Genomic DNA, 133246 nt, shown 5'->3' on the forward strand with positions numbered 1-133246 from the left:
AGGTTCTCTTAGACGAACACCTGCTCTACCTTGACTTTTGCCTATTTCTTCTGTTCTATAATCCCCCTGAGATAATGTTCTGCTTTTTCTGCAAAGGAAATTTAGTGAACCAAAAATTTGCTAATGTACTCTACTATCTTCCCAGAATCCTTTTCCATATATTTTCTTTAAAATAAATTTTATTAATAGCTTTTGTTTTTAGGCCATCTACATCTTCCTAAAATATCTCTCTCTTATTCTCTTTCCAGAGACCAACTCTTTAAAAGAAATAGAGAATTAAAAAGAGGTAGAAAACAAGTCTGGCAAATTCACATGTTTTAACATTCTAAGCAGTGTTCCATAACTACAGTTCCATAAGTATAGTACTACTATACTTCTTCCTTAGACTACTGCAAAGAAGGAAGGAAAGAATCCTTTTTTCCTATCTCTTCTTTAGAGCCAAAGTTAGTCAGTTCTGATTGCTTTGTTCTTCTTTCCTTACATAGTGCTTGTTATTTGCCTTAATTCTTGAAAGAGGACCAAGACATCAAGAAAGTGATGCCATAACAGTCAAGTGAACTGTATTTAAGGGAAGGGGGATTATGCAAAGTCACTCACCTCACTCTCTCCTCCAGAACCATCTGAGTCCAGTGGTCAGATATAAATTAGAATAACAGAGATTGCCCTGGATGCAGTGGGAATCCTCAGCCTTTTTTGGTCTTTAATAGGTCTTAATTTAATTGTGGCCACACCCATGCAGTGATTAAGGTAGTGCTGAACATCGTATTCCTGATTCTGTTATTTCACTTTACAAGATTACTTCTATCTTTCTATATTTCTCTGAATTCTTAATATACATTGTTTCTTACAATAAAGTGATACTCCATTACATTTAAGTTCAATAACAGCCAAAGAGCAGCTGCTTTTTTTCTAGATTTTTTGCCACAACAACAACAACAACAACAAATGCTACAATAAATATTTAGATGCTTATGGATCTCTCCCTCTCCCTCTCTCTCTTTCTTTTGGGCACTGACTTCTTTGGAATAAATATTCAAGATTGGAATGTCTGGGTCAAAAGGTATATATAAACAGTTTAGTCTCTCTCCACATAATTCCAAACTGCTTTCCAAAATGTTTGGGCTAATTAACAGGCCATTATTAATAAGTGTGCCCATTTTCCCACAACCTCTCCAACATTGATTCTGATATCTTTTGTCTCCTCTCTGTCATTTTTTTGATTCTGTGGTGAAGCTTCAGAAAATATTTTGATTTGCGTTTCACTTATTATTTATGATTTAAAGAACTCTTTCACATGATTATAGTTTTGATTCCTCTCTATTAGGCATTGATTTTAGATCATATAGTTTATATAAGAGTATCTTAGAACATCAGACATTCTTGATACAAAGAGTTTTGTTTCTCAGCTGACCTTTTCCCTTCTTTTCCTATTGCAGCTATTGTTCAGTTATTTAGAGTTACATCTGGCTCTTCATGACCCCTTTTGGAGTTTTCTTGGTAAAGACACTGACTGGTTTGCTATTTACTTCTCCAGATCATTTTGCAGATGAGACAAATAAGGTTAAGTGACTTGCACTTAATCACACAGCTAGTATGTATCTGAGGTCTAAGTTGAACTCAGGAAGAAGAATATTCCTTATACCAGGCTCAGTACTCTATCCCCTCCACAACTAAGCTGCCTTCTTGTTTTCCTAGATATGTTCATTTTTAGGCAGATGTTAGTTTCAGCAGGAATCCATAAATTAATAAGTTCATTGGCACTTGAAATTCATACCTTACTACTTAAAAGATTCACAGCTTAAATGTTTTAACTGCATTTTGCTAAACATGCTAAAGGCTGAGGTCTAAGTAGAAGGCTAAACGGAGTTAACATGTACTTTAGCTATTAATTGGTACTATAGCATTTTAAAAGATGAGGGAAATTCATAGATCCACAACCAGGATGTTTCTCAACTGAGTGATTAGCTGAAAGAAGCAAAACCTTTATCTGTGGTCTTAGCTCAGAAGAAATCTTCTAGAAGCTCTAGTTCTATTGTGAGAGTTTAGAATGTATGGAACTAAGCTATACATGCCAAATAATTGAAATAGCTAGCAATGTGCCAATTACAAACTCACCTCAGAAAGTAGCCAGGAACCTAAAAATGATAAAGCATCATATCTATTGCTCTTTGGGAGTTTGTCCAACACCTGAGTGATGTGGATGAAAAAAAGCATGAAAATTCAGTCAGTCATCTGTGTACAAAAAAGAAGGATAAGTTGCAAATAAGCACTAAGAGTTGGTTGATAGCTCAGAATTGATACAGATGATAATGAAATAATGTGTTTGTACCCAACTGAGAGTCAGAAATATCAACTGAAAGGAAAAATATAGAGCAGGAGTTCTTAACCTAGGACCCATGAGGTTGTTTTAGAAGAATTTTATAACTATTTAAGTAAAATTGATTTCCTTGATAATCCTATATATTTTAATTTATTAATTTAAAAACATTATTCTAAGAAGGTGTCCATAAGCTTCATGTAACTGCCAAAGGAGTTCATAAGGAAAAAATAGTTAAGAAACCCTAGACCACAGAGGGTTATATTCTGGAAAAATCTAAACTGCTTGTTGAAATTTTTTAAAATGAGGTCATTGTTTAGGTCTCTGCAAAAGATATGCAAAAGACTATGACTATGTCTCCTAAATCAAAAGGAACATCTCCACAGAGTGACTATCTCACATGAGTTGATTAAGTAGTACAAAACCTTAGATGGGATCACTCACTGGCTATGGACAGTGATCTTTGAGATAGCTGATGATTGAGTATTCTGAGCCTGGTTATTGTTGATACCTTGCTAATTATTGATAACAACCATATCTTGTTGGTATAGGGAAGAGAGATTAAGTATCCATATTTGGGATGCTGAGTCGTGGAATAATATAATCTCTAAATAATTGAGATTGGAGATCATCCAAAAGGCAACAGAAAGACACGTGGTATAAGTGAGCCACTGTAACATCTTACAAAAAATGAATTATGAAGTGGTATAAAGTACATTATCAAAGAAATTCATGAATGAAAAAGAATATAGACTAGTCACCTCATCAGAACAAGGGAAAACTGAAGGATATATTTATTTGGCATCTTGGTAATATCAAGAAAAATTGAGAATTGCACTCAGAACTTTGGGTGACTTTGATCCAGCAGTGTTACTACTGGGATTATATCCCAAAGAGATTATAAAGAAGGGAAAGGGACCTGTATGTGCACGAATGTTTGTGGCAGCCCTTTTCGTAGTGGCTAAAAACTGGAAACTGAATGGATGTCCATCAGTTGGAGAATGGCTGAATAAATTGTGGTATATGAATATTATGGAATATTACTGTTCTGTAAGAAATGACCAACAGGATAATTTCAGAAAGGCCTGGAGAGACTTACACGAACTGATGCTGAGTGAAATGAGCAGGACCAGGAGATCATTATATACTTCAACAACAATACTATATGATGACCAGTTCTGATGGACCAGGCCATCCTCAGCAACGAGATCAACCAAATCATTTCCAATGGAGCAGTAATGAACTGAACCAGCTATGCCCAGAAAAAGAACTCTGGGAGATGACTAAAAACCATTACATTGAATTCCCAATCCCTATATTTATGCACACCTGCATTTTTGATTTCCTTCACAAGGCTAATTGTACAATATTTCAGAGTCTGATTCTTTTTGTACAGCAAAATAACGTTTTGGTCATGTATACTTATTGTGTATCTAATTTATATTTTAATATATTTAACATCTACTGGTCATCCTGCCATCTAGGGGAGGGGGTGGGGGGGTAAGAGGTGAAAAATTGGAACAAGAGGTTTGGCAATTGTTAATGCTGTAAAGTTACCCATGCATATATCCTGTAAATAAAAGGCTATTAAATAAAAAAAAAAATTTGTTAAATAGGGAGGTTATACATTTTTTAAAAAATCATTTATAATTATTTGGATATAGTAGGTATTTAATAAATATTTTTAAATTTAATCAAATTGAACTATATTGGGTTTAGGAATATAAACCAGAGACTTTTTTGTTATTGCTCTTGCCTCTTCAAATCATGTATAGAAGGAAAGGATCTTAGAAAAAATCTATTTCAATTTCATGAATGATAAGGTCTGAGCATAGAGCTTTCATTGTAAGTATGACTATTCAACTTACCTTTTTTTGTTTTTCCATTAAAGTTTTCTTTTAATTAAAAAAAAAAAAAGAACTTTGGGTGAAATCCAGTCTCACTCCCCCCCAAAAAAAATTGTGGAAAAAGATGGGTAGACACAGTTGTATTGCAACAGAGAATATTACTGGAGGCAAATCCAAATTAATGAGATCACAAAAACTATTTGAATATTAAATATTTGTATATTGGACATAATTTGGTTGGTAGATTCTAATGGCTTAGAGTATCTCTTTTCCCCTAAGCCCATAATATCTATAATAAAGAAAACCTACAGACTAGATAGAGAAGTTAGAGAAATCCACCAATAGTAAAGACAATTCAGAAACCCAATAGGGGACTTTAGCCCCTTGGGTTGGAACTTTAGCACATTCACTCTTCCTACCTGCTTGGCCTCTCATACAACCCCAGAAATGACAAGCTATAATGTTCATGTTTGGTTTTTCTGGAGGTCTCTGGAGCAGCCTTCATTTCAGTCAGAATAATCACCACAAGAATAGCCAGGTGTTAAAGTCCAAAGTCTCTATTTTCTCCTTCACAATCTAGTTTTCTTGCCTAGGGCCCGGGCTAGCTTTCTTACAGCCTTTCTGATCTGCCTTGGTCTCAGTGGGGGAAGGCCAGGCACCATGAGGCTGATGAAGATGGAATATGAATCTCTCTGAGTCCGAGGGCTTGAGCTCCCACCTCCAATCAGCTTGTCTTCCCTGGCTCTGAATCCCACCTGGCTTATATGCTCTATTATAAGGATAAACCAATCATTATATCACTAGGAAACATTTATTTGTTGTAAGAATAAATCAATCATACTGAATTTAGAGAACTATTAAGCACTAAACTAGATAATCATTATCTCATCAATTCCACTGAATTAGTACCTTGTTAGAATCCTTGTACAAGAGTTCTGGTCCATAACAACAAGTCTTGTATCTATAGAAACATTATTTTTCAACAGATACATTTCCTACATTAATATGGAAGACAATGTAACACAGTAGGCTTTTTTAGTAAAAACTTTGAGCTTAGCTGCATATTTATCTTTTCCTTATGACTGTTTACTTGCTACTTCCTTCCCCGGGTCCAAAAGCCCAACAATTAGTAAGATTACATGTGTGCCTTGGGTTCTACAATGATGTAACAAGTGGGCACAGATGTTTTTTCTTGCAACAGAAAGTTCAATGCCAATTATTTGCATATATGTCGTGAGGTAGAAAATAGGTCAGAAAATATTGGTGGCAAAGGTAGGCAGAAAAAATAATAGTCTTACTATGTCATAATTCTAGAGAATCTATGCCAACTTTCTAACCTTTACAACAACAACAAAAAAAAATAGGTTGATAATCATTCATTTATTCATTCAACAAATAAGTCTCCATGACTGCCAACTATATTGACACTATGTGGAATACAGAATTGCATAAGATCATTGCCTTATACCAGTAGAGATAACTTATCCAAATACCAAGCATTTTACCATTATTCTTAATCCTTTCGAAATGCAAAATTTCCAATAAGGAGCAATAGGACTGAAGGGACTCTCCAAGCTGACAATTGTCACTTTAATGGTACCTGGTACCAAAAACAAAAACAGTATTGTAATTTTTGTTCCTATTTTATGTCTGTCAGCATTGTTTTTGTTTGTCTGTTGATTAATTATTTGCCTGTTGATTGAATCACTAATTTTGAAAACATTTAATGTAAAAAACATAACTTTTTAGAAATAAAATTACTTTTTAGATATCAAGTATTATTGGGTGGCATTACTCTCTGGGAGGGGTAAGAAGAAGAAAGATGAATATAAATAAAAATGGAGGCAGTAAAAAACAACATATCAATAATATATATTTTTTTAAATTATTTATGTTATCTTTCAATACATTTTATAATGAACAAGTCAGAACAGGTTCAGTAGTACCTTATTTCTCTAATAATCTGATATCAGGGAATGAGAAGTTTGGTATTAGTGAATTTTCTGGAAAATTGTAGATTATACTTTTAATTAAAAAACTTTTCATTGTAGTCATGTAGGATACAACTTTTAATGTTCTTTAAAAATTTTTGAACTTAACAAATGAGCATTTTCATGTTCATGTTAGACAAAAAAGGGAAATATATGAAAAAGTGACTATTATATATACACATATATATTTTGTTGGGGAATTCAACAATCAAGCTGATCAGGCTCTCAAATAACTCCCTAGAGAATTGAAAAAATTTGGGTAGCTTGAAAGACCCTTGCCTTGTTTCATAGCCTTTATAAATTGCCCTAACTCTAGGGTAAATTGTAATGGAGGCTTGTTGGAATTAATTCTGATAATTAGACCTGATTGATCAATAGATCATGGTTGATCTCTTTGTAATAAGTTCACAAATGGTTATCTATTCAGACCCAGAGAGACAAGACAAAATAGAAGGTTTGCTATCCATAATCACAATCTCTTTTCAACTGGAACTGCCAACTTGTATATACTACTTTCCTATCATTATTTCTCCTCATCCTGCAAGCTACATTTTAGCAATAATAAATATACTTTTAATTCTCTGATATTATCATGAACTCTTCTAGATGCACAATTTAATTAACTAAAGGCATCTTCTTTCCATTCTCCATTACCCTATGCCTGACATAAATTCTCTCATCATACAGTGATAGGTGAAATTCTCTAAAACCCAGATCAAGTTCAAATTCCTTCATGAAACTTTTCCATATCTATACATTCACTTTTCCTCTTTACCTTTGAAAAAGAACATCATCTGTCTGTCAACTTTACTTTTATCACATACTAACTTCTATCCCATTTATGTACCCAAATAAACCTTTCCCTACTTTAATGGTAATTTCCTTGAGAATAGGGTGCTGTGTTGTCTAACATACAGTAAATGCTATAAAAGATCTTGGTTGACTTAAACTGGATCTGTAAAATGAAGATAATGATAGCTGTTCTACTGACCTCCCAAGATTTTACTGAGGACAAATCAGCTAATGTTGGTAAAGCACTTTACAAATGATAAAGCATGATTGTAAATATCACCTATAATCAATATTATTGTTACTCAAGCAAACCAAACTTTTTTTTTCCTCTTTTGATAGTTCTCTAGCATCTATAATCAGTTTCAACTGATTATTTTATAAACAGCTATGTAGTTCAGAGCAAAGGATATGAAGTTAACAAGACCCGAGTTTAAATTTGGCTTCATACACTTAATAACTACAACCCTAGACAAATCACTTACTATCTGTCTGCCTCAGTTTCATCATCTGTAAAATAGAAGTAATAATAGTACCTATCTTTCCAGGTGTTGTTAGGATCAGATGAGTAATATGAGTAAAGGATCTAATGCCTGTCATATAGTAGGGGCTTAATTAATACTTGTTCCTTTAGAAGAATCTAGGGAAATGGTAGAGTAAGTCAGAAAATTCTGAGAGCTCTCCAGATTTCCCTCATAAACAAAACAAAATTATCTCATAGCAAAAGTAAAATGGTTACAAACAAATCAGAGTTGGGGCAGAACAGTGGTGCTCCTGGGACAATCAGAGAAGATCCACAGAAAGGTATTAGGACAGATTTGGACAATGTGAAGTGTAAACACCTCCAAGTTTGTTTCACTCAAATAGCAAGCTGTAAGCCCTTAGGCAAGCTGATTTGGAAGGTAGACTCAGCTCAGACATGGAATTTTCACCTCTGGGACAGTAAGGGGAGTAAGGGGTCAGGGAAGATTGAGGTCTAGCTATGCTGCTGAGATGTGATCCTGGGAGAGAAAAAACCCAGCATAAGCTACAATGAAAAAAAGAATCAATACAATAACATAAGGAATCATTAAAGAAAATTAAAAACTTTTTTTGATAGTCTTTTGATAGTTCTCTAGCATCTATAATCAGTTTCAACTGATTATTTTATAAACAGCTATGTAGGTCTAGCTATGCTGCTGAGATGTGAATGTAGAAATAGTTGGGCAAAGATGTTCCTGGTTGCTGGCACTTAGTTTCAGAGTTCTTAATTTCAGCTTCCAGACTAGAGAAGGTAGTAAAGGAAACCTGAGACCAGCGGCACCATCCCCCCACCCCACTCCAGAACTAGAGATAGTTACACTAACAAACTCTTATTTTTTTTTTAAATGAACAGGCAAAAGAGAAAAACCCCAATTATAAAAAAATTACTATGAGAACAGGGAAGACTAAGGTTCATTTTCAAAAGAGAATACTGAAGTAAAAGTTAAAAAAAACTCTCCTTCCCCAAAGAATAGCATTAAAAGGTCAGTTGCTCAAAAATAATTCATTGAAGAACCTTAAAAAGACTTTCAAAATCAAATGAAAAAGTCTGAAGAAAAACTAAAAATAAGAACAATCCAAGAAAAAAAGAAAATTACAAAAAGAAAGCTAGACAATGGGAAAAGAAGATCCAAAGTCTTTAGAAAGACAATGACTCTTTGAGAACTGGAATTGGTAAAGGGGAAGTTAGCAAAGTTATAAAAAGCCAAGGGATGATACAACAGCAACAAAAAGAGTGGGAAATAAATAGCAGAGCGTGTAAGGTATCCCATAAGAAAAACAACAGATCAAGAAGAGAAAACATAAGAATAAAATTACTGCCTAAAAGCTACAATGAAAAAAAGAATCAATACAATAACATAAGGAATCATTAAAGAAAATTATTCTGAAGTGTTAGAGCAAGAGGGAAAAGTAGAAATAGAAAATATACACCAATCAATAACCGAAAAAGATTCTACAAGGAAAACCTACAAAAATAACTTAGCCAAATTTTGATAACCCCAGATCAAGGAGAAAATTTTATGAGCAAAAAGAAAAAAATCAATTTAAATATGGGTGACGTCACCATTAGAATCACAAATGACCTAGAAATATTACATTATTATGTATTATACAAGAGACTTCAGATCTTGGAACACAATATATTGAAAAGGAAAAACTGGGGTTGTGATTATATAAATATATATGCCCAGCAAAGTTAAAGCATAATTCTGAATGGAAAAAATGAATTTTCAATGAATTTCCAGACTTTCAAGTTTTTACTCTGGGGTAGGGGAGTGGGGAACCTTAATAGAAAACTTGACATAAGATCCAAGAGAAATATAATGAAATTATTGCAAGGGACTCAATAAGAACAAACTGTTTATGTGAAAATGTAAAATGTCTAAGATTGGCATTAGTAAATAGGTTGTTTGAAAGAAAGATTGGGGTAGAACTGAATTTGAGATCACTCTAAAAAGCAAAACCATGTGGGTAATTGAAATCTGAGATGTTACTCTAAAATGAAATGCAGTGTAAAGAGATTGATCTGTGATTTTGGGGTGGGGGAGGAAGTGGAGTAGGAAAGTGATCATGGTTATTTTCTGCATCTTTCCATCAGCCCAAACATTGAAATTCACATAAAAGGAAAGGCCATGGGAAAAAGGGAGGGAAAGGGAGAAAAGGTCATTTACTGGATACAATTTCATGCCATTCCTTTTCTATCTAGAAAAATGAGGCCCAGTGGATATTTGCCTAGTGAAGCAAGGTTTCCTTTCCATAAAGATGAGTAGTTTTAGAACTAAAATGAGTTTCTTTGGATATGTCAAATGAATGTTGACATGATTAAACTAGGAAACATAACAAAGGAGAAAGGAGTTCAAAGAGCAGATAAGATTTTAATCAATTCATCTTCAATCTCTATAAGTAGTGTGACTAAGGGGAAGAGTTTCTAAACCATTGAATGGAAGAGTATTAGCCCCCTTCTTCAGGGGGTGTTTATGTTTTAATATTTTATTTTTCCAAATACATGCAAAGATAGTTTTCAACATTTACTTGTGCAAAATTTTTCTTTCTCTCTCTCTCCCTTCCTCTTCCCTATGACAGAAAGCAATCCAATATAGGTTAAAAATATGCCCTTCTTCCAAAAATATTTCTATATTGTTCATGCTATGCATAAAAAAAATCATATCAAAAGGGAAAAAACATGAGAAAGAAAAAAAACATGCAAACAGCAATAACAATATAAAAAATTAAGTCTCCATAGTTCTCTCTCTAGATGCAGATGGCATTTTCCCATTCCTAATAGAATTGCCTTCAATCACCTCATTGTTGAAAAGAACCAAGTGGAGGAGTGGGGTGGTGTGGCCAAAATGGCATAGAGTAGACAGTATTTTGCCTGAGGTCTTCCTGGCTTCCCTCAAAATCAACAGCAGATCAAACTTCTGAACAGATTTTTGAGTCACAAAACCCACAAATACTTAGAGTATAACAAATTTCAAGCAGAAGATATCTTGGAAGGACTTCAGGAAAGGTCCATCTCAATTAGGCAGGGGGAGAAATAGCCCACCACAAGCACAGTGCAGAGAAGCCCAGGATGGAGAGGTCTGAGGATTCTAGTGGGAGGCACTTAGCCAAAACACAGTAGTATTGGCTACTCTATCTTAGTTCAGAAGCTAGTGGATCAGCAGATTAGCTGTGAGACTTCAAATGCAATTAGAGAAGACAAATAATGATAAGTATCCAGTTTAACAGATGGGACTTGCTTAGGCCCATCCAGATGGGAAGAAAGCCAGCAGCATTAGCTCTAGGGCAGTGTAAAACCCCTGTCATCCTGTAGAGGAAGGTCAGCTCAATCGCCCCTTGACTCTAGGATCAAATGTCAACCTTTAAAAGTAAGCAAACAAAGCAAAAAGAGCTTTGACCTTAGATAGCTATTATGAAGACAGAAGAACAGACTTCAAACCCTGAGGACCCTAAAGGCTTAACACTTCCAGGTGAAGCTTTAAAGGGTGATATGAGTTGGTCTCCAACTCAAAAGGCTCTCTTGGAAGAATTCAAAAGGCACTTAAAATAGAGATAGAAGAAAAACAGAGGAAGGAAATGAGAGCTTTGCAAGAGAGTTTGGAAAAGTTAACACAGACATTGTATAAAGGAAACAATTCCTTAAAAATAGATTTGGTGAAATGGAAAAAGAATACAACTCCTTAAAAAAAAAAAAAGAATTGGTAAAATAGGGGAAAATCCAATGAAGAAAACAACTCAATTAAAAGTTCAATTGGTCAAATATAAAAGGAGGTAAAAAAGCTAAATGAAGAAAATAATTAACTAAAAATTAGAACAGAACAAATGGAAATGACACAATAGAGAAACAGTCAAAACAAAAAAAAAAATGAAAAAGTAAAAGAAAATATAAAATACCTCTTTGCAAAAACAATTGACTTGGAAAATACATCTAGGAGAGACAATAAGAATTACTGCACTTGCTGAAAAGAGCCTGTCAAGAAGCCATCAAGGAAAACTGCCCTGATATTCTAGAATCAGAGATTAAAATAGCCATTAAAAGAATCTACCCATCACCTCCTGAAAGAAATCCCAAAATAAAAACTCCAAATATTATTATAGCTAAATTCCAGATTTGTCATTTCAAGGAGAAAATACTACAAACAGCCAGAAAGAAAAAATTCAAATATCAAGCAACCACAATCAGGATTACCCAAGAACTACCAGCTTCTACTTTAAAGTATCAAAGGATCCAGACAATGATATTCCTTGTGGGGAGGGGGAGCAAAGGAGCTTGGACTTTAGCCAAGAATCAATTACCCAGAAAAACTAAGCATTATCTTTTAGGGGAAAAGAGTTGTCCCTCAATGAAATAAGGGATTTTCAATTATTTTTGATGAAACCATGAGAGCTGAACAAAAGATTTGATTTTCAAATACAGAAATCAAGAGAAGCATAAGAAGGCAAAAAGGAGAACAAAACTATGTTATTTAAAAGTTAAAATGTTTATATCCCTACATAAGAAGATGATATCTATAGCTCTTGAGAACTGTATCTTTGTTAAAGATAAACTTAGAGGTTGTAGATATAGTTTGACTTTATTGTGATGATATAAAAAAAGAAACTTGGGATGAAAATGGATTGCACTGAAAAAAGAGTAAAGGGGAGGTAAAATGAGGTAAATTACATCACAAGGAGAAGCAAAAAAAAGACTTATTTCAGTAGAGGGAAAGAATGGAGGGGGATGAGCATCGTTTGAACCTTAATCACATCAGATTTGGCTCAAAGGAAATATCAGACATGTTTAGTTTGATATAGAAACTTGTCTCACCCTATATGGAAGGAGAGGAAAAGGGAAGTGAAAGGAAAGGAAAAAGGTATGGTAAAAGAAAAAAGAACTGAAGTAGAAGGGGAAAGGGATAAGAAAGGGAGAGGCACTGAAAAAGGAGAGGGCAGATTGAGGAAAGTGGTGGTCAAAAGCAAAATACAGAAGCAAAAAAGGATGGAAAGGGGGTAAGGAAAGAGAAAAGTATAACTTGGGGGAAATAGGATGGCAGGAAATGCAGAGTTAGGAATTTTAACTGTGAATGGGAATGGGATAAACTCTCCCATAAAACGGAAGTGGATGACACACTGGATTAAAACCAGAATCCTACAATATGTTGTTTACAAGAAACACATTTGAAACAAAGAAATACATATAGAGTAAAGACAAAAAGCTGCAACGGAATCTATTATGCTTCAACTTAAATTACAAAAAAAAAAAAAAAAAAAAAAAAAAAAAAAAAAAAAAAAAAAAAAAGCAAGGGTAGCGATCCTGATATCAGGATTCCTTTTTTTAAGTAAAAGCAAAAATATATCTAATTAAAAGAGATAAGGAAGGAAACTACATCTTCCTCAAGGGTACCATAGATAATGAAGTAAAATCAATGCTAAACATTGATATACCAAGTGGTATAGCATTCAGATTCACACAAGAGAAGTTAAGAGAGTTGCAAGAAGAAATAAACAGCAACATTATACTGGTTGGCAGTATCAAAAATGAAAAATGCCATAAATGAAGAAGATATTAAAGCAATAATTAGGATCTATTTTGCCCAATGGTATGCCAATAAATTTGATAATCTAAGTGAAATGGATGAATATTTACAAAAATATAGATAGCCTAGATTAACAGAGGAGAAAATAAATTAGTTAAATAGTCTCATTTTAGAAAAATAATTTGAAGAAACTATTAATCAGCTCCCTAAGAAAAAATCTGCTGGGCCACATAGATTTAAATGAGAATTCTAACACACATTTAAAAAAGCAATTAATTCCAATACTATACATCCTACTTGGAAAAATAGGAAAATAAGAAGTCCTATCAAATTCCTTTTAGGACACTGATACGGTGCTGATACCTAAATCAAGTAGATTAAAACCGAAAAAGAAAATAAGACCAATATCCCTTAAGAATATGGATGCAAAAATCTTAAATAATATTAGCAAATATTAGCAAAAAGATTATAGCAATTACCAGGAGATTACCTGGTAATGACTAAGTAGGATTTATACCAGGAATGCAGGGCTGGTTAAATATTAGGAAAATTATTAGCATAACTGATTTTATCAATACTCAAACTAACAAAAATCATATAATTATCTCAATAGATGAAGAAAAAGTATTAGACAAAATCCAACACCATTCCTATTAAAAACACTAGAGAACAGAGGAATAAATGGAGCTTTCCTTAAAATGATCAGTAGCATCTATCTAAAACCATCAGTAAACATCATATGTAATGGGGATAAACCAGAAGATTTCCCAGTAAAATCAGGGAAGAAACAAAGTTGCCCACTATCACCATTACTATTCAGCATTATATTAGACATGTTCTTTTTAGCAATAGCAAAAGAAAAAGAAATTAAAGAAATTAGAGTAGGTAACAAAGAAACAAAATTATCACTTTTTTACAGATAATATCACACTATACTTAGAGAATCCTAAAGAAACAACTGAAAAATGACCAGAAATAACTAACAACTTTAGCAAAGTTGCAGTATACAAAATAAATCCATATGAATCATATTTGTGACCAACAAAGTCCAGAAGCAAGAGATATGAAGATAAATCTCATTAAAATATCTGTTGATAATAGAAAATATTTGGGGGTCTACCTGCTAAGACAAAGCAAGGAACTATATAGGCACAATTATAAATGTTTTCCACACAATAAACTTAGATCTAAACAATTGGGAGAATAGCAAGTGCTCATGGGTAGGATGAACAATGAAAATGACAATTCTGCCTAAATTAACTATTTATTCAGTGCCATACCGATAACTGTCAAGAAATTACTTTACACAGCTAGAAAAGATAATAACAAAGTTCATCTGGAAGAATAAAAGTCAAGAATTTCAAGAGAATTAATGAAAAAAATGAAAATGAAGAAGGACCAGACCTAAAACTATATTATAAAATAGCAGTCATCAAAATCATTTGGTACTGGCTAAGAAATAGAATAGTTCATTAGTGGAATAAGGTGGATTCACAAGACACAATGATCAATGTTTATAGTAATCTAATGTTTGATAAACCCAAAGACTCCAACTTGTGGAATAAGAACTCATTATCTGACAAAAATTACTGGGAAAACTGGAAAATATTATGACAGAAAGTAGGTATTGACCCACACCTAACATCCTAAAAGATGGATTTGTGATTTAGACATAATAAAAGTGATACTATAAGCAAATTAGGATAATAAGTGATTGTGTATCTCTCAGATATGTGTTGAAAGAAGGAATGTATGGCCAAAGAAAAACTAAAGAACATTTTGAAATGTAAAATAAATAATTTTGGTTATATTAAATTAAAACCATTTTGTACAAATAAAATCAGTATACTCAAGATTAGAAGGGAAGCAGAAAAGTGGGGGAAATTTTTCATCCAACGATTTTGATAAAGACCTCATTTCTAATATATACAGAGAGAATTGACTCAAATTTATAAGAATACAAGCCATTCTCTAATTAATAAATGGTCAAAGGATGTGAACAAATAATTTTCAGGTAAAGAAAAATGCTCTAAATAACTATGGATTAGAGAAAAGCAAATTAAGACAACTCTGAGGTACCACTATATATCTCTGAGATTGACTAAGAAGACAGGAAAAGATAATGATAAATGTTGTAGGGGATATGTGAAAACTGGGACACTAATACATTGTTGGTGGAGTTGTGAACTGATCCAATCATTCTGGAGAGTAAATTAAAAGTCCAAAGGGCTATAAAACAGTGCATACCCTTTGATCTAGTAGTGTCTCTACTAGGCCTGTATCCCAAAGAGATCATAAAAAGGGGGAAAGCACACACATGTGCAAAAATGTTCATATCAGACCTTTTTGTAGTGGCAAGGAACTGAAAACTGAGTGGTTGCTCATCAGTTGGGGAATGGCTGAATAAGTTATGTTATATGAATGTAATAGAATATTATTGTTCTATAAGAAATAATCAGCAGGATGATTTCAGAGAGGCCTGGAGAGACTTACATGAACTGATGCTAAGTGAAGTGAGTAGAACCAAGAGCACATTGTACAAACCAAAAACAAGATTATGTGATGATTAATTGAGTAAAAATTATAAGAATATGAGTCGTTCCCCAATTGATAAACGGTCAAAGGACATGAACAGGCAGTTTTCAGAAATAGAAATCATTATCTATAATCATATGCCAAAAATATTCTAAATCACTTGTTGGAATACATGGGAGCTGTTGGAATACATGGGAGCCACCTGACAGTGGTTGCTGGAGATCCAACCCAGATCTGCAGAATGGATCTCCTCATGTGAGAGGATGATAAAAGGAGACTGAAAGGCAGTTGCTCTTCTCTGACCTTTCTGACTGAAAGGCCATTGTGTTGTCTTCCCTTTGCCTCCAATTTATCTCATTCCCAGTCTACAACACCTGTGTCAGCAAAGGCTGCCCAGCAACTCCTTCAGATATTATGATCCACAGTTGTGGAGGCTCCCAGAGAATTGACCTGTCCCTTAACAATCACTATTGATTAGAGAAATGCAAGTTAAAACAACTCTGAGGTATAACCTCACACCTATCAGAACAGTTAATATGACAGAAAAGAAAAGCAATAAATATTGGAGATATGGAAAAATAGGGAAAATAATAAACTGCTGGTGGAGCTATAAACTGATCCAACCATTCTGGAAAGCAATTTGGAAGCAGACGCATTGGGTTATAAAACTGTGCATACCCTTTAACCCAGCAATACCAGGTTTTAAAAGGATGTCTCCCAATAAATTCACAGCCATCTCCACTGATACTGATCTGTAACTGGTCTTTGGACTCAGCTGTCAGGTGATCTTGCATAGCCAATTCACTTGTATGATATGGCATCCCTCCTGTCATCATGGTCCTCTTCAAAAATGAAGGACAAACAACAAGAAAACGACCACCACTAAACCTATATCCCAAAGAGATTTTTTTAAAAAGGAAAAGGACCTATATGTACAAAAATATTTATAGCATCTGTATTTGTGGTGGGCCACAATTGAAAATTGAGGGGATGTCCATAAATTGAGGAAATGGCTGAATGAGTTGCAATATATGGTTTTGATGGAATACTATTGTGGTATATTAAATAACAAGCAGGATGTTTTCAAAAGGTTTAGGAAGACTTACAGGAATTGGTACAAAATGAAATGAGCAGAATAAGGAGGACATTACACACAGTAATAACAAAATTATATGATGATCAATTGTCAATGACTTGGCTATTCTCAATAATGCAATGATCTAAGACATTTCTGAAGAAGTCTGAATGTAGATTGAAGCATACTTTTTTATTTTTTTATTTTTCTTGGAGGATGGTCTTTTTGAGAGCAGCATTGCAAATATGGAAACATGTTTTGCTTGACTGCATATATATAATCTATGTAAATTTCTTGCCTTCTTAACAGGGGTGAAAAGGGAGAGAATTTGCAACCCAAAATTTTAAAAATTGGATTAAATATTTTGGCTTATATATAATTGAGAAAGAATAAAATTTAAATAAAGAGCAACTAATTAGAAATAAAACAATCAGAGTTCCACCTAAGTGCTCTGCATCATCTAACTGGAAGGCCATGGATAATTTACAGACAGTATAGGAAAATTGGAATTACAATACAAGGGTAACCAAATGGAGCAAAGCTGTATAGCAAAATAAATTCTATCAAACATCAAATACAAAAAAAAAAAAAAATGGACTACTTGAATCAGACGGTTTAAAAAATAATTCCATTTTCTTCAAGTTGGTCTAATTCAGAGAATATTACATTTTGGAGCCAGAAAGATTTGGTTTCTAATTCCAGCTCTAACACTTACTATTTATATATTGTGCTGCCTAAGTCACTTAATATGTGTGTACTTCAGTTCCCTGATCTATTACATGAAGGGCTGAACTAATTGATTTCTGAAACTCTGCAAAACTTTGAATCTATGATCCATGAATTCAAAGTTTACAGATATCTAAAGATTGCAGAATATCTAAACTAATTGTGGTCTGTGACTCTCTTGGAATATCACTGTGCTATGACAAATGATGACTATGAGGAAATCAGAGAAGCACGGGAAACCATACAAACTGACACAATGAAGTAATCGGCATTAAGAAAACAATATACCTAATGACTGAAACACAGGCATTTATTGAGTAAATACTATGTGTGATGGTGAAAATGAACCTAAAATTTGAGTTCCTAGGTTCAGTCATTTTTAATCATATCTAATTCTCTATGACCCCATTTGTGTTTTTTGTTTTGTTTGTTTGTTTCTTTGTTTTTAAGCAAAGATGCTAGAGTGGTTTGCCATTTCCTTATCCAGCTCATTTAACAGATAGGAATTTAGAAAACAGGGTTAAGTGACTTGCAAGCACTCCAAAGTATTACAAAATAAAATCCCTTACTCTTCCACAGATATCTTAGAACTTAAGATTTTAAATATTCAATATCAATACCTAAGTCTGGGAATTTAATACCAAAGCAATATTGGTACCTTTCTATCCAGGAAAACAGTATTCTCTACTCCACCCCATCTTTTCTTTCTGGGCAAGTAAAAAAAAAATTATATGTTCTCTATTCAGATGTTATGTGGATTAATGAGAAAACACTAGTTTATAAGTAAAAGAGATCTGATTTTCTAAATCCTATCCATGCCATGATGACCATGTATTTTAAAATCAGCCGGAGTCAGGAATTCAGGTTAGGGGAAAATTGTCAATCTTTATTCTTAGCAGAGATGAAGAAAGGTCGGAGGTAGAAGGGAATCGGCAGTAGTAATGTCAGCAGCTGAGTCAAGAAGCTAGCTAGAGCAGAAGCCATGAGACCAGCAGCTACCTGCATAGAACCCAGGCAGCAATCTCTCTCAGCCTGTCTTCCTGTCTCTCTGCCTCCACCCACCAAAATCGTCATTTCCTATACAACACATCAGGACTTGCACAGAGAGTGGGCGGGGCCATTCTTTCTCCAAGCATGTATATTAATATAGTCCAATTACTATTTAGCCTCACGTGCTTGGGACCTTAGTGCATCAACTCAAGCCTCAGCCCATTACAATGCCATTTATAAATTTGTTTTGTAACTTTAGACAAGACACTCCAATTTTTAGAACTATTTTCCTCATCTGTAAATCAGGGTGGATAGTACCTTCTTCCATAAACTTATTGGATCAAATGTGAACCTGAATGGAAAGATGTTTTTCTAAAGTAAGCAAATAAGAGGTGTTATTTCTAACAAGGTACAATTTTAAGGAAGGTGAAGAGGAAAAGATTTCTTAAGTGAGTTTTTTTTTTTTAAACTTGTAAACCACACTAACAATATGTTTTGGCAGTCTGATAAGTGAATTAAAATGACATTCATGTCTGCTTGCCAGGCAGAAATTAGTATTTGTCCTCATAGGTAAATAGTTGAATGGCTATTTCAAAAGCTACTTGGCTCTGAGCTCCTTAAGAACATGTTTTTTGTCTTTCTTTGTATCTCCAGTGCTTAGCACAGTGTTTGTTTAGATACTTAATAAATTCTAGTTCATTAATTGATCAGACTGTGACACACTTGCCTGAATGCTCAAATCCAAAATTCTCCAGATTTTTCTCAGTCTTCCCTTCTTTCTTTCCCCCAGTGGCCTTTCCTCTGATCTATCCATCTTCTCTCTATATATCTTATATCTATAGCTGTTTTCATGTTTTCTCCCTAATTAGAATGTGAACTCCTTGAGGATAGGAAATATCTTTGCTTTTGGATTTCCACCATCAGGCCCTAGCATAGTTCTTAGAATAAAATAATCATTTAATAAATATTTTTCATTCATTCAAGAATTTAGCATTCAGTCTCTCTTCCTTAAACATTTGCACAAGCTACCAATCATGCCTAGAATTAACTCCCTTTTCATTTCTGACGTCTTCCTTCAAGACTCTGTTCAGGCATTATTTCTTCTATACAGTTTTCCATGATCTCTCTTATCCCCCAACTGTTAATGTTTTCAATCTCAAATTGCCTTGTATTTATTTTTCTGTATATGTATTAATTACCACTCTCTTCTACTTAATTTGCCTTTGGTTATCTAGAACCCAAATAAGAACTTGCACATATTATTCTTAATAAATATTTACTGAATTGAATCATGGAACTGAAGGAAATAAAGGTGATATTAACTATTAAGCAGAGCAAGCTCAAGAGTAGGACCCACTGACAAACAGGATCATAGATATAGATTGTAAAGAGAGTTTAGATCCTCTCTAGTTCAATAACATCATTTTAAAAATGAAAAAACTCAAGACCAGAGTTTAAGTGATTTGTCTAACATCTTACAGGTAGGAGGTAACAGAAGCAGAATTCAACTTCTGTGTCCCAAATCTAATCTACTTCCTTCTTCCTGTGATTCGATATCAAAAGAATCAACTAGACTGAAGAAAAGTTATGGAGAAAAATATATTTGAGATGTATGATAGGAAAGCTTGTTGGAGAATGAGGGTGTAGCAGGAGCAGGAATGTCAGGGAAGAAAGTGCAATATTTTGTCTGTCAAGGCAATACTGAAAAGAGCCAAAAAAGCAGTGTGATGAGGCAGGAAGGATTTCAAGGTATTTCAAGAAAGTACAAAAACAGATAAAGGGAAAAAGGGAAATGACTCCAAATGACTCCAAGTTAATTGCACAACTTTCCTTCCAGCTGTTGGGAAAGACTGAGAAATCTGGACATTTTAAGTCCTGCACTCATTGATCTAATGAAGATAATCAAGTGGAAAAATAGCTAAGAGGACCAAGAGTACCTGGATACCAGTCCTGGTTCTGAGTGGTGTAAAGAAGACTATCAAAATAGCAAAAATTATAATATGGAGTCATTATGCTGCATATCAATTCTGGTGTGCCCAAGTAGGGGAGGAGGAATCAGGCTTCAATACAGGAAGAGAGTCTTGGAAGGCACAATCTTAAGAAGGTGCTAGGTAAATTTTGCACAACAACCAAAAGTCCATAGAGAAAGCCAGGGAGGTTCAGAAGTGATAAAATCTGGGTAAACCAGCCAGATTCCTTTTTTTCCACCTTTTCCTTTTTTAACTAGTTTCCAAAGTTCCCCTTTAACTGGTTTTGATCACCCTCAAACATTATAAAGCTCTGGGATCATCCTCATTCAACAGTGGCTAATATCCATTTTCCCCTACATAAACAGGTAGAGGAGATTGAAGTCTAATTGGAATTAGATCCATGAGTTTAGAGACTTGATCACCAGATTAAAAGGTTTCAGGATGACTAAATTTCAGAAGAGCTGTGGGCATTTGATGATGATTATAATATATTTGCTTTTCTTCCTTTTACTTCTAGATTATGAGTAAAGAATTTGTGCCATGATTGCATGGTTGCCTCTTTACTTAAGTCACGCTTGTGTGGATTTCATTGAATTCCACTGAAATGCAATATAAAATGTAGGTCCATGTATGTTGACGTGAATTACCTAAATATGGTTCTGTGGGAGTCATTAAGAGACGTTTCCTGAATCAACAAACAAGCCCTGGGGGCATCTGGGTGAGGAAGCAACCTCAACCTGAAGAACTTCCACCTCATGAACTTCCACCTAATGGATATAGGGATCCTATAGCTGAGTTGCAGAAGACTGAAGAAACTTCTGCTGTCTCAGGATGCCAAACTAGTGGGGTTGATCTTGGGCTGCGGCTGTGGGTGGGAAGGAATGAATACATGTTCCAGTAAGTACAATACCTCAGCTTGCAAGAACATTTTCGGTATAGTATGGTTAGGGGATCTTACTGTGGCTTAGGGGGAGAGAAGAGTGCCTGAGATTGGGCCCACAGTAATTCAGAAAAAATAGTAAGAAGGATCCAAGGCCTGGGGCACCATTATCTGCAGCTGAGGATTAAAACCTGTTTAGAATAATAAACTGCAAAAAATAAAATAAAGAAAAAGTAAGTAAAAGAGAAAAAAAATCTAGCCATAGATATATCTGGGTACATATTCAAAGGAGAATAGTGAGTTAAAAAAAAAAAAACACTTATATCCTAAAGAACAATATCAAATGATCACAAGTCCAAAAATAATTATTGGAAAAACTTTTTAAAAATCTCAAAAGTCAAATAAGAGAAATTTAGGAAAAATTAAGGAAAAAAATAAAAACAAAAGGAAATTAAGAAAGTTATGAAAAGAAAGTCAATTGGAAAAGGAGATCTAAAATCTTAAGGGAGAAAATATTTCCTTGAAAACTAGAATTGGGTAAGGGGAGACAAATGTCATCATAAGACACCAGAAAATAACAAAATCAAAAGAATGAAAAAATAGGAAAGAATTTAAACATTTCATTTGAAAAAACAACTGATTTGTAGAGCAGATCAAAAAGAAATAATATAAGAAATATTGGACTACCTGAAAGTTCTGAGAATCTTACAAGAAATTTTTAAAATTGCCCCAATATTGTAGAACAAAACATCCACATTTACCACCTGAAAGAGATACAGGAGGAAAACTTATGAAGAATCATAGCAAATTTCAAACGTGTCAGGTTAAGAAGAAAATATTATATCTGCACTAAAAGACCACAGGTCTTGGAACAGAATATTTTGAAGAGGAAAAGAGTTGGGGTTGCAACCAAAAATAATTTCCCCAGCAAAGTTTAATATAATCCTGATTTTTTTTAATGGAGATTTAATGACCTGAGGGACTTTCAGATATTTGCGACAAAAAGATCAGAACTCAATGCAAAATTCAAAATATAAGATCCAGAAGGAATATAAGGAAAACATTAAAGAACAATATTAAGGGACTTAATGGGATCAAACTGTTTATTTCTTATATGTGAAAATGTTATCAATATTCCTGGGACTGTCATGATTACATAGGTAGTTTGAAAGAAAGATTAGGATTGAGTTGAATATGATTGGGTGAGTCTAACGAAATTGGGTAGGAAAACATAATAGAGAACAATTATCTCATATAAATGAAGTATAAAAGGAAAAATAATACAGAGGAAACACATAGGTGTGGAGAGTTGATAATGCTGCAACCTTCCAACAAATCTGAGTTAAAGAGGGAATATCATATACATCTAAAAAGGTATAAGTCTTCTAAATTTATAAATAAGAGAAGAAGGGGAGAAAAGGGAAGGATTTTTAGTAGACTGTGTAGATTAAGATTTAAGAGAGTGAGAAGAGAGGATAAAAGGGATTATATTTTATATACAACATATATGTTATATATATAATATACTTATAGAGGTTAGAGGTTCAGTTATCAGAAATATTAGAGGTAGTTATCAGAAATAAACTAATCTTAAAAGAAGAGATAAGATAAAAAGAGTCAGAGAAGAACAATAGTGAAGGAAATTAGGATGGGGGGGAAATACACTGTCACCAATATTTTTCAATGTTGTATCAGAAATTTTAGCCAAAGCAATAAAAGGGGGAAAAGCAATAGAAGAAATCATAATGGGAAATGAGGTAATAAATCTCTATTTTTGCCGGCAATATGATGATACACTTGGAAAATATTGAAGAGTCAACTAAAAAGTTAGTTGAAACAAAAATTTTAGCAAAATAGCAGGACAGAAAGCAAATTCACATCCATCATCAGCATTCCTATAAATCATCATTAAAACCCTTCAAGAAGAGACAGTAAGAGATGCCACATTTAAAATAGCTATTAACACTATAAAATATCTGGGAACTATACTTGAAAAACAAGCCTAGGAACTTTTAAACAAAATTATTAAAAAAAAAAAAAAGCCTTATACAATAAAAACAGAGTTAAATAACTGAAGACATGTTAATTGTTCCTGGTTAGGCAGGACAAATATAATAAAAATGGCAGTTTTACCTAAACTATTTAATATATTCAATGCATCACAATTTAATTACTGAAAAATTACTTTATTGAATTAAAAAAACCAAAATTCATTTGGTCAAAAGATCAAGAATATCAAAGCATTTGATTTTTTAAAAATTTAAAGGAAGAAAATTTAGCACTACTAGGTCTTAAATTGTATTATAAAGTAATAATTATCAAAACTATTTGGTGATATGACTGATGTTGATACCAGGTAATAGTAGGTACCAAAAGTTGGGGTTCGGTCATGTGAAAAATTCACAATGGCCAGTATCTTTGACAAAAGATAGATTTATTTAGGGAAGAAGTTACAGACAAAATAATGGGATTCAATAGACATCAGGAATGGCTAATATGAAATAAAGTGGGAGAGCATGTGAAAGACAAGTTCCTCAATGGAAGTGATAATTACTCAGTAGAAAGGGAGCATCCCATGAGATTGCAGCATGTCCTTGGGTGGCAGGCTAAATTCTGAAAGGACCTTTTCACCCTCAAATAGTTAACTAAAAAGAGGAGGAGTTGAGAAGCATAATGGATTAAGGGAGATTCCACATGATATGGGGAAGGAGGAAGGGAAAAGGTATTGTCAGGCAGAGTGCTAGTGGCAGACTGACCCAAAGGAGGGCAGTAGCAGTAGTGAAACCATGGTCCATACCTATTTTATAGGTAAAATTTAGCCTTAAGGACTTGACACAACTTGGATTTCTAACTGGATTATCTTCAGAAGGTGGGATCTCAGAACTAAACTGATCTAGTTTATCAGAGCTTTCTTCCTGCCTACTTCAAGGATCAATTTTGATCAATTCTTCAACTTTTCTCTGCCTACCACACCCAACATTTAGGATCTCATCATTTGGTACTGGCTAATAAATAGAAAAGTAGGTCAGTGGAACAGAGTAGTCATATTACTTACAGCAGCAAATGTCTTATAGCAACCCTGTGTTTGACCAGTATAAAGACCAATTTGAAGGATAAGAATTCATTATTGGCAAAAATTGTCAGGAAAACTGGAAAGCAATCTAGGAAAAACTAATGTCTTCTCCTATTTCCTAAAATAAAGTCAAAATGGATATATGACCTATATATATAAAGAGAGAGATTGCAAGAAAATCTGAAGAACATGGAATATCTTACCTACCAGATTTATGGATAGGGAAACAATTTGTGAACAAACAAGAAATAGAGAGTGTTGTAAAATGTAAAATGGATAATTTTGTTATTCTAAAAATTATTTTGTACAAATAAACTATAGCCAAGATTAGAAGGAAGGCAGAAAAATGGGAGGTGGGATAGAGACAGGTTCTCAGATTAAGTTTACATTGCTCAAATATATAAAGAACTTTGTCAAATTTATAAGAATATGAGTCATTCTTCAATTGACAAATGGTCAAAGAATATGAACAAGTAGTTTTCTGATGAAGAAATCAAAAGAAGTTATAGCCAAATGAAAAATGCTATGAAATTATTGCAAAGGACCTATGAAGGAAAATACTATCTACAGTCAAAGAAAGAACTAATGAGTAGAAGTATGCATATTTGTGTCTAATAGTAGCCATCTCTAGGGAGTAGAATGGGGAGGAGGGGCAGGAAGAAAAAAATAATTACATGATAACTTTATTATATATATTTATGCTTGCAGTTTTGTATGCAATCATCTTTTTTCTATTCTATTATGTTGTGGAAATGCTTGCTTTCTCTCTTAAGTTCAGAATAAATATTTTTTTTCAAAAAATAGGAATTCTGAAATTCTGAATTCCTATATGAATCATGAAACCAACTTGTTTTCTCCCTTAGTCAGGAAATACTAAAACACTCATTCTGGAAATTTAGTTTTCCAGACTGTTTTATTACCATAATTAAGGTAGCCATACTGCACCCAAACTGCCTTGTTAGCATCTTTAAGATAAATATAATGGGAATCCAAGCTTACCCAGACCTTTATTTCTCCTCCTCCCCTGAGATGGGGTGAAACACCCAAAGTTATAGTTTCCCTATAAAAGATGTGCTTATGATGAAGATTGTTGCTGACTCATTTTCAGTACTAAGCCTGCTATTGTAATGCCAGAGAAACTGAGGCAAGATAGAGATTAGAGAGTTTTTAATATTTTATCTGAGAGGGAGAGATTGTGCCGGGGGCATGTTGCCCCCAAGGTTGATGTCTCAAAGCATCCAGAAGCGTATGTGAGTTTCCCATGACATATGTACATGTAGCTCCAAGCTCGAGTAGACAAAGGGGAGTGAAGTCCAAACTCTGGTGAGTGGGAATCTCCAAGAAGGGGACCATCAATCCAGTTCTGACAGGTTGGGGATAGGACCATAAATTCTTACAAATTGAGAGGACTTAGGAAGTGTCCAACTAGAGCCAGGAAGTCTGAAACTTAGATATGTAGACAATGCCAATTAGGTATCTGAGACAAGACATCTGGAGTCTTATTTTTTGGAATGTCATATCTCCACATCCCTAATTATCTCCGTTCTAATGAGCAGAAAAGGGGGATGGGGGTTGCAACTAGGGGAAATGATGCAGGACAATTCAGGGAAACTGAGTCAGAACAATTTAGGGAAACTGAGGCAAGGTTATTAGAGAAACTGAGGCAGAACTGTGATGACTGTGTTAGCACTCTGAATACCTTAGAATCAGCTGAAGTCAGGATAAGCAAAAGTCCTTAGTCTTTATTCTTGGTCTTTAGGGGTAGAAGTGAAGGGGATGGAAGCAGAATCTCTACAACCTCCTATTTCCTCGTCTACCGCCAAAGTGACTCTGGCTAGTCTTACTCTACCCCCTAGTCCCTCCTACAGTCCTCTGTATGCACCAATCATCAAGCCAGCACAGGATAATGGGACGGGCCATTTTCCAAGCATATGCCCATAGAGTATTGTCCAATCAGTAGTTAGCCTCAAGTGCTCAGCTGTCCTGACCTCAGAGCATCGACTCAAGAGTTTCAGCCCTCTACATAGAACAATAAAAGGGAACTATGGCACAACATTATGAGGTACTCTCCATTTCATAGTTCTTCCCTCTAATGGTTTCTTCCTCCTGGTAAATTGTAAGTTCCATTAGGGACCTTATTTTCCCCCTTATTATTTCACATAATAAATTGTATAACTTTATAATCTGTGATGGATTCTTGTTATGGTTGTTCCATGTCATAAACTTTTATATAAATTTTATATATGTTTATATAAGTTTTTTTTACAATTTTTTACTCTTTCCATTTACCACTCTTGTTGCCTATTTTACTTCATCAATTCTATCTTGAGGAAATTATGAAAAGGATCATGAGGCTGGAGCACTCCTAGTCTCTGAAAGTAGACTAGATTAAATATATTTGCTTTCCTAAATTTTGTTGGCCTAAGGGCAAATTTTTTAGGTTCAAAACAAAAAGCTGGTTTCCTAATGCTATCTCTTAAAGGGGAAGATTGGGTTACCCGAAGCTTATACACACCCACTTGAATTCTTTCTGCTAAATACAGGTTACACAAAAGACCATCACAAATGGCAAAAGTAAACTCATTTATCCATCCAAAACAGCAAACCAAAACTGGAGGTTATATACTTAGAATATACTGGAAAAAATACCAAAAAAAAAAAAAAAAAAAAAAAAAAAGGTGGGGGGTATGAGTTCTTTAAGTGGAAATTAAGAAGAGATCTCAGCTCAACCAAGAGAGGTCCTTTTCTCACGCCAGGGGAAATTTTCTGATTTATCTAAAGAGGCAATTTGGAAATCAGCATATATTGAAGAGTCAACTTCTCTCTATATATAGATTCCAAAGTCTATCTTTCCTCTCATAGTTAATCCTAAAGAAAGTCTTGAATTTTGTGGTACTCTTAAAGAAAAGAATCTTTCCTCTTCAAAGCTCTTCTCATCAACTCCTCTCTCATGAAGTCATTCTACTTTATGTCAGCATTCTCTCCACAAATCCAGTAATACCTAAATAGCATAGAAAATATCATAGGCTTAGTTGGCAATCTGAGTTCCAATAGCAAGAACTGGAAGAAGGCAGTTTGTGGGTGGATGGGTTAAGGAGCAGCTCACTAGTAAGAATAAATCTATAATCTAAATAAATCTAAAATCTAACTGAATAAATCTATACATGGCACTTCTGGATCTGAGTGATATATATATTTAATCTAGAAGAAGGCAAATACCCACAAAAAGAATAGAGCAAGATCCCTACGAACAATAGATAGCTTGACTTTTCCTGGAAGTATTTTTTCTTATTGAGTGAAGTATATAACTTCTGATTAAACATTGAAATACCAGCATCTAACCCTTATTAACAGGATTAATTTCTTATCAACAGTCGCTCCTGGGGCTTAAATTTAAAGGAAAAAAAACAATGTAATGAAATATTTGGATTATCTATTCTGTGTATTATCTTATGCCTAGATTTTTATTTTTTCCTCCAAGGAGTCTTTAAGGTAGACTAAGGGGGTCAACCTCTTTTCTACCTTCTCTGCTTTCTTTGCTTTTTCCTCCTTCTCTTTTTCCTTCCTTACTTTCCCTTGTTCTTCACCTTTTTCAGTTTTTTTCTTCTTCTGGTGCCCCTGGCCAGACCCCAGAGGCTTCCCTTCCACGTCAGAAGCTCTGGAGCTGTTGCTCCTGCTGGAGTCTGAGGACTTGACATGGTTATCCCTGATTTTCTCAGTAATTCTCTTTCCATGTTCCTGAGACTTGGCAAGTGGTATGTATAGAATTTGCAGACAGATCACCTTTCTCAGTCTTCTTGGAGTCAATACTTAGAGCTGCAGAATGATGCAGTTCCATGACCAACAGATGGAGGGTCTCTCTAAACAGGAAGGGAGGAACTCTGGGCTGTCAGATCCCATACAAAGGACCTAAGCAAGCGACAACTTCTCTGAACTTTAGTTCCTACATCTGTAAAAGGAAAAGGTTGCTTTTGCTAATCTCTAAAGCATCTTTCAGCTCTAAATCTGTAAGAAATATAAGGAATAGTATTTTAAATCTTAAATATTTTTAAATGACTTCAACAGCAAAGAAAGAGAATAGAAGTCATCTACTTCAAGAGCAGAGTTTCTTAAACCTTTTGGCAGATTAGTAAAGTCTACAGATCTCATTAGAATAATGTGTTTTTTTTTAATATATATAAAATAAAACACATAGGATTGTTATTTATTTAACATTCACTGTTTTAAATTTTGAGTTCTAAAATTTCTCATTTTACAGCTTTCTTCCCACCTATTGAGAAGGCTAGAAATATGATACCCATTATATATGTGAAGTAGTACAAAACACATTCCCATATGATCCATGCAGAGGGGCAGAGGGAAGTAAGAAAAATAAAGAAAGTGAAAAAGAACATGCTTTAGTATGCATTCAGACTCCATCAGTTTTTTCTCTGGATAGCATTTTTCATCATGAGTCCTTTGGAATTTTCTTGAAATGCACAAGATTTCAAAGGAAATTAATTATACCAAAATATAATTATCAAAATATTTTTTAAAAGAGTTCAACTGAGTGAATGCCCATCAGTTGGGAATGGATGATTAAGTTATAGTATATGAATGTTATGAATGTTTCAGAAAGGTCTGGAGAGACCTACATAAACTGATGATAAGTGATTACAACCAGAAGAACATTGTATACAGAAACAAGATTATGTGATGATCAACTCATGGGTGTGGCACTTTTCAACAATGAGGTAATTCAGGCCAAGGTGATGGAGAGAACCATCTTAGAGGAATATGGTAACTAATTATAGATCACAATATAGTATTTTCATCTTTCTTTGTTGTTGCTTACTTTTTTTCTTTTGTACATGTTTAACCTATATTGGATTACTTGCTATCTAAAGTGGGGTTGGAGGGAAGGGAAGAAGAAAAATTTGGAACACAAGATTTTGCAAGGTTGAATGTTGAAATGTTGAAAACTATCTTTGCATGTATTTTGAAAATAAAAAGCTATTATTAAAAAATTTTAAAGAAAAATACAAATTTGTCACAGGTTTGTGACAAATATACAAATGCCCCAACAGTCTTCATACAGCTTATTAAAGCCTAACCCCAAGCTAAGACTTTTGGGACATCTGTATCTACTTAAGCACAATAAATCTGGTTCCTCTTTTATTTCTTCCCAAAAAATGAGTTCAAGGATCCTATGTTAAGAATCCTTGCTTTAACTAGAAATAATGAGTTATATATAACTCATATATATATGTGTATATATATATATATATATATATATATATATATATAACAGTTAGAGAAAGATTATTTACGGTGGAAGGGACTATAAACTCTCTTTGACTCATGGTGATCATAGTATTATAAATTTAGAGGTAGAAGAGAACATAGAGATCATCTAACTCAACCACCTCGTTTTATAGATGAGGAAACTGAGGCAAAGAGTGGTGAGGTGATTTGCTCAAAGTCATTCAGGTAAATAAGCAAAATTTTAACACAAGAGGGAAGTTTCCTGTCAAATTCAGGGATTAATTTCCTCAATCTAGGCAGCAGCATGGGCACCAAGATTCTCACTTTTATCACTAAATCTCTTTAACTTCTTTGAATAAATTCTTTGAATTACCTTGAATAAGTGGTCCTTCACCTTTGCTTTCAAACTTCCTACCCCAGCTTTGTTTTCTTCTTCTCTTCACCAAAAACAATATACTTGATCTTGGGAGATTATTCATATGTCAGATATTCTAAATATCAGTGTGTCTATCCCACCAAGAAAGTAATTTCTTTTTCTTGGGGTGGCACTTGGGAGGAGGAAGAGGAATGGATGGAATAATGAGAGTATCAACATTGGTGCTGATACCAAAAAAACTCACTTTGGGGATGTGCATATGCCAATATTCTTTATTTAGAGACAAATCCTGTTAAATCCATATTGCAAAAGATGATTTAGAGCCTTCAATGTTCCCAATGAGAGGATACAGAAATGGATATGTATAAGCCAATGGTCCTATGGGATATTTATTGTATTGCAAATTGATTCATCACTCTCCAAGCTCTTTAACATCCTCATTTTCCTTATGACCTTCCTTCTCTCTTCTATTTGGGTTCATCTTGATTTAAACAAAAGACAAAATGACTTGGGAAAAATTGAAATTTTTGATTAAAGATAATATTCATAACTTTTAAAATGTTGTTATACTTGTGAAGGAGAGAGTGATCTACATCCAGAGAGAGGACTATGGAGACTGAAAGTGAATCACAGCATAATATTTTCACTTTTGTTGGTGGTGGTGATGTTTTCTTGCTTGTTTTTTCTCTCATTTTTTTTTCCTTTTTGATTTTCTTGTACAGCATGATAAATGTGGAAATACGTTTAGAAGAATTGCACATGTTTAACCTATATTGTATTACCTGCTGTCTAGGGGTGGAGGGAGGGAAAAAATTTTGGAACACAAGGTTTTGCAAGGGTGAATATTGAAAACTTTGTTTGCATGTATTTTGAAAAATAAAAAGCTACTTTAAACAGCTTTGTCAAGCAAATATGGATATATGTTCAAAATTATTATATGTATATAACATATATCAAATTTCTTGCTCTCTTGGGGAGGGGGGAGACTAAAGGAGAGAGGGAGAAAAAATTCAGAACTCAAAATCTTACAAAAATGAATGTTGAAATGAGATGGTTCAGGTGAATTCCAACAGATTTGTAATGGAGAGAGCCTTCTGCATCCAGAAAGAGGACTGTGAGGACTGAATGTGGATTACAACACAGTATTTTCACTTTTTTTTGTTGTTGACTTACCTTTCGTTTTCTTTCTCAATTTTTTCCTTTTTGTTCTGATTTTTCTTGTGCAAATGATAATTGTGGAAATATATATAAAAGAATTGCACATGTTTAACATATATTGGATTATTTGCTGTCTAGGGGAGGAAGAAAAAATTTGGAACATGAGGTTTTGCAAAGTGAATATTGAAAAGTATCTTTTTATATAATTTGAAAATAAACAGCTATTACTTAAAAAAAATTATATCTCTACAGCCTAACTGGAACTATATGATTCTACTGCTATCTGAACCATTCCTGATAGAAATTTATTTCCCTTGCCATTTGATAAATTGTGAATTATAAACTTTCTCAAGTACTCACATACAGAATGAATGCTAAAAACTATTTTTACATGTAACTGGAAAAAATAAAATACTTTTGAGAAAAAATCAACTTTGTTATGGTATAATCTTACCTATTTGTTGCCTCATAAAAACTCTATGGCAATAGTGGGATGAGGGTTTATTTTTCTTTTCCAGATGAGGAAACATACCAGGAAGAAGAAATAGAACACCAACTCCACACCCTTAGTTTGTTCCATAATTAGGCCTAGTAGTATACGGGGCTACCTACTTCTGAGTTTAGTGTTTTGTTTCTGTGATGATGGGACAGTGTGACCTTTTCTTCCCCACAGCTGTGAGTTACAGAATGCCATATTTCACAATCATTATTGGCTTATTGCACGAGATCAAAGAGAAGCCCTGACAAGAATTCTCTGAGTTACCATTTTATTCAAGATAAGCCTCAAATAAAACAAAATAATGACTATCTTTAGGCTGTTAAGCATTGCATGACTCTTTCAAAGACCTGCTTATCAATGTTTAAAAACCAATTTCCAAGGGAAAAAAATTATCCCAACATGAACATTTTTAATCTGCATAATTCACATGACTTTCTAAGGCAAGAAAATTAACAAAATAATAAATCCAGACCTAATTTGTAGCATTTGTGAATTTCCCACTTGGAAATACACATATTAAAATTTTTACATTCCAATCCTCAAAAACCAGTATATGCTATGTCCAATACACTTCTGCTAGGAAACAGAACTTTAAGAACTCAAAGAAAATGAGCCAAGTATTCAATAAGTCTTTTTTCAGAAAGAAAATCTCACTTATTTTTGCCCTCTTCCAAGCTCCTAAAAAGAACAAAAACCTTTTTGACTTCAGTAGTGGTAATAGTGCAAAGTAAATATCTATCTCTGATTAGAAAATAATAACAACTTACATTTGCATTGCATTTTAAGGTTTGCAGAAAGTTTTCCTCAAAACAATCCTATGAAGTAAGGAGTATAATTATTATTATTAACCACAGGCACATGCAATAGTGGTGTTTGTCTTTCATTTTCAAAGGGCCAGTGACATCATGGGGTCATATTTTTACTGCTTCATGAATTGGATTCAAGTGAGGCAGAATTGCACAAAATCATAAGCTTCATTTTCTCCTCCAAGGGCTCTGAAATCCAGGGACAGAATCAAAGTCAAGACAACTGGTAATTTGGGAATGCAGTGGATAACTTTGGTGTCTGCAATGCCTGACCAAGCTCTAAGCACTCCATAGCACTTGCTTCAGCTGCTTGCATTGTTCTGATCCACCCATTCTTCTGGAGAAATTTTTCATAAGCTTGGGGTAGACATCTTCCAACTCATTGATAGCCTACTGGCTTCCAAAACTTAGTTTAGTCCAGCTGCTGAAATGGTTTACTGGGGTATGGCTACTAGGCATGCTACAGCTTCTTGGAGCCACAAGTAAAAGTTGGGTGTCAAGAAGACCCCAAAGATAGATGAGCAGCCCTAAAAGTGATTCAACAAGCCCTCATACCAGAGGTGCTAGTCTTTCTTGAATATCCCATCTATATGGTGTACTGTCTACAATATTAGGTTCACTGTCATAAAGATTTGGGTTTGCTTTCCATTTCAGAAACTTATTAGATGTGTAACTATGAGCAATTCACTTAACCCCTCTCAGGTTCAACTTTCTTATTTGTAAAAGAAAGAGACTATATTTATTACTATCAAGGCTTAGTTAATGTGTAGTTAATTTTGGTAAATTATTTTTCCATTTCCTTTCTTATTCTTTGTTACAGGAAAAGACAGGAAAAGAGGAACACTGAGAAATGAAAGTTACATTAAAACAAAATTAAATAATTGTTTTAAATAAAATAATAGCCAAAATGGCCTTCTCTAACTGGGTTTGTACATGAATGGACTTCCAAAGATATGGGACAAGATGTTTTTTCTCTCTAAAGAATGAAACAAATACAAAAATGTTTCCAGTTCAATTCAAGAAAAACTCATTCTACTTTTCAGATAAGTCACTGTGCTAAACTGCCCCTTTGAAAAATACACAGACCTAGATAGATTCCCTAATCTAACAGTGATAATTTGACTTTTAAGCATTGTAATTTTTATAAACATAATATTTATTGCTAAGAATTCTCAATGGTGCACAGAGCTGAAGTTTTTCTTGGTTTCCTAGATAATACTCATATATTTAATCAGTAAATGCATGGAAGAATACATCATTCACCCAAAAGATATAAGCTCTATCATATTTCTTTCCCTGTACCAATAGGAATTAGCAACTTAAGGAAGACCTTTTGGCCATTTACAAATTAGCTGAAACTGCTGTGTTGAGAGTTCAATTTTACTGTTACAAGAATTATAATGGGTACAAGTTGTAAAGAATAAAGTTGATGCTTTATTTAAAAAAATTCCTCTGGTTTGGAATTATTTGAAAGTGAAATTGACTTTTGAGAGATGGTAAAATTCACTTTCACTTGAATGTTTTTGGGCAAAAATCTGGCTGACCAATCTTTGGGTGGGGAGGGCAGTGAGATATTGTCACAGGACAATCTTGTTTATGACTTGGACTAGAGATTCTCTGGGGTCTCTTCCCACTCTAAGATTTTGTAATTCTGCTCCATAGTTTTAAGTTTAAACTTATAAATTATATATTCTTTAAAATTAATGTCAAGTTCAGCTTTGGCACAATCAGAGTTATGACATCATGTGGGAAAGTAGCTATCAAGTCTGTTGCATTGCTTTCTTATGCTTAACCATGGTTTTTTGTTACAAGGAAGGGTTCTGTAAGGGTAGGAGATCACTGAGAAGTGATGTGAGAGAGTGCCCTGATGAGACTTAAGCAAAGATCTAGAAGACAAAAGTACAGAGACAATGAAACTGCAGAGACCCTAATCCTGGAGGTGACAAACAGAGCTGAGGTCCTGAGAGAGGCATAAGGAAGAAGTTCCTGTAAATCCTAAACTAAGTGCCCCAGGTCAAAGAATCCTCTAACATTCCAAATTAAGAAAGCACAATACCACCAAGAAGCTGAAGGTAGAAAAGGAGAAAGGAATAAGCATTTATACAGGGGCTATATGTGCCAGGAAATGAGTTAAGCACTTTACAAATATTATTTCATTTGATCCTCACAACCATCTTAGGAGGTAGATGCTATTGTTATCTTCAGTTTACCATTGAGGAAATTGAGGCAAAAAGAGGTTAAGTCATTTGCCTAGAGTTCTAGAGCTAGTATTTCAGATTGGATTTGAACTAGGTCTTACTTGACTTCAGGCTCCTCATTCTATCCACTGTACTATATACCTGTCCTTCAAGGCAAAGATGACAGTTGACCATCAAAGAGCAAGTGCAAGAAATATACAAGATTCACATATTGAACAGAGATGTCACAATTTGAGAAGTACCCAGTGGTCAAGCCATCCACTATCCAGTTGCAGATCAGACTGCTCAGCATTAGCCATCAGAAGAACAATCTGAGTAGCCCAGTCTAGCAGTCAGATTCAATTGTTTGCAGAGATTCTTTGAGAAAAGAAGGCAAAAAAGAGAAGAAAAGACACACAGAGACAGAAACAGAGTGAGTTGGGGAGAGAAAAAGAGAGAGAGAGACAGAGAAAGAGACAGAGACAGAGACACAGAGAGACAGAGTCAGAGAGATGATGGTAATGTGTGTGTACTTTTGAATGGGACTCTGGAACTCCAGAACTGCAGACATATAAGGGGAATTTGGACTTCTACATGATGAGATCTTTCTCCCTCACTTTTGGTTTAAGCTACTCTTTTACTCATTGTTTGCTCTATTTTATTCAGTATAACTTCTCAGCTTCTATTTACTATTTTGCTTGAATAAATGGGTTTCCTACTTATTTGCTATTGTGAGGGTCCTTTATGTAACAAGCTTTTAATGGAAAGTGATTAAGCTTGTGGGTATAAACTATGGACTATTCTTATCCTTTGACATTAGTAAAGAAGTCACTTTGTTCAGAATCTAGAGTCATATCCTTAGAGCAGGGATATTTTAGAGATAGCAAATAGATACAATTCTAGCCAGATAACTTTTTTGGAAACTAGAGGAGAAATCATCCAATTAGGGGTCTGGAAAGCTTCTTGCTCCTTCTCTTTCTCCCCTTAATTCTGCCTCCTAATTGACCCTAGTTAAGCTGCTGATCCACATCCTTTCAACTACTTGTCAACAATAGGAATGGGTCAGCAAGATCAGATCTCAGATCAAACTAATCCTTGGCACCTCTTTATCTATATATTTGGGTAGCATCACACATATGTAGATCTTAGACATTCCTTCATTTTCTTCCAGAGGTAATTCCTGCATAATCTTTTTGTATTCCCAGACAATTATTGAGTATATATGGGATGAAATGCACTATAGCTTTCTTCATGTGTCTATCCAAAGCTGCTTATTGAGTGCTAATCCTATTTTAAATCATGTGGAAGAGCAAAGAGGGGTGCTACATGGCTTCTTCCCCTAAAAACTTGTCATCCAGTTGGAGAGACAGGGATTATATGTGTAGCATATAATATAACAATATATATGTAAATAAAATAATATAATAATAAGTGTAGCAGGTATCCTTCCTCCACTGCCCTTCCCTAAACTCTAGAATCATGTGCTGCTGTGTCATGAATACCAGATAATTATTCAGAAATTTGATAAGGAGTGAGAGAAAGGTTCCCTTTTCACAGAGTGTTTGCATTATAGAGGATCGAGACTCCCTTAACTTGGGACTTCAGATCCAGAGAAGTTCATAAGGAAAAGGGTATCCCTTATCTTTTCCTCCAGTTGGTAATATTACAATTATCAGAAATGTTCTGCCCCACACTCCACCTCTCAGTGTGAGGTCATACTAGAATATTTTACAAATGAGAAAACTGAGAAGTATTTGGGGGGAAAGCCCTAGAAAGATCATAGATTGGCCAACTTGCATAAATAATGTTTTCAGATAGGTACAATTTAGGTTAGGTAACCTCTGATTGCCTAACTCTTGCAGGCTGTCCTTACCTACTTGGCTGATCAGCACTCTATGAACTCTGTCCTTGTTTCACTTCAACAACTCTATTGGATCTATATCTAAGCTGGAAGTTCCAACTTAGAACCAGAGACACAGCCATCTTAGCAACTCCCCATACTTTGTCATTGCCACAAATCAATCTGCTGAGTCATGGACATCCAGAAAATGAAAGTCTGTAAACCCAAGGTGAGTAAGAAGAAAGAAATAGGAGGATAAGGAAGGGGGGAATGAGAGAAAGGACTACAAATTAGTGGCATAGGAAAAGTTGGGTCATGTCATTACTAGGAGAAAAGCTTTCCAGGGTTCCTTTAAAGCAAGAGTTCTTAACCTAGATTTTGGTTTAATTTCATATTATTTTGATAGCTGAATTTAACATAATTGGTTTTTTCTAATTTCATGTATTTTATTTTGTGTATTTAAAATATTATTCTTGGAAGAGGTTTATGGGATTCACTTGACTGCTAAAAGGGACCATTACAAAAAAATTATTAAGAACCTTTCATTTAGAGCCATTTTTAAAGAAGAAACATTAGAAATTCTTCCTGAGTCAGAGAGAGGCAGAGTCCTGTCTCTACCTCTTTCATTCCTACATATGTTGTTACTTGGAAACTCACTTTTCACCCCTATAGCAGTAGAAATCCTATATTTAGATACCCTACTTCTAAATTAGCCAGGAAGTGAACAATAGAACCAATGGAATCTCTTGGCTGAATTCAATAACACTCTCTATAATTACATGTAACCAGGAGGCTATCTCTACAACCCCCTAATTCTGTAATATATTACTCTGCTGTAATTCATTAGATTGCTGTCTTTTTTTTCTGTTTCCCCATCATTTAGAACAGAGGTGATTGTTGTTGTTTATCCTTAGTTTTCAAAGAAGACCATGACAATGGGAAGTGATGCCAGGACATGCAAGTGAATCTAATTTAAGTGAAGGAGAGCTGTGCAAGGTCATTTGTCTCACTTTTCTTTTCATAACCATCTGGGTCCAGTGGCCAAATATAGATCAGGATGACTAGAAATACCCTTAGATACAATGAAAGATCTTGGTCTTCCTTCCATCCTTCCTTCCTTCCTTCTTTTCTTCCTTCCTTCCTTCCTTCCTTCCTTCCTTCCTTCCTTCCTTCCTTCCTTCTTTCCTTCCTTCCTTTCTTTCTTTCTTCCTTCCTTCCTTCCTTGTTTCTTTCCTTCCTTCCTTCCTTCTTTTCTTCCTTTGTTCTTCTTTGATTTCTTTTTTCCTTCCTTGCTTCCATTCTTTCCTCCTTCTCTCTTCCCCCTTCCCCCCTACCCCTCCCTGCCTTCTCTCCTTCCCTTTTCTCACTCTATCCATCATTTAGAACAATGCCTAGAACATAGTAGGCACTCAATACATGTTGACTGATTGATTATTAAATGGATTTATGATAACAACAACCACCAAAAAAAACCTGCTACAGTTAAGATACAATCTGTGGAAGCACCATGCCTCTTGGGGGGAAGTAATTGTATCTCAAAATTTCTCACATATAATATGTTTTCCTATCATATTACTTAGTAGCAGAACCTCACCAATCCCACCCCCATAGAGAAAAAGATCAATGGAACAAAATAAAATAGATGATATCCAATGAAATGCACTCAGCATTTTTTGCTTGATAAATTTGTATGATTATGACTGTACCTGTGAGTTAATTGGTATGTACAGGGAACTCCCAGATGAGGAAACCACTCTACAATAAATCAGTACTTTTTCCACAACTTAGAATCTTGAGAGTTGCGGGACACTAAGAGGTTAATATTATTTTAGCATTTATTATATTTAGTTGTTACATAATTATTATTTAGTTAATACAATAAAATAATATATAATTATATAATAAATAATATATAAATCTTATATTAATTATTATAGTTAGCATTTAGACAGTATTTTAAGGTTTTCAAAATGTTATACACATGTGGATAGTATGTGAGGATGTTCAGAGAAGACTAGTATTTCTGGTATGAGGGCTTGTCAAACTCTTTTCAGGGCTCATTCACCTTTGGGCTCTGCTTGGTAGTAAGCTCTCACCTGTGGTTCCAAGAAGCATTCACAGAGGTCACACTCCAATAAAACCTTCTCAGCAGATGAACTAAACTATGTTGAGGATGACAAACAAGGCTCAGACTCATCAGTGAATTATGAAGGTGTCTATCTTAAGCATGTAGACTTTCCCTGGCAGAATGGATAGATGAGAATAGTTTGTTGCAGTGCCCGTGAAGTTAGCTGAAGTAAGCACTGTGGAGCACTTAGAGGTTGGTCAGACATTGAAAATGCCAAAGTCATCCACTGCATCCTGGGTATCAATAGTGTTCTTGACATTTTTTCCTTCCATTTGACTTTAATGACTCTTGAAGAGTGAGATTGGTGACTGTGCAACCCAACCTCATTTAAATCCAGTTTGTCCACAAATCAAGATATCACCCAATGTTATCATTGGTTCTTTTTGAAAATGAAAGGTGAACAACAAATATTTGTGCAAAGACTTGTAAGAACTGATGCAGAGTTAGCAGAGTAAAGCAGAATTTACATGATGACTAAAATAATAATAAGAGGGGAAATGATTCTTAAAGATCTCAAAACTCTGACAAAAGCAATGACCAATGAAAACTTCAAAGACAAACTATGAAGCATGCCTCCCATCTCATGGCAGAGAGAATATGATAGACTAGAAGTACAGAATAACAGGTGCGTTCTCATACTTGGTTGGTGTGTAATTTCTTTTGCTTAATAATATGTATTTGTGACAAGAGAGGGACATAACAAGTTAGGAAAGGATATTTGGAGAGAAAGGGCATCAATAAAGTATTTTAAAATTTTATTCTAAAAATAGAATCAATAATTTGGGCTATATGCTTGTATACATCAAAATAAAATTTTCTGTAAAGTAAAAACAATATTATCAAAATTAAGACAAATATTTATGGTAAATAAGAATTGGACATCTGAAAAAGTTCCTAGTTCATAAAAGATAAATAAACAAGGCATGTGAACTTGATATTTAAAGAGGAAGCAAGTTAATAGTCACTTTTAAAATTCTTATCCTTTTAATTTTTAAAATTTAATTTAATTTAAATTAATTTATTTAATAATAATATTAATTTGTTTAATTTAATTTAATTTATTTAATAACAAATAATTTAATATAAAATTTAAATTAATAAAATAATTTAATTTAATTTAAAATTATCACCAATAATCAAAGAGATCTAAATCAAAACAATTCTATGATACCACATTATTTATGTCCACCAATCTGTTAAATTCATTCATTGTTAGGAGAATTGGAAATTAGCAGAATATTTTTGGAAAGCAATTCAGGAGTACACAGTAAGGTACAAAGACCACCACCAACAACTTATATCCCTATAATACAATTGCTAGAAATATAAAACTAGGGACAGATAGGTGGCACAGTGGATAGAGTGCACCATTCTCAGAGTTAGGAAGACAAATTCAAACCCAGCCTTAGATACTTATTAGTGGAATGACCTTGGACAAGTCACAGTTTCCTCAACTGTAAAGTGAGCTATAGAAGGAAAGAGCAAACCACTCCAATATCATTGCCAAAAAAAACACCAAAAGGGGTCCTGATAAATTGAATATGACTAAAATGACTACAATATACAAAAATATACAATTCAGAGGTAAGAAAAAATAGTATTTTCTTATCTAAGTGAATATGGGAAAAGGTATTTACTAAGTGCTTATTCTGTGCAAAACACCTTACTAAGCAAAGAGTATACAAACAGAGAAAGTAAGACAGTCAGTATCCCATTGTCATAGGTGACAAAAACATGAACCAGCACATGATTCTAGAGTTTAGGGCAGGGGAGTGGAGGAAGGATACCTGCTACACTTATTATTATATTATTTTATTTACATATATATTGTTATATTATATGCTACACATATAATCCCTGTCTCTCCAACTGGATGACAAGTTTTTAGGGGAAGAAGCCATGTAGCACCCCTCTTTGCTCTTCCACAAAACATATGATTTAAAATAGGATTAGCACTCAATAAGCAGCTTTGGATAGACACATGAAAGATCCCATGTTCTTTAGGGTGTGGTGACAAAGTAGATGTAATATCCCTCTTTAATGTTTTTACTGACAAAATCACATTAGTTTCAGGACCAAGGATTTTAGTGGTAACAATTTCTTTTCTGGGTCTTTTATAGCTATGGCCATAATATTTGTAAGAGCAGTTGCCAAGCTGCATCTCAACAAGGCTTACTTTTTAAGCTGATGGCTAAAATGTAAATTTTCCATTTTCTTCAATTCATGGCCCTGGGCTGTCTCCATCACCATCTGAGGGAAGATGGTGGTCAAGGTGGTAGTAGTGGTTTGACTTATCTTGTACTTCTACTTCATACCATCTCTCCCTAAGGGTATCTTACCACTTCAGCATGGTTAGTTTGCCTGCCTTGTGTGGGGCAATTGGTTGATAGCTGGTAGACATGGATGTCCCCTTCACAACATTTGCTTCCCTTTAATAAAATTTCCTATCAAGTTCATGTTCTTATATGGCATTGCTGCTGGACGAGTTCCTGTCTCACCCACCACTGGGCATGACCTGAATATCATTTCTTGCCTCAGTCTGGACTTACTGCCCATCATGGACTTTATTCTCATACCTGCTGGTGGATCACTCTTTTGACCTCTCCAATCATCTTCTTCTCCAATATCCTTTACCTAGATGAATGAAATTTCAAATTCATTCCTCAGAATTCAGATCACAGCCAGGTAGGAAGGAGACATATTAGATAAAGCACGGGTTCCAGCCAAATAGAGCTTTGCAATGCCCTCATCTCTAGTTCTGCAGATGACAAAAAGCCTCTTTTTAATTATATATCTAGCACACTAGAATCAGATAATGTACATTACTGGTGTAGAGAAGTCCTGTTATGGAAATTCCCTCCACCAATGCAGATTGGAGATTGTTCTATAATTTATAGTCTTTGAAATTTGCCTAGGATACTGAAAGCTTGAATGCTTTGACCTTGGTTATGTAACTAATATAGCTCAAGCTGCACAATCTATTGGCATTGGACTCTTTCCTCATTGGTGGAGAGCAATGCTCCATACCTGTCTGAGAGGCAGGAGAAAGAAAGATGCAATCTCTTCAGGCTGTTCTTCTTGCTTTCATGAGATAGAAAATAAATGATATCAACTCTACTCTGGACTGATGAAGAGAGAACACAAGGGAAAGAAGTTAACATGAGAAGAATTGACTGTCTCCATCATGTCCTTTTCCTTAGCTTGATGCACTATAGATTTGGGGAAGTTTTCCCTTTGGATGAGATCTGGGACTAGCTCTTCCCCTTAGGAATGACTTATTCAACTCAATCAAAAGAGAGTTCAAGGTTTCATCCAAGGCAAAAACTGATCATGTATTTTGTATTTGTTTTTTGGATTCTGGTCTCTTTTCTTGATATGACCATAAAAGTGATCCAGGTTTCCTGGAATTGTTAATACATTAGCGATAGTGTTAGAGCTGAAAAAAACCTCAGCATCCACATAGTTCAATGTCCTCATTTTATAGAAGGAACATATGTGACTAGGGTACATAAGTGGGCAAGTAAGTATGTAAAGAACAAATGTGGCCAAATGTGTATGGAAAAACAATTCATGCTTTCCATGCTTTTTTTTTTTTTTATTTGTTTCCCTTTTTCTTTATTTAATTTTAAACTTAAATAAAAAATAGGAAAAGAAAAAAAAAACATTGCCATATGCACAGCAAAACATGAGAGGATTCAAAATATGGCACAATAAATTTCCATTTCAAGAAATACCAAAACATTGTATTTAGGACGATCCATCTTTTCTTTACTTCTTTGTAGGTTTTCTTTTGTCCTTTGCTCCAAATTTTTTACTTTATTCTTCCCCTCACCTTTTTTCTTCCTATTTCAAGAAGGCTGTAATTAAACACAGATACATTCACAAACAAATATGTACATATATCTGTGTATATGTACATATATAAATTCATATGCATCTATATAAAAATAATTACTTTTTTATCTTTTCTTACATAGTTTTGCTTTACAGAATCACATCATAGCTCTATCCCAATCTTTCTTTTGAACTATCCATTTACTAGTAACAATCTTAGACATATGATTTAAATTTTCATGTATAAAATTTCTTTTGAACTATGCAATTACTAAAAATAATCTTAAATATATGGTTTAAATTTTCATGTATAAAACAATTTGTCCTTATTTAGTCCCTTATAATTAGTATTTGATGTTTACTTTATATTTCTTTTGGATATTGTATGTCAAATTTTCTATTGTTTAGATTTTTCGCAATACAATCCTAAAAGTCTGGCAATTCATTGACTATCCATTTCCTGTTGTTGTTGTTGAGGATTATGTTTAACTTTGCTGGGTATATTTTTAATCACAATGCGGTTCTTTTGCTTTTCAATATATAATGTTATAAGATTTGTGATCTTTTAATGTAATCATTGCTAGATCTTGTGTGATTCTAATTGTAGTTCTCCATTAAAATTGTTATTTTTTTCCTTGTTGCTCATAATTTTTCTCCTTGACCTGGGGATTTCAGAATTTTGGCTATGATATTATTGTAGATTTTCCTCATAGGATCTCTTTCAGGTGAAGATTAATTGATTTTTTTTCTATTTCTCTTTCCTCTCTTATTCTAACATAGGATAGTTTTCTTTATTTCTTATATTAGTATAACAAGATTTTTTTAAAAACAGATTTCAGGTAGTCAAATTATTCTTATGTTTTCTCTTCTTGATCTGTTCTCCAGATGATTTTTTTCTTATGAGATCTTTCCTATTTTTCTCTTCTATTTTTCATTCTTTACATTTTGTTTTATTATTTCTTGATCTCCTAACTTTGCCAACTTCCCCTGCTCAATTCTAGTTTTTTTTTTTCCTTTGTTTTGGTGAGGCAATTGGGATTAAGTAACTTGCCTAAGTTTACAGATCTAGGAAGTATTAAGTATCTGAGTTCAGATTTGAACTCAGATCCTTCTGACTTCAGGCCTGATGCTCTATCCACTGTGCCGCTTAGCTGTCCCTCAGTTCTAGTTTTCAAGGACTCATTTTCTTCCTTAAGATTCTGGATTTCTTTTTCTAATAGGTGGCTTTTTTCTTAATAATTTTCTTGTTTTTCTCAGATTTTTTTTTTTGTTTTCCTCAACCTTCCTCACTTTATTTTAAGTCTTTTTTTGAGTTCTTCTATGAATTCTTTTTGGTATATGACCATTTGATGTTATGCTTTAGAAGACATAAGGCTTTTTTGCTTCAGTATTCTTCTCTGAAGATGAACTACAGTCTTTTAACATCATTGTACTGTTCCCTGTGGGCTTTTTCTTCAGTGCTTTTATGTGGAACATGTAGCCAGTATGTAATTCTGCCAAGTGTGTCATATCTGCTAGTATTTTGGCAAGGCATGTAATCTCTTACAAGTGTTATTTCCTGAAAATACAAAAGTGAGTTTTGTTGGAAGGAGGAAAGGGACAGTTCTCTTGCCATATCAATTAACATCTTTACATGTCAGTTTTGTAAATGTAATATTAGCTCACATTTATATAATGCTTACCACGTGCTAAGAGTTTTACAAATATTTTATTTGTTCCTCACAACAACCCTTGGAGATAGGTGCCATTATTATCTCCATTTTACAGATGAGGAAACTGACAGAGATAACTGACTTTCCCAGGACCACACATCTAGTAAGTGTCTGAGGCTAGATCCGAATTTTAGTCTTTCTGATTCCAGTCTCAGAGTTCTATCAATTGTGTTACCTAGTTTCCTAGATGGAACAGATGTTTTATAATTTGTAATATCAGAGAGCTGGATATGATAACTTTTAAGATATTGTGCTGCTCTAAATATACTATCCTAACTGTATTCCTTGTTTGATAGGATTACAAACTTGACAGAGTAGGGATATATCAAGATTTGCAGTATGGAATTTGACAAATTCTAACATCCTTGTGGAAAAATGTGAGATAAGCAATAGTACTTAGGTGTATTTATAAGGTTGAATAATCTTATACCATGTTGATGAGTTTATCAGTATTAACCTAGAAGCAGATCTTTAATGGCATGGCCACAGGATTCTATATTTGACTTTATTCTATTCTATCAGCTACTTGGATGGTGACATAAGAGACATATATTTCAAATTTAAACACATCTGGGCCAAAGAACTAATAAAGTAAATGACAGAATCAAGTTGAAAATAAGATCTCTTCAGACAAAATTAGCCCATAGTAAAGAGATGAAATTTAAATAGATGATTGTATAATGTTCTTCCAATGACTCAGTCTTTGGAGCCTTCTTTAAAAAGAGAGAATGGAAGGAGGGATGTGAGAGGAAAGTTGTGAACCTCCTTGACCAATCTAGAATTCTTAATTATGTCTAGTAATTTTATCTGAGTAAAGTGAATGGCACACAGTGGACTTGAGTCATTTGTCAATTTCTGTCCCCAAGGAGATTATTTAGGTATGGAAGGGAGACTTTAAGAGAGTTGATATTATTACTATCTTAGAAGGGCCAGTAGCTCTTCCCAAAGATCACAATGGCTTCCTGTAATCTGTTTGAGATTCTGCACTAATAGGATTTCTGCTGTATCTCACTTCCTCAAAGCATTTGTATGGTCTGTCAGTACCTCCTCCAGAAGACTACTATTGGCACTGTTTAAGGGATCAAATGAAACATTACCAGGCCTTAGTTATTAATATTATTACAATGTTATCCAGAGACTTGCTCAAACTAGTTCCATAAACTTAAATAATAGATCCCCTCTTGGAAGCCACTTTTAATTTTGCTGCCAGAATAGTTTTCTCTCTATATAGAATTCTTCCACTGTTAAAAAAAAAATCTGCCATGATTTCCAAAACCTATTAGGTAAAGGTTAAATTACATTGTCTGGTACCACTCTTAACTTTTCAAGCTTATTATAAACTTATTTTCTAGTTATTCTTTGCTCCAGACAAACTGGACAACTCTCTTCCCCTCTGAATAGGAACTCCTGTTCATAACTCTTTGCCTTTGTTCTAGCTGCTTCTTAGACTTAAAATGTTCTCTCTTTTGTCACTTAATGAATTCTTCCCTATCCTTTCAAATCCAAATCAAGTGCTACTTCCTACAAGAATCCTTCTCTCATCACCATTATGGTGACAGGACCATAATGTGGGCAGGATGATCATAACTCTGATAATTATGAACATATTCTTTGATATTGTGATTATATTTTGATATTATATTTATAATGATAGGATTACAATATGAAGTTACTTAGGCTAACTGCTCCTAATACCCAAAGAAGCATAAAGGCAGAAAAGATATTTTATATATTTTCACTGTTAACTGTATCAGGAGAGTAATGTTTGCAACTTTTGATTGGATAAATCCTTGGTCTTTTTCAGCAGGCTTAAATCATTCTCTTGCAGTGTCTAAGACTATTAGCATTAAATCCTCTTACCAGTTTGTGTTCCCAATAAAAAATATCCCCCCTATCCAAATTTTACCCAAGCTTAGCATCAATAAGAGACTCCAAGAACTTCTCTACCACATCTGGATGTTATTAGTTATGTCCCTTCCTACATCTGGCATCAATTACTTGTTTCCAACTAAGCCCCATTTTTAACATAGAATCTTGCCTTTTGAACCTCAGCTTTCAGCATCTTCCCTCCCCCACACATCTCTCTCACTCTCAGGCTGAAGTTTATTTCTTGTGTGTAGGGGGGAACCTCTGTTTATATTGTTATGGTGTGTATATATGTTTTGTTTGCAGCACCACATAATAATAAAAGCTCATGACTATATCATTTTCTGAGTACTAATTCTAGAAATCTCAAATGCAGACATTTGTTTTAACCTGAGTAATGAAGCCAAATAAATCAATAAGTAACAACAGAAAGAAAATAGAGCTGTTCAAGTCTGATTTTACTTCTTTTATTTTATCATGCAAAATTACTTTTGAACTAAAGAAGAGAGAATACATATAGTAAACAGACTCAACCTATTTATCTTTATGTGTACATTTTGTATCTTCTTGAAGATGGCAGAGAGGACACACACGTCTGTCTAAGCTGTCCTTTACCCTCAGCCTTGGAATTAGTGCTTGACTGTCAAAACCCACAAATATTGGGAATACAACATATTACCAAGAGAAGATAATCTCAAAATTCACCAGAAAAGGTCTGGTTTTGCTCACAGACAGGGATGGTTAGGCTAGGTGCAGTGCCAGGCAAGTTGGCAGTGAGAGCAAGGAAGGCAGCTCAGGCTGAGCAGACCAGAGGGAGGAGGGGGGAGGTCTTCACAAGCTGAAAATTTGCGGGGAGAAACCTATCACAGTACTAACTACTCTGCTCTGGCAGATCAGCAAAGAAGCTATAAACACAGGGATAAAGACTCTAACCCCAAAACACTAGAGTCTCTCTGGACCTGTCCATACCCACCAAGCACCTGGAGAGACTCAGCACACAATGACTGATCACAGCACAGACACTGTGACAGCACAGATCCTGATCCTAGCACAGCCATTGCTATCCCACTGCTGCTTCGCTGCTACTTCCTGTTGTCTGTTGAGGAAACTTGGTAACCCCACATTGCCCCAAAAGCAGACTGCAGTAAAAAACTGGTTTTTGTTTGTGTGTTTGTTTTTTGTTTTTTTAAATGAGTAAAAAGAAAAAGCAGGCTCTAATTATAGATAGCTTCTATACTGAAAGAGAGCAGATTTCAAACCCTGAGGAGACTATAAGCAGATTGTCTCTAGATGAAGCCCCAAAAGGTTATATAATCTGGTCCCCATCACACAAGACTCTCACAAAAGAAATTTAAAAGGATCTTAAAAGAGAGCTAGAAGAAAAATGGAGAAAGGAAAGGGAAGCTTTGCAAGAGGGTCTGGATAAGTCAAGTTACTCATTAATAGAGTGGATAAAGAAATCAACTCCCTGAAAAACAGAATTAGTGAATTGGAAAAAGAAAATAGCTCCTTAAAAAGTAAAATTGAAGAAATGGGAAAAAATTCCATAGAACAAAACAACTTACCTAAAAACTCAATTGGAAAATTTAGAAAATGAAATAAAAAAGGTAAATGAAGAAAATCATTCATTAAAAATTAGAATTGAACAAATGGAAATGAATGACTTGAGGAGACACCAAGAATAAGTCAAGCAAAACCAAAAAAAAATTAAAAATAGAAAAAAATGTTAAATATCTACTTGGGAAAACAAGACCTAGAAATATATCTAGGAGAGATAATCTAAGAATTAATGGACTCCGTGAGAATCATGATGAAAAAAAGAACCTAGACACTATTTTTCAGGAAATCATCAATGAGAATTGCCCAGATGTTATAGAAACAGAAGGTAAAATAGATATTGAAAGAATTCATCAATCACCTACTGAAAGAGATCCCAAAATCAAAACTCCAAGAAATATTTTGGCTAAATTCCAGATCAGACCAAGGAAAAAATACTATAAGCAACCAGAAAAAAAACAATTCAAATACATAGGAGCCACAATAAAATTACGCAGGATCTGATATTCTGAAAGATTAAAGAATAACTTACCCAACCAAACTGAGCATTTTCTTTCAGGAAAGAAGATGGACATTCAATGAAATAGGCAAATTCTATTTATTTCTGATGAAAAAACCAGAGCTAAACAAAAAGTTTTACCTCCAAATATAGGACTCAAGAAAAGCATAAAAAAGTAAAAACAACTCTTGGGAACTATATTTTTCTTATGAGTATACATAAAGAGTACATGTAAAATTTGGTTTTACAGTTATAATATAAAAAGGAATCCAGAGGTGGAAAGGAAATTGTATCAGTAAAAGGGAAAAGTGGAGGCACTGCATCTCAAAGAGGCAAAGGAACCTATTATATCTGAGAGAAAGAAGGGAGGGGGATGAACATCGTGTGAATCTTACTCTCATCAGAACTGGCTCAAAGAAAAAATATTAGACAAATTCAGTTTACAATGAAAATTTTCCCACCTCATTGAAAAATGGGAAGGGAAAAGCAAAAAGGGAAGGAGTAGGCTAAAAAGAAAGGAATACAGAAATTGTAAGGGAAAGGTTTAAGAAAAGGGGAGGGACTCTAAGGTGGGAGGAGGGATCCTAAAAAGAGAGGGCTGTGTGAGGCAAGTGGTGCTCATAAGTTTAATACTGGGGAGAGGGATAAAGAGGAAAGGAAAGAGAAAAGCATAATCTGGGGTTAAGAAGATGTCAGGAAATACAGAATTAGTCATTTTAACCATAAATGTAAATGGGGTAAATTGCCCCATAAAGCAGAGGCGAATAACAGACTGGATGAAAAGCCAGAATCCTACAATATGGTGTTTACAAGAAACACATTTGAAGCAGAGAGATACATACAGAGTAAAGGTAAAAGGCTGGAGCAGAATCTACTATGCTTCAAATGAAGTCAAAAAAGCAGGGGTAGGCATCCTCATCTCAGATCAAGCAAAAGCAAAAATTGATCTAATTAAAAGAGATGAGGAAGGGCACTGTATCTTGCTAAAGGGTAGCATAGATAAAGAAGCAATATCAATATTAAACATATATGCACCAAATGGTGTAGCATCTAAATTCCTAAAGGAGAAGTTAAGAGATCTGCAAGAAGAAATAGATAGCAAGACTATAATAGTGGGAGATCTCAACCTTGCACTCTCAGAACTAGATAAATCAAATCACAAAATACATAAGAAAGAAGTTAAAAGAGGTAAATAGAACACTAGAAAAGTTAGGCATGATAGATCTTTGGAGAAAATTAAATGGAGACAGAAAGGGGTACATTTTGTTTCTTCCTTATTCCAAAAAGAACATAAGCTCCTTGAGGGCAGGGATTGTTCTTTTTTTGCCTTTGTTGCCATAGTGTGGAGCACCATGTCCAATACTTGCTGTAGATGTACAAGATGCATGCAAGGTAATTGGAAAGCTTTAACAACTGGGAGGCAAGAAAGGCCTTTTTGATAAGAAATCATCTAGTTGACCATGATAGATTCACATCACCTGGACCAGATGGATTTCACCTTCAGGTAATAAAAATATCTGGGTGGGGGGGAGGGGAAGAAGTATGATTTTTAAGCTATTGTCAGCATTCTTTGGAAGAGCCAAGATAACAGTATAGGAACCAAAGACAGGAAAAGGGAAAAAATTTTCCCAATTAAAAAACAAAAAGTAAAGAGTGATAGAATATGAGGGGAAAAGAGAAATAGAAAAAATCCACTGATAACCACCTCAAAGAAATATTTTGTGGAAAACACATAGGAATATTATTGTCACATTTTGAAACCCCTAGATTAAAGAGAAAAAATGTGCTAGAACTACAATTAGAATTGTACAAGGCTTATCAGCAATCACAATACAAGATAGCAAGTTCTGGAATCATATATACCAGCAATCAAAACAACTATGCCTCTGGCCAAAAATATCATATTCAGCAAAATTATCCATAATATTGAAAGGGAAAAAATGGATATTGAACCAATTTGCAGATTTTCAGGACTTTATCTCAATCAAACCTAAATTTAATAGAAAATTCAACATTTAAGAGCCAATATCAAAGATTAATTTCAAGGAACTTAACACAGACAAATTGTTTATGTTTTTTTACATGTAAATGTATACCATATGGTTAAGATTGATATCAGTAATTTGGGTAGCTCAAAAGAAAGATTGGGGCAGAACTGAATATGATCTGACCCTAAAAAATGAAACTGTCTAGGAAAAGATTAAAATAGTAATTACATTATACAAATGAGATACAGAAGAAAAATAGAGTCAAAGATATTAGAGGGGGGAAGAGGGCTCATAGTTTTGAAAACCCACTCACATAATACATCCAACAATTCTGGAGAGCAATTTGGAACTATGCTCAAAAAGTTATCAAACTGTGCATACCCTTTGATCCAGAAGTATTACTACTGGACTTATATCCCAAAGAGATTTTAAAGAAGGGAAAGGGACCTATATGTACAAGAATGTTTGTGGCAGCCCTCTTTGTAGTGGCCAGAAACTGGAAACTGAGTAGATGCCTATCAATTGGAGAATGGCTGAATAAATTGTGGTATATTATTGTTCTGTAAGAAATGACCAGCAGGATGATTTCAGAAAGGCCTGGGATGACTTACATGAACTGATGCTGAGTGAAATGAGCAGGACCAGGAGATCATTATATATTTCAATAACAATACTATATGATGATCAGTTCTGATGGACATGGCCCTCTTCAACAATGAGATGAACCAAATCAGTTCCAATAGAGCAGTAATGAATTGAACCAACTTCACCCAGAGAAAGAACTCTGGGAGATGACTATGAACCATTACATAGAATTCCCAATCCCTCTATTTTTGTCCACCTGCATTTTTTATTTCCTTCACAGGCTAATTGTACACTATTTCAAAGTCCAATTATTTTTGTACAGCAAAATAACTGTATGGACATGTATGCATATATTGTATTTGACTTATACTTTAACATATTTAACATGTATTGGTCAACCTGCCATCTGTGGGAGGGGATGGGGGGAAGGAGGGGAAAAGTTGAAACAAAAGGTTTTGCATCTGTCAATGCTGAAAAATTAGCCATGCATATATCTTGTAAATTAAAAGCTATACAATAAATAAAAATTAAAAATAAAAATAATAAAAAAGAAGAAAAAAAAAGAAAGAAAACCCATTCACATCAGAAATGGGTTAAATAGGCAAAGCCATAAATATATCATTTTCCAAAATCTATAAAAAAAAAATAAGGAGAGAGGAAATAACATAAGCATGAGGTATAGTAGTATGTATAGATTTATGGCAATGGGACAAAGTGTGTCAATTACTGGGCAAGGGATCATGGATAAGGTGGGGTACAAGAGGGCATATTGAATAATGGTTGTGGGACAAGATGTGTAGATTAATGGAAAAGGGATAAAGAGTAGGGGGGAAAGCAGCATAGGAAAAGATGGATTATAGAAGATTGTTTAGATAAATAGTGGGATAAGGTATATAGATTAATGGGAATGGGATAAAGAAGGAATGAAAGAGTTGAGGGAAAAAATAAGGAAGGATTTCATGGGTGGGGAAGGTTAAGTAATAGCCAGGCAAGTTAAGGATCAAAATTAAAGTAAAAGAGTAAGCAGAGATAGGAAATGAGAGTTATACAGAAACACTATAACAAAGATCAGGATTAGAATTTCTTAGGAAAAAAAAAAAGTAGGGTTAGTAATCATTGATCTTAGACAAAATCAAACTTAAAAGATTCACTCAAGAGAGAAATCTACATTATATGTCTGCCATACAATTGTTTTTGATGCATGTTTATATATGGATAAATGCATATTATACTTACTATGCTCACATACTGAGACAATATATATGTAATATATCGATATATAATGTGTGTGAGTATATGGATATGTATGCATGTAGGTCTAGGTATGTGGGTATATAGATACATGCATATATATATATATATATACATATGGGTCTGTGGGTAGATATGAACGTTTATGTGTGTGTGTGTGTGTGTGTGTGTGCTTAACAATAGCCTGTTTGGGGAAAGTAGGGAATGAAAGGAGGGGGGGGAAGAATTGAACTTAAAGTGCACAGAAAAGAACAGAAGAATAACCTACAAGGAAGCAAAGAAAAGATGGACAGTCATGAATATAATTTTTTCTATTAATGTATATACTTTTTTGAAATGGAATTTTATTGTTATATATTTTGAATCTCCCCTGGTGTTCTGCTGGACACATGATAATGTTTTGCTTTGTTTTGATTTTTTTATTTCCTTTTCTGTCTTTCTTTTTTCTATTCTCTTTTTTTATTTTGTATTTATTTAAATAAGTAATTTTTTTTTAAGTGAAGGACATCTGCATATCATGCTAGTGGTTCTGATTTCAATTCCTGATAAAACTCTGGGGTGTATTGTAAAAGACATTATTGATGAACAGTTAGTAAAAGAAAACAATAAAATAACTTATATGACTTCTAGAAGAGTAGGGCATGTCAAGTTAGCCTTATTTCCTTCTTTTGATAGGATTATTCAAAGTGGTAGATCAGGGGAATGCTATAAATAGTTTACCTAGATATTAGCCTATATTTGTTAAATATATATATATATGCATATATATATATATATATATATATATATCATGCTATTGACAGGGGAAAATTGGAGAGACGTGGACTAGATGATAGTTTAAATATAAGAATTCAAATGTGGTTGAATGTCTGAGAGTAGACATCAATTATTCAATGTCAATTTGAAAGGTGATCTCTGGTGGGGGTATCAAGAGATCTGCTAATGGCTAGATTCAGGTATCAAAGGAACTTGACTATAGCACCAAATCCCTATTGATATATTTTTCTATAAGAAACATATACAAACAGAATTCAGGAAAATCCTTGAATGCCTCCTAATCCCCCCTAGCAGATATGCCAACTGTTGGAGGCAGTTTAATGCTATCACTCTCTTTGTTCAGGTTTGATGCTGGAATAAAATGAAACATTCATAAGTCATTGAACACTTGAGAAAAAGAGGTTTATTTTGCCCTAATCCGAAAGATAATGTAATGAGGATATAATGGAATTTAATTTCTTTAAATGAAGTCCCTCCTTGCCTCCATATGGAAACTTGTCTAGTTACTTGACCGTGTTCATAAAATTGCCATATTGGAGGAGCAATGGCTGCAGCCTGGTTGGACTTTTGATACCGTAGGTAATCCGGAAGTTAAATGAAATAATTAATACTGTGAGCAAATACCATAGTTATGTACCATCCACAACTCCTATCCTATAGTAGGGACTTAATAAATGATTGGCTAATGAATGAAAGTATTTGTCAGCCAGTTCCTGTGTATTGCCATTCTCTGCAGAGCTTTAGGGAAATTCTTACAAAAGAAATTTTATTCTGAGTTCTAAAAACTGCAGCTTTCTAATGCTCTTAAGAACAAATCTGACAAGAGCATGATTTGCAGATGATTACTCATCTAGTCTATTTCATTCAGAGGCTCTTTTGAAAAGAGCTTTTGATTGAATGCATTAATTTGAATTTTGATGGGGAAGAATAATGACACATATAAGGTTTTAATGCTACAAATTAACTTGGTATGTTCTTATAGGACTCAAGTTAACTAGTGTGGAGAAGATGACCTTTGAAATAGCTCCTTTAATATTTCAGTGGATAAATCTCATTAATAAGGATACTCTTTCTAATGATACAGAACATAACTTGTCCATTCTTTCTTATTCTATATCTCTCTTGCCAATGTCCTATAATTTTTCCATAGTGTATAGACATAGGAAAATAGATAAATATGGATATATATATATATATATATATGTATGAATAGGCATACATATATGTGTAGATATATACATTGTTTGTTTGGTTGTTGGCCTTCATTCTCAAGAGGACCAAAATGACATCACTATGTTAGAGATGAGTTGCAGTGTGCAACTGCATGAGTGCAGATTGTGACTGATTACGTCAACATGAGCTCGGAATGCTCTGTCACAGTTAGACACAAATAGTCCCTAAGAACATGTTGGGGTACTTTCTCAAATTTTGTGCATCTCATGTTTTGGGCTAATTCAATTCTGTTTTGCTCATAGAGCACAGCACCTTCTCTGATAAAGGCCCACCGTGTTGGGTGGTCCTGTGCCAGTGTTTCCCATGTCATACAATTGATTCCAAAATTCTTAAGAGTAACCTTAAGAGTGTCCTTCTGTCTCTTTTTCTGACCACTCTGTGAGCACTCGCCATGTGTGAGTTCTACATATTTTATGGAGTACACACACACACACACACACACACACACACACACACACACATATATATATATATAAATTAGTGAATGCAAGTATAAAATTTTGCAGGTCTTAAATTATTATATAAATATTGTCTATTATTACCATTACTGAGGGACAGGATTTTCTCTGGATCTTTTTCAGCCTTGTGGTAGACAGTTTTGGAAGAAACTGGGAAGTTCTCTATAAAGTGATGCAAAACACAGTAAGCTGAGCCAGGAAAGTGATATATATACAATGGCAATATTATAAAGATAAACAACCTCAAAAAGACTTTAGAACATTGAATAATACAATGATAAATCATAAGTCCAAATGACTTCAGATAAATTATACCACCCACCTCCTGCCAGAGAAATAAGCTTAAAATATAGTGAGACACATGTGTGTGATCAGACATGCATAGATGAGCAAACCTGTATATGTACATATACACACGTGTATATAGGGTGTAGGTGCATGTATACACATACATTGAGATGACCAGCGCTGAGCTATGCATATTTATTATCATAGTTTTATTTTTCCTTGCTTTTTTCATTGTTCGATGAGGGAGAGACCGTGAAAGGGAGATATGATTCAATTTATCAGACCTCTTGGGTACTGGTATGTCATTTGAACTATCTGTTAATATTTTCATCTTGGCAACTTGCCCTGTCCACCTCCTTTTCCAATCTTTTATTTACCAGGAGAAATATTTTACAGTTTTAAGTTATATTCTAATGCTTCATCATGACATGGAAATTACCTTGGGTTCTTAACATCTGTATTTGCAGAATACAAATTCTGGTGATTTCTTTCTAGTTGATAATAATAATAATAATAGTAGTAGTTCACTTATAGCACTTACTATATGATCCCAAATACTATGTAAGTGTTTTTCATACATTATCTAATTGGATCCTCACAACAATTATGGGAGGTAGGGGATATTATCCTTCTTTTACTAATAAGAAAACTGAAATGTTAATTAACTTGTTCAAGGTGACACAGCTGGTATCTAAGGCTGGATGTGAACTTGTATATTTTTGACTCTAAACCATAAGTCCCAGCCACAAACAGTGGATGAGAGGAACTTCACTAATAAGTTAGAGATTGATTGGATGATAGATTCTTTTGGTCATAACAATCTATGAATTAAAGAAGAAATTTTAATACAACCTTTAATCCCATATGGGTCCTTTTCTTTGTCACAATGATGGTGACCAACTGGAAGAAAAGGGGCTCAGAGGGTGCTAAAAATCCATTTTTAGATCATCCAAACTGTCTAAATTTTGTAATTTAATTATCTCATAAATCCTCATGGGTTTAATTATCATCTCCATGCAGCTGACTTCTATATCTTTATATCCAGTCTCAATCTCTCTCCTGTGCTCCAGTCCTACATCAACACTGCCTCTTGGACATTTCAAATGAATGTCAGCCAATAAACATTTATGAAGTGCTTTCTGTGTGTCAGGCATTGTGCTAAGCAGTGAGGATACGATGAAAGCCAAAACATGTTATTTGCCCTCATGAAGCTCATTCTAATGGAGAAGATAACATACAAATAATTATGTAACACATACATAGATTTATAAAGAATAGTATCTATCTATGATAATATAGTAATTTTAGGAAAGTAATCTAAAAAGGAATTTCTCAAATTAATCTATTCAAAAAAGGACTCATAATCTTTAAATTCAAAACCAATCTTTTTCTAGACTTCCCTTTTCTGTCTTGAAAATACTAATAATTTTATAATCTCCCAGGTTTACAACTTCATTGTTGTCTGTGGCTTCTCACTCTCCCTCACCCTATATATTCAATCATCAAATCTTATCATTTCATAGTTGCACAGCCATCCCTTTCTTACATAGCCAGCATCTTAATTTAAGTTCTCATCCTGTTTTCCTCTGACTATTGCTAAAGCCTCCCGACTGACCTCCCTACCTCAAATCTCTTCTTTCCAACCCATTCTCCACCACTAGGTGAAAATAGTTGTCTTTATGCATACATCTGCCACTCACTCAATGAATTCAGGAGCTACTTATTTGCATTTAGGATAGAATATAAACTTCCCTGCTTGACTTCTAAACAGGAGCCTCCATGACCTGGCCCAACTTATCTTCCCAGCCTCACTTTATGTTAGTCTCCTTCCCTTTTTCTACTACTGAGCCAAACTGACATTCTTGGTTATTTCTCACATACAGTGCTCTATCCCTTATTACTGGAAGGCTATTTTTTTTTCTTATTTTTGCCTTGTAGAATCCCTTCCTCCCTTCAAAAGATAGCACATCATTTTCTACATGAAGCCTTCCCTAATCCTAACCAAAAACCTTGTGATTATTTTATATTGTATGTATTTATATGTGTACAAAGTAGCTCCCTTGAGAGTATCTAAATTCCTTGAGGAAAGAAGACTACTGTGTTTTTGCTTTCGATCCCTAGCATTCATCACTTGCTGATTTTTATCTATAAATATTAATTGAACACTTGGTACTCAAATGTAAGATCATTAACTAATTACTAACAAATTGATATATTCCTTGAGGAACCAAATCACATTAATAGTGACATTCTCAGTGTAAATTAAACCGGAAGATATAAATAAGTTGTAGCTCAAGACAAGGATGGTTTTACAGGTTTTATTTGTATTATTACTATTGATGATGATTAATAATAATCTAACTTTACTTAGTACTTTAATGCTTGCAAATTGTTTTATAAATGTCATTTCATTTATCTGCATTACACCCCTGGGAGAAAGGTTTTATTATTATCCCCATTTTCCAAATACAGAAACTAAAATTGAAAAAATATTAATTGAATTTACCCAGAACACACAAAGAAAGGAGTTTGTAGTTGGTTATCCTGCTTGAGGTTGTTGGGTAGTACAATGGACAGAATACATGTAGGGCCTAGAGTCAGGACCTGAGTTAAAATCCAGCCTTGTAGCTGTTGCTGTCAGTCCTTCATCCTTGATAAGAAACAATTACAACAAAAGGGTAATATTTTGATTTGCAAGTGACTTGAATTTAAGTGAGACTGAGATATATATAGCATTTGCCCTTCTAAATTCACTTCCAATTGGAGCAAGGTGAGTGGGTGGATGGTTCTGCTACTGCTTTCTCAGGAAGTTCTATTTCATTACTGCAAGTAAAAAGATCTAGAACTGAAGCATAATAAAATAAATTTTAAAATATAAAACAAAAATCTGAAGTGTGTAGAATTCATTTGTAATAATTATATAGCATTCTTATGTTCAATGGAAAGATGCCAATTTTCCAATTCAAACTGCTAGATTATGTTGTGTGGATTTTCTCAAGAAATACAAATAATGTAAGACAGGAAAGTCAATCTGAAAAGGCAACATGGTATTTCAAGTGTGACCACAATGCCTACTCATCCAAATCCTATCAATGAAACTAAGTTTAATGAACTTCTCAAATTATTAATAGTTTGATGTAAGTGGATGTAAAATATTTAATGTTTTCCCCATTCCTTACCATCCTGGCTTTACAAGGTATCTAAGAACCATACAAATATAAAAAAAAAAATCATCTGCTAAATTTGTGGTTTTACTATCCATGTTGAAGACTTGGAGGGTAGAATGTGGAAATCACAAAACAGATCAGAGAAGAAATTGGGAGTGTGTAGATTTACTTAACCCTAAAATGAACAAACTATATTCAAGTTTGAAATGTGAATTTAGAACGTGGGAAAAGTGATGTGTTGATTTATGTAAGAACATTTGAGACCACCAAAAATTAATATAGAGTCCAGACTTTCTTGGTTTCAGGCCCAGCATTCTATCCCTTGAGTCATCTAACTACCCTATAAATACCAGTACAGAATGTAAAGATCTGGCTAGGGTTCAATACCTAATTTAAGATTTCATCAGTGAGTATATACTCTGCTTACTATAGATTGTTTGTATCCCTTTTAAATGTTAATATATGGTTTCATAAGTTGCTGGAGCCAACCTTTTCAGGCAAGTGAGAAGCTCAATGTTTCTAATGTTGGAACTCAGAAAGACCTGAACTCAAATGTTTACCTCAGTCATCTCCTAGCTTTAAGACTTAGAAGCAAATCTCTTAAATTCTGCTTGCTTCAGTTTTCTCCTTTGTAAAATCAGCATAATAACCTTAACATCTATCTTCTAAGATTGCTATAAGAATAAAATAAGGCACTATTTGTAAAATGCTACATAATTGCTATCATTTTATATTATTTTGGTGATAAGCCTCTTAGCTGGTCTTTGCAAGACAGTCCCATGCTAGAATCACAAAAACTGCTCATTTTAGCAGTATGAGAATCTTAACTCAACAGAATGAAGACATCATACACAGTAGGGCTTTAAACCCAAATACATAGAGAAAAAAATAAGAGGATGCCAGATAGGAAAAAAAATCTTAAACGATTTGCTTGACTTAATCGCACTTTTTCAGTTATAAAACTCTTGAACAGTTATAAAAAACTTGAACTTAATAACATCTGGTAGCCTGCAACACCCATTCAAGTGTCATGTTTTCATAGATTTTGACTCCAAATTACACAAGGTATGTATTATTGCTCAATTGTCACCTGATTGACAAGCAAAGCTCACCTAAGGCTGACATTGCAACTCATGGAGGCTGTGTTTAACTATCCTGTATAGCATATTATGTGAACTTAAATAATAGAAGAAAAAAAATCTGTATACAGGTCGATATCAAATTGTTGCTTTAGTCATTATTCATCACTGACTGAAGTGTCAGTATAATTCATTGGGAAATTTATGGGGTTAGGTTAACCACAGTTTTAATTTATAAAACGTCTTCTTATAAAAATCTATGCAAAATATTCAATGATGACTAATCTGTTAAAAATTGGCTTTTAGGCAAAAACATGTGTTATTTCTAAGATCTAAAGCTGAGCTACATTTTTATAAATTAGAATTAAGGTCTTTTTCTGGTATCTACCAAGCTAAAATGCAAAATACTTTGAAAAGAATAAGTTATAAGCATAAACTGTAAAGCCATGACAAGGAAAACTAGAGAACTAAAGATCTATAATTTTATAAACATAGATACTTTTGAGATTACCCACACTTGCATTACAAATTGGAATAGTAAAATAATTTGAAAAACATTTCTTCTAAATCTAATGTGGCCTATTGGATTTGGAAGTCTTCATGGAAAACTCTTAAGAGTATTTTCTATTTTTCTGTCCTTTCCCTATTTGAAAGTCATGCATTTTGTATGGACTTTAGTGCATCTAAATTTATATGCTATTCAGAAAAATATATTGAAACTGAGAACTATTCACTGAATGTCAGCCATGATTTGATAACTAGTTCATTGACAAAGCCTGACTTTGAATCTAAGAGCTTGTTTTGAAAAATATTTGACTACTTGGTAGGGACAGCATGAATGCTGTTAAAAGTTTATTACCTTAACCTGATCAGTGGGTAGATTTCATTTAAAAAAAAAAAGCTGTAAAATTACAGGAGAGCTGATGATACTCATGTTTTTGTTTGCTTTTTACCGCCTAAGCATATTGTTGTAGCTTGGCAATTCTAGAGGTCTAGGTCAAGATTAAGGGGGATGGGAGAACCCAACAACACATAAAGTAGTTCAAGATAATCTTGTTTCTCTTGTTTCCTTACTTGAAGCAAAGAGGTAAACTTTTTTTGAATATAATGCAATTGCTAAAATTTCAGATGATGGCTTTATTTAGGAGTGGATTTTCCCCAGAATAAATTTCACTAGAATGACTTGCATGAAGAATCCATTTTAAGTATTTTAGTGTTGAATATATGTAAGTGCATGTGAAATGAAAAGCTTGCAACTACTGGAGCAAATTAGTATCATAAAATAATACCATAAGGTAACTTTTCAAAGACAACCCTTAAGTTTCAGCTGAACACTAATTCATAATTATAAATTAAAAAACAGTAATTATTTATTTTCCCACAGAAAAGCACTGAATCCTTTACATTATCTTACAGCAGTGGTACTCAAGATAATGTGACTTGAAGCAATAAAAGTAATGTGATTATTGTGTAATTCCAGAGTCTAGTATCATAATTTAAAAGAGAAATTAAAGATCTTGCAGTCACAGATTGTGGATGAAAAGAGCAATGAATGAATGCTTCCAGAGATACAGTTCATAATATTACTACCTCAGAGCAAATAAATTGGAACACCATTTGCAATTTATTCTTCCCTGAGTCATTTTTAACATAGGAGCCCTGAGTTGGAAAGGCCTTCAGAGATCTTCTCATTCAACCTATATATCTTTAACTTTTAAATAAACTCTGTTTTTATTTTACCTAAAAATATTAGAGGTTTTAAGCTATGATTTTTTTTCTCCCAAAACCAAAACTTTTCCAACTTGTTAGTATCAACTTTTATTATTCAGCAAAGAATTACTTTTGATTTTTAAGAAAAAAAAAATTTCACAAATTTGAAAACATTCTTTATATAGCAAAAACATATTTACATAGTTTTTCAAATGCTTTTGACATTAAGATTTTTGTATTTCCAACCAAGAACAATTCCAAGTGTGAAATGACAATAGAAGACAACTTAGGATTTACAAATAAGGACAAAAAAATTCTACAACATTATATACATATATACACACACACACACACACACACACACACACACACACACACGGTTGTTATTTTAACAAGTTTCTGTTCAGGATCCTCTACAGAATATTTTTGCTGACAATCACAATTCAATGTGTAGTATAATTTATCAGATTACAAGAAATATCAAGGGAACCAAGTAGGACATACAATATATATCTATAAAAAGTGACAGGTTATATACATATCAGAAGTCGCCTATCATTTCTTTTTCCATTTTTGGTCATATGATTTGGAAAATGAAGATGAATCATGACTTTCACCACTGCTGTACTGTTCATATAAAGTCTGAAAAAAAATACACATACAGAATTAAATAACTATCTTTACATGTCAAACATGGAAAAAAAATGCTTCTATGGAACATCACATTTCAACAAATTGTTCAGAAAGAACTCATTTTTCCCCTCAAGACCTCTCCTCTCCCAAACTTACAAGTTTCTATTGAGGCACTAGCATCTGTTCAGTCATTTAAGTTTACAATCTTGGCATTATCCTTGACTTTTAACTTATCCCCATGGCACATATCCAATCAGTTGCCAAATCTTTCTCTCCCTTTTTCATTCATATCCATTCCTTTCACACTACTCACAGCGCTACATTTCTCTGTGTAGAAATCCACAGCTAGGACTATGAGCACCAGTTGCAACACTGCAATTTATATAAAAAGAGGTCTCATAGGGCCTCACACCATTTCGTTAGTTTTTCATGTCTTGATAAACGTTATTATTTTTTTTAATATGAGTATTCTTTGCACCAATGCAGATCACAAATCCTCTTTAAAATTTAGTAAATAATCATTGAGAATTATTGCAGCTGCCTCATCACACTGAGGCCAACTTGATTAACTTGTATGAATTTGCTAGCGCTTGGACAAAATATATGAAGCCCATCAAAGTCTCTCTGTCTAAGTAAAGAATTCTTGCAATTATACTGTTGGCACAGGCTTGGAGAGTTCAGACTCAATAACCCATCAGGATAAAGCACCAGAAAAACCTTAGTGGACATTCTAGCATTTAAATATTTTAGGCATCAACACCTAGAAAGTAGTTTATGGATATATACTGCTTACTACTTAATTAAATTCCAGATAAGGAAAAGCAGGCCCAATAGGCCTGGTCAAAGAACAAATGAATCTGGGATTAGAATCTAGGAATCTGTGTCCTACCTCCTAGTCCCTTGTCCTTTTCTCTATACTGTGCCGTTTCCTTACTTCAATACAGAAACATATTAGATCACAGAGAGAGCTAAAAGGGACTTCAGAATCTGTCAGAAAACGTGCACACAATTTCTTTACATTGTCTAATCAAAAAACTAAAAATACAAACTATACTAAATAACTATAATGACAATTAATTTTAATCATACTTACTCTGGCAGCTTTCAAAATGGAGTTGGGAGAATTCAGGACAACAAGTTGGCCAAGAACATGTTTCATTTCTTCTGTGGTTCCTTTAGCCACTTGACTAGCTATAAAAGTTATTACATCATTTAAAATCAGTAACTTTCAGCACAAGAAAACCCCTAAGCACTAATAGGAACATATTTCATATTAACAGCTCAATAACTGAGGTTCTAATAGTCCAGCAGATTGATCAGGCAGTGAGAATAAAAGCTACCAATAAGAGTCCAAATGTCATACTGGTGCCTCTGGATTGTTAAAAGAAATAAAATGACTGGGTCCTTTATATGTGATTTATTGAAAAATAGAGAAAAGTTCAAATAGGAAAAGGCACAAAGGGATGATGATTTTCATTGGGAGAGTACCTAAAATGATAAATAGTAGACCTTAAGTGTCAAATTATGTGGAAGAAGGAAGGTTGGGGAAATGGCAAGTTATTTATTTTCTACATTTAGTCATAAGTATGTTTTCATTAACACATGATAGTAGCATAAATTTTATTACCTGGTTGTGACTGAGTTTGAATCTGAACATATGGATGTACCAAGAGTTCAGGAACAGATATTCTCTGCTTAGGGTCCCTTATTAAGCAGCACTATGAGGAGGAAGAAAAAGGTAATATTTTAAAAATAATTATTCCTATATATGGTAAAATCTATAAATTCACCATAGAAAAAAATTACAAATTGCTTCAATATTATAGAACTTGCTTACCTGAACATTATTTACCCTAACTTTCAGAGAAATCATTACAACATGACTACCTCCTCCAAATTAGACATGCAGATTTTCTTTAAACATTCAAAAAATTTAAAAACTTTTTAAAAGCAGAGTTCATATGTCATTAAATATACAGATTTAAGAGTTTTTCCAATTAAGATCATAGGTAAAGCAAGGATGTCCATTATCACTACTAATTAAAATGTTATAAATGTTAACTGTAGCAGTAAGACAAAAGAAAAATTGAGGGAATAAAATTATGACTTTTTGCAGATGAAATAATAATAGTTTACTTAGAGAAGGAAAGAAACATTTATTTAACATCTAATGTATAGCCCTGTGCCAAATGCTTTACTTATCTAATTTGACCCTACCAACAAATCTAGAAAGTAGATGCTACTTTCTTTTATCCTTTTTTATACATAAGGAGGCTAAAGCAGAGGTTAAGTGATTTGTCGAGGTTCACAAGGCTAGGAGTGTTTGAGACCAAATCTGAACTCTTTTCTTTCTGACTGTTCTCTCTCAAAAATTCTAGAGATTCAACTAAAATTAATTGAAACAATAACCAGCAAGTTTCAGGATATAAAATGAATACAAAATCATCAAAAATGTCAAGGGAAATAATGGAAAACAGGGAAGAAGGGGGACCAGCAGTACCTATGAAATAATTCTAAAAGCAATAATCCTCAAAATGATTTGATATTGGTCAAAAAATAGGTCAATAAAAAGAATTGACTGGATATACTATAAACAGAAACAAGTGGACACAGCTTAATAATTTGATAAATTCAATGACCTGGGCTAACAACTCATTATTTTACAAAAACTTCTGGAAAAACTGGAAAGCAGTCTAAAACGAGCTGTATAGATCAACATCTCATACTAGATATCATGATATGCTCCAAACAGATACTTGACTTAAGACATAAAGAATGACGCATATACAAATTAGAGGACCAAGATAGGAATCACTACTATTAAAATCTATGGATAGTGGAAGAGTTTATAACCAACCAAGAAAAAGAGAAGATAACAGAAAATAAAATGGACAATTACATGAGTACATTAACTTTAGAAAATATCTATGTAAAACCTATTTAGTTAAAATGAGGAGGGAAGCAGGTAACTAAGGAAGAAATCTTTTCATCAAGTTTGTTTGATAATGGATAGTGGTGACGAATACTGCTGATAGATTACGCTGATCTTAATTGGGAAAGCTCCAAATAGACAATAGTTTTAATGGCACACTAATGCTTTCAAGGTGCTTTAAAACTGTATAAATCTTTAATTTGTGCATATAATTTGAAGGAATTGATTCAAATTTATAAGAACAAGAGCCAATGCCCAACTTATCAAAGGATATAACAGGCAAACTTTTTTAGGAATAAATCTAAGCTATAGATAAGTATATGAAAAAAGGTTACAAAAACAGTAATTAGAGAAATGCATATTAAAACTGCTGAGGTTTAACCTCACATCTATTAGAACAACAAAACATTCTTTTGAAAAAAAAAAAAAAAAAAAAAAGGAAAAATGACAAATGTTAAAAGCTTTAAGCTATGAAAAAATAGGTATATTAATATATTGTAGACGAAGTGATGAATAGTTTCATCCATACTATAAAGCAATTTGGTATAAAATTTCCAAAATTATTAAATTATGTATATCTTTGGACCCAGAAATACTTTTCTGCAGTGGAGGTAGAGGTTGAGTAATATGGGGAGGAAGAAAAAAGGTATTTTTTCAGTGATTTTTTTTTTTTTTTACTCACCAACTCTTAACAGTTATGCTATTTCTAACAGCTCACATATATTTTTAAATTAGAAGACAACAGATCAAAACTCCTTAATCTTCACCAAGCATACATATATACAAAATTATACAAATAAAAATATTTTAAAAGTTACCCGTAGCACATCTTGTAGGTCTTTTTCTGCAATTTCAGGAAATTTTATTTCATGATTAGGATCAATGATAGCATGTAACTTAGTGATCTGATTTATTATATGCTGAAAAGGAGTCTTCCCATAAGTCATGCAGTATAAGATGCATCCTAAGGACCAGACATCACTTTTTGGGCTTATCTAAGAAAAAAACAACCCCACAATAAAATAAATAAAAAAACAATTTAAATGCATTTTCACAGAAGTAAGGAATCAAGCGTTTAATAAGAGTTTACTATGTGCCAGGCACAGTGCATTTTATAAATTCTCACAACAAGCTTGAGAGGAAGGTGCTATTTTGTGGTTGAGGAAACTGAGGAGAAATTAAATAGTTTGCTCAGTTCACAAAACTGGGAAAGGTCTGAGAGTGAACTTTGTCTAAGATCTTCTTAACTCCAAGCCCAAAATTATTTACCAGACCATTTGGTTGCCAGAATTATCAGGTGTCACAGAATTAAAAAATATTCACAATCTGGAATTGGAATCGGAAAAAAATTCCAATAAGTTCCAAGAAGACACATCATCAAGGTCATAAATTACTTTATTTCATGAACATTTTACAAAATAAAAAGATTCATTAGTAGCACTTGTCAAAATTCCTGAAAAGTTTTACCAAAACCTTTACTTGGCTATTGGATATTCCAATACATATAATGGAATAAACAAATCACAATTTTGTTATGATAAAAAAAAATAGAGAAATTATAGAATCACAATCTTAGAGCTCTAATTTTACAGGTAAAAAAAGCTAAAGTCTCAAGATATTTTGTGACTAACTTAATGTCACCAATGAAACTATTTAAAAACAATGACATACTGTACTTTACTATGTACATGATATGACCAGATTATTTAAACTATTCCTCTTAGGAGAAACTTTTTGTTTTAATTAGCCAGTCAGAATTTACTATTAGCACTACTACTTGAAAGTTCTTTTGAATTCTGTGGCTATTTTTTTGAATGTTGTTTATGCTGATTGTTCTATTCACAGTACTATAATTTCAAAAAGGAAACAAAATAGATTTCTATAATAGAAAAAGTAGCTTTAAAAATCACTAGATAACTTTGAATAATATCAGTTATTTAGAAAGTTCATTTGCTTAGCAGCTCAAGTTCTAGTGATACTGAATATATGCTAATAAAGTAAATAAATATGACAATACCTTTGATCTGGATTTCCCATTCTCTCTTGAAGACGACATGTCTTTGATGGCTTCTGGTGGCATATAATTAACTGTACCAACCTACTTGCCAAATAACAAAATTAGAAAATGAAACATCTTAATTTCATACTACTGAAAAATTTAGTTTTTATATGAAACAATAAAATAATTTCCTATTATAATTTGAAATGCTTTGTATAAATAAGCTCAAGCACTCAGGAATCATGAAGAGTTGAGAAACTACTAACCAAATATCTAAATTTAGATAAGTCGTAAATGAACTCATGTTACTAAATTTACTTAACTAATCCTATCCTATGAACTATGAACAATACTTTTTTTCTTACCTGAGAATCTTTAACAATGCTTGTCATATCTGGCTGTATTTGGTTTGCAATTCCAAAATCAATTAGCTTTAGCATTCCATCAACTATCAGAAAGTTAGCAGGTTTCAGATCACTGTGAACAATGCCTCCAAAATAAAAATCATAACACAATTAGACAATACAAATTATGCATACAGATATTAAATCTTTGTGCCACTTGCTAAAAAATGAATCATGTATTTTATTCTTCAATATCTACTATCTAGCCTCATCCTTATGCTAGACAATTCAGGGCACAAAGACTTAGTAAACAAAATCATGTTGTAATACGAGCATTATCCAACAAGTGACAATAGAAGAGTATATAATAACTATGTTGTTTAACTAAATGCAAAAATACTTGAAGGGAAATTATTACCTGTTCCTGAGAATGACACAATTTCTGATTTAGAAGACATTTTAACCCCTGATCATATAGAATATGAAACTGATACTAGTTAATAATGAAAATAATATATGACATTTAAGGCATTTTACATAAATGACTGCCAGTTTCACAGATAAGGACATAGTAACTCTAAGAAATTAAGTAACTTTCATCATGGTCACATTGCTAATTAGATGCCAAATTCAAACTCAGGTCTTTCTTACTCCAAATCAAACAGCAGTTTTTCCACTATACTAGACATTTTCCATTTTAATGGAAAAGGTTCTTCAGAAAAAAAGTTAGATGATTAACTTTAGCTCTATTTATTAGCTAAAATTTTTAATACATTTTTCATTTAGTGGAACATTACCCCCAACCAAGATTGACAATATCTTTACCTTGCCACAAAGAAAAATCAAATCAAAACATAATCCAAACCAAAATATTTTTTATAACAGCCCTTCCATTTGCTCCTAATAGAGATGACAGGAAGAGTTATAGAATGGTATACATCTATTAAGAATGCACTAACACTCTTCTCTGAATCATCTATCATCTCTTCTGTCTGCCTTTCTAGTCTCCTTCAAGGAAAAAAAAAAAAGGCTCTGGCTCAGTAATAAATTGGATGAACACAATAGACTCCGGTTAGCCATGGCTTCAATAATTTTACTTATCTTTCCAAATACCTTTCTTTCTATCACTAGTGAATTCTGGACCTTTTATCATATGAGAAGATAAGCAAAATAAACAAATAATAGTTGCTTGGGTTGACTGGTGAGATAATGGTGAAAAAGAGGTATATTTGAAGTCTTCACAAAATAAAGAAAATACACAGCCCTTTGGGGGACATTTTTCACTAAAAAACTAAAATTAAAAGAAATCACCTGACTTGAGTCTCAGGTTGTACTAAATAATTTCTAAAATTTCTTTTAAGTTTATGATTTTTTAGAAACTAAATACACACATTACAAACAATATTAAACCATTAGTTATTATAAAGTATCTCAGAAATTCCAATAAGAGATTATGGAATCTTGTTATTAAAAAGTTCAAAGTAGAATCCTGCTATAATGCTGGCTCAGGAAGGGGTACAAGAATTATATTTTGTTATACAAAGAGAGATGTGCTTTACAATATGATATGTGTGTGTGTATGAGAGAGAAAGCAAGAGACAGAGAAGAAAACTTAATCTGAAATATGTTCTACTCTTTCATTAAATGCATACATGTCCATTTTCTATTCAGCTGTCAGATTGATCTTCCTAAAATACATATCTAACCATGTCACTCCTCACCACCTTTTAATAAAAGAACTGAGTGGATGCCCATTAGCTGGGAAAAGGCTGAATAAGTTATGATATATGAATATGATGAAATATTATTGTTTTACAAGAAATGAGTAGCAGGCTGATTTCAAAAAAGCCTGGAGACACTTATATGCACCGATACTAAGTGAAGTGAACAGAATCAAGAGAACACTGTACACGACAAGATTATGTGATCATCAAGTGTGATGACTTGGATCTTTTTAACAATAAAGTGATTCAAGGCAGTTCCAACAGATTTGGGATGGAAAGAACCATCCACAACCAGAGAGAAAATTATGGAGACTAAATGTGGATTGAAGCATAGTATTATTTACTTTTTTATGTTATTTGTTTGCTTATTTTTCTTTTCTTCATGTTTTTTTTTTTCCCCTTTTGAACTGTACAGCATGACAACTATGGATATATGCTTAAAAGAATTGCACATATTTAACTTACATTGATTGCTCTGTTGGGGAGAAGGGAGGTAAGAGAGGGTGAAAAGTTTGAAACAAAAAGTTTTTAAAAAATGAATTTTGAAAACTATCTTTATATATATTTGGAAAAATAAACTATTAAATCAATAAACTCCAATGACTTATTACTTTCAGAATCAAACATAAAACTTTTTAGTACTGAAATCATTCATAACTTCACCCCTTCCTACAGGATTACTGATCTTCATACAGGACCCGACCCTTCTATTTCTTATTTATACATTTTTTTTTAACTGTCTCTTATGCCTACAATATTTTCCTTCTAAGTCTCTACCTTTAACCTTCCTTCAGGTCCCAGCTAAAATCTCATCTTCAACAAGAAGCTTTTCCTGATCCTGCTTGACATCAGTACCTTCCCTTTATTATTTCCAATTTATCCTGTATACCTTTTGTTTGTAGACAGTTGTCTGCATGTTTCCTTCCCCTGTACCTCATTCAATTCTAAGCTCCTTAAGAGCAGCTGTGGATTTTACCTTTCTCTGTATGCTTAAGATTGAAATATATTAAGAGTTGAATAAATTCTTGCTAACTCTTCTTTTTTGGGGGGGAAAGGGGGGAGGAGGGCTGAGGCAATTGGGGTTAAGTGACTTGTCCAGGGTCACACTGACAGGAAGTGTCAAGTGTCTGAGGCCAGATTTGAATTCAGGTTCTCCTGACTTCAGGACTGGTGCTCTATCCACTGTGCCACCTAACTTCCCCAACTCTTGCTAAATAATGTATATTGCAATTTCACCTTAGATGAACACACAGATATTTGAAGAATTAATATTCTGATAAAGAACTGTTTTATATAGATGAATATCTATTTAAAAATTACCATGTTGGTGGATTGTATGAACTGCTTCCAACATATTTTTCCAATAACTTTTCCGTTCCCATGGATTGATTGCTTTTTTCTTTTTAAGCCAACTGTTAAGATCAATATTCCCACATTCCATCACCATATAGATATGGTGGCCAGTGATTTCACTATAAAAAAAATCGTTACAATGTAATGTTACACTAAAATTAAATTAGGTTTCTTTCAAAGTCTTAATTTTTTTTTCTCTTACTAATCATAAAGTCGAATGATCTTATCACTGTGCTGTTGCAGTTTACTTAAAAAAGCAATTTCATTCCGATAGCTCTCAATAGTCTGCGGGTCTGCTTCTTCCAAATTCACATACTTTATAGCATATATCTGCTTCTTTTCACTCAATACTTGAAATACCTGTAAAAGATAATATATACATACATACAAATAGGTTCTTTTGACAAATCATCAAAATTCTACTCTCATCCCCAAAAAAAGTGAGGCAATTTTTTGATTAAAATAAATTCTTAATAGAATACTGAATGAAAATAAGTGTGTAGAATTTGTCAGCATGATTATTTTACCTAAAGAACTGAAAATTTATACTCAAGTATTATATGTGAGACACACATAGTTATAAAGATCATATAAAAGATGAGTGAGTTATTATGAAATCAAAGCCATAGAACTATAGGTTAGAATTAGAAGTTTAGAGCTGGAAAGGTATGCTGAAATAGATGATCTAACCTAGCTTTCCCATTTTACAGAAGAGGAAACTGAGGTCCACAGAGGTTAGAAAAATGATCAATATTACATATTAAGGAACAGGGTGAGGAATGTAAATATAGATCAGGTTCTAAATCCAAGACTGCTTCCAAGACACCACACCATCTGGCAAATAGCACCTCATTTCAGAGATGGGAGAATCAACCCCTATGCAATTTCAACCTTGTAAACAGGATTAACACAACATTTCAAATAAACAATTCAATTTCAGAACCTACATTTCATTTTGCCTTGCATTTGCTTTATATTTGAAGAGGTCATACCATTCCAAGAAGCACAAAACTTTTTAAAATCCACTAAGATTCAATCTCTTCTATGTGAAAAATACCAAAATCATCAGTTCAGTAAGGATTCTTAGCATTGATCAGAAATACGTTTTTGTCTTTTATTTGTTACCTACAAATATTCTCGACTAGAGTTTATTTAGATCAATTCCCTTCCTCCTCAGCAGATGCTTTTGACTAGTAAGGTAACCTCATCTGATACATGTTTCCTCAGTTCCTCCTCTTTAATTCAAATCTTCCATATATCTCCTAATTTCCTGATGAGAAGTAAAAATGGACCTCCTTTGTCAAAGGTAAGCTTTCCACCTGTCTTTTTAATCTCTCCCTGATCCTAACAGGCCTTTTCCTCTCTTCAATTATTTTTTTCTTTTTTTTCTCATATCTTCTACCTCTTTACCAACTTGCTTGGATGACCCCATCTTAAAAACAATATCAACAATAAAGTCCTGTTAGTTATACATTCTCATTTTCAGATCCTTATCAAACCAGATTAGTGAAACAAACTCCTAATTGCTCTGCCAAAATGTCACTGATAAAATGGTTCTGGGCCTAAAATCAAGAGATTCTGAATAAAAATCTTACCTCCAATGGTTACTACTTGTGTGACCTTATCAAATTATTTTACCTGTTTGTCTCAGTTTATTCAATTGCAAAATGGGGATAGCACCTACATTGAAGGGTTGTTATGAGGATTAAATGAAAAGTTAAAAAAAGAAAAAGAGTAATCAAAGTACAGTGCTTCACTCATAGTAGACTCTATATAAATGTGTATTTTCTCTCTCCTTTCCTCCCTTCTCAAGTACTTGAGAAGTACTCAAGTACTCAAGATCTTGCAAAACCTAGCAATACTTGGTAAACTCCAGGGGGCTCCCTACAATTTCTAGAATAAAGCATGAATAACCTTACTTGACTTTTAAAGACTTTCATAACTTAGCCCCAATATATCTTCCCAGCCTCTTTCTACATTTCATCCCTTCCTGAACTGTTCTAGCTAAATTAGCTTTCTACCTATTTATCATATATGCACACCATCTTCTACAAACATGCCTATGTATTGATCATCCATGCCAAGAATACTCTTTCCCCCACCTCACCTCTGCCTCAAAGATCCTTCACTTCCTTCAAGATGTAATCCTAGTATCACTTTATACACAAAGACTTTTCTGATCTTTTAATAAAAACATTTGCTAGAATTGATGTTGCTTCTTAAGGTATGCAAAAGCATTTACTTGTGTTATCTCATTTACTTCTCACAACTCTATGAGAAAGATATTATTATTTCCATTTTACAGACAGAAAACTGAGGTTGAGAGGTTAAGTGACTTGCCCAGAGACATGTACCTAAGGAAAGATTTGGACTTAATTCTTCCTGTTTCCAAATCCAACACTGTATCCACTATGCTAGCCAGTTATCTAACGTCCCTATATTTAACTATCTTAATTTATTATGTATTTATTCTACATGTAGTTTTATATATATACATGTTATTTCACTCAAATAGAATGTAAGTTCCCTGAGAGCAACCAGTCAGACAACAAACACTTATAAAGTACTTATATGCCAGACTCTGTGCTAAGTGCTAGAAATATAAAGGCATTAATATCCCCTTTTCCTTGTGGAATTCACATTTCAAAGGATGAGACAATATGCAAACAATGACATTAATGGGAAGAATATAGAGTAGATGGAAAGTAATTTCATGGCAAAGGCACCAGCAGAAAGAATTGAGAAAGGCCTTTGGTCTTTATATCTCCAGTAACAAACACAATCCTCTTGCACATAATAGGCATTAGTAAAAGCTTGTTGATTGTCACACTACTTGAAATACAATGAGCAAGAGATTCATTTGTTTTGTACTTCTTCCTTTTGTAAACAACTCTGCTTATTTTGGTCACTTATACTTGAATGTAAATTAATTGAATGGATTGCTTTTACCCTAATACCTAGTAATCATCAGCATTTAGGTGTGAAAATTTAATATGAGGTTAATAAACAAGCCCAAGTTAAAAAGGAGACAGGCAGATAAAAAAAATAAAACAAACAAACAAGAAAATGCAAGAGGATATCTGGACAAAGTTTTGAAAATTTGGCAATGTAACATTAGATGGGTTCCTTAAATATTTTACAAAAAGTAAATTCATATACACCTCTTATTATTTTTAAGTTCTAGGAGATTTTTTAAATACAAAACATTTTGTAATGCAAATAATAATACACTCCTAATCTAACCATTGTTTTGTAAAATGGAGCAAGAGAACTAGATGTTCTCTAAAATACTTTCCAAATCTATGATCCTAGTTAATTTTTTAATGTGATGTTGTATGCCTCAATCTATTATAAAGTGGCTTTTGAAAATTTTATAAGACATAAAATAACTCAATTTAATTGATAATTATGTCCAGATCTGGAACTATCTCTTTATATGTTGAGCTGTATTTAATCTTTAATTACTGTAAAAACTATCAGATACTTTTAATTCTGATATCCTACACAGGACAGCCTTTTCTTTTTTAAGAGAGCCTGTTGTATCTAAATCTAAATCAATCAAACAGATTGAATCCAATTCAACATACATTTATCACAAGTCTTCTAAATGTTAGGTATTGTTCTGAGTGCTCGCTTACACAAAAACTAAAAAGAAAATGTTCTATTCTCCAAGAACTTATAATATACAGTGATACATGTACACAAATGATGAGGTCTAGATTTGGGGTACCCAAATGAAATTAGGGTTTAATTGAAGTCGTGGTAGGTTCGGGGTACAGGGAGTCAAACAGAGCTCCCCTGCAACCCCTTTGGATGTGGTGCAAGGATATGGAGTTAAATGAGGTCTAGTAGCAGCATGAGAGTCCCCCGTAAAGGAATTTACAGACCCAAAAACCTAGATTGATATGGGCATTGGAAGTAAAGTTAAAGTCTAGTTAAGGAAACAGGTAAAGGTAGAGATAAGAGGGCACCAGAAACAGGATTCCAGTGGGCAAAGAGTCCTTGGTGCCAGCAATGGTACTGGCATGTTTAGACCCTCTACAAAGAGAGGACTCCAGCTTGGCTCTTTTATAATGAGAGATTTAGCTAAAGGGGCCTGTGGATGGAGTCCCAAGTTGGCTCCTACCTGGGTTTCAGGGAGGGCTAGAATTTGCTTGATGGGGGTTGGGAAACCTGAGCAGATCATTAGAATGGGGGCTGGGTCAGCCCAAGTTGGCTCAGATTAGATGGGGGCTGGGAGAGCCCAGATCTCCTATTGGAATTCAAAAGGGTGCTTTTGACCAGGATTTGTAAATCAAAGGTCCTGGCTTCCTGAATTGATAATGTATCAGCTAGGAGGGGCTGGGATCAGAAACTAATAAATCAATCTGAAAGGACTAGTTTCTTAAAGGAACCACAACCTGCATCATTAGCACAGCACAAGCAAAATCAAGAAGGAAATAGATAACTTTAATAATTATGAGGACCAAGAAAACTTCAGAGCTCTGAAAAAAAGGTTTGGAGGAAAGAGATAGGAAATAATGGGAGATGGGAGTAGGGGAGAAGGGAAATAAAATTGGGATCTACACCCTTGGATTCTAAACCCAGTACTCTTATTACATCACATGGCCTCCCAGACACATGCAGCACCATAAACTAAATTTGTAAACCAAAAACAAAACCCAACAAAAAAGAAACGGCAGCACCTTCTTTTGAACTTCATTCTTTGCTTTTTATCCTCCAGCAATTATTTACACATCATTTACCTGGCAACTAATCATAGTCAGAATTGATATACCCCATCTATTGTTATCAAATATATCTTGTGACTCCCCAATCAATTGTGTACCTTCTGGGAAGGGATCATATCTTACTGGAAGAGGTTTCAAGTAATAAGTACTAAGTAAGCACTTAGGAGATACTTACTAAATGTGATTTAAAATTTTGTTTCACATAAAACTTATTACTTACCTTACTTGAACCTCCACTTCCTATTTGCTTTAATATGGAATAAATTCTTCCCTTAACCGAAATGTATTCATTTGAAGAAAATGATCCTGAAATCTTAAGAAAAGAGAAACCGAAGGAGTAAAGATAGCTCTTATTAATCTATATTCACTCAAAAACAAACTGTCTGTTTTACTGCAGAATATTATATTTTACAAATACAGTGACGCTATTAAGTTAGTTAAGTTAAACTATTAGTTAAGACTTTTTAAAAACAACTCTATTTGCATCAGAGGCAAACAAAATAAGGAATCAAACCTAATTATTTCTAAAATCCTTTCCAGCTCTAAAATTTACATGACTCTAAATCATTAGATTAAAAAAAAAAATCTGAGCTATAGATTGATAGATTAACTGTAATTTTTTTTAAACCAGAGATGTGATCTCACACACACACACACACAAAATTACCAATTCAGATATCTGCTATAAAAAGTATAATTTTAATAAGTTGCTTGGGACACTGAGAGATTAAATGACTTGAAAAATCACATATACAGTATATGTCAGGATCTTCCTGAATCCAAATCCAGTTTTCTATTCACTAGATCTGACATGAAAAGATTTAACTAGTGTTTGAAAATAGATCAAAATAAAGAGTAAAAACTAGAGCCAATCAGATCAATTAGGTTTTTAAACTTTAGGCACATGGAGATTTTGAGTTGACATAATCCAAAACCAGAATACATAAAAACGACTGCTTCATTTCTAGAAGTATTCAAGTTATTATTATATAATTATCAAAGAGCTGCAGAAGTGATTTTTATAATGGGGAAAGTTAGTCTAGATGAGGTTTGTATTTCCCTCCTACTCTAAAATTCTATGAAAGCAAATACATGTAAAATACTAAATTATTATCATAGGTGGGAGAGGGAAGAAGAAAAGAGAATATGCATTTATTTATGTTAGGTATTATGTTAACTGCTTTGTAAATATTATCTCATTAAATTAAAATTAAATTCTACCTGTAAGCTTTGAAACGGAGTAACTGGTGTGTGTTGCTGCTGTAAGTAGGAAGGCTGGCTGTAAGGAGTAGAAAATTGATGCCCAGATGGAAAGTCATTCTTCACAACTGGAGTTCTAAAACTAGGACATAAATCATTGTATTGCTAAAAATATTAACGTTTTACATGAGGTTTTTAGTTTTATTATACTAGAAAAGTTAGTATAATTCCAAACCAAGTCAATTTATAATACCAATGTTATGCCACAGTTCTTTTTTATTATCCTCTTTCCCTAATTATCCTAATTCAGTTTCCTTAAATTGTCCTGTCTAGGTTTCCCTAATTTTTCTGCCTCAGTTTATAATTGTTCTGCTGAACCATCCCTTCCTCCCTCCTAATCATGATGATCCAGATAAGAAGAAAGACCTTCTACCTTAGGCATCACCAGAATGTTGGGTGCCTCTCCCCATTCTGTATTCCCAATCTCCCATGCCTGCCCTCACCCTGTCACAACCGGATTGTCAGAGTCCCTTTCCCGCTCTCAGCACCCTGACTCCACCCCTGCCTCAGTCTACCCCCCGAGTCTGAGCCACGTGTATCTATGTCATTGAGAACTCACATTGTTGGCTGGATTCTTGGAGATGTGAGTCTCATTCAGTCCTGGGACCAAACCATGGATCCATTTGGTCTCAGTAAATCTCTCCTTTTTAAATAAATTATTTAAAACAATAATAATAATACTCTCTAATCTCTATCTTGCCTCAGTTTCTCCGGCATTATATTTTGGAGGTCCCAGCAAGATATTAGAACATAAGGGCGGGATTAGAGAATAGACACATTCGGGTCTCTGTCTTGGGTCTCAGGGTGGCTGGATTCTTTGCTTGGAGAGGGTTTTTTTCCCAAAGCCTCCAGGAAAGAGAGCAGTTTCCAGCTACAACTGTGCCTGAAGCCCAACAGTAGACACTCTATTTCGGCCATGGGAGAGTAAGTCTGGATATCTTAAAACATCCTTGTTCTGCCCTGTCTGTACTAGCATCTGGATTTCCAGAATAATGAAATGCTAACAGGCATAAATTCTCAGAGTAGTGTCCATTGGACGCAGGAGGCACTACCTGGGTGTCTCCTAAGACACATCTGGTTCTGTATGCCAGTTGGCACAACTCTGGGCATTCTAGAATATAAATCTGGGTGTCTTTTTAAGACACCATCTGGCTCAGGTTTTGAAGGCAGAGAAATGCACCAAATGCTTGAAAGCCTAAAAAGGCTCCTTTTGGATTCTGAGGGAAGACTCTCGAGCTGTAACAACTTCCCTCAGTTAAATGTTTTGATTGCACAGTCTATGTCTGTGTGTTCTGTGTGATTTGTTTGTCTGTCCTGTTGGTTGGGAGTTCTGATAATAAGAAATTTGGGAATTGGTTATTTCAATGTTGCAACTGTATTTAGTATAAAATGTGCTTGTGATTTTAAACTAAAAGTTTAAAAAAAAAAAAAAAGTTAAAAAACTGGCACTCCGAATTTTCTTTGAAGCAGTTTAAATTTCAGGTGTGGCGTGGATTGAGCTAGCCTAGATAAGGTCTCTGGAGAACAAAAGCTAATTGCTTTGAACTCTGGCTGGAGAAAACAATTGATTAGGAATTTTAGGATGATTCTGAAATTGTGGGAAATAATTTTACTATTGCCTTTGCATGCCAGATTTGTTCCGAGTATTCTTTTGAGCAGTTTTAAAATTGTGGGAAATAATTTTACTGTTGCCTATGCAGGCTAGATTTAGTTATCTTTGAATATAAGATCTTAAGAACTTACTCAAGTTCTGTTAACTTGCCTGAAAGAGGTCATGTGCCTCTAATTAGGTAAAGAAAGGTCTGACTTTTCTAAAGGCTGCAACTCTGGCCAAAGTTGGAGCCTAGGAATACTCCATTGGGAATAATGGTGGCCACATAAGGCCAAGAAACTGTGCTGTTTAGTGAAATTCATTATTTGAAATGTGATAGGAAAAGCAATGTTATATTATTGGGAATTTAAAGCAGTATTTGATTGGGTTTTAAGTTAAAATATAGGTTATTAAAACAAAATGCCAGTAGCTTACCTTGGGAGGTCGTATTTGTATCTCCCTACTTAAATGGTATATTGTTTTCTAGAAGTTTTGGGTAATTTGTAAACTACTCTTTGTTGGGTATATGTATAAGTTTTATGAAATTTGGTTCAAAGTTATTTGCAAATCTTGAAGTTTAAAGTTTTTTAAAAAGTTAGTTAAAGACAAGGGACAAGAGAGACTGATTTGCAAAAGCAATTAATAGTTTAAATGGAGCCTTTAGTAAGAAGGATTATTGTTTTGGAAGTGTTTAAAGTATATCAGAGAAGGTTTGAGCAAATAGGCATTGGGGAGGAGAAACACAGAGATGGGACAGGAAGAGATGGTGTGAGAAAAGGAGGAAGAGAGAAGAAAATGGCTTTCTGGAGATAGGGAACAAAAAGGCACAAACCCCTAGTGAATTTGCCATTTCCCATGGGAAAAGAGATACCCATGAGGTTGAGGCATCTTTAGCTGGCAGAATGGATCCTGGGGGGATATGGTACCCTAAAAAAGTTAGCTGTGAGAAGTTGGGGTCGGGAAGCATGGTGGAATGGGGGCAGGGCGACCATGTGGAAAGGGACAATCTAACCCCCCTCCCCCATTAAGATTTTTTTTTTTTTTAAACCAAAAAGCTTTTTTTTTTTTTTTTTTGCAGCTCCTTGCTGGTTCAAATATTAATTGCTTCTTACTGTTTAAAGGATATTTAAGAATCTTTCAGATTCTTTTATGTAGAATTGGGTATTCTGTATAAGCTTAATTGACTATATCCTGAGGTTTTGCCCATCATTAAAAGGGCTTCTGAAAATAATAGTTTTTCCTCGTCCTTTTGAAAATGTTTTTGTTAAATATGAAAAATAATTTGTGAACTTACTGAAACAAATTTATTACTGTTATCGGTATGAGATTATGGTATTCTAAAAGTTTAATAGTTTTAAGAACCTCTTGGATTCTTTTATGTGGTATTAGGATATTCTGTATAGGATATTCTATCTAAGTTTTAATTGATTTAATGGGTCATCCTGAGGTCATTTAAAGAGCCTCTGAAAATATTTTTTTGTCCTTTTGAAAATGTTTGTTATGGACAATATGAAATTTGGAATATTTGTTTATGTACTGGATATTTTAAAAGCAAAATGATTTGTATGTATAACATTCACTTGTGAAACTGTCTACTTAGATATGAAAGAAGTGAACTTACTGAGACAAATTCTTACTGTTATAAAAAGGTTATGGTAAATATCTATTTAGGATTTAGCCGAGGTTTTAGTTAATGGGATTTGTTATTGAAAGTAAAATCCTTGGGCTTATAATTAATGCATTTTCGGAGTTTTAAAGCTCCACCCTCTGACAGTTAGTGGGACAATTAACTGGAGTAAAAAATGAATAAAAGCTATTTTATCCTGTTTTGCTGAAAGTTAAGCTGCTGGCCAATTCATACTGGCCTCTTCACATTTTGTATCAGTCTATTCTAACCTTTATTTGTTAAATTTGTGTTTTTTGTTCTAGATTTTGGTCAAATTACAGATATTGACTTACTTCTGAGACATGGATCAGCCCATGTGAAGCTTTGGTAGCAAGCACCATGGCCATACCCATCCCCTCCTTGGACTGACCATCTGGGACCATCCTCAGCATTAAGCAGTTTTTGAGAGACCACTGCTCCTGATGCAATTTGGACTAATATAGGGGAGTGGGAAAGTGATTGAATTACTGTTAAAATTTTGACTGTATTACTATGTTTAAGATTTGTTAAAACTGGGATTTGTTAAACTATGTAACTATTGCTGTATGTTGAGGGATTTTTAGGAAACTTACTGTACTAGTCTGTTATGTATAGGAATTCTGATTCACTCTTGGGATTTATATGTGGAATATATATATATTTATATGTGTTATTTGATGATTCCTTTCTATGAGAAAAAAAAGGGAGGAAGAAACTGGTTAGGAAATTGAAGAAACTGATATATTTTTCTTAAGGCACTTCTGCCCCACCCCCTGTCTCATTAGTTTAGATGGAGTTGGAAATTATTTAAACAGTCCTTTTCCTTTTTACTCCTTGCTTAAAATTTACTGAACTATGATTTGCTGGTTATGTTTTAACTTTCAAAGTTTCAAAGTGATTTCATAGTTAAAATCACTTATTCTTTTGGAATTGCCCTGGCAGACTCAATTTTGGAGATTATTTTTTATAAACAACGAAAAATCAGACACCTGTTTTGGGACTGGCAATCTCTCTGATTTGTTTTTTCACTCTTGTTACCCCAGTTCCTTAATTAGTATTTTGGCATTTTGGTATCAGGCCTCTAATAGTTGAGGGTTGCCTGCCTTGGTCTAACTGCATAATTTGCTCAGAAATCTATTTCCTAGTAGCAGCTCCTGTTCTATGGAGAGGGGACAGGTGGAGCTACTCCAGGCCCCACTCCCTCCCCACCTTTGGAGTTCCTGACAGACCTGGGATGCCCTCTTAGGATGGGCAGCAGGATGTCTTGAGCCCTGCTGCTCTATAAGCAGAGACTGATTTAAATGCACAAATGACCACAGATCTAACTCACAGTGAACTGTCCATCTCAAACTGGATTCTCTGGCTGAGATGCTCTCCAACTGCAGAGGACCTGCTATTTCTGCATTAGGGAAGCCTGTGTGCCTCCCTAAATGAGGAATGCTGTTTTTATGCTAATAACTCTGGGGTTATCAGGGAGAGACTTGTCATTGCCATAAGTCCTTGCATTTTTCTAGTTTTATTTTGGTTTATTTGCTTTACATAGGGTTGGTCAAAATTATGGTACTAAGACCTTCTAGAGAAAGGTAATTCAAAGATGTGAATATTCAGGAGAGAGAGAGTGTGGAATGTTATGCCACAGTTCTCTTTTATTGTCCTGACTCAGTTTCCCTAAATTGTCCTGCCTAGGTTTCCCTAATTGTTCTGCCTCAGTTTAAAATTGTTCTACTCAACCACCTCTCTCTCCTAATAATGATGATCCGATAAGGAAAAAGACCTTCTATTTTACATCAATAGCATCTGAGTCAAGTTTTATTATTTTGCTGATTATCTGAAGAAAGTATTTATCTGGTTAAATATGCTCTATAGTTTCTGGATTACTCATCCTTGAAGACAAAATAAATATCTTATCAAATTTGTGTAATACTGAACTACTGTCAAATAGGCAACGACAATGTCATGAGACTTATGTGAAAACCAAATTTCTTACAGGGCAAATGAACATGTATGTAGAATCCAAAGAATTTATACTCCTTACAGAAGTTAGCATATTAATTACAGTACAAAAGGAGAAAATAGGAAAAAATAAGAATGGGAGGGGAAAAGGCCAGTAAAGGTGGAAAAAGGACAAAACATCCCCTAAAGGGCAGGAAGAAGACAAGGCAAAAGCAGCATTCTTTGTCTTTGGGAACCACTAGACTGCTTACATAAAAGAGCCTGCTTATCTACAAGGGATTCTAGCTGCACAATTATTTTCAGTGTCAAAACAACTAGGATCTATCTTGCCTCCTAAGGACACCCAGGGAATTCTTGGAATTATTTGGGGCCCAAACAACAAATTATATCAGCTGTGGTTAGGGAGAGCTTCATCCTTGATATATTCAGGACCTCCTGCAAGTGCTGAGAACAGTGTTTTGAAAAAAAAAAAAAAAAAAAGGCAAGTCAAAGTTCAGGGGATCCCTTAATAGCCCTTAACACTACCAACTAAGATAAGTACCAATAGGAGTTCTTTTATAAAGACTTAGCTTTGGGAAAGAGCTAAAAAGTTTATTTACTATTTATCAATGTATTTTCTGTTTCAATATCCTACTGTTATTAGCACTTTAAGAAGTATTCCCAAGGTAGGTTATTTCATCACTTTGACTGGTCTTTATATCATTTAAGCTGTAAAATAACATCATATGCAGCATTACTGACTATTGGGCCAAGACAATGAGTGTGCTCAGAAGAGTTTATTTAACACAGCCAGCCATAGGAGCATATGGACATTAAATCCATGGAAGGGTAGACTGGATAATTTCTAAATTCAATTCCAATGCTGAGGTACTATGATTTTATATTTAAACAATTTCACCAGGATGATTGGTTACAGTGACATGCATTGGAAACCAAAGGGCACTGTGACACTCAAATCTATTTCCAAAGCAAGCTTTGTTAAAAACGTGACTAGATTTGCCAATTTTTGTGGAGTTAGAAGTTTTCTTGCCACACCCCGATAATTAACATATTATTTCTTTGATCATTTTCTTTGAAAAAAGTAGAAGACTTGCTTAAGCCCTGGAAATTATATATTCTTCAACTATATCACACGAGTCTGGCCAATGCTACACACTTTGTATTTAGTAGCCTTCTGTGGACCATGGACTCAAATCATGACTGTTCCCCATAACAACTAATTTTTATATGGCTCTTTTAAAATCTACAAAGAATTTTGTAAACACATTATCTTTTTTGAGTCTCATAATAACCTTATGAGAATTACCACAGTTATTATCACCTACATTTTAAAAACGAGAAATCTAAAGCTCAGAAATGTTACATTATTTATCCAGGGTAACAGAGTTAAATAAATGATAAAGTCAAAACCTGAACCTGAGTTTCTCTGACACCCTGTCTATATTTTTATTCCCACTATGCCACCCTTCTTATTCACTTATGTTCAGAGTTTATCTTTTCCAGTCTGAATTGTCACTATTATAATAGTCATTATAAAGAACCTCACTTTTTTTTGTCTTTATCAAAGAAGAAACGTCAGGTACTCTACTATTCTGAGTAGTTAGCACAGTGTTAACACTCAGAAAGTATTCAAATTGAACTTCCTCTGTAGTATTTCTTTTTCCCACTTCTCAATTGTCCTGTCCTTAAAAGCTAATTACTTTTTCTTTCTGATTTTGAGTTTTTGGTGTGGCTTGCTTTAGGAGGAATAAAAAACAATCTATGATTGTTTTGAAAAAATTTTTTAAAAGCTTAAAGAAAGCAAAGCTATTACAGATCAATCAGAAATTATATCAAATTCATTAGTCATTAACTAGTCCTATCATTGCTTCCATTAGTACCTTTTTTAAAAAGAGCACCTATCCCTATCTAATTATCATAAAGAAAAAGGTTTAACATCCGTATAGGTTTGGGATATATATATATTAAGAAAATAATACTAATAATAAACTGAGATGAGAACTCACTGAAAAAGATAAATATAAAAGGAAAAGGCATTACCAGGACATGTAGTCATTTAGTGTGCTTCTGCTGTTGCTGCTGGGTGTATTACACACAAATTTGTTATCAATTCTTTTAGGAACTGTTATTGGTGATGACTGTTTTGAAATAGTTAGGCCAGGTTGTTCAGAACTGGAACGTTTTTGCTAAACCAAAAACAAACATTTTGAAATTTAAAATGATTTTCACATTCAAGCCTGCTTATTAAGCTTTCTACATAATCAAAATAGAAAATAGAGAAAACATAAAAGAATGCTCACACATTAACAATGATAGTTTTCTGCACCTATTTTTATACCCCTTATTTTCTATTCTTTTTTTTTTTTTTTTTTTTTTTTTGCTGAGCAAGTGACTTGCCCAGGGTCACATAGCTAGGAAATATTAAGTGTCTGAGGTCAAATTTGAACTCTGGTCCTCCTGACTTCAGGGCTGGTGCTCTATCCACTGCGCCACCTAGGGGCCCCTTATTTTCTACTCTTAATTAATTTCTCTAAATTAATTAAAAATTTTAAAATTCATTTCCCAGTAATAAAGGACCATACAGATTTCAACAAAATACTGGCACTTTTTAGTCTTAATAATCTGTTCCTAAAAACTTCTGTATTCTATCCAAAATTATGTTTACTATCTTTTATAATTTAAAGATTTCCCAAAATACACAAGACCATTATATATGGAGCAAAAATTCTGACTACTGAATATACTTAAAACTCTTTCCTTTTTAATTCTCAATCCATTAAGTATGATACACCACTAAAGGAAATCTCAATTGAAATATTATGATTTTGAAATGGTATTCTAAATAAAGCCTATCAGAATTATACATTTGTGTTACACAACAGGAATAATTATGTTCAAAGATTACCTCTGGTATGGCATTTCGGTTTGCCTCTGGAATCTGCCAATGATTAGAAGTTGCAACGGGATTTTGGTTTAAAGATTCTGATTTTCTGTTACTACTACTACTGAAATTAGACAGTCGATGGATCTGATTATTTTCTGGTACTTTTGGTTCTTCATAATGCATTCTGTTTTCTGAAAATTGTATTAATATACAATGTTTAGATAAACAACTTCACAATAAAATCTCAACATTAACAGGATACTACCAAAATTATTTCTATTTTGTGCAAAGGTTTCTCTTTGCTCTAAAAGTCCATGATATATCTTTGGCATGTCCATCATGTAAAAGATCAAGTACTAGTGAAGAGAACTTAATTTATTATTATTTTTGATATGAGTGTCTCCAATTAGATATTTAAAAGTAAATATGCAATCACTTTACTAGTAAAGAAATACAAATTCTTCATTTTTTCATTGCCCTTTAGTTTAATTTTGACCTGCACACTACAGAATTCCTAAAGGCAAAGGATATATAATGTCACAAAGAAAACTCCTAATAACCAGAAGAACAATGGTTAATTGTTATCCAGTTATTTTTATCACCTTAAAATATTACTTAGTATTTCAGTCTTTAATCAACCAATAAACATCAAGCTATTAATGTACATATAGCACTATTTTGCCACCTGCATACAACAATGATCATTGATATTCAAAAGCATAACCCTGAGCTTCTGCCAGATCCTAAAAATTAAAATATATTAAGTATAGCTTTATTTTTATTGCATTTGTCTTTCAAATACTGATAGTCCACATAATGATACTATATGAACACTCTCAGTCCTTACCATGTCAGACAACAGGTTTTACTGTTATGGAAACCAATAAAAATATTAGTTTTCTCTGTTTCTCCACTAGATAGATCAAATCTATACTCAACCAGAACACTTAAGTACAGAATAGATAAAGCAATTGGATCCAAATATTTTATTCTTTGGTGTCAAATGTCCTGGACTATTTGGTGCCTTTTATTAGGAAAATATATAATTTCCAACTTGGGCTGAAAGAGTACTCCTAGAGCTAATTCTTTCATTTTGCAAACTATACACAGTATAGAAGAAATCACAAAGAAAAACAGAAATCAATCACATTATCAGATTTATTTCTTGGTGAAAAATAAATACTAGTCAAGTATTTTACAGACAGCTTCAATGTCTCTTGCAACTGGACAACTCATCAAACAAACTGCACTACAATCAAGAATCATTGCACTAACTTGTCCATCCTTCTTTTCTTTCATGTTAAATAATCTTTTATACAAAACCCTCAGTACTTCTCTCTCAGATTATTCCTCAAAGAGTAAATTTTTTTTTTGTACAAGTGTTATCTAGAGGATATCTATTTCAACCTGTACCTGAAACCTCCCCTTCTAAAATTCTCAAGTGGTTGTCATCCAGTGTCCCTTTGAAAACTAAATATAGAATCTGTTACTTCCATAGAAAGCCATTTTCCTTTTGAGTAGCTTGAATTATCAAGAAATTCTTACACAATACTTTTTTTTCCCTACTCTTCCACAATTCCCAACAAATGTCTGCTCATCAAGACACAAGAAAAAAACAGGGTAGTGAAGGATACAGATATCTACAGATACAGCTATCTATAGATAAAAATTATTCTCTCTGCTGGTTACTTCAGCTAATCCTCATTTAATGGAGGCAAGAAAAAATGTCTGGTATTTTTATTTTTTAAAAGATAAAGAACAATGAGTTGAAATATTTCATTCTCTTTTTTCTACTTTGGATCTCTTACCTTCTTTTTTGGTTGGAAGACAAGATTCTGTTTTATTCCTTAGTGTCACTGTTGAATCAGGAGTAAGCTCTGAATCCTTATCAGTGGATAACTGAAAATTCATAAAGTAGATATTTTCAAGTATCTACATGAAATGATTGAAAAGTTTCAAAATGCCAACTAAAGTAAAGTGATAAATTTTAGTAATACCTTTTATCATTTTTTTAGTTCAAAAATTCTTAATTCAACTTAGTATCAGTAGATCTCTACTGAGCACTTTCATGTGTACGTACACACACACACACAAACACACACATCTGTAAAGTGTCAGTTAAGACAAACCTGTGTAGAGTAATCGTACCTACAGAGAAGCTAATATTGGATGAATCAATTGAGGCTAAAATATATTAGATTTAGGAAAAGGTAGAAATTTTATGTATACATGGTGCCCCATCACCACAAGTTCTAAAGTTGTTTTGTTTTTTTTTTTTTTTTTTAGTATTAATGTAACTTTACTCACCCAAAATAATTACATTAACTTGCACATTTTTGTCAATATAACATTAAATCGTTATAATCCTAAATAGTATGCTTCTAAAACATCACTTATAATGTTCCAGGGTTAAAGAGATCTTTGGATAAGGTTAAAAATTATCATTAAACCAAAACTATAAAAAATATCAAATTATGAAGGACAAACTGTTTTCCTTGTCTTTAATTACTGCATACTATTTAAGAAGGGGTAAAATACCCTGCCCCACAATCTCTGTTCAAATAGACACTCCAGACCATTTTACTGTCCATTTGAGTAAGAGTTCCTCTGCTTGACAAAGCTGAATCTTCAAGAAAAGGACAAGTTCTGTTGCGGGAGACCACATAGGGTCGTATAAGAACATATGTTTTTGTAATAAATTTCAGGACACAAAAAGCAATTAACTTGCAATATTATGACCTGAAAGAATCTAATTAATTTTTAATAACTTAGGGTTTTATTTTTTTTTAAATATATAAAGACTAAAAATCTGAAATACCTTTATATTTTTTAATTCATAGGAATCACCTTCACTTGCTTCCAGTTTTGGCACATTGAGATCTTGATACTCTGATCCAGGGCTTTGTCTGTCATCCATGAAAGAAAACAACTTTAACATTCATCTTAGAAACTCATCTCTCATTTCTATTGAACAGAAAATGTGTTATATTTAGCATATCCATAACTATATAAAACAATAGATGCCCAATAAGAGGAGCATGGTATAGGTTATAGAGTGTGATGACCACGTATTTTAAAATCAGCCAGAGTCAGGAATTCAGGTTAAGGGAAAATCCTCGATCTTTATTCTTTGTGGAGGTAAAGGGGAATGGCAACAGGAAGTGAGAGCAGCCGCGCCACGATCCCGACAAGCAGTATCTCTACCTCTCTCTCTGCCTCTTTCTCTCTACCCCCCCAAGTTGTCTCTATGTCATTTCCTATACAACCCATCAAAACCTGCAGAGAGTGGGCGAGGTCATTCTTTCTCCAAGCATATATTAATAGAGTATAGTCCAATTACTATTTAGCCTCACGTGCTTGGGACCTCAGTGCATCAACTAGAGCTTCAGCCCATTACAATAGAGTAGTAATCCAGAGTCAGAAGAATCAGATTCAAATCTCAACTTTTGCATTGAGATATATCTTGGACAAATTACTTAATAACCTCTCTGAACCTCAGTTTCCTTGAGTGAAAAATGAGATGGCTGGATTATAGTCTCCAAAATTTCTTTCAGCTCTGGATATATGATTTTAAATAATTGTTTCTTATTATTTCATTTCTTTCTTTTGGGGGAGAGAGAAAGCATATATTTTGAGTTCCAAATTGTTTTCTTCCTTTCCTCTCAGTATCACATTAGAGAAAATTCAATATTATACACACACACACACACACACACAGAAAACCATACAATACACATTTCCATGTATCAGTTCTTTCTATGGAGAGAGCATTTTCCTTCAAAATTGATCTGAATGATCATGTTACTCAGAATACCTAAATCATTCCTACTCACACTTTGAACAAAATTGCTGTTATTGTATTCAGCATGCTCTTAGTCTTGCTCATTTCACTTTGCATTATTTCATGCAAATGTTTCCATATTTTTCTAAAACCAAACCACTCATCATTTCTATAGTACTGTAGTATTCTATTATAATCATATATGACAATTTATTCAGTCATTCCCCAATTGATATATCCCTTCAATTTCCAGTTATCTACTGCTACAAAGAAAACTGCTGCATATTTTAGAATATATAGATTATTTCCCCTTTTCCCTGATCACTCTAGGCAAGAGACAAATCAAAAATGCAGGCAGACAAAAATAAAGGGATTGGGAATTCTATGTAGTGGCTCATAGTCATCTCCCAGAGTTTTTTCGCTGGGTGCTATATTAAGTTTTAATTGAAAAAAAAAAACAAAAACAAAAATAAAAAACAAAAAAAACCTTTGTAATGTAATCAAAATTTACAACCCAGTGTTTTTTATCTTTCATTCATAAAATCTTCACACCTACAAATATAATAAGTAATATGTTCTAAGTTTTTCTAATTTACTTATATTTCCCTTTAGATGTCTATCATGAATCTATTTTGATCTTACCTTGGGTAAAGGGTGTAAGATACTGATCTATCCTGAGTTTCTGCCAGACTGCTTTCCAGTTTTCCCAACATTTTTACCAACTCTATTGCACTGATGAGTCCTTCTATTTATTTCTTAGCCAGTACCAGATAGTTTTGATAAGTATTGCCTGTATTATAATACAGGTTAAGATTTAGAACAACTAGATTCTTTTTCCCTTTTAATTCCTTTGATATTCTTGATCTTTTGTTATTGCAAATCAATTTTCTTATTTTTCTTCTGGCCTAATAATTTTTGCTAGTATAACTGGAATGGCACTGAATGAGCAGATTAGTTTATGTAAAATTGTTGTTTTCATTATATTGGCTCGGTCCACTGATAGATAATTAGTATTTCTCCAATTATTTAAATGATTTTATTAACTTTTTTCTTATTTTTTATTAATAAAATTATTTTTAAATTTAATTAATTAGTTTAATAATGATTATTGATTTTATATATAATAATTAAAATTAGTTTATTAAAAAATAAAATATTAATGAATTTTTTAAAAAATTAATTTTATTAATATAAAAAGTGTTTTAAGTTCTGTTCAGATAGTTCTTGGGTTTCTCTTAGAGGTACATTCCTAAGTACTATATATTGTCTTAAATAACTGGTAAGTAAACATGAACTAATAGCCTATTTCTGTTACCCCTCCAATCTGAGGATTTGATTACAATAGCCAGGCAAGATGTAATAGCTATTTTCTTAGGAAAGGTTCTTCTAGACTAATTTTCAAACTAAAACTTTTATTTCAACTTGCCATCCCCTCTTGCTAATAAAGCATACAATAAAAACTAGCACATACAATTTAACCAATTGGAACCAAAATGGTATGCTTCCTTGACCCCAAAATCATAGGGTCTAGAAGGGAATCACCTCCCATTTTGCCACTCCAATACTGAAAAAGAACTTCTTTCTTTTAAGACAGTTACAGAATAAAAATTAAGTATCTACTAGATGCAAAGCTTTGTGCAAGCACAAAAGATAAAAAGTCTATTTAATAATATCACTCTCTTCCTACACATCATTTTAGCAAGATAATAAATTACCAAAGAAATCCATAACATATTCAATGTAACAAAATATACAACTGCTAACATAGACTTAAGATATAATTCACATTAGTTATATGAGTTCTAACAAAAACAGGTGGTGGTGACAAGATTGATATTATAACTGCTACTTATGTATCAGTAATAATTGAAAGGTGGATGTATCCTGGGGACTGCCGGTATATAGAATCATTCAGTTATTTAAGCTTTAAAAGCTTAAAAATGAACTTTTGGGAGCCTTGTATTTATGTGAACTCCTAAATTGCACATGAACAAAAATACAATCTGTTCCAGATTTCCAACAATGAATCGGGATATGACCTAAGTTCAAAGATCTTTACAACTGGAAGGCACATTAGTGGTTAACAGAGGAGAAAACTGAGGTCTAGGGACATTAAATGAATTGTCCATTCATACAGTTAATAAATGACTTAGGGAGAATTTAACCCAGATTTTCTTGACTGCCCATCCACATGGATTTTAAAAAAAAGAAGTAGCTATTAGTCTACAAGACAAGACCATTGTAACATCTTTCCTTAACATATTAAAAGTAAAAATATATATACATGTACATATGCATATGAGGACACACACACACACACACCCCTTACCTTTTTGTAGAACTCTGTCCAGCTGGACCATCTTTCTCCACAGGTCCACCGGGGCTATTTATAAGGTTAACTGGAACCCTTCCAAATGGGCATGACTGGAGATTTTGGGAAAGAATGAAAAATAACTAGGTGTGAAATTAAATAAAATCTAAAGCTCAAACCCTCACAATCATCTTTACCATGCCACACAAAACATTTTAAAACTCTTACCGGTTTAGATTTATTTAACTGCTTCAAGGGATTTCTACTACTTATTTCTGTATCCTGAGGAGGTATGTTCTCCCTAAAGAAGAAAATACACCAAATTTTTAAAGTATGATATCTATGCAGTATCATAATGGACAGACATCTTCAATAACTTAATTTTCTTACCCATATAAAAATCTGGACACATTAGATAGCCTTCTGGAATCAGAATTAATATTTCTATTCTGTAAATTTCCAAGTGGGTTTTGGAATGATTCCTGGGTATTTAAAATGGGAATTGCTGTAAATAATATAAAGAAAAACTTAATTTATATATGCACATGATTGGCTATATGTCACTTTTGAATATCATTTATGGTTTTGTCTTCAATTCCAAATTGCCCTTCTACATATCAAAAATTTAACAAGAAAACTGCCCTGTATATTAAAGTTGCTCCCATTGGTCTCAATAGTGTTGCTGTTCAGTTGTGTCCAATCTTCATGATTCCATTTTTTTGGCAAAAATACTGAAGTGATTTGTCATTTCCTCCTTCAGCTCATTTTGAATGAAAGTGAGGTAAATAGAATTAAGTGACTTGCCCAGGGCACAGAACTAATGTCTGAACTCAGAGATGACTCTACCTGGTTTTATAATGACATATGATTCCATTCTCAATCCCTTCAGAATCATTCTGATTCATTGTCCTTTCTATATTGAAGTTTGAAAGTCACTTTTTAAAGGCAGTTTCTAACACACACACACACACACACACACACACACACACACACATCATACTTTAAAAAAATCCCAAATCCCTTATTTACAAGTGCCAATCATAGATCAAAAAGGAAAATATGTACTGAGATTTACCTAAATAGTTGTTTTTTTCCTCCTCTGAAAGCAACTGTTTTTTCTGCAGATTCAAATTCCGCATGGCATTTTCTAACATTTCTTGTGGGACTGCACCACATTCTAGAGCTTTCTGGAGAAGCTGCTTACTTTTTTTAAAGTTGCCTAATAAGCAATGAAAAACAAGAATGAGACCATAACCATGTCCTTTGTTATACTTTTTCCCCCCTGACAACTACAGTTCTGTCAGTCAGTTTTGGCTTATAACCAGAAAACAGGAAAATGAACAGTTGGAGTGAAGTCTCTCTCTGATTTCAGAGTGAAAGTAGAGAATAGAAGCAACCGTAAGAGCCAGAAAAATTAATTAGAGTAAGTTTTTATACATTTTTAATATACATTTTTAAGACTTCTATAAAAAGGTTACAATTTATGAAATACAATACGTAAACAACATATTCCAGAAACATTTAAATTATAGATTATAGTTTGATCACTTATTTCATACAACATAAATTTTTAATTTTAACTCATCTTTTAAAAAACTGATATGGCTATAAAGTCCTTAAGGACAGAAATCACCTGAATCATCATTCTCCCTACACCACACATACCCCCCACACACTCTCAATAAATATGCATCACTGTACTATTAGCCACAATCATGCTATTAGATGATTTTACTTAACTATTTTCAAGCAATCTACCTTGTAATTGGAATTTTTTTGAAAGTATTATTAAATCAAAACCAAAATGTATCCACAAATGTTGCTAGACATGCAAAACACTTTTTGTAATATGATTCTGTAACACATTTTTTAAAAAGATAATTTTTAGAAAATCACATGTCAATATTGCTCTTTCATATGCTTCAACAACTACTTCACAAATAGTGACACAGACCTAACAATTATAAATATTTTGCCTTTTTTTTCCTTAGTGTAGCATAGAAGAACTATTCTTTTCCTCTTTTAATTTCAGGGGTGCTAGATCTGGGCTTATTGATGTTGTAGGATAGGCCCAATTAAGGAACTCTTCTGTAAGTGATCAACAAGACCTCAGAAAGTGGTTTCCATCTTTGGATATGGCTTAATCCCAAATTGCATTAGAATAGCAATAAAGATATAGCTAATAGTTCTGTAGATAACAGGGAAAAGAAGCAAAAAATCCAAATAATCCCCTGAACAATCATGTATAAAAAGCATTTGCAACCATCTATGCTATTGTTGCCCACCACTCATTTGATAACTAGACTTATTTCTGTAGATAATTCAAATTTCAAAAAACGTATATGTCCTCAGATCATTACCACTACCACTCATCACAATGCCTGGCATAAAAGAGTCACTTAATAAATGATGTTGATTAACACTAAATATTAAGTACAGTTTCATAAAGTATTACAAATAACAGTGTAGTTCCTTTAAATTAATTTAGTATACATTATCAACAATAAACTAAAAGTATCAAAAAATTAATTTTAAGCAATAATAAAGATGTGGAAGATATAAAGAGAAAAGTAGTGTCAGACTCAAACAGAAACTAACACCTATGAGCCATATGCTAAGAAAACCATAAATTATAAAAATTATAAACTCAAAAGTTCATATGGAAAATGCAAAATCATTAAAAGAAATGCAATTTAAGTTTTTTTTTTTAAACTTTTGAACTTCAAAACTAAGTGAGTATTTCCATATACAAAGAAAGGACAGAAGACTGTATGCAAAATTGCAAAACTATCACCTTCAGCTTGCTTTCTTTTAAAGTATCTAACTTTCAAAATTATCTGGTTTAATCTATATTTACTTATTTAATTTAAAATTGCTTTATGATACTTTTGGTTTTGGTCATTCTATTGTTATTTTCTATGATTAAAAGGTTTTTTATATCTTTTATTCTGACTTTACCAAAGTTAAATTAAACGCTTCCACATGTTATACACTAGAAAAAGTACACTGTATACAAAACTGCGTCTAATATGTACAGCTTCCTTTTAAAATATATCTAATAAATTCAACTTGTAACTTTTAAAGCTGTCCTGCTTATCTACTTTCTTTCTTCTTGTATGTTAAAAGCTTTAATGACAGTTTCTTTTATTCACTTGTCTTTATAATTCTATTCTTATCTTCCTTCCCAATTCTACCCCCACCCACAAATTTTTAAAAATAGTAAAAATAAACCTTCACAATACATGCACCAACTCAAACAAATCAAATCCCCAATTTAGTCCTTTCCCAAACTGTCTTATTTTATAACTGAAGCTATCAATTATCAGGAAGGGAACAGCAAGCTTTATCATCAATTCTCCTATATAATATTTGGGCATTGCATTGATCAATCTTTCAAAGTTATTTTTCTTTACAAAGCTGTTTCTGTACAATTACCTGCCTGGTTTTACTTATTTCACTTTTCAAAATTACTTTTAAAAATTAAATTTTATTTAATTAACAAGTGTTTGCTCTTCTCTCCCATGCCACACTGTACAAAAATAAACAAAAACGAAATAAAAAACCTTATAACAAAACAAAAACAAACAAACATAGTCAAGTAAAATAATTCCCACATTAACCAAAAATGTACATCTTATCCTATACCATGAATTTATCACCTGCCTTTCAGGAGGAAGATAAAATTCTTCAATAGTACTCTGACTGCAATCATGATAGGTCACTGCATTAACTGGAGATCTTAAGTATTTCAAAACTTTTTGTATTTAAAATGTCATTACTGCATATTAATTGTTCTTTTCGTACTACTTGCTTCTTTATCAATTCATACAAGTCTAACCCATGTTTCTCTAAAAGTTTTATCATTTCTCATGGCATATTCCTGTACTATCATTTGCTCAAGCATTCTCAAATGATGTATAATCTGTTTCCAGGTTTTCCAAGAAAGTTTTATTTTTTAATACACATTTCTTTCTTTGACCTCTTTAGGGTAATGGTATAATTGGTCATTTCAAATTACTTTTCAGAATAGCTAAACCAATTCAAATACCTAAACCAGTCCATTCATAGGTCCATTCCCCCAGCATCTCCCAAATACTTATCATTTTCCATTCTTGTCAGTTTTGCTAATCTGACCAGTGTGAGGTAGAATTTCAGAGTTGACTTAATCTGCATTTCTCTATTAGTAATTTGTATCTTTTTTAAAAAAATATGATTACTGAATTGGTCAACCTGCCATCTAGGGGAGAGAATGGGGGGAAGGAGGTGAAAAATGGGAACAAAAGGTGTGGCAATTGTCAATGTCATAAAATTACCCATGCATATAACTTGTAAATAAAAAGCTATAATAAAAAAAAATATATATATATATATATATATATATATATATGAATACTGAAAGTTTGGATTTCAAGTGCCTGTTTACATCCTTTGACCATTTATTGGGTGCTTATTTCATTCTTCAACAGTACACACTAATCCTGAAATTCTCTGAAACTATCATTTCTAACATATATTAGTTTGTCTCGCTTTCCCCAAATAATGCACACCTCCTCATTTTCCAATTCTTTGTTACAATAAAGAAATACCATGGGATTTTTTAAAAATCTTTTTTGGACTATTAGCCTAGCAGTGTTATTATCGAGCCAAAGAAGCATAATTCCTAACTGCTTTCCAAAATAGCCGGATCAATTGATAACTACAAACAAGATACCTGTTTTCCCACAATCCCCTGCAAAATCAACATTTTTGCCAATTTGATGTCTAATCTTGACATTCTCCTTATCCTTTGTTCATGAATTCTTCACTTTATACATATATATGAAAAGTAACTTATTAGTAGCTCTATTTGTTTAGGTTGTGACCTTTTTTGTTAAATCATGTATCCATTTGAAACTTATTGTTGGATACTGTGTGAGATTCTGGTCCACACCAAATCTGTGACAGAAAAATGTGAATTAAAACTATTCTAGAATTTCACTTCCTATTCATCAAATTACCAAAATTTTTAAAAATGTAAATAGCATTGGAGGGGCTATGGGAAGACACAGTGATATAAAACTGGTAGAATTTTGAATTGGTTCAGTTCTCCAAGAAAACTATTTGGAATCATATGAGTAAAATTACTGAACTGTTCATACCCTTTAATCTAATGAAAAATAACCTGAAGAAGTCAAAGACAGAAAAATACCATATATACCAAAATATTCATAATGCTACTTCCTGGCATAACAAAACAAAAAATTAGAAAGAATGTAGCTACCTAGCAATTTAGTGAATGACTGAATAAATTATGATAAATTAATATAATAGAATATTTCTGCATTTTAAAAATGATGAAAGGCATAATTTCAGAGAAAACTTAGGTCTGTATGAATTGATAAAAGAGTGAAGTAAGTAGATCCAAGAAAAATATTTATACCTTATAAAGGAAAATTTTGAAAGGCTTAAGGTATAAATGCAAAATATTCCAATTCTCCACGTTATCCATTGTTCTTTCTAGCATTACTCCCGTTTGTCTCTGTGCTTTGAGTTGTTTATCAACCATGACCCAGAGTACTGTATGTCATTAGCTTCAGTCTTGCTGCTATCCCATAAAAGATATTAGAGGAGTAGGAAGCCTAATTAGAGGAATTAGGAGCCCTTGGTCAACAAAATATGGAACCAGAAAGTCATCAGTCAGAGACTACAGAATAAAGCTTAAGTCAAGAGTGGGGCACTAACATTCAAATTAATAGATAAATACCAAGTCTTGTGTTAAGTTCAATACCAGAAAACTTTTAACTGTATATATAGAATCTGAATAGCTCAAAGAACCAAATTGGTAGGATCAGCTCCTACTTGGAGTCAAAGCTATTTTTTTTTTTTTTTAAGAGAACTGATTAATCACACTTTAAAACAGAAAAGGATAGTATATGTATAGGTAATATTACATTTCTAAATTGAGAGACATGGTTTTTCTATCAGTTATTTTAATTCCCTGAAGCTTTCTTTAATGAAAAGGATTAATACTTTTTCTGGCTTGGGTAAGAAAGAACATCCTCACAGTTCCAATCTTCATTTTTGTTCCTGAAAGTTGAAGGACTCTTGGCCATATGACATATATCTCTGATGTTTGCTTTTAAAAAAGTATTTTAAATTCAAGGATTTATTATTGTGCTTTTATACCTGCTGTCTCAAAAATTCACTTCATATTATATTGATTTGATACAAAGCACCGAACTATAAGCAGATAAATAAAACAATCCTTTAAAGATCTAAGACATATTTGTAACATAGATAACCAGTTTTAGTTTACCTTGAGATAGTTCAAACTGTGCAAAAGATATATGCACAAAAGCAAATCTCTTGCAATTAGCCTTGGCCATTTGAAAACAGTCACGTGCATCATCTGGTTCTTGAATACTGTAAGATGTCATAATGAAGACTCAGATTAGATGAGAATAAAAAGTGCTACAGAAAGTTAACTTTATAAAATCAGTAATTCTTCAAAATATGAGCATCTCAAGGGTTTGTTCTCTCAGACTGTCATATAACACTAGTATTACTAAGAATACCAATTTTCAGCATAATATATTTTTCTGTGCAATAGAATAAAGGTAGAATACAACCCATTATGTATATACCTATGAAGTTTAACTGCACATCGAGTATTTTTAGATCTTGGGCAAATCTAAATGATCCTGGACAAATAGCCATTAGTAGGCATAAGATTTTGTTACCATTTGTGTAAAAGTTTTAAGAAAAGACAAATAATTTCTATGGTCACATTTTTTCAAGTGGTTTCTATAAATAGTCTATATAAATACATCAAAAAATTTAAGTAGGAAATGATTGTATATAAAACTGCATTGTTAACTATACCTTTCTTTCTAAATAATTATACCTAGTGTATAAAGAATCATTTACTTAAGTTTAAAATAGTTTACAATTTTTCTGTTTAGCAGCAACATACTAAAAATAGAAGGTAAGACAGAATTTTAGAAAAATATATTTTGAACTTATAAAAATATTAACATTTGTAAATAGTAATTTTATACTTATTTTGATATCCTGAAATATTTATAATATTTACAAATAAAACTATCTAAATATATCTGGATAACATAGAACTGAATAAATTCATAAGCAATTATTGCTTCTTGCATGGGAAGAATTTTATGTCAGTTGTGACATAAAGTCAGAAATGAACTCCCTATCCTTACCTGTAAATACTACAGTTAATACTTACGCTTTCAGTTCAGCAAATCTCACTTGAATTCGAGCAAAACTTTCATTTTGACCATATTTGTCTGGAGGAAGCGCTTCAATTGCTTGACTATAACGGCCAATCAATTTATTTAGAAATCCATCATCTTGAGGAACACTTTTTTTTTCTATTTTGAGCAAAAAGCTTAACCAATTCTCTGGAGTGTTCGCTGTCATCATAATTCGGTTAACAGTTCCTGAATTGTCTGAACAAAATGATTAAAATGAACTATTATGACTGAGAAATAAAGCTATATAAAATACATAAATTCTAAAAAACAATACTACATTCAATTATTCCAGAAACATATAACTCCTGAAAAACTACACAACTAAATAATAACCTAACATAATGCTTTAAGTTTGCAAAGTGTTTTTATGTATATTAGCTCATTTAACTAAAAATGCATACAACCACAAGGCACACTATTAGCATATATAGTACTCAAAAAATTACATTACACATCATCAATTCTTTGGTCAAAATTCTATATCAACCACATGTGATAAGTATCAGCCTTCTTTCAGTGGCATTTAACACCATCATGTTAAGCTAAAAAGCTACCCTATCTATATAAGCAGCTGGTAGTACAGTGAATAAAACACTGGACTTGAAATCATAAAGATTGATTTGAGACCCTACCTCAGACACATTAGTTGAGACTTTATAAAAGTAATTTAATCTCTCTCATTCTGTTTTCTCATCAGCACAATGAGGATAATAACTAAGCTTACCAAGATAAAAATATGCAAAATATATTGTAAACCTTAGATGCCATATAAATATTGTTATTCTGAATTGTGTGCCTTTTAAACAGGCTACTTCTATCACTCAAAATATGGATCATCAGTTTTTAAAATATATTAAAATACTTGTAAGCAATAGTTGTTTCCTTGTTGAATCTCATCCAATATTTTATTATTTATGATTTCTTTTATCTAGATCTTCTTAGTATATGTATATGCCATTTGTCCCACCCTATTGGCATTGCTTTTAGATAAAGGTATGAATTTCTTTAAACAGTACATTCTGGAAAAGTGTTAAGTAAAATTACTTTAAAAACACTTATTAAGCAGGCAGATTTAAAAATATCTATAGACTCTCACAATTCTACATTCTAATTCAAATTCTAATGAAACGCACTATTTATAAAGAAGCCTATAATAAATTTTTAGTAAATCATAATTTTCATATATCAAATTTATCAAGCATCAGGGATTGGATTTCTCCTGTGAATTTTCTAAAAAACTTGTTTTATATTCTTTTTAATCCTGGCCATGAATCTGTTTAGTTTTCTTGTCATGGTCACTAAAATAGTTGCTATTTCCTTCACCAGGTCATTTTACAGAAAAGGAAACTGAGGCAAAGTTAAATGACTTGCCTAGGATCACACAGCTAGTGTCTGAGGTCAGATTTGAATTCAGGAAGATGAATCTTGACTTCAAATCTGGCACTTTATGTATTGTATCACAAAGCTGCCCCAAAGATAATTTACATAGAATTAAAAAAAATTTTTTTTAAATTGTATTTTAATCCCAGAATTTTTAAAATGACTTTTATCAGCTCACATTTTATGGTACTTAAAGGTATGAAAAAGGCAGCAAAAGATCATTTGTCTCACAGTTCAAGAGCTTAAGGGTCTGAGAGTTTGAGACATGTTCACATGTTGACTCAAACCCAATTCTACTGGTTATTAAGAGTGCTCAATTTACTACATTTTGCTGGCTTTTTAAATAGACTTGCTGACCTTTTTCTTTATGACTTGGTATAATTATGAATATATAGCATTATGCTTTTTAAAACAGTGATATCCTCAGAAGCAACTTGGATATACAGGGCTGCTTTCTCCTATAAATAACTTTAAAAAGCTATTTCAATGTAGAATTTTTAGAGAATTGTGGAATTTATGTTTTTCACTATTATCTTGGAAAAAGGGAATGATATTAAATTGTTGACCTCTTTTACATAATAGTACCATTTGTAGCAGTATAGTTCATTCAAAATCTTTGTGACCCTGAGGACATAAGAAGCAGAAGTGGACAAAATCTTATAAAGTTGGTCCAAGTTCATTACTTCCATGACATACTCATATCATCGTCTGACATCTCCTTCCCCTTTTGCCTTCAATCTTTCCCAACATCAAGATCTTTTCTAATGAGTCCCAGGTTCTCTTTATGTGGCCAAAGTATTTGAGCTTCAACTTCATTATTTGTCCTTCCAAAGATAGGCTGAATTAATTTCTTTTAAGTATTGAACTGATTTGATCTTTTTGCTGTCCAAGGGACACGCAAAAGGCTTATTCAGCACAATTTTAAAATATCAATTCCACAGTTCAGATTCTCCTTAAAATCCAACTTTCACAGTCAAATATTGCTATTTGAAAAAAAGCATAGCTCTAACTATGTAAATCTTTGTCAACAAGGTGATATCTCTGCTTTTTAGTATGCTGTGAAAATCTGCCAAAGATTTTCTTCCAAGAAGCAAGCATCTTTTAATTTCATGGCTATACTTATCTTTGAGCCCAAGAATATAAAATCTGACACTGCTTCTATTTCTTCTCCCTCTATGTTCTAGGAAGTGATGGGACCAGTGGCCATAATCTTATTATTTTTTTTTAAATTAAGTTTCAAGTCAGTCAACTTTTACACTCTCCTCTTTTACCCTCACCAAGAGAGTTCTTCATTCTTCACTTTCTACCAAGTGATATCCTCCACATATCTGAGATTATTTCTATTTTTCCCAGCCATCCTGGCTTTTGATTCATCCAGCCTGGTATTTCAAATGATGTACTGTAGATATAAATTAAATAAATATGGTGACAATATACAACCTTGTCATACCCTCTTCCAATCTTAAACTATTAAATTGTTCTATGTTCAATTCAAACTGCCATTTCTTGACCAGCATACATACAGGTTCCTTGGGGAACAAGTTAAATCATCTTAAACTCCCATCTCTGAAAATTTGGCACATTTTGTTGCAGTCCATATAATCAAAAGCTTTAGTATAGTCAGTGAAGCAGAAATAGATGTTTTTCTGGAACTCACTTGCTTTCTCTATAATCTAGGAAAATGTTGGCATTTTGGGCTCTAGTTCCTCTGCCTCTTAGAAAACCAGCCTGTACTTTTGGTAATTCTTGTTCACTTGTTGCTGAAGTCTAGCTTGTAGGATTCTTAAGCATAATCTTACTGGTATATGAAATGAACACAATTGTCTGGTTAATTTGAACATTCTTTGGCATTGTCCTTTAAGATTGGGATGTAAACTAATCTTTTCCAGTCACTATTGAGCTTTCCCCCCCCTCCCAAAAAAAATTGGGGGCTGGCATATTGAGCGTAGTATAGCACTTTAACAGCATCATCTTTTAGGATTTTAAATAGCTCAGCTGGAATTCCATCACTTCCACTAGCTTTATTATTAGCATTTCTTTTTTTTTCTTATTATTATTAGTTTTTTATTTACAAAACATATGCATGGGTAATTTTTCAACATTGACCCTTACAAAACCTTCTGTTCCAACTTTTCCCCTCCTTCCCCCCCACCTCCTCTCCTAGATGGCAGATAGTCCAATACATGTTAAATATATTAAAATATATGTTAAATCCAATATGTGTATACATATTTATACAGTTATCTTGTTATATAAGAAAAAATGGATCTAGAAAGAAAGAAAAAAATCTGAGAAGGAAAACAAGAGTGTAAGTAAACAATAACAGAAAGAGTGAAAATACTATGTTGTGGTTCACACTCATTTCCCATAGTTCTCTCTCTGGGTGTACTGATTCTCCTCATTACTGAACAAATGGAACTGGTTTGAATCATCTCATTAGTGAAGAGAGCCAGATCCACCAGAGTTTATCATCATATAATCTTCTTGTTGCTGTGTATAATGATCTCCTGGTTCTGTTCATTTCACTTAGCATCAATTCATGTAAGTCTCTCCAGGCCTCTCTGAAATCCTCTTGTTGGTCATTTCTTACAGAACAATGATATTCCATACATTCATATACCACAATTTATTTAGCCATTCTCCAATTGATGGACATCCATTCAATTTCCAGTTTCTAGTCACCACAAAAAGGGCTGCCACAAACTTTTTTTTTTTTTTTTTTTTGCATATGTGGGTCCCTTTTCCTTCTTTAAGATCTCTTTGGGATATAAGCCCAGTAGTAACACTGCTGAGTCAAAGGGTTTAGCATTTCTTCTTAAGATTGTGTCTGATTTTATATTTTCTTTTACTCTCCTTTTTACCTATTACTTTTTAATGCTGTCAGGTATGCATTCAACCTTAACTTACCCTTTTTTATATCCACATATTAAACCAGTCACCAAAATCTTTCAATTCTTTCTTTTATCATCGTCTCTTATACCTGATATGTCTTTAGTTGTACTACTTTTACTATGTTGTGACAGGCCCTTAATTTTAACTCATGATTGCTCAATAGCTTCCCTACTGAGTTACCTGCCTCCAGTTTCTCTACTTCCCATGTATACAGATATTAATCAGATCTTCTTGGGGAAAAAAAAATCACCTATCCGGGAATTAATAAAATTTGCTAATTTTGAGGCTGGATTAATTGAATTCTAAAATCTCTTTTAGCTCTAAATCTATGACCTTAAAATTCCTTTAATTCAGAGATTCTATGAAAGTTAGTTCATATAACTTTAGAGAAAACCTGAGAGGTAAAGTTCAGACCTTACTAGTCTTTCTTTACATAACATTCCATTAAAACTGGTCATTCAATTTCTTGAACTATAAAGATAGCAAAGCAGTAGTTTAAAATAAGGTAGTAGGAGTGTACAAGGGAGAAACAAATGCTAGCACTATCCAAACTTTCAAGGCAATAATATCACCTTGGAAAGATGAAATTAAGTTTAACACTCATTGCTTAAGAATAAATTGTGTATTCACCACAGAAATATTTTCTGGCATCCAGAAAGGAATATAAAATTCCAGATATTTTCTGCCCAAGGTAAAGATCAGCAGAACTATTATTACTCCCCTTGTTCTAGACTTTATATCTTATGATTCTTTCCCTATTCATTTGGAAAGCTAAATCAAAAATCCATCATGAGACCCTGCAGAAAAAGTTCTCATTTTGCCACAAAAGACATTAAATAACATGCTTATTAATGAAATTTTAAAGTGCTTACCAGAAGTATCTGCAGAGACTTTATTAAAATTCAATTCATCAGTAAGATCTTCATTCTTCATTTTATTTTTGATATCTCTAACTTTGTTCATAATGGAAGTGATCGTTGACAATTCTTTACCACTTAGATCATCATCTTCCATTTCTAAACATAAAAGGAAAAACAGCTTAATTTAGTCCAATTATACTGCTTCTAGGATCAAAGTAGGAAGATTATCTTTTCCATGTACAATACTGGCCTTTTATTTCTTTCCAGCAACTTCAGTTTATACCTAAACACTTAAAATGAGAATAAAGCCACTAAAATATCATTTCACTTTTGTAAATCTTCCCTTTCCCCTACACACATACACTGTAGAACTGTCTGAGTCATGGAATTAAATATGGAGACGCAATGAACTAGATCCATATTCCAAACTAAAGAGCTCAACAACTAGGTCTTCCTTAGTATTGATGAGTTTCTTTCTTTCTAATTGGGTTTAATTGGACATTACTGCAATAGTCAAGTTATACAATCATAATTGTTCTTAAGTTCTTCTACTTCTCCCTGATTCTTGTCCTCCATTCTTTTTGTCTCTTAAATTCTCTCCTGATTTTATTCCTGTCCTTTCTTCTTGTCTTCTTTTCAAATGCAACAAAATACAAAATTACCAAATGCTCAGAATCTAAAGCTACTTAAAGCATTAACTGCATTAAGTTAGATTTAAAGAAACCTTGCTTCTATAAATAGTCATATTGGTAATGATATGAATTTTCATACAGGGTTTTCTCAAAAAAGGACATCTCATAGAACTCTTGTTATTCTAGCATCAAAAGAATATTCATACAGATAAATTGCAAGTTTTGACTAGATAACTTCAGTAATATTAATTGACCCATAGTATTTTCTCAGTACTGATAATCACAAAGTTCTAATATGCCTTGAAATATAATTCATTAATATGCATAATTTTCCCATCTATGTACATCACACTTCTCCATGACTGTTGTATTTAATCTTCTATTAATAAACTTCTCTGAACTTAATTAGGCTGACATTCTGACAACCAACACAAATCATATGCCAGCTCTTCTAACTTAGTAACTCTTCTAGCTACATTCTCTTGTATTCAAGCATTTCAATCATGTCTTATTCTTTATAGTCCTATTTAGGGTTTTCTTTGCAAAGATTTTGGTTTGCCATTTCCTTCACCAGCTCTTTTTACAGATGAGAAAACTGAGACAAACAGGGATAATTGATTTATCCAGGGTCACAAAGTTGTGCCTATGCCTGATTTTAACTCAATCTTCCCGACTTCAGGCCAATATTCTTCTATCCACTATTCCACCTCACTGGTCATTTATATGTCTTTATATTTTTTCTAGGTCTAGATTCAAAGAAAACAGGATCACTTCCTCATCCAAAGAAGGTATCCAAGTGGGGATTTCATGAAGGATCTCTCTTTACAGTTTATATTTAATGGTACACAGCATCTGGTCAGTCATCTGCTCCTAGACTCTCCAATAGTGGTCATGTCTGATTCTTTAACCATCTGTATCTCAATTCCTTTATCTGTAAAACAAGATGGGGAGAGGTAGATTGGATAGCCTTTAAGGACCCTTCTAGGACTAAATCTATGATTTGCCTACCACCTGTCACCTAAATTCTGCCCTTGTGGTACCCCATCCAACGCTCCAAGAGCTATAGGGTCAACAGTAATTTGCCTCATTTAACTACTAATTTGGCTAATATTTGTAGCCAATATTTGTAATATTTGGAGAGGATATAGGGACTTATTTCCTGTAAAAACTGTAAATTAGAGGGAGTGGACTATTGTACTACTATATATCTCTTGCGTCTTCTGAGGCTTATCAAGATCAGGACTTCTTAACCTAGAGACCAGGAAGCTGCTTTTAATATTTTCATAGTTATTTTAGTTTGTAATTGTATGAATTTTAGGAGTTTAAGGTTTTACTAGACTGCCAAAAGGGTCCATGAAATACAAAATGGGTTAAACAGGCTAAGAACTCATGACCTAGTGCTCATACTTTCAAATGAAATCTCGCCATCAATTACAAGAGGGAGCATCACGGCTTATGTAACCTCCAACAGCAAACATCATGCCTCAGAGAGTACTGACGTTCTACATGCTTAGCTTGCCAGGGCAAGACAAAGCCAGGTGCGGAAAAGGCGCTGAATCCACTCGTGAAACTTTAACACTGGAAAAGACACCTAGGCCACTTCACAAATGAGGAAAGGGTCTGGAACGGAGGGAGGGGGCAGATAAGGCCACACAGCTCTTAAGTGACTGAGGACTAGACCTCTTAGTGCTCTCATCCCTCGGCCGACGGCGGCAGCAGGACAGTCTGCCACAATAGAAAGCCCTTCTTGTCTTCCCAGGAGGGTCCCTGCCTGACCCACCTTCGGGTCCTTTCCAAAACAGCTTGGCTCTTCGCCCCCCTGCGCCCTGGCCCGAAATCAGGCCCGCTCCACTGAGAAAGTTGCTGAGATGCGGTTGGCGGGGCCGGAGGAGGCCGCGCTGTTGTCCCGTCATCCCAGCGCTGAGGCCTACGACCCTTCCGCGGCCTCGCCAAGCAGGTCTGGACTGGTCTAACGGGCAACAAGGCCGCGGCAGCCGCCGCCTCCGCCTCTCGTGCCCACTTTCCCCCACCCCCTTCACCCCATCTCACCGTCCGTGATAGCGCCCGCGAACGGCCCCCACGAGCCGGATGACGCCGAGGGGCCCCCATGTGTCCACGAAGTAGAGTTCATGGTCCGGGGAATTACAATAAGGGAGGAAAGGAGAGAAGGCCAGACACAGAGTGTCGGCCGCGGCGTTTGAATTTCCCCGCAATGGAAATCGCGGCTTCCTATTGGTAGTTTTTAGTAAACGGAAACGCACTAGTCGGGATTGAAGCAGACGCAAGCGTAGACGCCGGATCGGCCTCCTGACCGAGTACGCGCGCGCGCACGTACGCACGCACGCACACGCACGCACGTAGGTCTTTAAACTGCTCTAGTTTTGTCCCGGATATCATTTAGACTTAACTGGGCCTTTGTCTCGTTGCTACAACCGTGGCTGGCAGTACTTTACCTCGTTAAAGGACCCGAAGGCCATCCACCTACCTGCAAGGAAGCTACGATCTGCCTTTTGGTGACGTCATCTTTTTTTTTTTTTAATCATCTCCCGATTGCCCCCCCCACACACACGGAGTTTCTTCCTCCCCCCTCTCCTCCTTCTTATTCCCGCCCCCTGGCTCCCTCTCCAGTGCGGGTACCCGTTCTTAGGAAGATGTAGCGAAATGGGAGCAGATCCTGCTTTACAGATGAGAAAACTGAGACAAACAGGGATCGTTGATTTATCCAGGCTCACATGCCTGGATTTTAACTCAATCTTCCTGACTTCAGACCAATATTCTTCTATCCACTATTCCACCTCACTGGCCATTTATATTATATCTTTATATTTTTTTCTAGACTTGCCTCTTCCCCAATATACCTTTAACATCTTTTCTCTTGTCATTCTCCCAAGAGAACCGACACACACTGACCACGTTATTCCACAATAATGGCAATATCTGTATAATGCTTTCTCAGCAGACTAGTGCCACAAATGATGTCATTATCGCTATTTTATACTACAGAAAACAGGTTGAGGTTGGGTCAGGTGACTTGTTTAGGGTCGCAGCTTGTACATGGGCTGGATTCAAAATCAGATCTTGCTTCCTCCAAGTACAATGAACTGCAAGCTCAAATTAGTAGCTTTCAAATGCCTTTGTCGGTCCTTGGCATACTACCTGGCACATAATAAATTCCTTTTGTTGATTCTAGTCCTCTTTATTATTAGTTTTGTTGCTGAGCTAATCTGCTAATGCACATAAATTCTTTTGTTATATATATAATATATATAATATAATATTATATTATATATATTATATATAATAATATTATATATAATATATAATACATATATTATATATAATATTGTTATATATAATACATATAATATATGTTATATATAATATATGTATTATATATATTATTATTTATATATTTTATATATTATATAATATATATTATATATTATATATTTTTTTGTTGTTTTGTCATAGCAATTTCCAAAGAGTAGCAGACTCTTTGAGTCCCAATTTGGGGTTTTCCTGGCAAAGATATTGAAGGGATTTGTCATTTCCTTCTCCAGAAACGAAGATAAAATGGTTAAGTGACTTGCTCAAGCTCCCAAAGCTAATATCGAGGCCAGATTTTTGAACTCTAGAATATATCTTATTGGCTCTGGGTCAAGCATCCTATCCGCTGTACCTGCTATATGATATGATTAGATAAATTTTCATGTGCTCGGCTGCTACTCTTGTTTATCTGAAACTTATTTCTCACTTCACCTCGATTCATTTTAATTTAATTTATCCTTACCAAGTTTCAGGAATTCCAGATGATCAGAGAGTAAATGAAGACAAGGTAACCCAAAAGTTTTGGTAAAGTTTTAAGCTTTAATAGTGATTTTGAAGCTTAAAACTGCATTAAGACTTCAAATATCTGTGATGCTGTAAGGAGTTTTGCTAACTTAAAAGTATTAGGTAAATTCTAGATATTATAATTTCTTTCCTTCATTTTTCCAATTCTGGGTTTTTTGTCAATACAATTCTGTATATGACATTTTGTTTGTAATATTAAAATATAAAAAAGTATTTTTGTTTGTTCTTTTCCCTTCCTCTATTAATTTCTCTGTCTTTTTCTACAACACTCTCACCCCAATCCCCAGGGTTTGAAGAAAAGGCTCCGGACTATTTACATTTAGTATCAGAATTACAATTAAAGGATTTGAACTATCAAGATTTCAGGATTTAGAATTGGAAAATAATTCTGAGATCATTTAGTTAAGCTTTCATTTTACAGATGAGGACACTGAAGTCAGATTAATCCCCAAAAGCTTAAGAAACTCTATACTTATTCTATACATTGTTGTTTAGGTGCTGAATACTTTGTTAATGTCACTTTGTCTTTTGTCTGCTTAGGAATCTCAGTTACTGATGCTGAGTGAAATGAGCAGGACCAGGAGATCATTATATACTTCAACAACAATACTATATGATGACCAGTTCTGATGGACCTGACCGTCCTCAGCAACGAGATCAACCAAATCATTTCCAGTGGAGCAGTAATGAACTGAACCAGCTACACCCAGAGAAAGAACTCTGGGTGATGACTAAAAACCATTACATTGAATTCCCAATCCCTATATTTTTGCCCACCTGCATTTTTTATTTCCTTCACAATCTAATTGTACAATATTTCAGAGTCTGATTCTTTTTGTACAGCAAAATAACGTTTTGGTCATGTATACTTATTGTGTATCTAATTTATATTTTAATGTATTTAACATCTACTGGTCATCCTGCCAGCTAGGGGAGGGGCTGGGGGGGGTAAGAGGTGAAAAATTGGAACAAGAGGTTTGGCAATTATTAATGCTGTAAAGTTACCCATGCATATAAACCTGTAAATAAAAGGCTATTAAATAAAAAAAAAAAAGGAATCTCAGTTACACACTCGTGCTCCAGGATAAAATGCAGCTTGAATCCTTTATAATTTGTAATTTATAATTACAAATAATATAATTTATAATCCTTTATTATTTTATTTTCTTTTTTTATTATTAAAACTTATTTTCAAAACATATGCATAGATTATTTTCAACATTCATCCTTGCAAAACTTTGTGTTCCAAATTTTTTTTCCTTCCCTTTCTCCCATCCCCTCTCCTAGATAGCAAGTAATCTAACATATGATAACGTGTGCAAATCGTCTATATTTCCACAGCTATCATGCTGCGCAAGTAAAATCAGATCAAGGAAAAAATGAGAGAAAACAAAATGCAAGCAAACAACAACAAAAAGTGAAAATACTGTGTTATGATCCACACTGTCTTCACAGTCCTCTCTCTGGGTGCAAATGGCTCTCTCTATCACAAGACCATTGGAACTGGCCTGAATCAAAAGAGCCATGTCCATCAGTGTTGATCATCACATAATTGTTGTTCTATACAATGATCTCCTGGTTCTAGTCACTTCACTTAGCATCAGTTCATGTAAGTCTCTCCAGGCCTTTCTGAAATTGTCCTATTGATTGTTTCTTATAGAACAGTAATATTCCATAACATTCATATACCAGAACTTATTCAGCCATTCTGCAACTGATGAGCAGCCATTCAGTTTCCAGTTCCTTGCCACTACATAAAGTCTGCTACAAACATTTTTGCACATGTGGGTCATTTCCCCTTTTCTATGATATTTTTGGGATACAAACCCAGTAAAGACACTGCTGGATCAGCAGTTTGGGTATGCACAATTTGATAGCACAATTTGGATATAGTGCCAAATTGCTTTCTAGAATGGCTGGATCAACAATATAGCATTTTCACTCTTTTTGTTATTGTTTGCTTGAATTTTGTTTTCTTTCTCAGTTTTTTTTCATTTTGATCTGATTATTCTTGTTCAGCAAGATTATTGTATAAATACATACATATATATTGGATTTAACACATATTTTAACATGTTTAACATATATTGGATTACTTGCAAACTAGGAGAGGGGATGGGGGAAAGGAAAATTTGGAACACAAGGTTTTGTAAGAGTCAATGTTGAAAAATTATCCATGGATATGTTTTGAAAACAAAAAATTTAAAAAAAATTTTAAATGATTGGCTCAGTTCACAACTTCACTAATAATGTATCAATATCCAGTTTTCCCATATCTCCTCCAATATTTGCCATTATCTTTTCCTGTTATATTAGCCAATCTGAGAGAGGTGTAGTGGTACCTTAGAATTGAATTAATTTGCATTTTTCTAGTCAATAGTGATTTAGAGCATTTTTTCATATAACTAAAAATGGTTTTAATTTTTTCATCCAAAAATTGACTGTTCATATTCTTTGTAAGTCATAAATTTTCAGACTCTCCAAATTTTCCCCACAAACAACAAATTTTCACCTTAAGGTGAACCTAGACCACTAAAAAAATAGAGAAGACTTGTGGCAGAAGAGGAGTCTTCCTGGGATAACTCAAGAAAATTTAAAGACCCCAGGATGGAGATTAGCCAGTGTGAAGTGAAAACACCTCAAGGCTAGCTAAGAAACAGCAAGTAAGAAGCCCTGGAGCTAACTGGTTTGGCTGCAGCCTAAACCTGAACCACAAGAACTTTTATCTCCAAGTCAGTGTGAGGAGTCCAAGACTGAATCCAGGAAATCTGAGGGAACCTCTGCTGATTAGGATCAGCAGGACCATGCTGCAAATACACAGCCCTGGACCAAAAGGAACGAGTACAGCTTGTAAGTGCAGAAACAATCTAGGGACACTTCTGGTTGCAGACACTTACAGAGGGAGAACCACTTTTGGTTTAGGGTTTCAGTTCAGAGAGAACTGAAATGAAACTAGAGGCACCATCCCCTCAAACTTAGAATTAGAGGTGCTTACACTAATAATTCTCATTTAAAAAAAAAAAATGAACTCGCAAGAAAACCATAGAAACTGGAAATAGGTAAGACCCAGGGTTCACTTTCAGAAGAGGACAGTGAAGTTTAAAAAAAAAAAAAAAAAAAAAAAAAGCCTTTTCTACCCCAAAGAGTAATGTTAAATGGCTACATGCCTGGAAAGAATTTATAGAACTTAAAAAAAGGTTAAAAATTAAATTAGAGAGATGGAGGAAAAAATTAAAATAAAATTATCCAAGAAAAAGAAAATTATAGGGGGAGAGAGAAGTTAATCAACTAAAAAAAGAATCTAAAAGAAGAAAATAATTCTTTGAAAATCATAATTGGAAAAGGAGAAGCCAGTGAAGTTATGAGACAAAGAAAACACAAAACAAAATATAAAGGATGAAAAAAATAGAATGTGAAACATAAGAAAAATAATAGATCTGAAGAACAGATCAAGAAGAGAAAATATAAGAATAATTGAACTACCTGAAAGCTATGACCAAAAAAAGAACCTTGACACAATAATGCAAGAAATAATTAAAGAAAAGTATACTGGAGTGATAGAACATGAGGGAAAAATAGAAAGAGAAAAAAATCCACTATCACCTTTTTAAAGATATCCTTTATGGAAAACACATATGCCAAATTTTGAAACCCCCAGATTAAAGAAAATTTTGCAAGAAACAAAAATTCAATATACTGTAACTACAATTAGAATTATATAAGATTTATCACCAGCCACAATAAAAGACCGTAGATACTGGAGTTATATATACTAGTAATCAAAAGAACTAGGCTTACAGCCAAAAATATCATAACCAGCAAAATTATCCATAAGATTGAACAAAAAAAATGGACATTCAATGAACTTGCAGGTTTTCAGGATTTTCACTCAAACCTGAATTTCATAGAAAATTTAACATATAAAGGATGAAAAAGTAGAACAGAATGTGAAACTAAGAAAAATGATAGATCTGAAGAACAGATCAAGAAGAGAAAGTGTCAAAGATTAATTTCAAGAAACTCAACATGGACAAATTTTTTTAAATAGGGAAATATATACCATATGTTTAAGATTGACATTAGTAATTGCTCAAAAGAAAGACTGGGGCAGAATTGAATATGACTTGATTTAAAAAGCAAAATTGTCTAGGAAAAGGTAAAAATAATTATATTATACAAACAAGGTGCAGAGGAAGAATCAACACAGAAACATTCAAGTGGGAAGAAGGCTGGTAGTTCTGAAAACTTACTCATATGAGAAATGGGTTAAACTGGCAACACTATATAAATATATATATATATATATATATATATATATATATATATATATATATATTTATACACACACACCACGAAGGGTACAGCACCCTCCAAAAATCTATAAAGAAAGAGAGGAGGGAATAGAATAAGATAAGTTTAAGAAGGATATGTAGATTTATGGCAGTGGGACAACATGTGTAGATCAATGGGAAAGGGAGAAAGGGGAGAAAGAGTGGCAGGATAAGATGGGGTATAGAAGAGTGTTTAGATTAGGAGTGAGATAAGATGTATAGATTAATGGGAATGGGATAAAGAGAGAAGGAAAGGGAAGGGCGAGAAGATAAGAGGAATCCATGGGGGGAACAAGGTTAAGTAATAGTAAGGCAAGTTAAGGAGTAGAAATAAAATAGAATTAGCAGGGATAAGAAATAAGATTTATACATAAACACTACAACAACATCAGGAATAGAATTTATTAGAAAAAAGTATGGCTAGTAATCATTGATATTAGACAAAATAAAACTTAAAGATTCAATTAATGTCAGCCATATTAATGTTTTGGATGCATATTTGCAAATGGGTATAGGCATTACATATATGTGTGTGTGCGTGTGTGTAGGTAGGTGTCTCAGTTTATGTGAATATGTTTGCATGTAAGTAGAGATATGTATATGTTTGGATATATGTGTATGTATATATATATGTATATATATATATAAAATGTCTATACTTAACTGTAGCCTGCTTGGAGGAGATGGGAATGAAAAAGGGGAAAAAGAATAAAATGAAAAATGCACAGCAGAGAAGAAAAGAATAATCTACAAGGAAGCAAAAAAAAGATGGAAAGTCATAAATATAATCTCTTCTATTATATATTATATTTCTTTCTTAAAATAGAAATTTATATATCTTGAATCCTCCCTGATGTTCTGCTATGTTAAGGGACAGGTCAATTCTCTGAGAGCCTCCACAGCTGTGGATCATAATATCCGAAGGAGGTGCAAGGCAGCCTTTGCTGACACAGGTGTTACTACTGGGAATGAAATAAATTGGAGGCAGAGGGAAGAGGAAAGAGGTCAGACAACACAATGGCCTCTGAGTCAGGTCAGAGAACAGCAACTGCTTCTCAGTCTTCTTATATCATCTTCTCACAAAAGGAGATCCATTATGGGTTGGATCTCCAGCAGCCACCATCAGGTGGCTCTTGTGTATTCCAACGGCTCTCCTATGTATTCCAACACTGCTGCACACATGACAAAATTATTTTTTTTAAATTTTCCTCAAGAAAAATAGATTCTTGAACAAAAAGAAAATCTTTTTCACTTTGCAAGCACAATTCAATCAGTTCTTCTAATTTATTTACTTCTTCATGAATAACCTTTGAATTAATCAGTTTTGCTTCTGACTTCCTTTTGTTTCCTGGTTTTATTTTCACAGAGATTGTTCATATCAGTACATTTTAATTGTTTCTATTTCTAGCCATATGAAAAGATGCTCCAAGTCATTATTAATCAGAGAAATGCAAATTAAGACAACTCTGAAATACCAGTACACACCTGTCAGACTGGCTAGAATGACAGGGAAAGATAATGTGGAATGTTGGAGGGGATGTACAAAAACAGGGACACTAATCCATTGTTGGTGGAATTGTGAACACATCCAACCATTCTGGAGAGCAATTTGGAACTATGCTCAAAAAGTTATCAAATTGTACCCTTTGATCCAGCAGTGTTATTGCTGGGCTTATATCCCAAAGAGATCTTAAAGAAGGGAAAGGGACCTGTATGTGCACGAATGTTTGTGACAGGTCTCTTTGTAGTGACCTGAAACTGGAAACTGAGTGGATGCCCATCAATTGGAGAATGGCTGAATAAATTGTGGTATATGAATATTATGGAATATTATTGTTCGGTAAGAAATGACCAACAGGATGATTTCAGAAAGGCCTGGAGAGACTTACACGAACTGATGCTGAGTGAAATGAGCAGGACCAGGAGATCATTATATACTTCAACAACAATACTATATGATGACTAATTCTGATGGACCTGGCCATCCTCAGCAATGAGATGAACCAAGACAGTTCCAATGGAGCAGTAATGAACTGAACCAGCTACTCCTAGTGAAAGAATTCTGGGAGATGACTAAGAACCATTGCATTGAATTCCCAATCCCTATATTTTTGCCGACCTGCATTTTTGATTTCCTTCACAAGCTAATTGTACAATATTTCAGAGTCCAGTTCTTTTTGTACAGCAAAATAATGGTTTTGTCATGTATACTTATTGTGTATCTAATTTATATTTTAATATATTTAACATCTACTGGTCACCCAGCCATCTGGGGGAGGGAGTGGAGGGAAGGAGGGGAAAAATTGGAACAAGAGGTTTGGCAATTGTCAATGTTGTAAAGATACCCATACATATAACCTGTAAATAAAAGGCTATTAAAATTAAAAAAAACATTTTAGTTGCTCCAATAATATGTCAGTTTATTGGTAATTGGATAAATTTGAGTTTCTTTTCTAAAAACAATAGTTGTATTATCCTCCTGCCCCCTAGTTCTACTACTTGGCCTCTGTTATTGCAGAATTGAGAAAAGACTGCACAGAATTGAGAGCCATTCTATATCTTCATTCTGTGACTTACTGTGGTCAAAGAATTCTTCACTTAATGGTCCACTAGTCACTAGTCTTAATTGCCTTTTTACTTGTCAGGTTCTAGACAGTTCTCACCAGGATTACACATGAAATTTTCTGAGCTTTGGTAAAACCTGGAAGAATTAGTGTTCCATTCACAAAGCCACTGAGAAGTCAGGGTCATTGCCACAACATGATGAGGTATAAGGGGTTTAGGGAAGTTTATATATTCATGTAAAATATGATAAATTATTGTCTGATGTCAAACTTTGTGTGAGAAACAACTAAATTACCCATACAAAAAGCCTGTCAACTGAACAGATCCTCTTGGCCTACAGAGGCCAGAACTGAATAGACAGAGCAGTCAAAAACTATGCAGAGACTAAGACAGAAGTTTATTTTCTTTACTGTAGGAAATAATTGCAACTAAGGAAGGAAACTAGAGACATGTTCAGGTCCTTCTCTACTAGGGGAATCTCCTTTAGTGTGAGCAAATCTCAGTACTTATACTAATAGCTACACAGTGAGCTGTATTCCTAACAAATGAGGGATAACAGCAACAGTGAGATGTTTGATTTATAGCAAGCCTTCATGTCCTGAACATGAATGCAGCAGGAGCTCACAGAACACCTAGATGGTCAAAGCAATATGCTAATTATGTGAAACAATTCTGGGATTTTACTCATCAAGAGGGTGAGCACAAAGAATTCCAGAACTGTTGGACCTTCATTCTAGAAAATGGTGTCTCTCCAAGCCAAAACAACTATATAGTGTGGCATCAGGAAAAGTTATAACTAGAGATTTAAAGTATTTGTATACTTTTTTGTCAGGCATAGTAGTGTCACATCAAAGATTTATAGATGAAAGGACCCTACAATCTAATTCCATCTTTCTGAAGAAATAGTCCTAGAGAGGATAAGGGCCTTCCTTGCCCAAGATCACATAAGAAAGTGACAGGTTCTATTGAAATCTATTTCCTATGACTCATAGGGGATATTTTTTCTGCCATAATGTGCCGGTCTCAATAATTCACTTTACACAATGTAGTTTGTCAATTTCATTCTCTAATTGTGTCTTGTATATCATTTACTAGGCAGGATGTTAAAGGCAAACAGAGAAGACATTGTTGATTAGTATTCTTTCAGTCTGGCATGTCAGAATCAGTTTTGTAAGGTGTGCAACCCATTTAGTAGCATTGATTATTGCTATAAAACTGGGAATCTGGGAATTTCCTTTAAAACTCTGTCATCCAAAGATGGATCTTTGGATGTAAAGATCCACTTTCTTTCTACCTATTTCTATATTTCTCTGGTTCCTGTGTCATTTAGGTTAGTCACGGGATAAATTGTCTAAAAAATGTGCTAACTCAAGTAAAAATTCTTCTGATAATGGCATGATCAGTCCTTGTTCATACTTGGAGAAAATGGTGGATTCTAGCTTCTAGCTGGAATGGAGTTAATTAAAGTGGGAACCCTTTGCACACAAACCTGAGAGAGAGACACCTACTACAGCGGCAAAAGTAAGGGAAGGGGGGAGGGAAGAGGGAAGAAGAGAAGAAGTTCATGATTCCACCAAAAAACTGCCTTCCGGGATGGTTCTTGTTCCCTCTCCCTCTTGCCCCCTAATTCCTCACCCCCTCATCCTCACATTGTTGCCTACCTCAGGCGACCCCTCTCTCTCTCTAGGGCTCAAAATGTGCTTTCTTATTGCTCGCTCTGAGAAGGACCACAAACTGTTATGATCAGATTTTTTAATATTTGAGTTAAAATGTGACAAAGCATGAATAAGGAATCAACTTGGCCACAATAAATGTCTGATAATGGATATTGTGGGAAGATAACTCAGTTCTAGGAAGCAATGGATTCCAGATCCACTCTTGAATACTCCACTGAGGTTGGGATTGTACCATTCTACTCGGTCATTGAATGAATTCACTCTAGATAGTCCCACCCAAACCATAAATCCACAGAAAAAGTATTCTAGAGATTTGTTAAAATCTCTGGATTGATAAATTTCCAGGTCAGTTTGAGAGTCAAGCATAGAATGGCTATTTCTGGAGACCTCAAAGGCAGTCCCAGGATAGTTTGCTTGAGCTCCTCCAAGTAAGAACCTCCTTATAGGTCTTTGGCTGCAAGAAGAAGAGTTGGGGCCATTCTGGGAACATGTAGCACTATACTTCCTGGCCAAACCCATCAGTGTCCTTAGCCTTTCCCAAGCCTGGAATGCTTAAACCTGGCTCAGAAAAGGAACAATCAAGGGGCATTCCAGCTGTATCCATCTCAGCTCCTCAGAAACAAAGCTTGAGGTCTGCCAAATCTTAACCAGGCCCCAAACTAACTTGACATTAATGAAGGTATAAGAACAAAGCCATAGATAAAATTCAGCCAGAGCAGTTTCAGAAAACTGTGGTGGAAGATTAATATGTTAGTAGTCCCTGGTAAGGGGAGAGAAGGAATAGGAAGAAATCCAGACAGAGGTCCTGGAGATCTGTTATAAGAAGAATCCTTTAGTCAAAGCCCACCTTTAGAGAAGCTTACTCTAGTCCACTGTTATCAGGACTATTTGAGCTCTGCCCCATAGCATATAGTTTTTCAGCTGCCCAGTCTGCCATATTTTTTCTACAGGACCATTATTAGTTTTAAAATTACTCTTCATTTACATAATTAATTCTTGTATCTACATTTTGTCCTTTTAGTTTTGTTTATCCTATTCATAACTAGGAATATAGGTCTTTGGAAAGGATTTAGTGCTGGGCACTGTTTTGGAATCCAAAGATAAAGGTTTCTTCATTCAGACTGGACAAAGACTCCAAACTAAAGTACTGTCTTAATATTATTTTGTAATATGTGGCCTAAAGAGGCAGCAGGGTAGGGGTGAAGCTGTGTAGTATATTTCCACAAATAAATTAGATGTGGGACAAGTTACTTATTATTACACATAAAAGGAATGGTAAGCACAGGACATTCAGAATGCATTTTTACAAAAAACAAATTTAAAATAGTATTCAAAAACTCTATTTTGAACTATTGCAATGTTTTGAGAGGATGATACTTGCACTTTAGGCATTTAACCTTTCATTTAGCTCTCAGCAATCTCTTTCTCCCTCAACTACTTCCTTAATCAATTACTTCTTTAACTGCCACAACAGACCGTTTCTAACATTGTATTTAAGACCTCCAGACACCATTTTAACTCATAAACTTGAACAGATCCAGTTGAGAATCCTGTGCAATCACCTCTTTGGGAAATGAAACAGAAAGCACAAAAGGTGGTCAGGAGAGCAGTACAAAATTCATTTGAGTCTATGCTGCATGTTGCAGGGGAGAGAAAGGGAACAAACTTTATTTATCCATTTATGTGATGCTCTTTGCAAGTCTAGAAATCAAGGATAGTCTATTTGTGAAATCAGGAAATTGTGAAATGATCTCCAAGGTCTCACTTAAATGTTGTGGTCCTTTGACATAATCCCACTCTCATGAAGATTAGATTGCAGTAGAGGATCATAATACAGACAAAAATAATTATTAAGCAAAATAATATATGATGAGTACATTAGAGAGATATAAAACAAAATGCTATTAAAGGGAAAAGAGGATATTGCTATCTACATAAATATCTCCATATTCCTCAGCTAATTACCTGTGGATAATAACAGATATGTTTACTCCAAGTGGCACCTTATTCTACTGAACATTGGAAATTGTCTATCAGAATGTGGAAATCTACCTTGTATGAGAAAAATTCCAAATCCATCTACACAGACATCTTTTTTCCATTTTTCTTGCCATATTCCTCTTCCCTCTAAATTAATATTTAATAACTGCATAAATTTCTATAGACTCTTTTTTCATATATTCTGGAAAATTTAAGGTTTTGCAAGTGAGTTCATAATTATAAATTGGTGTTGTTGATTGTCATTCTTTCTCCAATCAATCAAACATTTATTATGGGCTAACTATGTATCATATACTATGTTATGGACTGGGATGTAAAGACAAAAACGAAATAATTTTTGTCCTAAAAGAACTCACTTTATCATTTGACAAGAGGTCAGATTTTTGCTGAATAAGATGGTTGCTAAAAACTTTTGGTTCTTATAGTGGATACTTTATATTATATTGTTGTTATTGTTGATCATTCATTTTTTGAAGAGTATCAATGGCATTACATGTTGTCTTGATTTGCACTGAAATGGCATTTAAGAAAAGCAGAGTTGGGCAAAGTTGTCAGCCTCATTAGCTCTTCCAAAGTTATTGAAGTCCAGTGGTGGGACAAAAGTCAAGACAATTGGCAGTGGTTCAGGATACAATGAATGACCTGAGCATCTTTAGTGTCTGAACAAGCTCTAAGTGCTCTACAATGCCTACTTCCACTGCCTTAATGGCTGTTTGTTTCTTGTTGGCCCATTCTTCATTTAAGGTAGACACCTCACTAACTCATCAATGGCTTTGAGGCATGTTGGTTACCCTCAACCTGGTTTATCCTGTCTGCCAGGATAATTTTACCAGGGTGTGGCCAGTGCATGGTACAGCTTTCTGGAGTCACAAATAAGATCTGGGTGAGAGGTGGACACCAAAGCTATCCTGAAGAAGAATAAGCAAAGCCTCACACCTCAGGTGCTAGTCTTCCCATACACTCCAATATGTTAGTTCCACAGGAAATGATGACCCATCCATGTCCGCAATTATTCTTTTATCTAATTTTATTTTGGAGCAACAATAATTTGTTTATATATGTCAGGATAAAGCTCTTTTATTTGGATACTATATGTTCTTAGCATTATCCTTTCTTCTAATTTAATCTTTTTTTATCTTAATAGCACACATCTGTACTGATTCAGAAATGACTCCCACTTTGGTAACCCGTTATTTCCTGTCTTTGAAAAATATAGTGTTTTTGGTGGGTAGTGTTAATTTAAATCTATATTCAATTAATTGTAAATTCCTTGAATTCAGGTAATGTTGCAATTTGTCCTTAATATTTCCATTGTCTAGACTCTAAAAATGTTCCTTGAATTTAATGCTTATCCTGAACATTGAAATGAGAGATGATGAATTGTCTCATGAAACGATGTTTCTCATTGTCCTTGACTATACAATAAAACCAACCTCACCAAGTCTTTTATTTGGGCTTCCAAGAATAACCTTTGAGTTGCTGTAATGGTAGTGGTGGTGGTAGACGTGATTAAAGTCTGTACCCTTTTAATTTGGATATTAGAATGAAACAAGATACTAATAGATCATTCAACTGTTAATAAAGATTTATTTAAACATAGGATAGAAATCATGTTACCCATGTAGAATATGTATGTCCACATGAGTGGTCTAGATATGATTCAGGGACAATATTGATATTTCTGGAATTTTGCCTTTGAGATTTTAATCTCACCCAAAGGCAAATACCCTGAATTCCCTAGGGAAATTTTCAGGAGCTGTCTTCTCCAACATGTCCCAAATATGAGATATTAATCTGTCTGTATACTTATCTGTCTCTTTCCATGTTTCTAAAGTCATTCCTTAGGAGAGTCTGATATTATGCATACCCTCTCAATAATTGCATGAAAAATATCTTTCCAAAGATTCTACAGTTCTTCCACACATACAATCTAAAGATATGTTGTGGTAGAAGTAACATCTCAACCTTTCCCCTGGTGCAAATTAGGCTAATTTTTCTGTAAAAAGTGTCAAGACCATCTTAAGTATTGCTTGGTTCAGGGGATTAAAGGTTCAAATTGTAGACATTAGTTTCTAATTGCATGAGTTTAAAGCAATTAAAATGATCTTCAGGACCTCTTTTCTATTTAGTTGTTGAATCATGATGAGCAACTCAGAAATGGTAGCTCTAGTTAGATGAATCAACTTGAGGTGTCTTCAGTGATTATCCTTGTTGAATATCCTCCTGCTATGGTTAAGTAACCCCTTTTTGTTCATTGTTAGATCATTATCTAGTGTCTAATTCTTTTCTAATATGTAACCTAAACTGTCAGAGAACTGACCTGAACTAGGCCCATCCCAGAACACCTGAGTAACATCAATAAAGATATTGTACTATTTAGCTTGTGTAAACTGATCCACATAGATGGATAAGCATGATGGGAGGTAGTAAGTCCAATGACCTCAGGACATCAACCAACTCTAAAGTATTCCAATTCCTCATGGGAGTTTTAATACTCTTAGATGATCAAGGAGCTATATCAATATGGCAAAAGGCTACTAGGAAACTGTATCAAGGAACTAGCCTAACTTACATGGGGAAAAAGAAGAGAAATCTATTTATATGGGATAGGAGGATCTTATCATAAACATCTTTTTATTTAGCTGAAGCTTCCTTGTATCTTCTGATTTAATTTACTTTAACAATGTCAGTAATGATGTGATTAAGTTCTTTTAGTAGTATGTTGGTTCACTAGTTATTGAACAAGCATATCATTTAGAATAATTATACATAAATGAATTTTTATAGATATTCTAAAACCCTATAATCCTTAATAATATCTATTCCCTTTTCAAACACTTTGTAGAATCACTACAGGAATAGATTACATTTTTCTATTTTTCTTTTCATGTTTCATGTGTTTCTTTTCTGTTTCATAGATTATAAAATTTAAATAATTAGAATGGTTCTATTTATTATTTATAATCAGTTTATATTTTCCAAGTTTTTTAAACTAAATGATCACCAAGCATTGAGAGAGGCACACATCTATGCAATCTCTGTCAATTACTATTACTTTCCAATTTTGTTGATCTAAGGTAATAGTAGAAAAAGGAAAAAAGTAGAATCAGTTACTAAATGGGAAAGAAAAGGCATGAGAAGATGAGAAGAACTGAAAGTTGGTATAGTAAAAGAAAATGGGATAGATTAACAAATCACTATATAAATACTCAGAAGAAGAAAGATAAAATTAAAACTTCTAAGAAAATAATTAGAATCCAGTTACTCAGTTAACCTGAATAAATCATCCATGTCTGTGTCTCTTTTCCTACCCACCTCCATATAAGGATTTCATAATATCCCCGTTAGGTCTGATTTAAGATTGCCATTTGTCAAGGAAGAATTAAGCTGAAAACTAGCTAAGAGATTTTCTCAAGGCTATATAGTAAATTAGTAGCATCAATAAAGTTAGAATTTAATATTTTTAATTCTCATTTTGAAGCTCAGTATGTATGTTGGTTATGTTACTTCATAACATATACTATTTAAAACAATGCTATTTGAAAAGGAAGACTATATAGAATAAGTAAAGCAAAATGACATTTCCAACTAGAGCAATTCAACCAACCATCTGTCTAACCCATGAATTAGCATTTTTGGTTGTGTCTAGAACAGTTGGTAAATAGATAGGATAAATCTTGTTTCATCAAAACATTTACATAACACACTGAAGGGTTATTATGATATATTCCTAAAGAAGTTTTCTTCTGGTTAAAGAAAAAAAGTGTAAATTATGCCCAGAATATGTAGATAGTATCATAACAAATTACTACCTGATTTGGGCATGTTACTCAAACTCCCTGGGTGCACTTCAATTTTTTGATGTATAAAATGAGGGGATTGAGTTAAATGGAGTATAAGGTCCCATTTGGTCCTACATCCATGATCCTCCTAGTCTAAGAAGATTTCTGTAATTTACTGAGGCAAAAAAAATGATTAGAAATGAATAATATAGCATAAGAAATAACTATTATTTGCTTTTTAGAAGGGACTTCATTTCATTCTTGATATGATGTGATTTGTTATTAAGCCTTGGTGTGTTCAAGGACTCAATGTGATGAAAAAATAAAATTGGTAATGTCTCATAATCATACTTTTATTCAGTAGGAAGTTTCTTGGGAATGTAATCATATTTGCATCATATAACAATAACACCATAGTCACATTTTACCACTAACCTTATTCAAAGGCTTACTAAATATTTCATTAACTGTATATAGATAGATATTGAAAGACATCTTGGAGTGGAGAACAGAAGCTAACCCTTATATATAAGCCCTTGCATAAGCATGAAGGGAATAACAGGTCTGATCAGTGTTCTTTCTTACACCATATAAACCCAAAATGACTAAGGGACAAATCACAAGGTCACTCCCTGTTTTATCTGATAAATACAAAGTTGCAAGGTATACCTGAGCAAACTAGTCCAGTGAGATCTGTCAGAAGCACCAGAGAAAGCAAGAAAGCTATAAGTATCTTTTCTCACTATAAACAGTTAAACTAAAAATATAGGAATTCTTTTAGTCTCAGTATAGATGGGGGCAAGAGAAAGAAGTTTGAATATTAAGAAAAGGGAAAGACCCAAGAGAAGCAGGCTATTTATGAGCAAAACAGAAATATTACCATTATTTACAATCAGTTTATACTTTCCACGCATATACAATGAAGAGATTATAAGAAAAATAATAAGAAAAAGATGAACGAGAAATATGGAAGAACAGAAACAAAAGTAAAAGTATAGAATACTAAATGGAAACCATTGTTGGGGGGGGGGAGAATCACTGTGGAATAGTTCTTTTTCAAATTTTCCTCTAAATGATGTTTTGGGCTATAGTGATTTTGAATTGTATATGTGGGGCAGGTGTATATAATATATATAATGTATGTATATTATATCTTGTGTGTATTTGCTCTATATGGTATATATCATGTTTATGTACACACACACACACAGAGAATGTACATATATACACAAACACAGAAAGATAAAGATATAATCAGTTCTAAAATAAAATATTTAAACTAAACCTAGAAGCTGACATCATGAGACTAAATAATGATAATGATGACTCTTTGGGTTTAATGTCCTTCACTGTTTACAAAGGGACTTCATGTATACTATCTCATGATATCCTTACAATGTTGCAGTATGATAAGCAGTATTAGTAATACCCCCATTTTATAGATAAGGAAAATTATTTCAGAGACATTAAGCAACTTGCTTATGGTCACTTAGATCATTAGTAGAAGGACTAGAACCAAAATATACTTGTTCTGATTTTCAGGCCAGTGCACTTTTCCTTGTACCACTAATTGTGAACAGGTACATATAATGACATTTCTGTATTTTCTCATTGGTGCAGTTTATGGTCACCCATCATCATTTAAGAATAAAAAATATATTAAATCATTGAAGTTAAATTAATCTGCTAATTTGCTTGTTAGCAGCAAATTCACCATTAAGAACGTAATGAATGTTAGATATCAGCATGACATCTAAATAGCCTATTTCTACCCACTCCACCCTTTGACCCAGTTTCCACAAAAAAGACTTCCACAATTACGTGAATGGTATAGAAGTTCTATGCTAAATATGTCCCAACTTTATAGATTAACTTAAATGCCCAACAGCCTTGCCTGCCCTACCCATTTCAATGACTAGATCATTTCTATTTTATCTAGACCTATGTATATGTATCCAAACTAGGTTAGACTGTGAGTTTCCTCTTCACATAATGACCTTGGAAGATCCATTCAGCATCCTATTCCTCATTTCTGTCTGTTGAAATCTACCCAAGATCCAGGTCAAATGGCGCTTCTTCAATGAATTTTTTCCTAATTATCCCAAAAAAAGGAGTAATATATTTCCATCTTAGAACTTAAATTATACCTTGTCCATACCTCTATTATTAACTTAATTTTATTTCACATTATACTTATTGGTACACAGTATCTTCTCAATATATCTAAAAGAGAGAAAGACAAAGAATAATTAGAAAAATCAGATTCTCTCATTAATTAAAAAAAAGATTCAGAAGATATCAGTAACTTTATCTTTTTGTATAATTTCTCATTTCTATAAAATCATAGTGAGAAAATTGATGCTTTAAGAATATCTTTAATGAAATTATCAGAAGGAAACTAGGTATACTTTCTGAAATGATATTCTAGTCATTTTTATAGTCACAGAATAGACTGAAAATGATGAAATACATCTTATCATTGTGATTATTATTCACCAAATGTAAAAAAAAAAGATTTGGCAAGTCAAAAAGATACATCAGGTGTCTCTCATACATATATGTAGATCATATAAAATTCTTTGACATGGATAGCAACAGATATAACATTATTTGACAATCCTCTGATGATTAATATCAGAGGCATATAAAAGTGGAAAAATGTATGCTTTCAAAAGATATAGTAATGGAGAATGTCTGCTCTAAAAGTCTAAATAGAAGACATATTCCCTACAGGTAGAAAAATAGTTCTGTTTACAATGACATTGTATTGATTCCATAACTCTTTAGAAAAATGCAGATCTTCTAAAAGGAAATCCATAATCATTCAAAAGCTTCTGACTATTCATGCAGGAAAAAACTAAGTATATCAAGGTCTGTTGTTTGCACTATGAAATATAGTTGAGTGGACAATCTAGAGTTGGTCCTAAATTAATATAATATATCTTTGACAAACATTATAGATAAACAATAACAGGGTCTAGAATTGAACAAGAAGAAAAAGCCTTGTATTGTCTTTGGGAAAATGCAAACTAGCTTTTTAATAAACCCAAACTTCTTAAAACAAAAATTCAGCTCTCTTTTAAAAAAACAACAACAACAATATTATTTTGGTGAAATTATATGGCTATGAATCAAGTAATATTATGGACTCCAAAGAGCTGAAATCAAGGATCACCAAAAGGGCAATGGTTCATGGTGTGTATAAATATATTGTAATGCATTACCAAAGAGGATTTGGTATCATCAGAGAAGAGGCATCAGCATGATGGGTAATTGGAAAAAGTGACTCATTACATAAAGAAAGTGAGAGAAACAATATATTTACTACATTGTTAGCCGTGCAGAGGGAAGCCTTTGGAACATTGGATAGACTGATTAATAGGAGGACATTGACAAGATTGAGAGGCAACTAATGGGTAATGGGCCAGCCTTGGATTCAGTAAGATGATTTCAAGGTACTGAACTCTATCAAATGACTAATAGCCATCAGTACTGAATATAGGACTGTGAGAAATCACTTAATCTCATAGTACCCAGACAACTTTAAAGATTATAAGCTACATAGAGTTGTTACTTTCCAGTGGTAGGAGATTTCATCTTAGTAGTTACCCATATCAAAGTACAGATCTGAATAAAAATAGACAAGAGGAAGTGTACATAGGTTGTAATTGGTACCATAGAAGGAAGTACTCTCATTATTGAGAATTTCATGTCATCAAAGTATTTAGATTTGAAAACTAAAAATGCCTATTCTTCCCAGTCATAATCCTAAAGGGAGGTTGTTGTCAATTCACTCAATATTTTCTTCCTGTATATGTCTAGCTGGATTTTATTTATAATAATAGCTTTTTAGTTTTCAAAATACATGCAAAGATAATTTTCAACATTTCTCCTTGCAAAACCTTGTATTCCAAAATTTTCTCCCTCTCTCCCCACTTCTCTGTCCCCTAGACAGAAAGTAATCCAATATAGATTAAACATGTTCAGTTCTTCCAAACATATTTCCACATTTATCATCTACAGAAGAAAAATCAGATCAAAATGGGGAAAAGTGATAAAGAAAAAAAAAAGCAAGCAAGCAACAACAAATAAGGTGAAAATACTATGTTGTGATCCATGTTTAATCTCTATAGTCTTCTCTTTGGATGCAGATGGCTCTCTTCATCACAACTCTATTGGAAATGGCCTGAATCACCTCCTTGAGCCAAGCTCATCACAGTTGATCATCACATAATGTTATTGTTTCTGTGTACAATATTATTTTGTTTCTAATCACTTCACTTAGTACCAGTTCATGTAAATATCTCCAGCCCTTTCTGAAATAACCCTGCTGATCATTTCTTATAGAACAATAATATTACATATACCATATATATCATAACGTATATAGCCATTCTCCAACTGGCTGGTATCCACTCAGTTTCCAGTTCCTTGTCACTTACAAAAAGAGCTGGATTTTTATGTATCAGAGTGTTGGTATCTTCACTAATCAAATTTCTTGTCCCATCTTCCATAATAGGAGAAACTGATTAATAAAAATGCTTTTCTTACTTGAGAAATAGAATTCTTTCCCCTTTCTTTTCTCATGTATCTCTTTTCTTTTCCCTTTTCTTGCTTCTTTTAATATCACCAAAACAGAACAAAATCATTCCCAATCACACTTGTTTTATTTAATTATGACCTTTGATAACATTAAGCTTCTGGGAAAATACTCATTGTTTTATTCTCTTCCTCAATTCTTATATCTTTTCAGTTTCTACTTATTGTTTCTAGCTCCAAAAGATTTCTTGAATTCCTTCCTTGATTCATTGTAAAATTAATGTTAAATATAGTTTCAAACAATTGAACTTCATTTATAATCATGTACATTTAAGTGAAATTCTTTCATTATAAAATGTGTTTTCAATGACTCTCTATGGTTTGATCAAGATTCCTTGTTTGTCCATTCATTTCCACTCACTTTCTTTTTGTGGTAGTAGTTAGTGTATACTCTGTTCTTTTGGTTTGCTGTTTATTGCTTTCCTTCTCTTTAAATTATCCATCAAAAACTAGCTATATAACTTAAGCATAATGAAACCAATTTAGAGAATTGAACAGGAATACTTGGCCAAATTATAAAGTATTTTACTCCTGGCACAGAAATAATGGTTTCCATTTTACACTTCACACTGCTCTATATCCCTTGTTTATTCATAAATTGTTTAGCAGTTCATAAGCCTGATTAGTAATATATTCTATATTATTCAAATTTTCTTGTAACATCTCTCTTTATATCTAGGTCAAATATCCATTTTGATCTTATCTGGTTAAATAATATAAGATACTGGTCTATGCCTAATTTCTGCCAAACTACTTTCCTGTTTTCCCAACAATTTTACCAAGTCATGAATTCTAGAGAGCAGAATCAGGATAACATTGTACACAGTAACAACAAGATTATATGATAATCAATCAACTCTGATAGATTTCACTCTTCTAAACAATGCAAGGATTTAAGGCAAATTCAATAGATTTGGGATGGAAAATGTCAATCACATCTAGAGAAGAACTATGGAAAATGAATGAGAATAGAAGCATAGTACTTGGTCTGATTTTCCTTGCACAGGTTGACAAATATGGAAATATGTTTAAAAGGATTGCACAGATTTAACTTATACTGCTTGTAGGAGGTAAGGGGATAAAGAAAATACTATTTTAAAAAGGGGAAAATAAAGATTAAAAATAATGAATTTTTATCCCCCAAACATGTTTTTACACTTGTCAAATACAAGCTCACTATATTTATTTGCTGCTATGAAATTATAGGTATACTCTGTTCCACTAATCTACTTTTCTATTCCTTATTCAGTGCCAGATAGTTTTCATAATTACTTATAATATAGTTTAATATTTGATACTGCTAAACTTCTTTTCTTTACATGCTTTTCATTAGTTCCTTTGGTTCTTGACTTTTTGTTCTTCCAAATGAATTTTGTTACTGTTTTTTCTAATTCGATAAAATAATTTTTTGATAATTTAATTGTGATGGCGTAGAATACATAAATTAGTTTAAATAAAATTGTCCTTTTTATGTTGACTTGCCTAGCCATGAACAATTAATATTTCTCCAATTATATAAAAAACTTTTTATAATTATGTTCAAATAGTTCCTGGGCTTGTTTTGTTAGTTGTAGTCCCAGATATTTTATATTGTGTAGAATGATTTTAAATGGAGTATTTCTTACTATCTCTTCTTGCAAATATATGTGTGCGTGTGTGTGTGTGTCTGTACGTGAGAGAGAAAAAGAATGAGAGAGATGGAGAGACAGAGAGAAAGAGAGATGCTAATGATTTGTGAATTTACTTTATATCCTGATAACTTTTCTAAAAATTACTAATCATTTCAATTAAGTTTTTATTTGAATCTTTTGAGTTTTCCAATTGTATCTTCATATCATCTGCACTGTTTGTGGAAATGTAAACTGATCCAACCATTTTGGAGGGCAATCTGGAATTATGTCCAAAGAGTATATATACTTTGACCTAGCAATGCCACTACTAGGTCCGTTTCCTAACATGATTAGAAAAAAGAAAAAGAATCTATTTTGTAGGGTATGCCAATCAATTGGGGAATGACTGAACAAGTTGTGGTATATAGTTATGATGGAATACTGCTATGGCTACAAGAAATGATGTACTTGATGATCTTAGGAAAACACAGATAGACTTGCACAAATACTAAAGAATGAAATAAGTGGAACCAATAAAATATATACAGTAATAGCACTATTGTTTTAAGAACATCTTTGAATGATTAAATCATTTTTACCATTATAAATACCCAAACTAAGAGAAAGAACTGATATTTATTGAATATAGACTGAAACATGCTACTTTTCACTTTCTTTCTTTCATTTGTTTAAATTCAAGTCTTCTGGTACGAAATAACTAATATGAAAATGTTTTGCTTAGTTGCACATGTATAACTTGTATCTGCTTGCTTACTATTTCAGCAAAGGGAGCGGGTAAGTATAGAAGAAGGTATAGAATTTGGAACTTAAAACTTTAAATAAAAATAACAAACTTTTAAAAGAAAAGCAAATATCTCAGAAGCTTTGAGTGAAGTTTGGAGGGATTGAAGTGAGAAAATGACCCTTTATATAATCAATCCTCTCTGGGATTGATTGGGGGGGGGCGGGGAAACAGGTAGAAAACTACTGTCTCTGTCCCCAGCCCAAATGAATTCAGCAGCACAAAAATATTTTGTGCTGATGTGATCTCTATCTGAGGGCTTCTTTCTTGTGTCTACTTACTACCTTTGTCTATATATACCCAGTGCTGTCTATCTCTTACTTCCCTGCTTGCTTCTCTGCTTCTCATTCACTTGGCTTCCATTTCCCCAGTTCCTCTTGTCCTTCTTGCTCCTACAGATCTCTTTTATCTCAAGTTAAGGCAAAATTCTACTAAAGGGAAGGGAGATAAGTAGTAAGATGCTAAGAAATGTCTGTTTAAACCTGCATTAAACTGTTTCCTACATCCTTATTTCCTTTATGATGCCTTCAGGTAATCAGGGATGTGATAGTCTTACTCTTAATCACCTTTCCCCTTTTCTTTCCTTGAATTTCTTATACCTGCCTGATTTTTCTAATGAATTTCCATACCTCTTCCAATTTTATTACTTAAGCTGCTAGAATTAATATAATGTAATTTATCCTAACATACTTATTTTTGTGAAGTCATATTTCAATTCACTACTGTCCAATCATTTCTTCCATAGGCAGCTTGCCAACACAAGTGTATCCTTTGTTTTTCTTCTTCTTTCACGTCCAGTTATAAAACTATGATTAACTCAACTTTGCCATATTTCTTGGATGGAATGACTCAATTTACTCCTCTATACCATTCTTCCTCATGCCAGTAATTTGGAGAGCCAAACTACCTCATGTTGAGCACTGTCATTCAAATTCAGGATAGAATTCAGTGAGTAATGCTGCAAAACTAGGACGGGTAAAACTAACTTATTGATACTCATAAAATAGGAACATACGAGGATATGAACAGATAAAATGCAATTCAGTCAAGTATACAATCTCATACAGCCTAGTGTGGGTGGTAGCCTAAATGACCAATGGTCCCATTAATACCCATTGGATCAAAGTCACAGAGCTTCTTGGGAATTGGTATGAAATAGGATTTTTAGACAAAAGGTATTATGGAAGTTGTCACATAGTTGGTGAAGAAATATGGTCAGAGAACATGGACCATGGTAAAAAAGGAGAGGAATATCACTAAAAAGTGAAGACCTAATAGGGATGAAAGTGGAATTATGACCATTTTTCATCAGAAGCTTACTAAAGAGTTTTCAGCAGCTAGTTCTAACTAGAAATGAATGGAATTTAAACTCTAAGCATACTAGAATTATATAACTGGAGGCAAGTCTGAAGAGAGTAGAACCACAGACTTTTCTAGTCATTCAACCCCATTAAAAATCTGACCTGTGTTTTTTCCTTCTCTTAAAATATAGATCCTTGAGAAGTAGAGATTTTCTTTACTTTTGTATGTTCTTAGCACTTAGTACATATTAAGTTCTTAATAAATACTTTATCTCTCATTTATTTATCTACAACAATGAAACTAGTATTATTTAAGATTTTTTAAATGTGGGTTCAAGTCTTGGCTTTACTTCTTATTAGTTATATAATCTTGGACAACTTTCATTTTCCTGGGCCTTAATTTTTTTTATTATAGCTTTTTATTTATAAAACATATGCATGGATAATTTTTCAATATTGAACCTTGCAAAATCTTTTCTTCCAAATTTTCCCCTCCTCTCCCTAACCCCCTCCCCTAGATGGCAGGTAGTCCAATACATGTTAAATATGTTAAAATATATGTTAAATACAATATATGTATACATATTTGTACAGTTATCTTGCAGTACAAGAAAAATTGGATCTGGAAAGAAAAAAAATCTAGAGAAGGAAAACAAAAATGTAAGCAAAGAATAACAGAAAGAATGAAAATGCTATGCTGTGGTCCACACTCAGTTCCCATAGTCCTCTGTATGGGTATAGATAGCTCTCTTCGTTACTGAATAAGTGGAACTGGTTTGAATCATTTCATTGTTGAAGAGAGCCATGTCCATCAGAAGTGATCATCATATAGTCTTCCTGATGCCGTGTATAATGATTTCCTGGTTCTGGTCATTTCACTTAGCAGCAATTCATGTTAAGTCTCTCCAGGCCTCTCTGAAATCCTCCTCTTGGTCATTTCTTATAGAACAATAATATTCCATAACATTCATATACCATAATATATTCGGTCATTCTCCATTTGATGGGATTCCATTCAGTTTCCAGTTTCTAGCCACTACAAAAAGGGCTGCCACAAACACTTTTGCATATGTGGGTCCCTTCCCCTCCTTTAAGATGTCTTTGGGATATAAGCCCAGCAGTAACAGTGCTGGGTCAAAGGATATGTACAGTTTGACAACTTTTTGAACATAGTTCCAAACTGTTCGCCAGAATGGTTGGATTCATTCAGTTCTACCAACAATGTATTAGTGTCCCAGTTTTCCCACATCTCCTCCAATATTCGTCAGTAGCTTTCCCTGTCATCTTAGCCAATCTGAGAGATGTGTAATGGAATCTCAGAATTGTCTTAATTTGCATTTTTCTAATCAGTCGTGATTTGGAACACTCTTTCATATGATTACAAATAGTTTCAATTTCTTCATCTGAAAATTGTCTGTTCGTATCCTTTGACCATTTATCAACTTAATTTTCTTATGTCCAAAATGAGGCATTTGGATTAAGGTGCTAGACTTGGAATCAAAAAATTCTGATTTCAAGTCCATTAAGTCCTTTAACTTCTCTGCACCCTATTTGGTCTATCTATAAAATGAGGAAGATGGTCTTTGAAGTTTCTTCCAGCTCTAAACACATGATCCTATAATTCATCATAATTCTAAGATTCTGTAAATTTATGCTACAAATGAATCTGTAATTAGCTATATGACCATGGCAAAAGTAAATAGTGCTATTTTTATATAAAAGATCATGACTAAGGCAAGGAAAATTCCAATCCCTAACCCTACCATATCTACCCCAAACCCTTGGCCCTACTCTCAGTCCCGTCCCTGTAGTCATCATCCTAGAAAGCCATTCCTTTGAAAAAATGGCAAGTCAACTCTGCCATGCCATTATCTTGCTTCCAAGCTTCAAACTGTTCCCAAACTTTTACTCAAACTTTTAATCCTAAATAGCTTTTACTATTTTTACAGAATTCAACTTAGATTGTTTTGTTGTGTTATTTATATTATGGTAGTCATTGTATGAATTGCTTTTGTTTCTATTTTCTTAACTTTGCATCTATTCATATAATCTGTGCTTTTCTGTGTGTATTATATTCATTTTTGCTTATAGCCTAGTAATATTCAATTCCATTTATGTGCAAAAATTGGTTACCCATTCTCGAATCACTGAGTATCTACCTTCTTTCCAATTCTTTGCTACTAAAATGTTATAATTCTTATTTTTAAATCATTCCGCATTTTCACCTATTTTATAATTGTCAATGTCTTCAAAATTTGTTTTTAGAAGAGTTTAAAATTTTATTTTTCTTTTGACAGAATAAAGAAAAAATTATAAATTTTTGTTTATATTCTTGAAAAGAACCAAAAAAAAATCTTTGATCCATTTTCAAGGTATTCCAATATACATTGGAGATTCTTCTGGAGAATGACACTTTTCTATCTTGGAAATTAAACATATTTTTGATAATTAGGAATGTCATGCCTAATATTTGTTGGTTTGAGGCTTATAAGGGAAAGTTAGAATATAGAATCTGGAAATAACAGTTTGATGAGTATAGATTTTTTTAGCTCCTATCATACCATGCCTCATAAACAGATTTATAGAATTTATAAATAAGGTGGGGAGGCTATCTGGCATAAATGGAAGCTATTGTTTAACACTTACCCGTAGGTTTAGGTGTCAAAATGATATTATATATCAACATATTTGAAACATTAGATTTTGAGCTCCTTGAGGCAAGGACTACCTTTTGGTTCTTTTTGTATCACCAGTGCTTACTTAGTACAGTGCCTGGCACATAGTAAGCACTTTGTAAATATCTATTGATGGACTGATTGAAGTAACCATCACCTAGTTCACCTAAACAAAAGATTTTTTTCTCTTTTTTGGCATAGTTTTTGTCTTTCTAGTGTATAATTATGTATACATATATTGTATTTAACATATACTTTAACATATTTAACATGTATGGGACTACCTTCCATCTAGGGGAGGGGGTGGAAGGAAGGAGGGGAAAAGTAGAAACAAGTTTTTGCAAGGGTCAATGTTGAAAAATTATTATGTTTTGAATATAAAAAGCTATAATAAATAAAATTTTTTGTCTTTCTTTAATTTCTTGTTCCAAATTCAAGCTCTTTTTCCAGAGAAATATAAGTAGATATTACTAATTTGCTAATGTCAAAAAAAGGCAATAAGGTTATTAAAGTAAATATTCAAGTATCAATTATAATTCATTCTTCATACACTTAAATACATTGTCCTCCTTGCACTAGGACAATTTAAACTCTCCTTTAGAGCCAGGTAGCTATGTCTGCCCCTTGGGGTTGTAGAATACTTTGACAGATTGAGGTATATTTGTTTTCTCTGTTTTCATCACCTCAAGCCCTAATTTCCTATTTTCCTTAGTTCATTATTATCTATACTGACTGTACCCCAGTTCCATTTAACCTCTTAACATCAATTAGCTTTTATAAAGGTATATTTTCTTTAAAGAGGTATTAATTTTCCCTTATATGCCTAGAAGAGTCAGATTTTCTCCTATCCCATCTCAATCCCTAGGGAGACTTGATGTCTAGGCATATTATGCTGAAGATTTTCCCTCCCTAAAGTAGAGCTTTAATCTGTCAACAAGCACTTTTTAAGTGCTTCTTAATGCCAGACTCTGTGGAGAGCTGAAAATACAAAGAAAGTCAAAAATTACAGTCTCTGTCCTCTAGGAACATACATTCTAATAGAAAAGCCAATATACACACAACTATGTACATACAAAATATATAATGTGTCAATTGGAGTTTGCTGGGTTGGGATTGGGAAAGAACTGAAGAATATCAGATTAGAGCTGAATCTTGATAGAAGTCTGAGAATCCAGTAGACAGGGAAGAGAGCATTTTAAGCATGAAGATCAGCCGTTGTAAAGGTATGAAGCTAGGAGATCAAATGATCTCCAATGTGATTGTATTGTAGAGAATATGGAAGGAAACAAAATATAATTCTATTCTCAAACTTAGCATAAGTTTCATGCTTTTAGTTCCTATGTAGAATTGGTGCCATCAAGTTCATATCCAGATGAAAAATGACAACTGGATGAATTATTATTTCAAATATCACTGAGCTTAATCC

General features: G+C 33.6%; 1 protein-coding gene across 2 annotated transcripts; it reads right to left on the reverse strand.

Moving 5' to 3' along the window:
• Positions 1-60118: 60118 nt before the first annotated feature.
• TTK (TTK protein kinase) lies at positions 60119-104905 on the reverse strand. Of its 2 annotated transcripts, none has more exons than XM_031964595.1 (22): positions 104676-104905; positions 102007-102150; positions 96835-97057; positions 95902-96008; positions 90682-90825; positions 89997-90111; positions 89835-89907; positions 89625-89719; positions 86333-86420; positions 85323-85413; positions 83536-83705; positions 82671-82816; positions 75403-75523; positions 74402-74494; positions 69654-69811; positions 69419-69570; positions 66396-66520; positions 66049-66129; positions 64850-65026; positions 62727-62817; positions 62193-62290; positions 60119-61108 (listed from the first exon to the last, which is right to left on the reverse strand). In XM_031964595.1, exons 1-22 carry the CDS (start codon positions 104755-104757, stop codon positions 61022-61024), a joined length of 2661 nt encoding a protein of 886 aa, XP_031820455.1. In that variant the 5' UTR covers positions 104758-104905; the 3' UTR covers positions 60119-61021. The 2 variants fall into 2 exon arrangements, with proteins under 2 accessions (XP_031820455.1, XP_012404633.2); XM_012549179.3 differs by lacking the exon at positions 104676-104905 and adding an exon at positions 104407-104669.
• Positions 104906-133246: the final 28341 nt, after the last annotated feature.

This window comes from Sarcophilus harrisii, chromosome 4 (genome assembly GCF_902635505.1).
Source record: "Sarcophilus harrisii chromosome 4, mSarHar1.11, whole genome shotgun sequence".
Lineage (NCBI taxonomy): Eukaryota > Metazoa > Chordata > Mammalia > Dasyuromorphia > Dasyuridae > Sarcophilus > Sarcophilus harrisii.

Bases quoted from the DNA above. Each gene is read 5' to 3' on its own strand.
- TTK (XM_012549179.3), bottom strand. From the start codon at position 104,539: ATGACGGGACAACAGCGCGGCCTCCTCCGGCCCCGCCAACCGCATCTC. The intron at 82,817-83,535 runs GTAATCTTTGAA...TTTTTGGTTTAG, and splicing joins ACCGAAATGCCATACCAGAG to CAAAAACGTTCCAGTTCTGA. The intron at 66,130-66,395 runs GTAAGAAAAAAA...TTTGGCAAGTAG, and splicing joins GCATTGTTAAAGATTCTCAG to GTTGGTACAGTTAATTATAT.